We start from the raw sequence: 115,546 nt of genomic DNA, 5'->3' as shown, positions 1-115,546 counted from the left end.
TCCTTTTCCAACATGTACAAATGCTCTAGGGTCTTGGTATTGATGTCTTAATGGACCTGATTCAGCAGCGACACTCAGCTTTTGGGCAATAATGCACAAGGCAACTGGTTCAACTGAACCGCACTTCTCTTTAATACACCCCATACATTACTTAGAAAACTAAGCCAAAAGATTAAATTCATATTCAAAAGAGTCACTCGTGAGGATTACAAGCGCATTCCTTAGGTGAAGGACTGACGAGAAATATTTGATCCCAACCAGGAAAACGACCTAAACGCCCTCTTAGGTCGGAACAACTCAGAAAGTCAGCTAAAAAATTTTGTAGACAATTTTCTGATTTTATAGATGTTGTCTATAAATGACTGCACGATTGTTAATAAACATTTGTTTAACATTTTGCATATTTTTCCTAACTTTTCATTTCTTGAAACCAGAAGTTGCTGTTGATGAAGACTGATTTAAGTTAGTCAGAAAAAATATTTATTAGCATTTTGTTATAATTGATTTTAAACGGAGAACAACCACCAACACATTAGAGTCATTCTATTTCAAATCAGCAAATTTTTAGAGCTTTTTCTGCTTGACCATCTCCGATTTGCATAAAATTTTAAGGTCCAAAGAAATTTTAGCTTCAAATGCTTTTCACGATATATTTTTTTGAAAAATGTTCTGTCGACACAGTTTCAGACTATTTTTTCACACACTGAAATCTGAGGCAATGTTTCAACATGAATATTTAAAAAACTATTACAGATAAAAGCCTAAAATTTTGTTATCATCAAAATAAATCAGGTTCTGTAATTCAGGACAGATACATTAAAACACATTTTGGTACCGGCTCATTAAAATATGAAAAAAAAAAAAAAGCCTGCACTCCTGCTAATTCTCATATTTGCGCACACACTAATACAAAACTTCACAATTTCTGAATACTGTAAAATAAAGCACGTAGAATACTTTTCAACATAAAATTCTTAGTCACAAAAATGAAGAAAATATCATTTTCATTCAACTTTCAGGCTGGATTGAACAAATATGACACGTTATATCACAAAAAATAAAATATCAGTACATTATCCTATTCAAATAGAACAAAATATTGTTGTTTTCTGTTTTTATTTTACATTTACGCATATATGTACATCTATTCCAGGTCTTCCAGTGTTACTAGGCTTTTTTTTTTTTTTTAAACAGAGGAAAGCAAATCTCAAACATTTTTTGTTCAACACCAGATTTATTACAAGACCTAATATCAAATGTTGGACAATAAAGCAACACATGACAGAGTCTTAATGTTGGGCCACATTATTCCAAAAACCGCCAGAGTCATAGTGAAATCAATACTAAAAAAAAAAAAAAAAGCTTTTAGGAAGATTACACAGGAGATGGTAAAATCTTTGTGGCCCTATGGAGAAGTCACCAGTGAAGTGTTTTTTTGAGGTCTAAATGGCATTTTGGTGGGAAATGCTGTGCTGTCAAAACCCACATACACACCCACCATACAGATGCACATACAGTATACGGTGTCATAATGACTGGATTTACCAAATAAAACCACCAGTGACTCCTATTCAGAAACACCCACTGTGCTCCCATGCTGAGAAAAACTACTTTAATTCTTTTTTTTTTTCCCCCAAGTCACCCAGATTAAATCCGGTATATTCATTTATTCTTTCAAGTGTATCTTCTCACACAAATTCTCATCACATTTTGGAATCCAGCAGTGCTTCCTGAAGCTGTCAGGAATGATCGCATTCTCCTGGTGTTAGCATTTCTTTCACTTTGTCCAAATTAAATGTTTCACATAATTCCAGGCTAGTTCATTCTGTAGTTCGAGATATTGATCCTAAAAATTGTGGTGGTGGAACACAGTTTTTTTTTTTTTTTTTGGGGGGGGGGCGGCATATTCATGTATTTTTTTTTTCTCTTTCGGATCCATGAATATCTGTAACAATTTAACAACCCATGCAGTAAATCTTGAAATTTTACACAAAATAAGTAAAAATCTCGACAATCTCAAGCTTTATGAAAATTCAGGGTCTTACTAAATTTGTTAGAATTCAAACTCTTTATAAGACTGCTATGGTCATCTGCCAAGTTTTAAAGATACTGAATTTTTGTGTGAAGTAGTGGATAGTTTTACTCCTGTTGCCACACAGCTGACTCCAGCAACTTTGACTGCCCCCCCCCCCCCCCCCCCGCCCCGTCCCGTCCGGGCCTTCCTTTGCGTGGGGCATGAAAAGATTTCATCCGGCGAAGTGGGGCACGATGGAAAAAGTTTGAGAACCACTGCTATAAATCTAAGGGTTTTGTCTGATGGATGTGTACATCTTTTATCTACAGTCTGTAGCAGTGCAGCAGCATTGCTGTCTTTCAAATTCCCAACATGGCCCTAAATCTGAAGTCTAAATCAAAGCCAGGATAACACTAATGACACTGTGATGAATTATTTAGTCTGCCTCAATAAAGCTCTTTCAGATCCACTGAACTTATTATACAACTGTACTCAATGTGCTTCTGATCACTGACTTCCTCAGCTTCATTAATAAAATCCCTTCTGTTGCCCTTTACAAGTGATTGTACTCCTAATTATCAAAGAGTGATTAATGACGCTGAGCTGGCAGAAGATGTACTTTGGATCCTCACACTCAGTTTGGCAGCCCTGTTTCTTTGTGTTAGAATGATGCCTAAGAAAGCACACGCTGATAGTCTTTTTCTATTAGTCAATCAATACTTTTCTTTTTTTTTTAATAGAAGAAAGTACTTTGTTTAAGGTCAAGTAGTTCCCATTTAAAAACATACTGATGCTTACTTCAATTAGGATAAAGGCATGGTAAAAGTACTGAACTAAACCAGATATGGTAGATTATTATGCTAGTGTATTTGCTTCTCATCTACAAACAGAAATGACTTTGACTGTCTTGTGTTGCAGCTGTTGAATAGTGTCCTCAGAATATATTCTATAAATAATACATTCTTTTTGTTTGCTTTTACCTCCAGAAGAGTTTGCAGTACTTTCCTACCCTTAATGTAGCATTCAGCTATGTTGATGAATATGGGTTAGAATTAGACTTGTTTAGCATGATGATGTGTGACGGCTCAGAGAGCATGTAAACAGAGATACCCCCACACTGAGCGAGAAAAGTAAAAATAAGAAAAGTGAAGAAGTATTTGAAAAGAAGCAAAACAGCAAATATGCCACTGTTTATTTTAATAGAATTATTTTGTGACATTTATCTGCATTTGATTATACTAACATAATAAGACAAGCTGACAAAGGCAGTGATGGACAAAGCTTGGACTTCTGCAAACTTAAATGGGTGTCTTATATGTTTACCTTATCAAACAGGAGGCCATGCAGCATCTAAAGGCAATTAGTCTCACAGTTAAATTAGTTTCTGTGGACATTTTTTTTTTGGCAAATATCGAGTGTCTGCAGATGAAAGACGACTCAGAGATGGTTTATTAATCCAGAGGAGTTTTGTTTCAGACCTCGCTGCATGCTTGTTTGCTTTCCCCACTAATATATTATTCAATATATTAAAGCCTGTCCTCATAGGTTGTTTGCGCAGGTGCGTTTTATGATCAATATCTAAATTTTAAAATAAAATTAAACTACCTCTAGTGGTCGTACAGGAAAAGGGGCATGTGAATAACGTGTTCGGTTTTCTCTGGTAAATTCAGAAGAAAAATGCAAATATGGATTTTCTGAGATTTCTGAAAACTCTATGAGGACTAAATGGCAGTAGATGCCCCAGGACAAGCTTAAATAAATAGACTGGTTCTTATATAGCACTTTTCTGCTGTACTTGAGCACTCAAAGGACTTCACACACTTCAGTATCTTGCCCGAGAAAACTTTGACACGCAGAGAGGAGCAGCCAGGGATTGAACCACCAACCTTCCAATTATCAGGTGCCCTGCTCTGCCTCCTGAGCTACAGCCACATTACACACTGACATGGGGAAGCCACATGTAGGAGCGCTCATTTTGGACACGCTTATATGAGTCATTTTGGATTTTGTATGGCTCGTACATAAAGTCCTGGGTTAAGGTTATGGTTACAAAAGTATCCCTTTTTTTCATATGTAACCTCTCAACATCCACCAGGTCACTGGTGACCTATCAAAGGTCAGAGGTTAGGACTAGGGTTTGTGTTCTGTTAACCCTCCATATGAGTCATCATCAGTGGTGACCTCATCTCTGTTTAGGGATGATTCACAATTATCAACATTTTGCAAAGTGTACTCTTTTTCAGACCCCAAAGTGTACAAAGAAAATGTTGATCTTTTTTCATGACATTTAATTTCACTTGGTTCTTTGGTATTTTAATATAATAAGAAGTATTAAAAACTAACCCCACAAGGAACACGGGAGAAAAAAAACAACACGGGGGATGGGGGGGTGGGTGTACTTTTCTAATGTCACGAGTCACTTTTGCGAGATCTCGCAGAACATTTTAATTTTAGGCTGTGCACTTCCGCGTTAACCTTGATACGGCAGCGTCCATCAGGACGTGGAAAGGATCGGTGAGGGACTGCAGCAAAAGTCGCCTTTAATTTAGAATTCAGCGGTTCCTGTTGGCCGTAACCAAAACTGTACAGGCATGAAGGAATGAACCTGACGCTCTCACGCCATCACTGCTTCACTGATCGCCACAAACACACACAGCGCTGCCCCGCCCCCTTCTCCTCTCAGCCACTCAGCTCATAAACAACCACAGTGATGGAGGACACACACCTATTCATCTATATCATATATATTCATAAAACAAAAGCTCAAGCTGTGTGTGTGTGTGTGTGTGTGTGTGTTATTTTTCCCTCCCATGTGAATGTGTACTGCACTGCATGTATGCAAAATGTACACGCTGCCACACTGTACACAGAGGCAGTGGAGCGGTTTGTCATCTGAATAGCCGGTCTTGTGCCAAAAAGTGATTTCCAGTATTTGCCCCAAACATTTTTGCTGGTATTTCTATTGTTGCAAATACCTTGCACACCCATAATCTATCAAGCATATCACAAACATCATCTCTTATGAATGATATCAATTTATTTTGAGTCATAAAGAACATTTCAGTCACATGGTAGAAGCTGCAATCAGTTTTTGGCCAAGTTATCATTGACATTAAAAATGTCCTTTTTTAATCGAAAGATACGCAAAGAGGGCTGCAGAAATTGCAACAAAGATAACATTACAGTTTTATAAGGGTAGCCAAAAAGGACTAGATTGATTATAATGTAGATAGAGACTTCTGGTGATTTTGTGACAGCCGACAGCAAGTTTTGTTGCACAAAAGTTGGCAACAGTGCCGGCCACCAATTGCCAGATTACGAACAAATATACGAGCCAGCATAGATGAAAACAGGCCAGGAAGATGCAGAATTAATGTTCATATCTTCTGAATAAAATCCTTCACTGTTTTCTGCAGTTTACTGCGTACGGTTTCCATTTTTGGAACAATGCTTCCACTTCCTTTTTGAATTTATCTCTGGCGGCGTTGGCTGCTTTCCACACCGGCTGTGCCGCACTAACAGCTTGTTCCTGCTTAATATCATCAGTAGAGTCATTTTGTGAATCAATGATGGCCTATTTTAAATATTTCAATCAGGCCTTTGAATTGATCCGCCCGACAGAGGGCCATATTGCTGCAGACCACGCATTGGTGCAGTGATGTGGATGCCTCGGGCATTGCCGGTGTTGTGCCAAAAAGTGATCGTCTGCCAAAAAGCGATTTCCGGTATTTGCCAGAAAATGATTGCCTCTTCGTCTAGTGGTTTTACTGGCGGTTGGCGAACCAGCTTAGAGGTGCATTACCTCCACCTACTGGACTGGATGCTCAAATTACACAGACCGACCAACATTTTTTAACTATTTGAAAAGTGTACACTGGGTGTGTCTCCCAACCCTACATGAGCTGCCATCCTTAACCTAACGGAGGATTTAAGAGGTTAAATATGAATAAGGCAAAACTTACATAAACAGTCTTCTAAGGCAAGGAAATCCTACACAGAAGATTCATCCATGAAACAAACATTTACAACTGGAATTTTTTTTCTTTTTCTTTTTTAAATGTGAGAATCGTGGTGCTTTCAGAGAGGAAATGAAAAGTGAAAAAGAAAATACTGAGCATTTCAAATCACACTGTCCCACTTTTGACTGGAAGCCAGCCCTTTTGTACAATGCACACTCTCACACAGGGAGACTTTGATACATTAATGATACACCACATTGTGTGTATCATTTCAGTTAAATTGTAGTCCTCGCCAGAGAATCGTCTGAGTCTGTGCACACCCTCACAGAGTGCTGTGCAATCTCAGCTTGACTTCAGTTGGAAATCAGTGAGACCTTTTGCTCCCACACACACACACGCACACGCACACACACAGAGCCTGGGGACCAGTTTAACTGATCAAGTGAATTTAACACTGTGGTTGTGTCCTTTTGAAGGTGAAAGCCACTGGGCCCAGGTATGTGGATACCTGCCAAATGCCCTGCTGCTTCATCACTTTTACATCTCTTACTCCGTTTTCTCGAAGTGTTCACCATTCATGTCACTTCAAAGGAATTCGTACATTACAACGTGACAATACTGAAACAGCCAGTGTGCAGCAATAATGAGCATCCTTTTTTACCATTAAAAAATATATCCATTCTTTTTGTCTACACTATATTACAGTGAGATGCTTTATTGCTACCTAATCTAGGCACATTTACAGCTGGCACTCTGCACATATTTGCCCATAAAATGTTTTAATTATTTAGTGAGTATGTTAATGGCTTGGATGTGATTCTGTCTCCAGATGCTGTAAACAGCTAATGTGTGTCTGACAGCTTCCTGTATCGCTATTCAGTTATTTATTCTTTGTGCAACATACTGTACAGCAAGAAGTATAATATAAATAAAATGTTAATGAACTCGGCTTTTTAATGACATTTCCAGAGTGTTGGAACAGATTCGGGGATATACCACAGAATAAACACCTCCAGACACACACACACACACACACACACACACACACACACACACACACACACACACACACACACACACACAGCTATCTTGTTTCATCAGCACTGAACAAATGAACTGCTAATTCATGTTATGGACAGTTATTAAATAAGTAAAGAAATTAACACAATATCATAATATAATTATATCATATCACATTTATATGTATTAGTGCAGTACAATTGTGGAAACATGAACTTTTTTTCTTTGACCTGGAGTATAGAGATGGGTCATCCAGTAATGCCTCTGGCGTAGCCACAAGCTTTATAGAAGCCGATCCATGAAAAACACTGCATTATTAGATCATTTGCACAAAATTATTTATTCAAAATCAGAGGTTATAGTTGCATTTTTGGTGCTGTAAACAGGTTAGTCCACTCTTATAAGACTGCTATTGTGGCTGTTAAAAACAGCCAGTGACAGATGGACACCAGCAGCTAGTTATACACGGGGATGTCACATGGATATATAAATGGTTATAATGCTATAAAACGAACAGAAAAAAAAGATTCTCAGAATAAATCAGATAGAGAACAAAAACCTAAATCATTTTTGACTCTTAAAAAATTCTACAAAGTTCTTTCAAAGCTGGAGGTAAGCAGGGCCTCGGCAGGTCAAAACCCACATGTGGAAATAAAGAATTGTCAGTAGAGAAACAGAACACAGCACAGCCAGACGTGACATGACATTAACAGATCAAAGACCTAGACTTGATCCAAAACGCACACCCTAATTGCTACATAACCTTACGTGGCCCTAATAAGACTGAATAGAATTTGGAACTAACTGAGGCACCAATTTGGCTTCTTCAGACGACTGTTAATTAGGGGCTTTTTCATCACAGTCACACATCAGACTTTTCTGACCACGATGTGCATGTTTCTGACCTGCGTGTTTCTCCTGCTGCCGCTTTCAGCGTGTCCCCCTGATTCATGTCGCCTCAGCCAGATTATCCAGTGGGCCGGATTATACCATTATAACCATTCATACATCCATGGACATTACCAGCAGCTGATGTCCATGTGTCACTGGTTGTTAATAACAGCCAGTGACATATAGGACTTACTGATGAGTATACATGAACAAAGATATCACTATTCATGTAAAACTTGTTCCAGGAGCCCACTTCCCCAACAGCTGACACAAACACTGTAAATCTAGCCAGCGTTCGAGCCAGTATAGTTTTAGTTCTCTCATTTGTGTTCCGAGGTGAGCCAGCATGGGGAGCCCTGACTAGGATTCAAACCCCAACCTGTTGCTCCAAAAACAATAATGTTACCACTACCCAGCTGCTGTTCTATATGGGCCCTCCCAATGCCAGCTCACTGCAAAGAATGGTTATGGATATAGATTGATGAGTGCAGTGACCATCAGCCACCTCCTGTACATGAATGATATCAAGCTGTATGCCAGCAAGAGCAAGACATCGACTCATTGATCCACTTCACCAGGAATTACAGCAAGGACACTGGGATGTAATTCGGACTGGATGAGTCAGTCAGATACCGCCAGAAGGCAAGAAAGGCGCTGAGAAGCCAGCTGGATGTAGGAATAAGGTCCAAGTTGTCAATACATATGCCCTACTGATCATCAGATACCCAGCTGGCCACTGGAGGAGATGGATGTACAGATTTGCACTGCCTTTCTAAAATAAACATGAACATATGGCACCTGTTGCTTCAAGAGCACTGTACATGTACAACTACTGTAGTAGATGTAGTAGTAGTACTGTACTCTACTGCATCTTTGATCTAAATGAGCAGCAGTTTGCCCCATGGAACAACTGCCTTAATTTTTTTTCACTAGTGCATTCACTTTGAAAACAATCTCAAGTGTTTGCAAAGAACTCAATTAATGAACTGCGAGGTTATTATTAAATATATGAAACATAAACAAAATGTGCATTTAAGAGTAATAAGCAGGGGGCTGTGGTGACTTTTACAGAATGGGTATGTGCTCAACCACCTGCTGCTGTATGTTTAAGGTTGAACTCAGTTTAAATTCTTTATATATTTTTTAATCTACAGCAATGCATCATATTCCATAAAACCATGTTTTATAGAACATGAATATATATATACAGGGCTGAATTAAAAGCTTGAGCAATGTGTGACACGGTTAATCGTGGATACCTGCATGGGGATCGAAACATTAATAAAAAGTGGTGCCCTAAAGTGGTGTATTAGCAAAACATGTGATTAAACGTAATCAACTTGTTTCTCATGCATATTAATCTGAAAATGCTGGCGGCACCTGCACCTGTTAAACTTGCCTGTTTTATTAAACTGGACTTGGCAAGAGTTGATATCCTCTCTCCATTAAAGTTTCTTGACATGGACTCCTCCAGATAACACATGTTGGCCAAGGCAATCAGTAAGAGAAAATGTGCCTATCACAGAGTAATTTGCTTGCAGATATTTGTGCAGGTGTACAATAGCGTGAAGATGTAACTGATCTCAGAGGGGTGAAAACAGAGCCAAGACCAGTTTGTCTAGCATACTGCACCCCTGTTACTCTCTCCTCAAAGACCAGTCCACAATGCACATGAACAAACAACCAAAAAAAGTTACCGGCCTCTCAGCTTGCCCAGCCCCATGAAAATAACAGAAACTTTAGATTCCAGTGGCTCCAAGTCAAGCAGAGTCAAGCTAGCATCCAGAGACAAAAGCCAGCTGCAGCCACAAAATGTAAAACCTGGATGCACACATCAAGAAGCTTTATGATGTTTGCTGCTGTTTCAGATGCAAGGAGGGCAGTTGCTTTCACTTTGGTAGGCTGGCAGATTTGTCTACACACAATACACAAATCATATTTCTGAAAGCTGCAAAATGGACTATAAAACATGTTTAACCGCAGTCACAAGAAGAATAAAACTGTAATGTTGAAAGGTAGGTCATCTATCTGTCTAGTAAAGAAAATTGATTTTAATATGTCATCCTGCTGTCCTTTGTTCTTCGGGTCTCTAATTTTTTTTTTTCTGAAAACCACAGAAATACATTAATTCAATTCAATTCAATTCAATTTTAATTATATAGCGCCAAATCACAACAAACTGTCGCCTCAAGGCGACAGTTAGATGACCATACAGTTACAATGGCCTAAAGATTAGATTTTGTGAAACCTCTTCATTCCCTGCCCACTTTTTAGTCAGAAAATTGCTAGTCTGTATCTTCTGTTGCTGCATTTATTCTTCACCATATCTGCCTTTTTGATCTTGAAGTGCGGGAGGATTGGACCCTGGCTGTATGGATTGTTTGAAGCTTTGATAACTATATGTAATTTCCTTTTGCACCAGATTAATCTCGGAATTGATTCTGGCCATTTCTGAGGATACAAGTGGTACTGTTAAAAAAAGGGAGTCTTCCTGCACCCACATTATGACTTTCCCTTACTCCGCATTTTAATGCAGCCTCCTGCTGTTCTATTTTCCAAGAAGGTGTAATCGTGTTGATGTTGATAGGCTGCGGATGTGCATTCAAACCCACGAGAGAACAAAACATTTTGTGTTTAAATCAAATCCTTTCCCAATCTCAAAAACTGATGGATACCCATACAATGAGCTGACAGCAGGAATTTTAGATATGTGTGTGTACTGGAGACGTGTCTTTACTGAGACTCATCCATGTAGGAGGACTGACTGTGATTGTCTGTCAGTGTAATGAATGAACTCTGATGCCTGTGGCAAACACAGCACATAACTCAAGACTTCAATTTTCTCTTGTGTTCTCTTTTGTGGTCGCCTCCACTCTTTTTGTGTTGAAAGCGGCTTTGATGTGGCCAATAAGTCAGGTCCAATAATGAAGTACTTGGCTTTATTCACCCTGGAAGAAAGCCTCAATTTGCTGCACCATAATAACCCACCCACAAAACCAAGTGGGCCAGCTTTCCACCCACTAATGTGTCACGAAGTTCACAGTACGCATAGAGCATAAAAAGACAGCTCACATCTCAGTGCAAGAGGTGTAGCTTGTACTACTAATAGGAAAAATAATAATGAAGGAGTGAGTGTGTAGTTAGACACTCCCGATCCAGTTTAAAATGTAAAAATTATTGTAGCAAAAGCAATCTTGTAAAAATGAAGAAATAATTTACACCATCCAGTTACTTATAAAGCTTTAAATAATGTAATGAATGGCTATGAATGAGCATATATTAAGTAGTCACTGCTGGTAATGTGAGGCTGGATCTGGTTCAGTTTGGATCCAGATGTACAATCTTGAAGCTAATTGAACTTTATGTTTTATTTGGGGAGCCTCCTTGCTACATGGTTTTAAGATTGATTTTTTTCTATCTCTATGTTTGGTAGATGCAAAAGTACATTATATTGACAAAAGTATTCACTCACCCATCCATATCATTGAATTCAGGTGTTCCAGTCACTTCCATAATCGCAGGTGTATAAACCAAGCACCTAGGCATGCAGACTGCTTCTACAAACATCAGTGAAAGAATGGGTCGCTCTCAGGAGCTCAGTGAATTCCAGCGTGATACCGTGATAGGATGATACCTGTGCAACAAGTCCAGTTGTGAAAGTTCCTCACTGCTAAACACTCCACAGTTGATTGTTAATGTTATTATAACAAAGTGTTAGCGATTAGGAATGACAGCAACTCAGCCATGAAGCGGTAGGCCACGTAAAATGACAGCAGTCAGCAGATGCTGAGGCTCACAGTGCGCAGAGGTCTCCAACTTTCTGCAGAGTCAATCACTGCAGAACTCCAAACTTCTCCCATATGCTCTTCCAGTGTTACTCCATGTCCAGCCTTGGTGGGGGTGCTGTTCTCATATTGTTCCCCTGACACTGAGAGTACACCTCGGACGGTTAGTGGAGAACATCTGGTTTATTCTCCTGGCTCTTCAAGCGGTTAACCAAGGAAGTGTCGAAGGCCTCAGGTATGGACAGCCTGTTGTATTTCTTAGGCACCCCTTTCTTCACCACACCTTTCTGCAACTCTTGGCTAATTTCCTTTCATGCTGCCTTGATATATATATGGTGAGAGACAGACAAACACAGACCATGTGGGTGGAGGAACATACTACCATAAACAAGATCCACAAGATTTTCACCATAGAATTTAAATTGGAATTGGACGATTTGAAATGATTGCTTTGAGGACAAGGGCCAGTCACTCAGCTGCTGTATTTAAAGTGCCTTTGGTGCATCCAGATGGCAAAAAAAAACCCGGCAATAACTTGGAGTCAGTCTGCTATCAGTCTGGGTTAAGCTGCCAATTACATACAAGCCGTTTGTGATAATATGGTGTTTAACTATAAGTCAGTGAAAATTGCAAAATCTAGATCTCCCAGTTCCCGTGGAGCTTTGAAGATATCATCTCATTATAGGTCTATTGCTTGTGAGATGATTTATTATTGATTACTGCTGTTAACTGAACAAGTTCAGAACTTAAACATATAACCACAGCATTGTATTTTTCTATATTTTTCTAATGAAATTAACATGTGTCACATTCATGTTTTTCTCCTCAGACACAGGTGATCCAATCAAATGTAACAATACAAAGGGTCTAATAAGCCAGGATGAAGTTAAAATGAAATAATTAAAAAATGATTTAATCAAATCAAATCAATACTACAGCAGACCTACTTTTATCTGTGGCACATAACCCATCTGTTACCCACATTGGCAAATCTCCATTCACCATTAAACAGTCAGCAAATATGGAAAAATGACTCGACTCTGTAACGTGTTCTACAGCATTAACAACCACAAGGTCTAACTTGTGAATGATGCAGAGAATGATGGTCAGGTTAAACTTTTCATACACGAGTGTGGATCCTCCTCTCTTGTTGGTCTCGCAGTTGATGGTGGAGCTCTATTTTCACATTTTATATATATATATATATATATATATATATATATATATATATATATTTTTTTTTTTTTTTTTTTCTCTTTCACAGACTTCCTACATATCAAAGATTTCTAACTGTGGAACATCACAGGCAGAAACCCAGCTGCATAATTGCAACAAGATCAGATAAGAAGCAGCAGGTTGTGAAATCTGATGCAGACGATGAAGCATGCGTTTGACAGCAGAGACAGTTGTAGGATTTTTGTGAGTCTGCTATAAAGTCTGACACAATGAATCATTTTATTTTCTCATTATTTAGTTAGTTTTTGACCCAACCAGTAGTAGTACATTAGTAAAGTAGCGGCATAACTGCTAGGAATGGAATATGAAGTGGGGGATTAGGGACTAGGGGGGGGATCCTCCCCCAAAAGTCATGATTAGTGCCCACAAGTTACGCATTAGTTTGCAACCGCTCACAGTTGGACTCTGATTGCAATGTGCTGGTGGTCTGTTAGCATTTAATAAATTAAACCGTGATTATTTACAAACCTTTGACAATCTTTCTGAGAGCAATTGCTGCCAGTCAGAGTTGGACTGCCACTGTTTGGAGACTGGTTGCTTCCCACCAGTTGACCAACAGCAAAAAGAATTCAATGCATCCACTTGGCAACCACTGATTTTTCGAGGCTGAAAGGAGGTTGTGGTCTTTGCAACTTGACTGTGGCTTCAGTTTTATGGGTTTTTAAACTAACTTCATATTTTCACAGAAAATATTTGCTATGCCCCAACTACCAATCAGGGAGGACTGCTCACATTTCTTTTTTGATGACAGAAATATTTCTCTTACCTGCCCTTGGAAGAAGCAGACACAGAGGATTGTCAGACTGTTCATACATGAATCCCCTTGTGGTCTGTTCAGTCTTCTCATGTGGGTCACTGTGATTCTTTATGCTAGCTGAAAACCTGGTGTGCATACTTAAGCCCATTTTCATCTCTTTTGATGGTGAATTTCATGGGTTTAAGGTGCAGATTAACTTCATGTCCCTTGTGCCCAAATCCTTGTTGAACTTCAAACTGCACTTTGTTTACTAAGCCCTCTGGGGTGTTGGGATCGAGAACCTTTTTCATCACTCTGAGGCAATGATAGTGGGGCAGAATGAGGAGATGTGCTGAGTCCTTTTTTGTAAACGTTTAACAGCAATTCAGTTCAATTCAGGTCTATTTAGATAGCACCAAATCACAACAACAGTCACTTCAAGGCACTTTATACTGTAAGGTAAAGACCCCCCCAGTGTTCTGGAGAAAACTTCAACAATCCAGTGACCCCCCCCATGAGCAAGCACTTGCAACAGTAGGAAGGCAAAGCTCCCTTTTAACAGGAAGAAACCTCTGACAGAACCAGGCTCCATCTGCCACGACCGGCTGGGCGTGAGGGGAAAGAGAAAAGAAGAAAGAGAGCTTGGGGAGGCAGATCAAAACACTAAACGCTAAAGGAGAGAGAAGACAAAAATGTAAACACATGGGGAGCGAAATGAGGTGAGAGGAAAAGAAGTGCTCAGTGCATCACATGAAGCCCTGCAACAGTCTGAGCCTATTGCAGTATAACCAAGAGATGGTTCAAGGTCACCTGATCCAGTCCGAACTATAAGTTTCATCAAAAAGGAAAGTTTTGAGTTTATTTAACACTGATGCGTATGTTTTTGCATGTTGCACAAAATGTGTGCACACTTAAGATTCACACTTTTAGTTCATTTGCACATCTGTGTATTGGTGGTGTCTTGTTTTATCGAGCAAAAATGTCTGCATTAGCGGCATTAATCACAAAGCCGACAACATGAGACAACAGTTTGTCTCCTAAAAGATCACGATCCTTCTTATAATGCTCACTGTTAATGCTGCGTACTGAAAAACAACATTAGAAACTGTCCATTAAATTCAAATGTAATGCTGTATATGTTTAAGTCTAAATAAAAACACTCATATCAGAGCAGTTTCCTGCACCTGTCTGAAGAACTTGATTTTTATATTCGTTGTGAGTTTCCAGCCACTTTCTGCTTCTCCCAAATGATCTAGCTCCACGCTCCATGTCTGAGGCTTCCAAGGAAGCTCATTTTCACTGCTTGTTTCTGCAATCTTATTCTTTTGTTCACTACCCACAGCTCATGGCCATAGGTGAAGGTAGGGAATAGATCAACCAGGAAACAGACAGCTTCACCTTCATGCTCTTTCTTCACTATGACAGACTGACACTGATGCCTCATCGATCTATCAGTGAATCTCCTAGTCCACTATCCCCTTACAGACCCGTGACCTCAAAAATCCGAGAAACAGCAACCCATAGCATGAAATCTATGCTTTTTCAGCTCAGAAACGTGAGCTCCACCCTGGAGGTGATAATTATCATCTCTGCTGCTTAGCACCAGTGTGAGCTGGAGCTCACGAGTCAGTGATGATGTAGATAGTACAGAGTTAACAGAGGCATAGAGCCACAATATCCAGAGTAATGGCAGAAAGGTAGAAATAAGCTGGAATTAAATTCCATTAAATCAACGATCTCGTCTCTCGTCTCCTCCTGCAGTCAATGTTCATATTGACCTTGCTTTCATTTTTTGCAATTTTGTTGCAGGACTGCCTGAGTTTGAACACTGTGATGTTTGTTCATTGTTCCTGTCTTCCTCTCTGTTTGCTGCATCAGAAAACTTCATCCTTTGACACACAGTACAAATGAAGACTGTTGTTCTTCACTTCTGAATGATGATGCATTCTTATTATGTGCTCATACAACCAGCATCAAATGGTGGACACAATACACACACCTGCTATTATACACACATGCACACACACACTCATGGCATCATGAATGTGACTGCAGATGCATTTATTTATTCAGTCAGATTGCTATTTACCACAGCTTAAAGCTAACATGTTAAAGTGAGTGATTTTCTGAGCAGCTGACTGGTCCAGCTACCCCTTAGTGACTGGCCTGGCATTCAGCATGGTGAACAGGGATAAACACACTAATGCATGAACACATATCCAACAGAGCTGCCAGTTTGATGGGGATAACAGTCTATTTTTGTGAACGGACTGATTACGCTGTTTTTGTTCCTTCTCTAGCCCCATTTGTCCTTTCCTCTGTGTGAGCGTGTAGTGGCTAATGAGACAGACGTGGGTGTTATCCTGTGAAGTCTCATGAATGCAGCGATCTGCAGCAGACATTTGCGCTGCATCATTTACCATGCAATCACTTCTCATGGGGAGCCTTAATCTGGCTGTAATGGTTGGTCATCTGTGCTCTCTTAACCTTTTTTTTTTCATGCAGCCACTATTTTGATGAGGGTGATCCCTAAACACTCAGACATACACTATATGCAGAAGCAACGTGACCCCTGCAGAGATAAGATCCCACAGACAGCCATTATAAACTCCAGTAGCATTCCACACACATCCACTCCCCAGGAAAAGGGCATTACATAACTGCTGATAATTGTTTGTACAGAGTGCAGAGGAGAGGTCGCTTGCTTTTCAACTGACATGTTTAATACCTGCTTGATTCTGATAGTAATTCTTTAACATTTGTTTCCATCCTAAAAACAAATGCACACTGTCAAAAAGGTTTCTGTCTCTTCTGAACCTCCTGAGTGTCCTTTTACAGCAGCCATTTATCATTTCACCCCTGTTACCAGCATGCATTTGCTGTAGTTCCATGAATACTTCATGGCTACTAGTTGAAAACAGTTTATTGTCTGGCTGAGTGTCTGAGCATATTGACTTGCAGCAAAGAGAGGCTATATGGTGTTAAATGGAGTTCCAGCCTTTAAGGTCAGAAGGCATAAATGTGAGAGCCTGTCTGAGTGTCCATCTCTGGAAAATCAGGCTGCCTGGAGCCCAACTGCGAACAGATAAGTGGCAAATGACAAACAGAAAGGGGTGGGGGGGCAGGCTAAACTGACTTTAACTGCAAGCTTACTACTACAGAATACTGTTATATTACCATCCTTCTGCAACTAATAAATGTGATCTATGGATTAGTAAGTCAGAAACAGCATGAACAGGATCAAATGGAGCATCTGTTTGGAGGTGGGTTGCAAAGCATCCTGCAGATGCAGCAGCAACTGCGTTCAGACAGAATAAGTTTGAAAAGCATCTAATCTGAAGCTCGCACTAATATTTTATTTGGCCTGAGAAAAATAAATTGTTTTCTTATTTGGCACTTATTTGGGGGGTGGGGTGGAGGCTATCACAGCTGTCATTTACACTGTTTCCACTGGAAAAACGGTGATGCGTTTCGGCCTCCCAGTTACACGGATGCATTTCAGAAATGATCTGCGTTTACACGGAGATGCTTGAAACGGTGAAAACGATGTAGTTCCCATTGCCAGGCCACAAGTCGGCAGTGTTTTTGGTCTTTTTTGTGGGTTTTTTGCAAAACCTTTTTACACAACATGCGTGTAGGGACTCAGTAGGAATGGACTAAATGGACTAGTTCTTATATAGCGCTTTTCTACTCAGTCAGAGCACTCAAAGCGCTTATACAACACGTTTTTTACATTTACCCATGCACACCCATTCATACAAGCACTTCCATGTTAACTAAGCTAAGTGCTTTTTAATTATATAACATTTACACACATACATACTCCGACAGAACGGTCGGAGAGCAACTTGGGGTTAAGTATCTTGCCCAAGGATACATTGGCATGTAGCCTGGAGTAGCCAGGAATCGAACCCCTGACCTTCCGATCAGTAGGTGACCTGCTCTACCTAGCTTGACAGGAAGTCAAGTAGGCCGCAAAGATTTGTTCATTATTTACAAAATGGCCGATGTGAGAGGCTTTGTGTGGACGGACAATGAGGTTGGATTGCTGCTGCACGCAACACTCAATTATAAAACGGCGAAAACACGAGAAACGACCGACTGTGAATCGCGCTACTCGAAGTTCGCTGAAGCACTCATGAATCCTAACCCTAACGAGTGACGTTCATCTATTAGCGCATGCACATAAAACAACCATAGTGCGCATGTGTGAGTGCCCCCGTTTCCAAAAAGCATCGTATTCACTCTGTTCTCTTGTAGATGGGAGGCCGAAACGCATCAAAACGACACAGTTTTCACTTTGAAACGGTGTCGTGTAAACAGGGCCACAGGGCGAGAGGCAGGGTACACCCTGTACAGGTCACCAGCCTGTCACAGGGCTAACACAGAGAGACAGACAACCCAGAGAAAACCCACACAAATGTGGGGAGACCATCCAAACACCACACAGAAAAAGACCCCGGCCAAGGTGGTTCAAACCCAGACCTTCTTGCTGTGAATTGGTGCCTCATAGATGTAGTAACTCAGTACACTCATGGTGTCACACGTCCTCTAATCTAACATTAAGGTTAACAAAATACATCATGAACTGTAAACAGTAAACTGTTGGCGACTAATTGCTTTTATGGGCAGAACATGTTTAGACACACTCATGAGTATGACCAAAATTTTGACTGGTAGTGTATCACCAACTCACAGCAACACCTCCAGGCACTTTGGATTGCAAGGTAAAGACCCCATCAGAGAAAACCCAGACAATCAGATTATTAGTAACCACTGTGTGAACGAATAACTCCTCAGGCTCAGGGAGGGGCGGTCATCTTCTTTGATGGATTTTTTTTTTTTTTTTTTGGGGGGGGGAGGGGGGGGGGGGGTATTTTAGTTAATACTGAAATTATGATTATTTAACACGATTACTCACTGACTTTGTAAACACACTGCATTTACTGCACTTAAAGAACAGTAAATACTTTGAAAGCCAGTGCACTTCTACAAGCGCTTGAAAATAAATAAACTGAAAATAAAATACAGAACAGGTAAATAAAATATAAAAATATAAACAATGTATAAAAATATATATTTATAAATAAATTGCAATATAAGTTCAATTTAATTTTATTTATAAAGTGCCAAATCACAATGAAAGGTAATGCCAGTTATCATAATAATCACGTTTTAGTGCCACAACATACTGACAGATCCTTTACATGTATTCAAAGGTTTGGTATTAACACTGGTAGGCACTGTCCGTACCTAATTCTACACCAGTCAGGCTGGCTTATTACAGCCCAGAGCAAACTGAAAACATATTCAGCTTCAGCCTAAATCAGAATTATTCAGGCTAGCACAGGAGATACTGGTTATTTTAAATGTGGTCCGGCTGACAGAAAATACCAGCACTCTTTTTCCTCTCAGGTAAGTTTTTCCGATAGTTTCAGCAACAACACCGTCACAATTACATATTGTCAGCAGATTTGACATGTGACCCTCCGGTCTTCAGACAACTGGTTATGAGCTAATATTATGCCATTTAAGGCTGGAGTGTCCTAAAACTCTGATAAACAGTTTGAGTACAGTCTCACATCGCATGACAGTTTAAGTGTTCGAGTGCAACACTGTTAGATCCACTTCAAAGAAGGTTTCACAAACGCCAGCTAACAGCGGCACAAACAGCAGCGCTTACCGACAGAAAAGTTCAGGATATCCTCAACAGCTCAACTCGGTATGACTGACTCCTCGATTCGTAGTAGACTCCTTTCACAAAGTTTTATAGCCTCCCCTGGAGTAAACAGACGTAGACACCCAGCATACTGACAGATGAGGTACACAGCAGATTGACAGCTTATACTCACTACAGATGAACCGTGGCCACAGTTGTTTGTCCCAGAGCAGCCACTGTAGCTAGGATTATGAACTTTAATTTGGAGTGGTAAAAAAACAGAATTCAGTTAACTGCAATCTACTGACCTCTAGTGGTGAGATTTTACACGCTGCACCTTTAAAATGGTTCTTCTAGGTCAAAAAGACCCAGCATCCAGTTTTATTAATTCATAGTCCCTGGTAGCCTGTAGCAGTGACAGAAGGCCAAAGATACGGTTTAGTTTAGATCAGCCTCCCTGTAGCCGTTAACGTTTGATGACTATGCTTAGATGAATTACTGCAGCAATGTGTGACACTGACCCCGGCACTATTCCTTTCAAAATAATGAACACTGAATATCCCAGAATGCAATAAATTGGAATTGTTGCATGTCTTTATTTTTTTAGGTATTGATTGATTTACTGCATGTTTGTGTTTGTGCGGTTGTCATGTGACTGTGTCTCAAGTCCCATTATTGCATATCAGTTTGTTGCACACGCCCCTGTCGCATGGAAATAGAGGGCACGGGGGTTAGAGAGAGAAAGAGAGAAGGAGAGAGAGCAGAAAGCATTTCCTGCATACCTCTCTGCTGTCCGTTCTCTGCGTCTTCTCCCTCCCACTTTCAGGCTTCTGAGCAAGAGTACCTCACTGGTAGCTCTGATCCCCTCCCTCCCATTCTCCCTGCTGTTGCTCTACCCTCTCTACCTCTGGCACTCTTTTTCTCTCTATTACTCTCTCTCAGTCAAACAGAGGATTCTCCATAGCCAGCTGTAGGTTAATGTGAGCCTCACTTCGCATCATTGTTTCACTGATGCTCTCTTTGTTTTTCATTTTTTTCTCTTCTGACTGAATTTCTGACGATTCTGACATTCTGTGCTCGGATGCTTCTAAGGTGCACGAAGAGTAGAGGGAACGGGAGAGAACTTTTAAGACTGCTATCAGTGGACCTTCCTCTTGAATCAAGACGCGTCAGATTGGTTGATTTGCTGTCGAGAGACCCGTCACAGCGGAGGGGTTTTGGTTGTAACTGATGACTCATTTAGGTCATTTTCCTCCTTCAGGACCGCTGGATATAGATTTCTTTTCCTTTGCTGCACCTGTAGGTTTCCTTTCTAACACTCTGTGGGGACTTTTATGGAGTGTGAAATCTGTGCAGCAAGTGTGAAGTTTGACAGAGTATGGCCAGTGGAACCACAGCTGAGTGTTGAACTGCTTCTGTCCAGGAAGGCAGTCCAGGTAAGTCATCCAATTCACTTCCCGGATAGATTTGTATTTGTCTATTTACATGCATGTACTAAGAGCTTACCTGAGCACACCAGGAAATTCTATTACTGAAGGTTGAAGTGTAATATTAGCCCAGCCTGACTTCATCTCTGCCCCTGGTGCTTTTTGGAACTACTTAAGTCACCAAGGAGAAAAACCTTCTTAGTGATTTCTGTCTGATTCTTGACAGCTCAGCATTAGCCTTAACATGATTTCTGTGACTCAGTAAAAGCATCAATGCATTAATCCTGATACATTTACTTTTGAGAAATGACCATGTTTCAATTTAGCAATGTTCACGAGATTCTTCTGCTGAAGTTGTGCGGTGATCAGCTGAGGATAAGTTCAGGTTTGTCCAGTAAGGCTGGAAACATGAAACATGACTAAGATCTGAATGTGTGACTAATTTAACAAGTCAGTAACTTTACTTTAAGTACAGCACATAAGTCAAAGGACTCTCAAAGTCCTTCAGAAAACACCAACAAAACTTCTTTTTCTCCATGCTGCAAAAATATTAAAATGATCCTGATTCATCACTCAGAGTCTTAATTTATTCAAAGAATTAGCAACACTGTCAAACATACAAGAACATGGGCTACATCTTTGACTTGTGCACCATAGAAAACTAGGATCGCTCCATTTATGTGCTCACTGAAATTTATGACACATTTTGTGATGAGAGATTACCATTCTGCAAATATTAATATTCAGAAAAAAACAAAAAAACATAGATTATTTCAGTGTAAGATTTTCTGACTCATTTGAATCACACTGCAGCACGACTATTTATATTCAGTCTGTTGTTTCAAAACTTGGACAGACCCTCATTTCATGACCAGTTTGGCCTTAAAAAAAAAAAAAAAAACACACACATTGTGATGTTTTTTTTTTTTTATAAATCAGGTTAAATGTTAATCGGAATGAAATGTATCTTATTTTCAGCAGGTTGGACACATTTCGGTATCCACCTCTGCAAATATGCAAATATGCAAGCAGCCAGAGGTTTTTAGAGTGAGAAATGCAGGTTCTGGGAATAACTTCTTGGTGCTGGAGATTCAAAAGAAGGTCTGCATTTAAAGCGTGCCCATTAGGTCGTTCCCTAATTACTTATTTTGTCAAAAAGAAAAAAATGGACACTATGACTTACAGAAAACAGGCCAGTATAGTTTTTAACTTATAGAAATCTCTAAAAAAAAAAAAAAGATCCACTTAGGTAAAATAATTTCCATGCCTACGACAAGAGGTAATTTATCCATATATCCATTTCCTGTACATTTCTCTTCTATCCAGACATGACAACTGTGTCCATGGAGCCTGTAGGAGTCCTGGTGGAAAGGGGCGCCAATGCAACCGACCCTCCTCTGAACTCGCTTGAAGATACAGCCGCCACCTTCACCATTGGAACCATCCTCTCCATTATGTGCCTCATTGGAGTCTCCGGGAACATCTACACCCTGGTGGTCATGTGTCACTCCATGAGGTCTGCAGCCTCCATGTACATCTACATCATAAACTTAGCTTTAGCAGATCTACTGTATCTTCTCACCATCCCCTTTGTAGTCTGCACACACTTCCTAAAGGGATGGTACTTTGGGGATGCAGGGTGTCGGATTCTGATAAGCATGGACTTCCTGACCATGCATGCGAGCATCTTTACTCTGACAATCATGAGCACGGAACGCTACTTTGCGGTGCTCAAGCCCCTCGACACAGTGAAACGATCGAAAAGTTACCGGAAAGCTATTGCCCTACTCGTGTGGGCAGCGTCTCTAATCCTCACCCTACCGATGATTGTGAGCATTCAGCTGATGGCAGTGGGCACCAAGTCTATGTGTCAGCCCACTTTGTCACCCCTCTCCTACAAGATTTACATCTCCTTCCTGTTTTGCACTAGCATTGTTGCCCCTGGACTGATTATTGGCTATCTTTACATCCAGCTTGCACGTACTTATTGGATTTCACAGACAGAGACATTCAAGCAGACCAAAAAATTACCAAATCAAAAGGTAAGTTAAGAACAAATTAGTGTGTTTCATGGTATGGTTCTATTTTATACAAGTTTGCTTTCTCTTTGCAGTTACTGTCTCACCACTAATTATCAAAGATTTACTACGGATTGAATATTTAAATCTCTGTTTATGCCAATCCTTTTCAAAACCAGACATTTTTTCCTGGAAATGAAAGGACAACACAGCGTTTCCCATAGATTTACATTAGAATGCTAAAATATACTGTATTACACTGTACCATACTGTATATAATTAGGTATCCATTAATAAACTTAGGTGGCCCAAAGACTGGTTGGTGACCGCCTCGCAACCACTGGTTGTTAGGGAAAATGTAGAGGGGCCGATTGTTGTGATGGATAACAATTAAAATGCTGATGAGTTTGACTTTTCATTAACCACTTCAACTTCCCTTAGTTCTGTGCGACTGCCTGACAATGGTGGAAGACATTCAGCGGCTCTGCTTAATTAAAAATGCTAATATGACATACTAATACCACTAATGCCACTCCATTACAACTAAAGAGTATTAAAATGTTACATAAGTGAAAGTACTGTATGTAATTATAACTAGACAACTGTAGTTCAAGAATTAAAAGCACAGAGAAATGGCCCGGGGGTGGGGGGGTGTATAACTATCAGCCAGCAGATAATTATTATGCTCTGGATTTATCTGCTGATCATTTTCTCAGTCAAGCATATCCTCATATTTAAAAGCTGGAACAATAAATGAAATGTTACTCTCAGGCTACTGATGAAAATAATTCATACATAAATGTAAGTTCTTCGTTTATTTTCATACAGTGTCTCCAAACCGATCTTTGCTGAGCTGATTCAGCCTAGACCTCGTCCCTTCCTTCTTCCCAGTGTTCAGCTCAGCTGGAGATGAACACATCCCTCAACACCAACCCAATGACTACGTTTGAAGTTAGGCAGAGTGCACAAACCTCCACAGACATTTCCCTATTGATCAAGTTGTACTTGATGCAGTGTTTGTGGTTTCACTCACAAACACTGCTGATAATCAGAGAAAACCCATTCCAGTTTGTTTCATAGCAGGACGATTTCATTTTGTCCTAACATGCTGCACTAAATGCTGCCCATCAGCATCATTTGAAGGCACATCTTTACACAAGAGAGAACGTAGACTCTCCTAATTTCAAAATTTGCTAATACTCGATACTCACTTAATTCTCTTTCTCTGCCAGCACTGTGTTTAACTGTGAGTCTGTGGCTGTTATCAGGCTGCAGCAAGAAATGAGAGAATGAGCTACATTAGTATTCCCCACAGGGAAATAGTTTTGCAACAGTTGCTCAAATACTTGAACACTGTAAAAAAAAAAAAATCACACAAGAATATAAGAAACAACACAATGAAAGAATAGAGGAAGGTACTGGAAGGTTTAATGAGCTATCCTTGGCTTCCATATAATGCCTTAGAAGAGTTACAGGGTCACTGTCAAAGACCTGAACAGGGAAAACCAGATTTACTCATTAAAAACAAGTATAGCAAGTTTTACAGAGCAAGAGTCACTGCTGACTTATTAACCCTAACCCTTACAATCAAAATATGTAATTTTTGTTTTTATTAAAGTGTTCTCCAAGTCTTATCAGCTATGGAACAAAGAAAGTAATAAAAGTAATCATTCTGATAATTGACAAACCTCAAAAACTTTTTCAAAATAACATAAATAGAGTCTTTTGCCTTTCTCCAAAATATAGGGTTTGGGTTGAGTCAGACCACTTATTGATTTGCCCTATTTAAAAGGTTGACTTTTAACTACCAGTAACTATTGCTGACTTAAGTCATATGAATTAAATGTTTTGTTTCTGAGTGCACATGACCTTGTACAAGTTTCTTAAGTTGGCAACATATAGCAATATTTAGAGAAAGTTATTTGACCTAACAGCACCTCATCCACAGCAGAGATCATGTTAAAAAAAAAAAAAGCAGATGTTTGGTTATGAGCAGAATTAACAGCTACATTATTTTGCTACTATTTTTCAAGCTTCATAGTTAGCGTAATACATGGTGCAGTAGCACATTATTGTGATGCTTGTCAAGTTACTGTGGAAGGCAGTGTTTTCCCAGGTTCCTTCAAGCCTTAATTCTGCATATTTTATTGCAAAAATTGTCATGATGTTCTTCCATCCATCCATCCACACTTATCTAGTTCAGGGTTGCAGGGAGCCCGCAGCCTATCCCATTTGTCACTGAGTAAGAGCCTGGGTAGACCCTCAACAGGTTGCCAGTCTATCACAGGGCTAACATTAACATTTAGCTTGGCATTTTACATTATGCTCCAAGGTCAGGCGTCCCACCAAGTGAAATCTGAGTCTCTCTGATGGTACTTCTTTGCGGTCTTATGTCCTTGAAGGTGCTGTACTTGATCTTCACCATCGTGCTCCTATTCTGGGCATGCTTCCTGCCCTTCTGGATCTGGCAGCTGCTGGATCAATTTCACCCCACACTGTCTCTGTCCACCAAAGCCAAACGCAACATCAACTATCTGACCACATGCCTGACGTACTCCAACAGCTGCATCAACCCATTTCTCTACACACTGCTCACCAAGAACTACAAGGAGTACCTGAGGAAGAACAAGCGCTTGTGGACAACTGGCAACTACTTCAACAGGAGTCGCCGTTTTCAGCGTTCGCCGCGCAGATCGCCATCTGCCAGCAGTCAGCAGTGCACCGAGAGCTTCATGCTTACGCATACAGCATCACTACGAGCTCATAACAGCAGTCTGTGAGGTAGGAGCAGCTTTCTCTAACATTGTTGATATGCTGACTGATGAGAATACGAGACAAGACTTTCCCTAAGTACAAGTTTGTGCTGTCGTCATTTCCAGCTATCTTCCTATTCACAATCAACAGACTGAGAGTCATTGCATGCTTTAGAGTTGGTGGCTTTGTTGGAGTTTTCTATAAGAGGAAAGACTGATGAGTTTGCAGATAGTATTGATTGCTGCCCCTCTGAAAACATGTCTGTTTGGAGTTCCTACTTGCTGATATGCAGTGTAAAAAGGTCGTAGAAGCACAGAGTCAAAACTGTGGTTCTTTTTTGGCAACTATTACTAGATTTCTCTATTTTAGTGCTGCTGACATTTTGGCCTACAAACACCAACAGGAAGAGCACAAATGTGCAGAAAAACAGTTGAAAAAAAAAAGCAGTTTCCAAGTGGAATAAAGCAAATCAATATTGAGCAATCATCTTTAAAAACAGTTTGCCTTTCCCCAAAACGCTGACAGGTAATTGTTCACAATCATCTCAGTCATTACTGTTGCTCACAGTCGGCCTGTGAAGGAAGCTATTTATCAGTAGTACAGCAATGCTGTGTGGGTGTGAGGAAGGAGTGGCAGAATCTTTCACAGAACTTTTCATAGGGATTGAAATTTGTTCATATAGAATCTAACAGCCAAATAAAAAAATGCCCTCCCGCCGTCTGTCCTCTTCCACTTATCCTGCTCAGGGGGGCTGTAGCCTATCCCAGCTGCCATAGGGCGAGAGGCAGGGTACACCCTGTACAGGTCACCAGCCTGTCACAGGGCTAACACAGAGAGACAGACAACCATTCACACCAATCACCAATTAACCTAACCCCACTAACTGCATGTCTTTGGACTGTGGGAGGAAACCCACGCAAACATAGGGAGAACAAACTCCACATAGAAAGACCCCATGCAAGGTGGAATTGAACCTAGGACCTTCTTGCTGTGAGGCAGCAGTGCTAACCACCACACCACCGTGCTGCCATTAAAAAATGCCAAATGTCTTAAATACAGTACTGTACCAGTCAAAAGTTTGGACACAACTTTGGTACTTTACGTCATCAGTTAGTGAAATGAAACTGACTTTTTCCCCAGCCATTAAAGTTACGCATACCAGCCAATTAAAAGTTTCAGCCTACTTCCTCCAGGAATTTGTTGACATTTTTGAGTCCCTGTGTTGATACAATGATTACTGTTCCTTATACTGACACAATGATTGCTATTATCTCACATATAAATTAAAAAAAAAAGAAAAAAAACTGCAGTGGAAATGTAGCAAGAAACACCCACAAGGCCAATCAAAAAAAGTTACAGGCTGGGTTGATGCAACATATAGTTACATTTCTAGGGAGGTGCGTGTCAGGGGACGCTGTAGGGTATGTCGTAGGGTTTCAGAGGGTTTGTGGATGCGACGTACCGTAGGCACAGATTTCCCTCTGAAGCATAAATCCCCAGCAAGTCCCCACTGATGATGCAAAATACCCTAAGACTAACCCTATGCTACTGGAATGTCTTATTTTTAACTTGTGAAAAATTGTTCCCCATGTCTCGGCAGTCGAGGGTAAAACACCCACAGAATTCTGTAATACTTTGCTTTATAGTTATTCTATAATGCCTCAAGGTTGCTTCTCCCCAAGGTTTTCTTTCCTATTCACTTCACAGTGTCAGATTTTGTTTTTTAACTCTATTTTTAAACGTCTACTTTAACAGTTCCATTAAGCAAATGAATGTGGATGTTGTGTGGAATCTGCATAAAGTTTTGATTATTTCCTTGCTTTTCATCATCTCAAAATGCCCCACTTCTTGTGATGCAGACATATTTTGTTTATTTTGTCTTATTTACGTGCCTGCCACTCAGCCTGACTTTATATTAAATCAGCTTCAGAAGACGGTAGCAAATGTTCCTTGTAGAGGAAGCTGGACAAATGATGACAGTGCAGCAGAGGGTGAATTCAGGGTGGGGGTGGGGGTTGTGTGCCAGTACACACACACATAAACACACTAACTTGGAGCTGAGAGCTTTGGATGCACACCCGTAGCTGTCATGTAACAAAGAAGCCGGCCGATGCACAATGCAACACATGCTGTTCTTTTCCAGATTATTTACCATATAAATAACTGATTACATTATAGTTATAATGCAGATCATAACTAAGTCCAGATGGACACAGCAGGATCTCACAGCTGAGCAGCTCAGTATTGATCCCCATACATTTACTAATGAAGCCAATCTGACTTATGTTTCACAAAAATATTCCTTTTTCTTCCCACAAAATGGAAAATAGCGGGAAAATCCAATATTTATGAGCAGTTAATATATTAGCAGAGCTTTGCTCTTGGTTACTTGGTGGTCTATGAATGAGAGCAGCAGTGTGACATATACCACCACTCTAGGAATACAATGCGCCATAAATCAGAGAATATAGCTTCATATTAGTGCTTGCACATCACATGTATGTATGCATATACTTTCTTTTCTAATGCCCTTACCACTGCCATCAATGTAAGCCCTGTATGTATCCTCCTGAGACCCTGCACCTCATACTTCATTCTGCTCAATAGTGTTTTTACTTTATTAAGTCATGTTGTTTTTGTTGTGTTATGCTATAAAATAATCCCATTATCCACATTTGAGGACGTTTTTTTTTCCCTCACAAAGGTATGTAACAACCATGTAACAAAACACAACTTCCTGTTCAAAGAGGAAGCTTAGTTTATATACATATCAGGTCCATCTAATCACAAATATCTGGGAGAAATTAAAAATGCATCTCAAACAGGAGCTCAGGTCTCAGGAGGATGTATACAGATATATACAGGATATAAACTTTATTTAAACATGGATTCATCTCTTTGCTGATCCAAAGGTATACCTTACAACTTCTAGGCTAATTACATTCCCAAGGTGCACAGTAGCAAAAAAAAAACATCCAATCACTGAGTTTAAAATTTGGTCATGTCAGCCACTGTTGGCTAAAGACTGCACTGTTAAGAGATCTGCAACACAGACTACAGCTCAGTTAACTGATCGGGCAGTTATGGCTCTGTGTCCAGTTAACGGCTGTAGCACCAAACCCCACTGACCTGTAACCAGCTTGGTCTCCACTGCAGCGGTGCCTTTGGTATTGAACACTAGTCCATCATGTGTAAATGAAAGTCATTAAAAGTGGTGGGTGCTACGTAAACATATACAGTCATAATAGTACATTATGTGGGAGTGTCCTGTGGGTGGTCTGTAATATGTAAATACAGATTATGATGAAATTCACAGGTTTCCTGTTCCAAGACTCTGCCGTGTACAGCTCGTCACTCTGAAGGTTGTTGCTGAGCTCGGTCTCTCTCATAAGAAGCAATCACAGCAATCCCGAATGTGTTTTGATCCAGCAAAACGTTAAATTGCTGTTATACAGTATGAGCTTTTAATTATGATGACATTTGAACAGTTTATGTTCCCTGAAGAAACACAGGGTGATTTTACAGCTATTACACACTTGGCAAACAAATCTGCTCATTTTCTTTAATACTGAGAAACATGAAAGGACTAAAAAAGGCACCTGTACTCCTGTTATTGCAGATTTAAATTAAATGTCCTCTGAGACGCATGCAAAGATTTGTTCATAAAACAGTGATGTACTTTGCTCAACTCCCACAAAGAAAAAAGATTACCTTTAAATACATATTTAGCTGTCCAATTCAGTTGCTGGATAGCAGCATCGTTCCCCCCCTGTACCCAAAGGCTGCTTCACACTCCTGACTAATTAAAATAGGCTCTCAGTGAGACTCAAACACCTCCTGAAAAGCAGTGTTGGAACAAATGAGCTCATTGAGTCTGTTTAATTTGTTTTCAAACTTATAAGTTTACTTTTTATTGGCTTCCACACGCGTCTTTGATTGGCCAAAGCAGCTTTTTTGTAAAAAGGCCCCTTGACATTGCACAAGCGCTACCTAATACATTTCTGTACTAAATGCAGAGGTAATGGGTAAATTTTTCCTCCATAAAAGGTCTGGCAGGCTATGTCAAAGTGCCCTAGAACTGCATGTTTATTGCAGCTCTGGAAATAGAAATAGAAGGAAACAGGAACTTTTTTTGCACTTAGTATAGAAAACTGAAAACACTGTATAGCTGTATATGGCAGTGGTTTAACATTTGACCACATGTAGCCTCCTCCTTGACGAGTTTAACTATTCCATACATGTAAAACATGAACAGCACCTGTTTATTAAAAAATGTCATGGCCTCTGCTATTTTATATACATAATACAATAACATACAGCAGCATATGATTTTGAATACCTAGCAAATGTTCTACAAACACAGTAATATATCACTGCCGTAGTGGCAGCTCTAAATACTTGCCCTTTTCCTTCCAGATAAAGAGAGGAAATTAGTCAGCAGGGGATGTGGGAATAATCGTGAATGATTTTGCTGTTTTAATATTTTTGCACAAACTCTACCTGAACATAAAAAGAGAATAATTCATACACAAAAACAGTCACTTGACTCCAATTGATTACACTGAAGAACCATCTTTCAGTGATTTTATAAGAATATTCATTTTGATTGCATGAAAGGTCTTCTGGTATCAGTGGGTTATTCAGAGCAGAGACCAAAGAAAAGGAAAGCAACTGCAGGGGAAAGCGAGACTCTTGCAGCTTTACATGTTGGTAAAGTCTGAATGGAAATGCAGGTCTGTTGGCCAGCCCACTCCTGAGATCCATTCTGAAATATGTGTAATAAAGATTCACGAGGACGGTTTTATTTGTTAGAAATGTCACTTCATATATCTCAACATGTTCTTGCTGGATTGTTGTGAAATGTTAACAGTTCACCGAGGATGAAAAATCACATCGTAATGTAAACTAGACTTCAAATTTTTTATTTAGTAACAAATCTCAGATTTGTCACAAAATGTCGTAGATCAAAATAAAACGTCACAACTGCTCTCTGTTACATATTTTACTCTTCAAATGTTTTTGCCTTGCTGCTTCAGGCGCTTGATGTTTTCAATAGAATACACTGTATAGCCAAAAGTATTCACTCACCCATCCACATCATTGAATTCAGGTGTTCCAGTCACTTCCGTGTCCACAGGTGTATAAACCAGCACCTCGGCATGCAGACTGCTTCTACAAACATCAGTGAAAGAATGGGTCGCTCTCAGGAGCTCAGTGAACTCCAGCGTGGTACCGTGATAGGATGATACCTGTGCAACAAGTCGAGAAATTTCCACACTACGAAATATTCCACAGTAAAGTGTCAGTGGTATTATCACACAGTGGAAGCGATTGGAAACGACAGCAACTCAGTCATGAAGCGGTATCACAGAGTGGGGTCAGTGGATGCTGAGGTGAACAGTGCACAGAGGTCAAATAGAAGGACTATCCCAGATATGGTGACCAATAATTGACCAGTCACTGGCTACTGTTAGCCGGTTTCACAGTCAGGCATGCCCCCCCCCCACATCCATTTTTTTGAAACCAAGATGGCGAATGAACCAGAAGACCGGTTATTGGGTTTAAAAAAAAAAAAATCAAAACATGCCAGCACACTAAACTAAGAATATAGTAAACGCATCAGTTTTACAAAGAGTTGCTATTTTCTCATTTTAATGACAGACATGATATCTGAGTTCACCTAAACATGAACACTGTCCTCCTTGTGTGGTTAGCACATCTTTGTGGGCAGGTTCTCATATAGAGGTACATATTTTGAATTATTGGAGGTATCCAAGTCCCACCTGTAAGTTAAACTGTAACACAGTAAAGACCAGTCGCAAAGCTCTGTATGTGGGATATGTTTAGTTGATACGTTGTTATCAAAGCTAAATGATCAAAGCTATAAAATATCTTAAAAGGCTCTTTAGGTTCACAGCGTCTGTGCAGGTATGCACACATTTTGCCAACTGCAAAGATCAAAAGAGAGCAGCCCAATCATTCCCCATCAGACAGACATGCTCCAGCTTTAATTATACTTTAATCCCATGTCCACAGCTGGGCACATCAGCCCCACTTTAAAGACTATGTGAGAGAACATTATAGAGTTATTGATGGGTGGCTCATTAACTTGGTTTCATCTTATAGCACCCTTCCCCTAGATCTTTAATTTCAGCTGCCAAATGAAAATGCAGGTGGACCTGGTCATGGCTGGCTGAATCAAGCTGAGGTCACTTCTGGAAAGGGCATCCAGAAATGCAAAGGCTAATTCTCTGCCTTTCATTCATGACACTAAAAGGACTATTGATCTCCCAGTCATTTATCTGAAAGCTGATTACATTGAGTTGGCTCATTTTGGGAATTGGAAATGGGAATTGCTGTTCTCTGATGACAGGTGATAGGAAACTTTGAGTGTAATATCTAGAGACTATGTTGTCCGAGAAAGTCTTCAATGTGATCAATAAGTGCCCTGACTCCCCCTCCTCTGTTGTTCAACAAGATTATAGAGACATGAACTGATTGAGTTCCTCCCTCAATCAGTTCATGTTCATTTTCCAGCCTTCATTTAGAAAGGTCTTAGGCTGATGAAACATTGGCTCTGCTGATGATTCGGGTCACACTCAAACATAAATTTCAGCATCTGAAGAGCTCATGTTATTTTCCTCTCCCAGATTCCAGCCAGACACCTGGAATGAATTGGGAATTATATGAATTCACCAAAGCGAATGCTCAGGGATTGATAGGAAACTTCAGCAGGTGACATCATTTTATTTTCAGTTTCTCTTTTGTGCTTTGAGCGCTTCAATCTGCAAATATTTCCACAGTTTTGCAAAGAGCCGCCTTCCCGTGTGGTTTACTCAGTCGCAGTATGTGTGTGATTTTTTCACACATCCAATTTCCACTCTTTCAGATCTCACAAAATCAGTTATTTAAAGGGTGCACGGGAAATAAGAAAAAACTCTTGTTGGGCCTCACACTTGATTCATTCACAGAGATAAGATTTATTTCTTGCTACCTTGATTATACCATGATTGCACAGAAGTAAATGCTATTACACTAAATGGCCAAATTTTTTTATTTTATTTGCTTTGAGGCTGCAGTCAGAAAAAGCATAGATGTAGATGGGAGTGAAAAGTCCTGCGGTGATCCTTCACTCGAAATTTATGAACACAGATGCAGTCAGTTCTTTTAACAATGACCAGAACGGAGCAAACTGAGGTTGTAAACGGGCAGACGTGTGACTGATCTACAAATGACACAGTCAGAGGTTGTTACTTGTAATGTGTTCAACATAATATAACTGCAGGTTTTATGTTTGTGTGTGTCGAGAGCAGCAAACAGAGGTGGTAGAATTTGAGGTGTTAGTGGACAAATGTAACAGTTTCAGTACTAAAGTGAATCTTATGAGCAATGAATCCTGTCTTTTTTTTTTTTTTTCTTCAGTAAACAGCAGTTTGTTGGAAACACTGTGTGCTGCGTTTGGTATTTAAATGTGGAAATTAGAGGGAAATTTTAACATAATTTAGCTGAAGATTTCATATCTCAGTAGGGCATGGGCAAAACACCTCACCTAGGAAGCATCCTGGAGGCATCTTAGTCAGACAGCTAAACCAGATCACTTAGCTCCTTTCGATGTGGAGGAGTAGCAGCTCTACCCCAACTCTAAACAAGAGCTCCACCACCTTTCAGAGGAAGCTCATTTCTGTTGCTTGTATCTGCAGCGTCATTCTTTCAGTCACTGCCCGCAGCTCACAGCGTAGGTGAGGGTAGGAGCGTAGATCACGAGCTTTGTCTTCGCCGCACAAACTAGGACAGTGTCCTCATCACTGCCGACGCTGCACCAATCCATCTGTCATTTTCTTCTCTCATTTGTGAACGAGAACCTGAGATACTTAAACCTGTGCAGTTGGGCAGCAACAATGACTTGGAGTGGACACTCCGCCCTTTTCTGGCTGAGAACTGTGGCCTCAGACTCGGAGGTGCTGATTCTCATTCCTGTCACTTCACACTGAGCTGCAAGCCGCCCCGGTGCGACCTGGAGGTCTAAAACACCAGACATTATAAGCATTAACATTACAAGCAAAAAGCAGAGAGGCGATCCCAAGGCCACCAAAGCAGAAACCCACCACTAACTGACTGTACCTAGAAATTCTGTTTATCAAAGTTATGAACAAAATCAAAGGGCAGCCCTGCAGAGTCCAACTCTGGATCTGATGGATCTGACTTACTGCCTCCCCACAACAATGGAGACCCCACACTCCCGAATCACCTTCACAGGACTTCCTGAGAGTTACAGCTGAATCCCTTCTCCAAGTCCACAAAACACATGTTGGCTGGTCGGAAAGTTATTTTTGGTGTTTCATCCTAGCAGTCATCCTGGTCAAGCGTAATGTTCATTAAGACTTAAGTGTTTTTGTCCACAAGGAGGAATATTATGGTCGAATCAGCTCTGCCTATTCTACTGCAGTATCTGCTATAGATATATAGTATCTACTGCATTATTTAAAAGAAAAATCAAAATGGCAACATTGATACCTTAGCATCTTGGCAAGGATAAACACTTGCACAGTGGTTCTTGGATCTAAATCCTGTCATCAGCATGTTCTCAGACTCATAGTGGAATCCAAGGCGAGGCTCCTGTTATCATCAGTCTTACAGGTACGAGAACAATTAAAAGTCAGTAGGATTCATTTTCTGGGAACCTATTAGTCAAAAGAAGATTTCCAAATCAGACACAACATAAAAGGTGGAGCTGCGGAGGAGGCGGGTTGTTGAGATGCATAGCTATTGTGGGCAGGCTAAAGCCTCTCAGCACCTTTTATTCTCACTTCATCTTCATTTTGATTGAGCTCCATAATTAGAAATGAAAGCTTATGTGTAAAGGTTGGAAGACTTGTGTTTCTCCATTAAAATATTTTTTTAATTAATGAATTAATTTACATTTGTATGAATTACATAACCTGTAAATCTACCACAGTTTTGGTTCAGGGATATTAGCCTGCTTTGTCTGGTTGGTAATCCAGCCTTGGTATACTCTTATTAATCAGAAACATGAGGCTGCTGGATAAGTCTACTCTTCATCAGTGCTGAGTGCACGTACAGTACAGCAAAGGGGAAACATTTTAGACTGCTGAGATAAAGGCTTGGAGACATGATAGCTGAGGTTATGGCGATGCACTTCTTCAGCACTTTAAGCGCTGGTTCTCACCTCGAACGTAATGTGCATACATGACCTTAAAAACTTCAGGTTTTCTGTAGCTGCTGCTGAGGCAAAAACAAGGAAGGAAGGAGGAAATGAATGTGGGAGGAGAGGACACAGAGTGTAAGACTGTGAATGAAATTAAGAATGATAATTCATTGAAATCATTTTGCAGGTTCTGTTTCAATTAAAAGTGATGCAAATGGAACGGAGGCGCCAAAAATGCAGTGAGGAGATGAGAAAAAATATGAGGAAATGTGGCGATGTTGTGTACATGAGTATGAGTGCGATGACAGAGCGAGAGTATGGATTTTGGATTGTGTAAAAAGTGCGTGTGAGTGACCCAGGACAGCTGTGTGTGTTTATAGTCCCTGGCTACATGCATACTTGTAAATACTTATCCTCTGACCCTGGACACAAGTGTCTGGCATCTGCACACAATTTAGCGTCCTGGAGTAGAGGGCAATAAAATGCGTACACAAGCAACAACAAGGCATTAAAAATCAGCTCCGCTCTCATTCCTTTTAATCCGCGTCTACTGTACTGAACACCTCCAAATCCTGCAGCTGGCTTTTGTTGCTGTATTCAACTAATTCTATTTCCATTTGTGTCCCCGTGCGCCTCTAAATGGAAATGTGTATTTTTATAAGAAGAACTGCACGACGCAGATCAGGGAAAGTCGTGCCGGTCCAGAGGACTCTGACAGAAGCGCCCAGAGGTTATTGATTCTTTTGCTTCCTCGTATCTCTCAACACAATTTACAAGTTGCGCGGTGAAGATTCTGTCCGCGGCGATGTCAGTCAGTGTGAAGTATTACTGCCTCTCATAGTAGTAGTAAATGGAACTGCAGAGCCATCAGTTTTTCATGTTTAGGCTGACATCACTGGATGGATGCTGACCTTGTACGATGAGCGACAGTATTTTTAAAACTGCTGAAACTGATTGAGTGGGCAGAAGCAGCACCCCCCCCCCCCTGGCAGTAAACACTCACAGCATTCTCACTTTCAAGTCAGTGACCAAACAGAAAATTTACCTTCACCGTTACAGCAGAACCACCATCAGGAGCGTGGTGTCTACTGTACATTCACTGGCTGTATTCATTATATTCTGCCAGGGGCGTAGAATTAAGTAGAGACACGTCCATGACAATACTTCTTATTGAAATGGCACGTTCTTTAATTAGCACTGAGCCAGACCTCGATTCAGCACTGAGGGTGTTTCTGCAGATGCTTGCAAAGACGGCTCTACCATTTACACCCCCCACCCCCACCCCCCCAAAGAGCTGAAGGAAGTGATTGGGGAGAAGGAAGTCGAGCATCTCAGCTTAGATTGCTGGATGCTAAGGTTATCATACTCATATGTGAAAAATATTCTCTGCCTGCTCTCTTCTTATGCATGTTTGTCATATTTTGTGTTTTTTCTTATACTTATTGCTTGCTTTGTTTCTTCCCTTTACAACTATAATTGAACCCTGAGAGTCTGAAGCACCAGACACTCTATAAACCAAATTTATTGCCTCTTTAATCAGCACAATAGTTTTCAGGGGTGCTAACATAATTGGAAAAGCTTTTTTTAATTATCCTTTTTTTAATGTGATAAACTTGTATTAGAGAGCACAGCATAGAGCACAGAGGTGATGGACGCAGAAAAATATGACTTTTTACGCCTATGCGGATTTTCCATTTAAATTCATAAGTAGTTTATTTCCCATTAAAATGATGATTCCACCAATTTTTTAAATGTTTTAAATACATGCAAATGGGCTTTTCTTTAAAATAATGGGTTTTGAGCCGCACCGAATCTGGGTGTTGAGTCACAGCTTTAGGGAAGAGTACGCTGATTTCTCACCAACCCACACACACACACACACACACACACACTAAAAGTTGTGTGTTGATAGATGGGACAAACCTCAGACATGTAAAATTGTGATAGTGGAAAAAAGCACTGGTGTAAATGATGACAACATTAATGGCTGCATGCCAAATGACTTCCCTTTGCTTTTCCAGCTCTTCTGTTCTTGAGGGCAAAGTGACAACAGGACTGCCCAGTCAGACACATCTGTAGTGTTGGCTATTTGTCCATGAGATATTTAATAGTTGGAACCTTGGCCAAGATTTTGCTTCACTCAGATCATATCAAAACAAATGCCTTATTTATCACATAAAAGGTATTCATCTGATTCGGTAGCAGTAATGGCCTCCCCACGTTAGGCAGGGTTAAGTCCTGATACTCACACTTCTTCTGACTGCTGGATAACATTTGATCAAAAATGTGAGACCAGGGTCACTCTAAATGAGAAGGATGCATTATTTAAAACATCCTGAAACAACGTCCTCCCTTTATCCCTTCTCCACACTCCTGTGAATTCTCATCTGGTTTAGCTGCTCATCTCCCAGCTCCTCATCCAAACAGAACATCAGCCGCTGATGGACAGGCTGTGCAGACTGACACCAAGAATTTTTGAACTAGCATCCATGGGAACACAGATCTTCCTTAACAGTAAACCAAGATCCATGTACATGTTTGCGTGGGGCAGGTTGCTGAAGGTCTAATCTGGGGCAATAAGTCACTATCACGGAGCAAATATTAAAATTCGATGCAACCAAGTCTAGAAATGTGGTCAGTGAACAGCCTACAAGGCTGAAATCTCTTTTTCCCTCTCTCTGCCAAAGGTAAGTGGACAAAGTGCAATATAAAAATGTGAGCTTGTATTATGGGCTTCAGCTCAGAAATTTAGATATTTTCTAGAAAACCAAACTAACCACCTGCTTCACCAGAAAATGTGAGAAACCTTTAAAGTCTCTTACAGATTTTTGTCATAACATGATCGTTTACACTGAAACTATCTGTAATCGGTTAAAACAAATCAACTCTTTCCATTAGAAACTAGTATAATTGCATACATTTCAAAGCATAATAACTGCTCTCATTTTAAAATGTAATTAGTGGATGTAAAGAGTGTAGCAAAACAATAACAACCAACATGCATGGATGCTTTCCTGTCAATGCTTAAATGAATCCAGCACATGAATGGCAGACTCGTGAGCACAAGGATAAATGCTTGATTACATCACTTTGATAACCAACAATAGGGAATCTGTATAAACCTGCATGAACTGAGTTTGAGTTTAGTCTCTTCGGGAAGTCGTTATGCTATTCTGATACAACGTAGATGACTTATTTCCCACTAGTTTTGCATTTGGCTAGAGTCACTGTCACTACTGGTAGCATGAGGTGATGACTGGACCCTACAGAGGTTGCACTGGTACGTGCCACTGCTGAGTTTGCTGTTTCCCAGTCCACAGTCTCAGAGCATGTTGGAGATTCCAGGAGACAGACAGTTACTCTAGGACAGCTGGGAAGGGCCGCAGAAGGTCCTTAACCCATCAGCAGGATCAGTATCTTCTGCTTTGTGCAAGGAGGAACAGGATGAGCACAGGATGAGCAGCCAACGTGAGAATGTCTCTGACCAAAATAAATAAATATAATAAAATAAAATCAGAAACAGGGTTCATGAGGGCGGCCAGCAGCCCGATGCCCTCTAGTGGGACCCGTGCTCACTGATTAGCATTTGCCATATAATACCAGAGTTGGCAGGTCCACCACTGGCGCCCTGTGTTTTCACAGATGAGAGCAGGTTCTCCCTGAGCACATGCGACAGACGTGAAAGAGTCTGTAGAAAGTTATGCTGCCTGTAACATCGTTCAGCACCGGTTTGGTGGGTCAGTGATGGTCTCAGGATGCATATTCATGGAGGGATGCATGACCTCTATAGGCTAGGCAACGACATCCTGACTGCCATCAGGTATCAGGATGAAATCCTTGGGCCCACTGCCAGACCAGTCCTGGGTTCTTCCTGGTGCATGACAATGCCCGGTCTCATGTGGCAAAAGTATGTAGGCAGTTACTGGAGAATGAAGTAATTGTTACCATTGACTGCCCCCCCCCCATCCTCACCTGACCTAAATCCAACAGAACACCTCTGGGACATTATGTTTCCGTCCATGCAATGCCAGCATGTTGCACCTCAGGCTGTCCAGGAGCTCAGTTATGGTCCAGATCTGGGAGGAGATCCCCCACTGCACCATATGTCATCTTATCAGGAGCATGCCGTGACAATGTCAGGCAAAATTACTGGTAAAGAGGAGGAAGGGTGAAAAAGCCCTACATGAAAAGTAAAGCGTAGTGTGGTTAAAAGAGACAAGGACAGTTAAAGTTGTATGTTTTTCAAAAGTTTCTTGTAATTCACTAAAACGTGTGCTTTGCTACTGAACAGATAATTTTAGATCTGTGTTGCTGTTATTGATGGTTCTTTGTTTAAAGGAGATTGAAGTTGCAAATAACACAAGGAACAGCAATCATTACTAGTTAAATATAAGAAAACTCGGCATTTCTTTCTTAATTCCCTTATCAGGGAAACGCAAATACCATCTGGCTTTGGATTTATACAGAAAATGACATTCTGTTTTAAGTTTTCACAAGATCAAATGAATAAAAAACCCTCCAGCTGAATTAAACAAAAAGAAGCAGTAGAGGTAACAGTCAACAACAAGACATTATCACAAAAGAACCAACTGGCGAGTGCCCAAACCAACATACCCAAATATCCAAATGAAGGACTGCACAAGAATTATTGACATAGAGAAAGGGGAGAACTTTGTTTTGCTTCAAAAAAAAAAAAAAAAAAGACATATCACATTCTGCAAAAATGAGACCAAAAAAGACCTTCTGATAAGAATGGAATAACAACTTACTGGCAATTACTAGTGGCAAGCAGTCACATCCTCATAATATAAGATCTTTTCAAAACACATTTATTACATTGTTACCCATGGCACCAACTTGTGTTGGCTCAGCGACCAGCTATTGGTTCATTAGCTGGTCACTAGTTCATTCCTGTGCATTCTGCATTGCAATGGTTCATTATCTGTGCATTGTGCTTCATAAGCAATGTTCACTAAGTAGCAGGGGGTGGGGTGGGGGTGGGGAGCTAATGTCTTCTTTCTGATGAAAATCTCAATGTTGTTAAGTTTATCTTAATGTTGTTGAATGCAGGTGAGCAAACACTACAGTGATTAGGATTTCTAAGAGCACAGAGAACTCAATCCTGGAACTGACAACTAATGAAAAATCTCATTCTGTTTAAACGTTTATAAAATAAAAACACAAATCGCTCCACTCCCATGGCTTTCCAAATAAACATTTTATTCAATTTAATCTTTTTAAATGCTGTCTCTCAGTTTTGAGGTAAACTAATAAAGGCAGCTTAAATCAAAGTCAACTTAAAATAGTCAAACTTCATAAACTGATTCGACACAATTAAGGCCTTAGTCACAGGCCTAGAGGGTGGTTGGCAACCATCTTACAACCATTGGCCGTGAAGAAGAAATGCATGTTCTGCTACTGGTTGCGAGTGGCTGCTAGAGGTTGTCGGAAGTCAGAGTGAGACTTGCAAAAAGGTTTACACTATTGCACTGAAAACCTATTTGTGGTTTCATTGGTCAATAGCAGGTTGACACAGTTGCATACAGTTTGCATGGAAGACACTGACTTGTCTGCAAACACTTGCAAACTACTCACTAAGTGGTTGTGAAACTGCAAAAACTGAAAATATAGACCTGAAAAATTGCGTCTCGTTGCTGCATACCAACACATTTAAAAAGGAGCTTGACTTTTACTCTGAATGTTTGCATCACAGTTTTTCAAATTTTTCTGCAGCTCAGAGAGTAAATGGCTCTTGTGTAAAATGAGTCAGCATCTTCCATGCAAACTATTTGCAACCACAGCTATATGTTAGCAACCAGTCACAAGGAGGGTTTTGGTACAGCACCCTCTCTGCAGACTGATTTCACCTGGTGACAACCAGCAACCTCCAGCAAACACTTGTCAACTGGTTGGAGAATACACATTTTTCCATAGCGATTGGAGGTTACCAAGGGGTCGCCAACTGGTCTCTAGGCGTGTATGACGAAGACCTAACTTCCCCTTTAATAGGCTTATTTATTTCTTACTTCTTTTTAAATTCTACATTTTTACAGTGCACCATTCATATTTAAATCCATATAAGCAAAATAAAGTAACTGAACTCTCAAATATTATTGTTACATTTGAAATCATTTTTGAAATAACAATAATAAGAATAATCTGGTAGTAATAATCATACTGTCCCTTACTGACCAGTAGCCCAGTGTCCTTTTCCTTTTTAATTGTTTCACCCTCACACACTGTCCTTTTCCCCCTATCCCATCATGCAGCTCTCTAAAATAGCTTACTCTGCTGTAATCCACCAGTTTAATGACTAGTGTATACTCCAGGGACACGTTTAGTATTGCCCTTGCAGTGTCACCTTAATTGAACAAATAAAGGGATCAAGTGATCCATCAAATTAAAACATCGAGTATGTTGCTACTGAGGATGAAACTGAAACACTGTTTAAAATGGAAATTACAAATGTTCTCTGAGGACTTAACACAATTCTGCTGCTTTTTAATAAAGGGCTTCATCCAAACTGTGTATACGTAAAGTGGCAAGCAATATTTTCAAATATACTTTGTAGATGTTTTATTTGCAATAACTGGAATATATAGCATGTGCTTTTTTTGGATAGGATTTTATCCTGATTTGACTGCTGGGAGACTCTTATTGAAAAAGGCTATCATTACATCACTCAATCTCAATAAATCAATAATGAGTCAACCATTTATAAATACTGTGCATTGCCTATGATCAGAGTCCATAATCCTCTTTCTAATTCAGTGAAGTGTTGCTAACTGGAAAATGATTTATGCATGTGGAAAAGAAGGATTGTTCAATTTCACAGAAAATTAAAAAACATAATAATCAATGATTAGCCTAGTTTTCAAAAATTATAAATTTGCTTCAAGCATATGACAGTTACCCCCTTGGTATGGACAGTTAACGGTAGAATAGTGTAAATCTGTGTTTGTTTGTTCTTTAAGCCTGACTTGATGTCTATTATTGAGAGATTCATATACTGTACCTATGCTTATACATCTTCTTTCTGTATCATTTTGTGAGCAGGCTTCCTTTTAAGGGAATCAGTTAAGTCCATCCAGTCTAAAGTCCCATACCACACTAGCCATTACAAATCTACAGTCTATTTTGATACACTTCAGAAGTCTCTTATCACACATAAACTTGTTTTAAGCTCTGATAAAACTATGTGTATGATATTTACCAGGTCACCTAAAACTATTCAGCCTACAGTTCATATCCAAACCTTTCATGATCATAAAATTTAAACTGTTGATTGTTCTAAACACTTAGGACTCTGGCTGGATGCTAGACTCACTTTTAAAAACTATTTGGAAAATCTACCAAGAAACGACAGTCACTGGATTTTTGAAATTCACCCCAAGGTTAGACAGCGCAGTGCTCAGAGAAACTGCAAAAAGCCCAAGAGCTACATCTCAGATGACAGGCCTCGGCATGTTAAATGTTAACATTTAACTAGAAAAAGAGTGAACAAGTATGGTTTGTTTGGAAGGGTTGCTAGTAGAAAACCTCTTCTCTATAAAAACAACATGACAGCTTAGCACAAGTTTGCAAAGATGCATCAGAACAAACCACATGACTCCTGGAACAATGTCCCTTGGACAGACAAGATCAAAGTAGAGATGAACGTCCATAAAGCACAATGCCACGCTTAGCAAAGACCAAACACAGCATATCAGCACAACCATGAACTCCTCTGTTTACCAAAGTGTTCAAATGTGTGTCTGACAGCTCATGTTTGGCCCAAACTCGATCATGTAACAAGCCAACGATCCCAAGCGCAGCAAAGCTACAACAGAGGAATCGAAAAAGAAAGGAATCGAGGTGTTACAATAGCCCAGTCAAAGTCCAGACCTCAACCTAATACAAACCTGATTGCAGCAGGACCTTAAGAGAGCCGTGCATAAACAAATTCCTGTAAACCTCGATAAACTAAAGCAACACTGTAAAGAAGAGTGGGCCGGAGCAAGAGCGTGGGAGACTGATGAAGCCATACAGATAATTACTTCAAGTGACTATTGTCAACAGCGGTTTGACAAGCTAGAAAAACACGGGTTATCCTTAGTTTTTCACAGGACTGCATAAAGTTCTGTGAAAATGTTCAAATTCACCTGAGACTTATTTTTGGAAACTGTCTGGCTTCATGAAAAGTTGGTAGATCATCAATAGAATATTTCAAGAAAGACTAAAAAACAAACTAAAAAATCAAATGTAGTTAAAGTTCATCAAGTTGAGGTGTTTCAGTGTATAAATACAAACATTATTGCTGTTGCTCTAGAAAAACGATGAATAGTCCCCCTTTCTGATTTTTTAGTCTTGGCTAAAAGGGTACTGTCTGATGCTGCCATTCCTTGAAAAGTTCATAAACAAGTTTAAACTTATGTTGAGGTGAATGCGAGCTTTGAAGGGCAGATAAGTGTGGTCCCCAACAGTGGTAGGGAAACTGTCAGGAGGTTGTTTGTAATGTTGAAGCCGTGTCTGTGTGTGTGTGTGTGTGTGTGTGTGTGTGTGTGTCAGAGAGATGAACATTCGCACTTAGGTGCTTTAGACATTAGGGGCTCCTAGGGGCGGCATTGATCGATGGTGCCTCAGGCAATTGGGAAGAAGACAAATGATGTCTAAGCAGACTGCAGCACCCTGCATGGACCTTTTAACCTCATAAAATGCTCTCATACACAACCTAGCTAGCCAAGTAGGGAGTGAAAGATAGATGGAAAAATGCAATGGCAGTAAAGGGTGAGTAATGGAGACATTCAAAGTAATGGAAGGGAGTGTAAAACAAGTAACTTCAGAAATAAACGTCAGCCAATGGAAGCCAAGAAAGAATACCCACAAGGTCAGCTCCAAATGATTAATAATGGTCAATATTTGAATATTCAACTGAGATGAAAAGTCTCTCACTGCTGGTTCTCACAGACTAATTTTGCTGAGAGACATTTTTGTTTTGAAAAGGCCACAGTAGCAATTAGTATATCATGCCTATATTTATAAATAGAGAACTTTCCAGGAACAAGGAAAACACACACACACACACACACACACACACACACACACATACACGAAAGCCCTAAAGCACTCATTCCAATTTTGAGTCCCACAGTGATTGTCCAGTTTGAAAATAAAGAAAATCAAGGAATATCAATTTAGATCAATACCCTGAGGGAAGAGAAATGATTGCCCTCAAACCACTGGTTACATTGTTTTTATTAAAATAGATCAAAAATGTGCCACTGCACAAGATTGGCAGTTTTGGGTTTGTCATGTGTACAAGAACGTTTTCTAAGGAAACAATCTTGAAAACATGAAAACATTTTGGAAAATGGGACCTGACTTTACTGATATTAGTGTGGATTCTGGCACAAACACAACAATGTCCAGGACACACAAGTAAAGCTGCATGTGAGTTTCTCTGAAGTAGGTGTGTTTCATTCAAAACCCACGACTGCTTTGAACAGAAGGGCTCCTCCAACAATTTGAATCTTGCACACAATTTTTAAAATAATTTATTTTTGGTGATTTTATGTAATACCTTAACTTTTAATACTGTGAATAAATCACATAAAACACCCAAAACTATGGAAAACTAGCTTTGTTAACTGCTATTTATAATACTACTTTTATAGACATTGCATCATTTTTTTTGTGCGCGTGTGTGTGTGTGTTCATAACTCATCTCCATTCACAGAGTTTGTTTGTGATGTTAAATAATTTCCCGTATAGTCAAATCTAATAAAATTTGTTGGCAGCTTCAGTGTTGTCATAGATTTCCATAAACTTGGGAAAATCACAGTATTGCTCTAGTAAATAAACGAATGAGAGAACATTAACATTACAGATGTGGCCCATTTGCATTTGTGTATGTGGTGATTATCAATCATTTCCATAACTAAAGCAACATCTGGCCCATCACTGACAGAAATCAGCTCAGAATAAGTTCCCTACTACAGGACTTCCTCCTTTTTGGGTGAATGTTGGTTAAAAACGACACTGATCAACTGTTCAACCTCCAGGTCAGGACGGTAAATGTTTGGAATGAATCTTGATATTTTCAAATGATTTGCTGTTAGGAAGCAAAACATAGAATCCCAGATGTGGCATGTTTTCATTCGTGGTGGAGCAATCGTTTTCATGGTTTGGGGCTGCATTTCAGCAGTGGTGTTGGAGATTTTGTCTAAATTGATGGAATTACCAACACAGAAAAGTACCATCAGATTTTGATCCACCATGCAGTACAATCTGGAAAGTCAATGATTGGCAGAGGATTCGTTTTTGAGTGATAGCCAACACACAGTAAAAACACACAATGGAACACCATCAGTCACGGACTGGCCTCCCCAGAGCCCGGACCTCAGCATTATTGAAGCAGTGTGGGATCAGTTTGACAGACTATGGAACAAAAGGCAGAAACATCCAAAGAAGAGCTTTGAATGTCCTTCAAGAAGCCTTGAGAACTTTTCCTGATGACTGCTTAAAGCGACAAGAAAGCTGCCCAAGAGAGTTCAGGCTAATTCTGTTTTTGCCTCGTATGAGTGCACATTTCAACAAATCACTGCACCTATTTATGCACATCACATTTGAAAACACATCAGATCGCAATCAGGAAAATAAATCGTGCTGAATATCTACACTGATATGGGCTGGGTAATGTGTTAGGAAAGAAAGGATGACATATCATTTGATGGAAATGAAAATGATCCATCTACAGAGGCTGAATTCAAAGACACCCCAATAATCAAAATGAAAACATGATGTGACAGGCTAGTCCATTTTATCAAAATTTCACTGCAGCAACTCAAAATGGTACTCAGAAGTTTGTGTGGCCCCCACTTGCTCGTATGCATGTCTGACAATGTCGGGGCTCCTAATGAGATGACTGATGGTGTCCTCCCAGATCTGGACCAGGGCATCACTAATGGCAGTCAGCACTGATGTGCCATCCTGGAGGAGTTGGACTGTCTGTGCAACCTCTGTAGGGTCCAGGTATGGCCTCACGCTGCCAGGAAAACAGAGTCAGAAAAGATGAGGAGGGAAAAATGTGAGCGTCCTCCACCTCTGAAACCATTCCTGTTTGGGGGGTGTCTCATTGTTGCACCTGTTGTTAATTTCATGAACACCAAAGCAGCTGAAACTGATTAACAACCCCCTCTGATACTTACTGACCTCATCAATATCACAGAGGTTTAACTGACTTGATGCAACACTCACATTACAAAGTGTTCCCCTAATTTTTTTGAGCAGTGTATAAAAAAATGATTTTATTTTTTACTGTGCTGTATACGCAACATTCATAATAAGTCTTGCACATCACAGACTGATGTTGAGAGGGTACCACTGCTTTATAGAGTTTTCTGTTTCACAGGGTTTGGTTTTACTATCAGAGCTAACTCGTGCATAAGGTGACCACACCTTCTTGTTAATTTGGACTGAACTCCAAAGCCTCCATCATTTGGTCCAAGCATTGGTTCACTCTAGGAATGCTCTAAAGGCACTTTTAACCCACCGCGTATCGGCTCTGAAATTTTGCTGCATCTCTCAACAAGCAGCTTATTTCTCCTTCATTGACTTTTAGTTTAGAAGCCCTCTCCATGTTCTGATCAAAGTTTATTTTTGAAGTGATCCACAAACAAAAGTAAACTTCATAAAAGTATGTAAAAAAAATAAACAAATAAAATAAACAAAACACAAACAGCTCACTGTGAAACAGAGAAATGCAGTGGATGGAGCCAAACCCTGAAGACTAAAATAGTTAACTTTGTTTACAAACTCTGCAATCAGAGATTTTAAGTTGCTATAAATAAAGGTGTGATTTACATTATAAGTAGGTTATGTTAAGTACATCCTGCATGCTTTTACATGTTGAGAAAGCAGGGTCCTTCGAAGTCCTTGGAAGATTAAAAGTTTTCATAGGACCTGATCACAGCAATAACTCCCCGGCACTATGAATTACTGTGAATCAGACTTGCTGCATGTGCCACGAAAAAACCTTTGCCTTTACCCTTTCTGAAATCTGTTGACACACAGCATGCTGCATCCTGATTAAGCACATGCAGCTGCTACTTTACAGCAAAACATTTTGGATGTCAACTTAGGCGTGATGAAATCTCATAAAAAGTCTGCCAGTCTTCATCTCGCTGCACTAAACAGATTAGCCCTCTGAATCAGGGTGTGATGGAAGCATATGCAAGAGCTGGACGGAGCCTACTGAACGATGAAGAGAGACTAGAGGAGAGCGAGAGACGTGGAGGAGAAGCAGAATGATTTTAGGGCAGGGGGGCTGGTGGTAGACAGATGCTGTGCTTATTACAGTTAGATCTCACAGCGCGAAGGTTGGGCAGACATTGCAGTTTGCTTAATGTGAACTTTTTCCAGCTCCCCCAGAGATCCCTTCAGTACAAAGCTAAATATGCAAATACCAAAACACGCTACAAATCCTTGGCCCACATACACGCACTGCCGTGTTAGCCTTAGGTCTGTGGTTGCATTCTGACCCCCACACCAGGTAACCAGAGACTTAATGGACTTAAATTCCTCAGGGTTAGACGTGAGCATTTTAAATATTTTTGTATTCCCACTTTTTATGAGTTTTTTTGTGAAAATTAAAACCACAAGTAAATTAATAGCAAACCCCGAAATTAAAATGCTAACTAAAGCTGAAGGAAATGGATACGGTTTTGAGTTTTAATGATCCTTTGAGCTTGATTCCTGCAATACCACGAGGAATGTTGTTCTGCAGTTTTGGAAGATAGGAATTAAACATCACCATGGGCTATGGTTATAATTTAGTAAGCTCTAGAAATGATTGTTCTGCCTTAGTGAGGTTTTGTCTTGATAGCTGTGAAGCTGGTTAAGGAGGTAAAAGAAACGGTAAAATCCTAATGAATGTTTTCACAGGATTAATCGGACCTGTGAAAATGCACTTGATTAACTGATCATCAGCAAGTGCAAAGCCTTCTGTAAAAGAAGAAGTTTGCTGGTCTGGACCATTCAGGTGTATGCTAACACAAAGAGGAAAGACATCAGCAATGCTCTCAAATAGGCAATTGTCACTGCCCTTCAATCTGGGAAGGGTTATAAGGCAATTTCCAAACAATTTGAAGTCCATTATTCTACAGTTCAAGAAACATTCAACATTGAAGAAAGCTTTTGATTTTCCCAGGAGTGGACATCCCAGTAAAATCACCCCAAGGTCAGCCTGTGCAATACAAGAGCTCCATCTCTACAGGCCCCAGTTAGTATGTTCAATTTTAAACTTAATGTTAGTAAAACTAAAAAAGGACTGAATAAGTACAGCTTGTTTGGAAGGGTTGACAGGAGAAAGCCTCTTCTCTGTGCAAAGTTGTATCTGAACAAACCACAGGAGTTCAGATATGATGTCCTTTGGACAGACGAGACCAAAGTGGACTGCCATTTGCAGTGGCAGAGAAGTGGTTTGGGCTTTTTTTTCCCCCCAACTGTGGGACCTGAGCACCCTGCAGTCACTGAGTCAACTATGAACTCCTCTGTGTACATATAATAATATATAAATGTAATAGTATTATAGAGTTAAATGTGACAGCTAAGGCTTGGCCATAATTCGGCCATGTTGCAAAAGTTGTTCTACAAGCTTTTGAATCAAGCTTTTTCACAGGGCTCCAGAGAGTCTTGTGAAAACCATCTTTTCCTTTGACTGTAAATAAATCAATGAAAAAATCTGTTTGTCCATTCCTACAAAATCTTTTAGACAGAAACTGTAATCCAGCATAAGCACACAGGACATAGTGAAGACTACAGTAGGTCAAAATGAACTGTAGTGGTGGTTCATTCCACAGTAGGTTCACCAACATAAAGACTCCCATTACAGCTTCTCACAGGAGAAAAATGTCATCTATTTAAAAAAAGCAACAGAGAAAAGCCCAAAGACTGAGCCGTGTGGGACAGCTTTTGCACTTTGGAAAATTTACTTACAGTAATTTAACTTACAGTGAGGAATTTCCACTTTCCACTGATTTCTAAATGGGAACTTGGAACTTTTTAAAAATCCACGTACCTAAGTTTTCTCATTTTTTTTACCAACACTTCCTCAAAATAGGACAATACGCTGACTTATTTTGTAGTTAAGCTGTGAACAAGCTGGATTAATTTCAGGATTAGATCACACCAACTTTTAACATCCTTGTCTGCACAGTTAACAGAGACGAAGTGAAGAAGGATAGCTTCAGAAAGTGGGATCAGTTCTAAACTGCCAGTAGCTTGTGGCAGAACGGTTAGCTCTTTAGATATGAATTTCCTTGTTGGGAGGACTGAGAGTCCTGAATGAGAGGCACATTTTGTACTGTGGCACAGGAAATATCGCATGCGTTCTCTTTCCTGCATTTTTTGAGGCCATCTGCAGTGCTTTCTGCCAGCAAGGCTTCTGTTGTCTCATATACACTTATATACACTTCTTTTGTTTTGACCAATTGCATTTGTACTAGCTTCTTAGCAAAATTAAGTTATCTGGTTTGATTCCAGAGAAAATTGGAAAGGAAACATAATGAAGGCATTCTCAGCCACGCTGCTCCTCTGATTCATGCTTCCTGCCTTGGCGTAGTGTTTTGTCCTTTGTTCAGATGCTTCCTCTGAGTAACAACTCAAATTCTTGATGTGCTGGAAGGTTTTAGCAAAGAGCACAACTTGACAGCACAATAAAATGTCATTGAGAAGCATATTGTGTATGTGCGGCATTTCAGAGGAGAGCAAGATCAGTATGGAGCTCTTAATTAGGAATACACTTCTGCAACCACACCAGAAGATGTCACAGCTACACACTGCACCTACCTCAACTCGCAGACATAATTAATTGGAAATGCCATCAGTTTGTGAGGAAAAATCTCATTAACTCGTGCACGCACAGGTTGCAGAGATGCCATGAATTCATTTTATAACTCGACAATGGAAGAATGCTTTATTGTACTACAACACATACTGTATGAAATGTGAGTTATTTACCTTATGACCAGCTGCAAGAAAACGATGCAAACATATGTGCAAAGAAAAGCACACGGCGCACTTAGGCTCAGGAGTCCAAGTACGTTTTTCTCTCTGCAATCAAGACTAATGAAAGGAGTCTGCTGATAGCAAGTTTCAAAGTAAAAGCTTGAGGGCTATTCTAAGAAGTTATACAATAATTACCATCTGCTACAGACTGATCAAAGAAGTGGTAAACAAGTGCATGCAATTATTTGTTGGTTTTACGGCTACATGTGTAACTTTAACATGATCACAGCCTTTGTTATTAAGTGTGTGTGTGTGTGTGTGTGTGGGGGGGGGGGGGGGGGGGGTACAAAGGATGAGCTCTGTGATTACTGGCTACATGACAATGGTGAAGCTAATCCTTTAGGAATGAGGAAATTGGACCCGTTTGCCTTTCATAACCAAATTAAACAGTGGCTCTGCTCCCTCCATTGAAACCCATGAAGAGTCAGAACCAAATCATCTGCTGTCTCAAAAAATGGATCCTCAGATCGCTTACTGTCATTTTTACCAGAGGAAAAATAAACTAGACTGATGATTAGGTGATTACAGTTTATTTCTTAATCTGCCTGATGCAGTCATGTGATCTCACGCCTGTAAAGCAACAGGAAACTGCATAATGTTTAAAAAAAATAGGAAGCTAGAATTCCTACATGGGTCACAGTTTTGCATTGTTTCCATTTGTTCCTTGTTTGTGCAAATACCAATTGGGGGGGGGGGGGGGGGGGGTCCTCTTTTTCTTTTTTTTTTCCCCTTCCATTTTCTTGGGCAGCATGGCACTGAGCCCAAAACATTAAATTATTTTTCTACAACTTAGAACTTCAGTTGACTGAATTTCATTAGACACTCTGACAGATTTTGGTTAATTACCTTATTCTACTTCAGGATATAAACATAGTTAGTTAAATTATGTGCAGCAAATGGAGCCCTTTGAATCAAACATTATCAGTTAAATATTGAACGTGTAGACAGATGGGGTAGGAATTTGAAACCAGTTGGAGAAACACTCAAATACCCTCAAACCACAAACAAACATCTGTGTAGCACTCTTAAACAAAAGTAATCAGCAAGCAAATTAAATAGTAATTAAAAATAAAAAAATATATTTTTTTAAAATCATAGGATTATCATATTTATCATACACCCTCCCACAGTAAGATAAACATTCTATCCACTCAGGAAGTTTCTAAACTGGAAGTAAACAGGGTATAGAAAGCCTGCCCAACGCAAATATAAATAATAATAATAAACAAATGAATAGGTCCAGAAAGAGACACTGAGAACAACCTGAATATAACCAAAAATAAATGTTAAAAAATGAAACCACATCAAATGTAGCCCGATGTACCACCAATGCCTGAATGCCTCTGGCTCTTTTCCATAGTGTGTCTTCTGTCCTGTCTCTCCCCCCTCACAGCAGATGACCCCCCCCCCCCCCCCCCCCCCCGAGCCTGGTTCTGCTGGAGGTTTCTTCCTGTTAAAGGGAGTTTTTCCTTCCCACTGTCACCAAGTGCTGCTCGTAGAGTGCTTGTCTGATTGCTGGGGTTTTCTCCAGTTGTTGTGATTTGAAGCTATATAAATAAATATGACATTAGGTAGATCTTTACTGCTTCCATAGGAATTAAGAGGGGAAAGTATCAGCTGCTAATCAGGTGCACTTTATTAATTGATCATCAATAATGTGAGCACCGCTATAAAAGCAGAATTATGGCAGTTTGATTGTCTAGATCATTCAAGTGTGCATTAACACAATGCCACAATCTTTTGGAGTGGACATCCCTTGATCACAAAGGAGGAATCACACCACAGGCCTCAGTTAGCATGTTCAATATTAAAGTTTGACAGTAAAATTACAAAAAGATTGAATAAGTATGCTTGTTAGGCAGGGTTGCCAGAAGAAAGCATGTTCTCTCTATAAAGAACATGGCAACACAGCTTAAGTTACACCTGAAGAATCCAAAACAATGTCCTTTGGCCAGATGAGACTAAAGTGGAGATGTTCAGCCATAAAGCACAGCCCAAACTGGGTCATGCTACAGGACAATAATACCAAACACACCAGCAAATCTGCAACAGGAAATCAAGGTGTTGCAATGGCCCAAAGTCCAGACCTCTACCTGACTGAAAAGCTGTGGCAGGACCTTAAGAGAGCTGTGCATAAACAAATATTCACACACCTCAATGAACTGAAGCAATGTTGCAAAGAGGAGTGGGTCTACAATGATGTGTGATTGTATATGTTTTTACTCTCTGTCTCCCCTCAAAAGCAAATCTTCTCCCAGACTGACTGACAGCGTGATTTTGAATCTGGCTAGATTTCCACAATCATGAGACGTACTGTGTTAAAACAAAAACACTGACTATGGGTTTTTGGAGGAAGTCTCACTCAGGTTTTCCAAGTCTGGAATTAACTGGTTTGACTCTTATCAGCATCAGTTTTCCTCTTCAAAAAGATCTGTGAGTATAGACAGCAGCAGATTCTTACTTTCATACTGATCTAAAAACTAAACAGTGATTTTGGACTTATTTCTTCAGCAACCAAAACAGGGGGATGACTTGGTGTAAAGCTTTTGAAAGTACAGTAGAATGGAAAACACTCAAGTGCCATCCAGGAAACTTTGTTGAGATTACAGACGCCACCACTGATGATACAGAAACAAAAAATGAAGACAGCCAATCTGTCATTATTCACAATAAAAGCCTGGACGTGCACACACAGAATACTGTCTGACAAGCATCTAAAAAGCTGAACTGTTCATTATTACAAAAGTGCATAGATACTGTGCAGTAATGTGTATTAGTGGTGTACTAATGGAAGTACTTCATTCAAGCAGAAATTCATTTAACTGATTAAAGATGCCTCCTGCACTCTTCCTAAAGTGGGCACGTCTCAAATTACCTCACAGTGTTAAGGCAATCAAAATGAACCGTGATTAAATTCACAAAACGAGATATTAAATTGGGGACAAATGATAGCAGGTAAATTGAAATTAAAAAAAAAAAAAAATCTGCCACAACTTTGTGCATGAAAAAAATGGAACTTCTCCAATCAGTTTTGCAGTATGCTTGACAAGACAACTTTTACCACCTGCATCCAGCCCTTCTGCTTTCCTTTGCTAATGCTGCTTTCAAGGAACTGATTTTGTCACCCTGGCAGAGACAGATTATTCTAAGGACCAAAGTAGCCTGGGTTTAATGAGTCTGCAGCCCCTGAGGATCACAGGAAACCCGTCCAAAGGGGTGAACACAATCAAACAAGCCTGAGAAAACCAAATAAAGGACTGCTTGAAAGTTGGTTGACAGTGAAATAATGCCGACTGTTTTGTAGCCAGCACTGTTCAAAGTGGATAAAAGTGTCTGAAGTTCTCTGCTCACAAGTCTCACCCAAACTTATTTGCTTTTGATTAAGTGAAATGTGACACGTGACTAAAGACGTTCGTGCTATATTCATCCGCCTTGACACAAATAGCCAAGTGAAAGCTATGAAATCAACACAGATGGGAAAGAGTGTACAGGAGAGAAGGGACAAAAGACCCAAAGTGGGATTTTTCCAAATGAAAATCAGAAAACTTTCAGCAGGCGTGCAGGAAGAGTAACAGAGAGGCTTGGTTCGCCCCCTTCGATCAGCTTTGTTGCCATTTTTCAGACACTTTGCTCATAAAATATGTTGCTAAGTAAAAAGATTAAATGCGATATTCCACTCAAGACTTCAAAGGGAAAGCACAACCTCTGTCAGATTTAGACCATTCTTACTTCTTGAAGTGATTCATAGGACGCAGCTGAGGGTGAAGGAAAGGACACTTCAACATGTGTTTGTAGGCCAAGCAGGCATTACTTTTATATAAAATTAAAACCTGACAGCACATCTAATACCTTTGCCACTCATCTCTATTTCATATTCACGATGCTAATCCAGCTCCGCCCACATGAAAACAGATTCCCAAACACTACAAATCACATGGAAACTATCACAAAAGCTTTCAAATATATTTTCAGACTGACTGCATGACTACAGGCATAGGGAAATGGGATTAGTGATAAAACCAGAGGATTATATTATTATATATAATTATTAGATTCTTTTTTTTTAAAAGTGCATTTAGACCGTGTATTATCTGTATTATCAAGGGACAGATATCATCCTTTTTTGCAAATACATGTTAATGTTGCTTTGTTGTTGTTAGAGTTAAGCGATATCTTACAATTGCATAGAAACTGTTTATTGTGATGGATCAGGCATTAGGGTAATTTTCCCACAGACTGGTAAGCTTTCAGACTTCTTTTTCCAACCACAGGAATAATTCCCTCCAGCAGAAAGAATCCAAGTTAAAGGCAGTTTTGTTATTTGGTCATTTTTTTATATGCTACTACCATATACTAAAAGCCTACTTGTGTTTTACAGCTTCGGTTCTTTCACGTGAACCTGCAGCGGTAGGAAATGTTTATTTTGATTGGATGTAATTTAATGGGAATGTCACTAAAGAATGTTGGATATGATATAGGGCCACAGGACAAATCAACATTGGGTGACCCCACTTGGAGAAAGTGGCTTAGAAGAAAAGTATTTAAAAGAAAATCTTAATTACTACTTACAATCACCAACTCTACTTCCTGCAGAGATGGTGATGGGCTTCTGATGAAAAAGATAAATGAGGTGTGTCTTTCCTGGGATTTGATGATGATGTCATGGAGGAGGACAAGTACCACATCGACAGTAGGCTGAACAGGACGACCAGCACAGAGACTATACAAACAAGCTCCATTTACTGAGGAATCTGAGACCTTTTCAAAATGTTGGAGAGTTTCTATCAGTCAGCGAGCAGAGTGTACTTTGCTGTGGTCTGCTGGGGGAACATGATTGGAGCTGGGGACACAGCACACTGAATAAACTGAGCAGCGAGGCTGGCTCTGAGATTGAAGCAGCAGTGGAGAGGTGGTCAGTGAACCAGCTGTAATCCTGACCACCCTCTGCACCACTCAGAGGACGGGCAGCAGAGCACTTTCTCTGAAACACTAATTCAGCTCCACTGTCACAACACACACACTGTGTGCTGTTTTTGTTATTTTTAGTAAGCTAATTTAAATTCTGTTTTTGCTTTGCTGCATTTCAGATATTTTACCTCATTAGATAATTATAATATTACTTTTTTGTATTTAAATTTATACTTATTTACTCTATTGTATTTATTATGATTTTAAATCATCATGACTATGTTAGTCATTTTTTATTATCTTACGGCACTGTTGTGTTTGCAGCTAGTTTACACTGACCCCAGTTTGTGAAATGGAACCACTGTAATCACACAGGCTTATACAAACACAAAGTTTAATGTGTTACCAACTCACAAATCAGTACACTGGGATTTATGCTGCAACAGCAACAAGTAACCCTGGTTGTTGAAGTAGCTATGACGAGTGGCTAAACGTAACTTTAAAGACATGTTGTTTCCCAGTCGAAGTCTATTGTTCACTTCACTCTAGAGGCTGTTTTAATTCAGTGTTCTTTCAAATTCCCATTTTTACTTAGTTACAATTGAATAATGTCTCTTTAACTGTGAGTAAGCCCAAAGTGCTCAGATCTAAGTAGTAACTGTGTAGCAAAAAGCTTATTACACTTTGATTTGGAACTATTCTTAAGAGCATGTAGTTCAATAAAAGCACCTTAATAAAGTCTGAGGAGTTTCATGTGTTAATGTTTCCCACTAATGTGGCACAGTTTGAGAAGGTGACATTTAAATATGAGATGGGATCACAGGATTGCCCTTGCTGTGGCATTGAGGGTTTATATTTGATGCTTCCCTGAAGTGAAACAGTGCTCAGCTGTCCCTTATCCTGTGATGCAGACATCATTATCATTTTCCTTACTTCCTTCTTATGAAGAAAGCCTTTTTTTTCCCCACCAATCTTTCCTTACTTCCCTTTGTTCTCTTTTATATCAAACCCTCAGCCACAGCGTGAGGCCCTGTGAAAGCATCCAGAGATGCAGCCACATTAAAAGGCTGCTCTGATCCTCGCTGCTTTTATGGGAGCTGTTCATGAAAGAGAGATAAGTGAATGATAACACACCTCTAGTTAGTTACTTGGAGTCTCAAAGAGCAGATCTCAGTTGTGAACATAACACAGAACAAATAAACAACCTAAACAGTGTAATACTGCACGTGCAGGTGTGCAAAGAAAATATGAAAGTAGCACTGAACATGTTTTTCTTTAACAAAGAATGACTCCAAAAGAGATGATGTTCTTCCTTTTCCAGCATCGGGCATTTATATCCCCAAAATATGAACATGAATTATGGGTTATTACAGTGACTGAATCCCTCGTGGTAAGCTTGAGTATCCTGGCCCCACACACACACACACACACACACACACACACACACACACACACACACACACACACAGCTCTGCTCCTCTTCTGTGCTGCTGTGAGCACACAGGCAGGCTGATAACCACTAATGAGCCAGAAGGAAAAATGATAACTAACATATTAAGATCATTTTTCTGCCTGATAAACAAGTAAGATATGAAACTGTTTTTAAAAGTGTTGCTGCCAGTTTATATTTTAAGATAATGTAGCCTCACTGTATTATGTTTCCAATTAAATGTGATCTGTAAGTCGGATGAGTTTAGCACTAAAGCCCTCCTCAGCTCCTGTCCGCCCACTTCCACGCATCGGCTTGTTCATGCACAACTACACACACTAACAAAGATACAATCCAGCCCTAATAGACACTAACTCACTTTAGTGTCCATTAGGGCCGGGTGACATATTGAGTTTTTAAGAAATATCAATATATTTTCATACGCGATATGAGACAATATCGTTTATATTGATATAGTCTATGTGGCGTTACAATCACACTTCTCTCTCTGCACAGCTTCACACTGCCCCGCCTCTCTCCCTCACCACTTCACCCATAAATCATGCAGGAAGCGACAGCATGGCAGTGGTGCAACTTAATGACCTTGTCGCTAGATTTAGACGCTTTTTACACCCAACTAATGACTAAGGACAAATTTAGCCACTTTTTCCGGTGACATCGGCGACTTTTGGAGAGTTTTGGAAACCTGAAATCCTCCGCTGTCGCCGTGTTTTGTGTACACACAGCCTTCGTGCTGCATCTGTTCGTGTGCTTTGGCATTGCCCGGACCCTAAAGAGTACCTGGCTGTTGGTTTGTACTGCAAGTCGAGTGACCTTAAAAAACGGAATGAGATTATAAAATTTTCAGAAGCAAATCCAGAGATGAAGCAGGAGCAAGTTCAGCAAAATTCGATATTAGACCCCAAACTGGGGGATATTTTGAAGAATCGGATTTTATCTGACTTACATGTAAGACGGATTTTTTACAAGGCGGATGAAATTCCATGTGCCATTTCAATCCGACTGAGGTGATTTCTGCTGTATTTGTTTTTGCGGTGTATCTTATTTTGAAGGCATGTTTCAACATTACCATGGTGACCAGAGGGCTGGGCAGAGAGGATGTTATTCATGCTGTGGCGCAATGCTACAAGGATGCTGCTGAAAGAGTTGCACATGAATACACAGGGGATTCACGTTTATTATTATATTTAGAAAATATCACACTTTTTGATTATGGTCGCATCATTTATTTTGACATATTTATCTGCCACACCTTAACGGCCGGTCCACGGAAATACTGTAACACTAAACCGGTCCATGGCTGAAAAAAGGTTGTGGACCACTGCTCCAGTATACGTTGATGTGTCTGATGCAGGATTTTTGTGTTCTCCGTTACATAAATCTAAATTTTCTCCATGAATTGATGCGAGGAATAAAATCATTTAAGTGCTCTGAGGGAGGACCACCAAACTCCCCGCCTAACGTGCACCTTCACATCACCACACGATCTAGTTCTAGTTACACAGCAGCCTAAGCAGCAATCCAGACATTTTTTAGGTTTATGCTCTTCATGTCTAAATACCATAACAAAGATATAACTAATAATTAATAATTGGTATCTATGTCTAGATATGTATGTATCTATATCTATCAAGGATTCCATCTACAGAGGCATAGCGTATCTATATGCACACACTGCAATCCCTCCATGAACTGCAATGTAAATATTAGTAACAAGATTTCCAAATGCGTACATTTTAACATGGAGACTGCTGGAATACTTATTTTTTCATACAAGAGAAAAAAATAAAAATAATAAAATAAAAATAAAAAAAAATCACACAAAACTATGTTTCAGTCTATTTTTTAACAGCCATCAATGTATTTATATTGTAATCCTAACAGTCCTGCTCTGCTATCATAAGTCCTTACATGGGAATCCACACCTGGATTGTTTCACATGCGTCACACCTGCACCTGTCATTCCTCTGAGAAGGTGAATCAGCGCACTTCAGCTTTCTGGACATCAGCGTGAAAAACAAACCCGCTGAATTTCATAAAATTTGGTGAAGCCGGTGAAAAAGGGGCATTCAGAGGGATTGGCCTTGACAGTAGGACGCGTGCGTGCCCATCTGGTGGATTCGGCGGTACCTGCAGTTTAACAACAAAGCAAACACTCACTGAAGAGCCGCTTTATCAGAAATACAGCAGAGCAACAGCTCATTTATCTGCTTACAGCACTGCCAAGCAAACTCACGCTGTTATAAAAATCAGTCAGTCACGACTGGAGCGACTACAATCTGATTTCACGCTGTAGGACATTTATTTTTCACATAAAGGCAAAAAAAAAGGGCTCCACTGGAATTTTGATAACCGCTCACTGTCAGCTCATAATCTAACAAGGCCGCGGATACTGTACATGTGCATGTGTTGTATTTAGGTAGCTACATTTACATGTCAGTGTGTATAATAGCTGTTATTATTATTAGTGGCTGATTCCACCTTTTCTGCCCTGGATTCAAAGTCACTGTCAGAGGCTTCAGAGGAAAAAAAGCAGCAGCAAACAGGAAACCCAATGCATTTATCACAGTCCTATATTTATTTTTACAGTATATACTCTATTTTATATACATTTATACTGTATTTATTTTTCTTCTGAGCTAGTTCATTTTCCAAACACAACCTTCCAATGTGGTGGAAGCTGAAAAGTTTCACATCGCTCCCTTTAACATGCCGATGCCACTGCTGTCCTGCAGTTTTCAACCAGCATCCACCCCAGGCTCCGAGGGAATGTTTACTCGTTGCCTCCCAATTTCTGTGTGCATCATATTTGCATGGAGTAATAGGCATACAGCCTAGATACCAAATTCTATCCATATTCTGCTGCTATAATGAATTCAAACACGAGTCATGTGACACAAATTAAAAAAAAAACACACCTATACATAGTACACATACTGTATATAGAAAGGTGAATACCTTGAGAGGTTAAATATAATTAACAGGAAACATTACATTGTTACAAAATGATCAGTGTTATTGCTTCATTAGCTTTTATTTTAGCTTTAGTAATAAATAATATTGATATATCTGTATATGTAGTGAGTGAGAGCATTGTAATGAATAAATCAAGATGCCAAACATTTTATCCCGCTTTAAAGTAAATTATCAAATAAAAGCTTAAATCAATTTTAAAGCATGTGTGCAAACACACACACACACACAGCATCAGTACTCTCACATTAACAGTGGTCTGTGTGCAATGCTGTGATCGCATATGCAGATGAGACCTGTGGTGCCGCAGGGCTAAGATAAGAACAAGCCACTGAGCTCTGGGTGTTAAGCCAAGCGCTGTGTGCTAGCTCTGCATGTCCTGCCAGAGCGGAGGGAGTGAGCAGAAGAAGCCACAACACCCCGAGCACAAAACTGGAACACCAGCTCTACTTTTAACCCATCTTCTACCCATTCAGCTAAAATCCCACAGAAGCCCCAAAACACCCACATATGAGATTTAACATTCGGCACGTCCTCAGGTATTTTTCATCCAGAAGTGCAGCGTTTTAGTCCAAATTAAACCAGCTGGCATCCAGGTTGAATATAATCCAGAGTATGTGAAATATAAAACAATAGAAACTCTGATAACCACAGTAATTGCCCTGAAAATCTTTTTCCCAGCTCTTCCATGGAGATTTATACCACTCTGCTACTAATATGCTTTACAGTCAACAGTGCTGAATTGCTAATGCTTCTTCAAATACTTCAAACATAATGATATAATCCAGCAAAGATGTAGGAAGAAATCATGCTGAAGTTTTTTTTTCACCTAACTGAATAATTTACATCTGTGGAGATGCAGGAAACAGCAGAGGAAACCAGTGAGCCCTCACATTCTCAGCACACTGAGATCCACTTATGGTGGCTGATGAGCTCTTGATGATGAGGCCTTGGCAAAGATGGGGCAAATATGGCTGATGGATGCTGCCAAGTGGGCTGAAAGGTGGTCTGGCTGCCACTGAGGGCACAGGGGAGGTTTGCTGGCACAGGCCAGTTGAGATAATGATAGTGGGAGGTGGGTGGGGGGGGGGGGGGGGGGGGGGGTGTAATGGAGGAGACATCAGTGGAAGAGTGCAGCACCAGATGCACAGCAATCTCAAGTCAACAGGTGTCCAATGAGCACTCATTCAACTTTCTATTTTCTGCCTGCTGCCATTCGAACAGCAGAAAAACAAAGCTGTAAGCCAGAGGGCTGCAGATGAGAGTCGGCAGCTTAAGCCCCTCAAAACTGTACAGCTTGCATTAATGATACATCCTCTTCAAGAGAAAAACAACACTTGTATGCAGACTTCTATTCCCTATGAGCACACTATCATCAAATAGCCCCAAAATGTGTGCCTCAATAAAGAAAGTGAAGATTCATCATCTTTACTTTTTTTTTGCCCACTAGGACCTGAGTGAGACACGTATGCTGCAAAGCAAAGAGGGGGTAAAACAGGAAGCTGCTGAAACAGTCAGAACATCTGAGCCAGCAATGAAAATTTCATGGCAGTGTCGGTAAAGCAGTGACTGACCAGATACAGTGTAGCAACTGGAAGTACGAGGAGCGTGAATGGTACTTATTCACGGTACTTACAACCCTAGTAATGTTAAACTTAACGGAGAGCTCGACAACACCAAAGGTCATGTTATTGGACTCACACAGGCATACGTTTCAACTTGTTACTCGAGCAGATACGCTTTCCACGAGATTCCACAACATTGGAAGATTGCTCACTGTGTCCGTATTGTGAATGAGCAGGGTTTTTTTTTTTGACCCGTCATGTCTGGCAGTTTTCGCAATTGGAATGATAATCCGAAGGCACTATTGTACCAAACATGTTTGCTTTTACAAGAAGCGCTCTTATAAGTTTTCTATAGCCTGTTCTTGTTAATTGTATTTTTATTTTATTTATTCTTGAGCAGGGCATTTTAGTGTGACACATTGAAACTTGAAACTCTGCACATACGGTACGTAGAAGTATAACTTGCAATCAAAAAACATTAATGATATAAATTTGTCACCAACCGAGGTTTTTTTTTTTCTCCAAATGTAGTTATGAGGTCATTCACATAAAAATAGTGGCGTTGACAGTGAATGACCAATCACAACCAAATGGAAACACAGTGTGTGTGTGTGTGGTGGTGGTGGTGGGGGCTACTGGGGATAAAAATAATTTAGCAGAGGCACAGACCGGGGGGGGGCTGTCCCTCATATCACTTCTCAGCAGATCATACCACGGCCTCAGGCTTGTTAACACTTGTGAACATTTTAGCCAGGTGGATTTGTATGTCCAAGACGCCATGATGTGATAAGCACACACACACACACACACACACACACACACTCTCTCTCCTGTGTCCCTGTGTGTGTTATTACTTGTGTGAACATAAATATACTTACACAGTCACCAGTCACGTGGGGGCACCCATCTGAACTTTGAGGACACAAAGTTAGTTAACCGTAGTATGTGGGTTGGGGCAGGGTTGGGATTAGGCAGTAAAAGCTGGAGTTAAGGTTAAGTCAGTGTAATGTCCCATGAAGTAATGAAAGGCTCACTGTGGGTGGCCCCGAGGTTTCTGATTGCTACAACAATCAGACATTTACCTGCAGGCAAAACTGGAGAAAACTGAAGATAGACGCACCAACAGCTACAGCAGTGACCTCAGCACGTGAACTTTGACTTGAATACGTCACTCACACTTCATCTGATGAGCTAAAGGTGACTTCACATATATCAAAAAAAATAGCCCAGTACATGAATGTGCATTGTGTCGCCTTACTGATTTAAAAAGAGGAGGAATGAAAAAGTGATGATTCTCTCTTCCAGAAATTGTCAAACCACCTGCAACAACACAATAGAGTGGAAAATGTCTTCAAGTATGCCTATTATGTGCCAAGTTTGTGTGTGTGTGTGTGTGTGTGTGTGTGTGTGTGTGTGTGTGTGTGTGTGTGTGTGTGTGTGTGTGGACTGCTCTTTGTAGTGTGCTCACCTTGACAGGGCAGGGCGATGCTAAATGTTCCAGTCGAATGGATCCGGTAAACAGGATGTGGAAAAACTGACACGAACACCTGTTCATGCAAATACACTCTGACACATACTCAGGCACACTCATTACACTCGAAAGCTATTGCTGCTAAAAGTACTGGTCTGTTATCACAGCGTGATCAGTGCTCAGAGACTAAAGCAGCTTGCTGCGAGAGCTCCTCTCCTTCACAGGGTTTCGTGCTTTGTAACATTCTTGTCATGTTCACTTTTGTGTTACTCAGTCTTTGTTTGGTTCTCCCCTTGTGTCTTCCTTTGTCCCTGCATCGACTTTGCTTCACGGTCAGTGTTCTACTCTGTGTGACATTTTACGCTCCCCAGTGGACTGTAAATGTCTGAGTGGACAATTCTCCTGACGAGTGCCATCATCAAGACGAATCTGTAATTGGACAGCATTGTTGTGTATCATCAAATACCTCCAAAACTACTGGCATCAGTTTGTGCACGGTGCTCGTTTTGCTGTGCATTATAACAACAACAGCTTTTTGAAAAACACTGGACACAGTTGATGGACTGTTTGGACAAACAGTCAAACAATCAGTAATGCTCAAATTTGTATCTCCAACAAACAGCATCCCACAAAGCTCCATATCTGAGCCAGTTATTTATATATAAACGCATCACTATTCATTGAGGTTTGTCATTTTGGGTTTGGCACTCATCACTGATGTTTGTAGCACAGACAGTATAAACAGTGGACATAACAACCCTGAACTCATCCATGGGTTTATAAAGCTTTGTCTGAGGCCTCAAATTTAGCATTTTCAGATTTGCCATTTTGATTTCCAAAAACCGGATGTGACATCAATCATACCAAATGAGTGACTGAGCCCACAAATTCAATAGGACGATGTTTACAGAGGTCAAAACAGAAACCTGTTTTCCCATAAACTTCAATAGGACCAGAAATCTTTGCAACCACAGCTATCGCCATCTGGTGGCCTTCAGACAGAATGCAGGTTTAAGGCATTTCTGCATTGGCTTCAGTCAGAAGCTACAATCATGTTTTATTCTGTCTTTGATTTGTAGTTGTTAGAGCCTCACTCCCAGAAAGATAGAAATAATGTATTTAGTTTCAAAATCTTCAGTGTGTCAGCTGTAGCTTCACTGACAGAAACGACTACTACAAACAGGCCCACGAACTAGCCTGTAGGCTCAGGCAACTGAAAGTGGGCCATGTTTTTTTTATTATTTGTTTGTTCGTGGATAAAAGACACTGCACAGTCATCTCTCCAAATGTACCAACTAGAGAAGATAGAGACACCAAGGCAAACGCAGTGCTAATGCTACTGCGATTTGATGTGTTACTTTAAGACTGGGTCCAGCCTAACTTCTTCAGTCTTAGTGTTAATCTAAGCCCAAACCCTGATCTGACATTAAAGAAAGAAGGCTAATATATATAAATGTTTAACCATCGTAAGTATTTTCTGTGGATATAATTATTTCACATGCTGCTAAATAAAATGTATTAAAGAATGCACCTTTGTATAGTCAGTCAATTATAGGAACTTGATTAAACTACAAACGTCCTGACCTCAAACAGGCCAGAAATTAAACAGATGAATACATAAATAAACGCTTAATACTCAAGTAATTCATCCCCCACCCACCTGCCCAAAAATAGCTGAGGACCTTTCCTTCAATTTTATACACTCACAGTGAGCTTTCTGCAAATGGAATAATGAAAGTTTCCATGTCAATGATACAAATAGCACTGTTCAAATAACACCATAGATATTATTACAGTCTTTTTCTTCATTTCTTTTGCTTTTTTTTTTTTCCCCAAGGGAGATACTGATTATATTTGGGAACCTTTTGCCGATACTGAGAAAAACACGGCCTCTTCGATGAATATTCATTAATCAAAGGGGTTGGGCTCATCAAGATGCAGCTAACAGGAAAGGTCAAAGTTACTTCATTTGCTGTCCCCATGGAAGAAGTGAAAAGACCATTGCAAGCAATCTGTCTATACTTTAATAACTGAAATTAACTTCACATAAAATAGCAGTTAATATTATTCTGGACCAACCGTCAATAATTCAGCCCAGAAAAGACCTGATTTGATTGATTCTATGTATCAGTGTCCTAAGAATGGCATATATAACACCTACTGCACGGTCTTCTTCTTGTGTATAATGAGAATACATTTGCAAAAAAATGAATGGTTGCCAAATGAATGAATTTGCATCTGACCCACATGCATTTCATTATAACAAGCAACCCTGCAAAACGCAGATTTAGAGCGTGAGCAGTGAGAAGACATTTAAGAGTGAGCCCAAAAGTAAATGAGCATTCAGTCTATAGCAACAAAGAGTGCTGTGATGCTAACAGGATGATTATTTAGTCTGGTTTAATAAATAAGCTCTTAGCAGTGAAGCACTTAGCTGAAGAAAGTACCGATGCTGTCTGCAGTAATACCATCAGTGCACGACTCCAGCTCAGCCTTCATTAAAGGGGGAGATTAGCCTGCCTGTTAACTCAACAGAATAAAATCAATTAAAAAGAAGACTGAGGTGAAGGACTGCTAACTGTCTTTATCCATTTGGTAACTGTCGCCAAAAGGCGCAAATATCAAGAATACCCAAAGCAAACACTATGAGTAATGGCAGCTTCCTTCTACATGTAACAGTTCTTAGTTGCTGGATAGTTTTTAAGCTGTAGTGAAATTTTTACTGCTAAAGGAATGTTATTTTCAGAGTCTACACCAATTAAGACGAGCCTTTGGCGCCATGGACAAGGCCGAGGTAAATTATCCTGTTGTGGCCATATTAATTTGTCCAGGAGCAAAGCAGGAAGCGATACCCGCTTTGCATTCTCATACTTTAGGCTACCTCCGTGCACACTGGCACAAATCCCTACCCTCATCAGCATACACACAAGAGCTTTCAGTGTTTTAATATTAACACAAAGCTGAGAGCAAAGTTTAAAAACAGCACAAAGATCAGTTCATAAAAAAAATGTTGTGGCCACAGCAGTTCTGTTGTGAAAGCGAGTGCAGGTAGAAATGAAGAGTGCTCATCGCTGTATTTGCTACCTGCTGGAAAGAAGTCTTTGATTGCTCGGCCTGACTTTGTTTAGAGCTGCCTATGAAAACAAGGATCTCAAGAATCTTTGGCTCTTGTTTCTCACATCCCCACTGGAGGAGCTGAGATGTGAGCAACATCAGTGTGAAGAATCCACACTGGGGGGATGTTGGGTTGGATGGACGGGTTGGCCACACAATTAGTTACCTGACCCTGTCTGTTCCACATCTTTAACTGTTTATTATTGTAGCCATAGCCATGAAAATGCTGCATTTTTTTTTTTTTTTTTTTGCATTTTTGGCCACAGCGGCTTTCATTGACAGTGGAGAGAGACAGGAAATGGGGGAAAGATACGGGGGAAGACACGCGGGCAAATTGGCTACCGGCCGGGACGCGAACCCGCGCCGCCCGCACCGCAACGTGGCATATGTATGTGGTCGCCGGCTTCACCACTAAGGCGCCCCAAGATGCTGCATTTTTAACTGCAAACCTGATGCTAACCTGAGTAAGTTGTTTTGTGCCTATAGCCAAGATTCTGACTCTCCACGGCCAATTAGTAACAAATAGGAGGTAATGTTTGGAAAAACCAAGATATGGCCCATATGGAGTTTCAACAGCTCTGTAGGAATGACAAAGACAGATACATTTTGTCTGTCAAAAGAGAAAATAACCAAGCTGTAGCTCCAGTTCTGCAAAGCTCCATATTCTAGAGACCAGGTTCATTTAAAGAGATTATACACAGTGTACGGTGATAAAGTTTCTTTTGATATAAAAACCAAACACCCCAGGATGATGGCGCTGAAACTGTAGACACGGTTTACCGCTAATCTGATCCTGCCAGGCAATCCTGTTTACTGTGCACTCTAAATCACACTGTAATGATTTCTTAGAGCTTCAGTTGTGTGTTTAAGCAATTCAAAAAGGAGCTGTGACTACTTTTGTAAATGCACACAGGAACTGATAACAGCTTCTTTGCTATTTTTACCACCATGTTCCTTCCAAAGAGAACATACTCTGCAAACAGTAAGAAGTGTGTGTTTGTGTGTGTGTACACATGTGAGTTATTTAGAGGATTTACAACCACAGTAATTATAGCCATGCTCTGTCCTGTGTGTCCCTGACAGATATGACAGAGCTGTGAAAGGAGACGAAAAGAAAAGACCCCACTGGAGACGCAAACGGGAGCAGAGCCTGGACGTGACGTCGCTCCATTCGACCACAAGTGAAAACAAAGACAACGAAGAGTGTTTGTTTTGTCAATATCTGCGGACACAATTGTGTTGAAGGAACACCAGGAGGAACCAAATCTGAACTTGGTTGTTGCTGCTGGACACAATGTACAAAAGAGAACCTTCCCCCCTCACATGTATATTCATCTCTCACAGCGTCTTAAAAACAGAGGCTTGTCAGCTTGTTTTCATGCTCACCTTCTGTCCGTGCACTGGGGTCAGCCTGCATGCAAAAAGCTGTTATTTCCCAGTGCCTGAGAGATGTGTACAGTACATGCTGGTGACGCACAAGTGGAGGAAAAACAGGAACTGTGGGTTTGATTTGTATTAAAAAAAAAAAAACAACTGTAAAAACAATGTAATTATGATGGCCAAGAGGCAACCCCCCCCCCCCCCCCCCCAAAAAAAATGTCTTGAGCTGGTCCCGGTGACCCCTTTTGGAGGACTCCATAAATGTTCTATTCATATTGAGCTGTAATCAAAATATGTGCATTTTGTGGGTTAAACTTTAAACTTTTCTTGTTTTTATTTTTTGGTTTTTTTTTTTATCATGATTGAAGGAGTTGAGACAATAGCTTGAGTTCCATTTCTTCTACAGGTTATGACTGATCTGGGCACCGGGAGCTACTTCAGGACACGAGCCTGTGACTGTAGTCACGAAACGAGCCACAGCAGAGGATTTCTAGCTTCAGCCTCCCGATAGGATCACGTTAAACCAACGCAAACAGCTGCTTTTCTGCTGTGGTTTAGCTACACTTCTAATCTGTAGTTATCATTTGGAAATGGGTGGCATCGAGACAGTCTGTTCTCTCTTGAATCCTTAATCAAGCAACAAGCATGAATTAGCAGAATCCTGGCATTTCATAGGAAAAACAGCTTCGATGTAACAAAAACTAAAGGGCATGTTGCAATTTTATCTCAGTTCTGACACTTTATTGATAGTGCATTTGTGAACAAAAATAAAATATGTTCTTTTCTTGTCTAGAAGCAGGTGTAAATAACTATTTTAGCCATTTAACATCATGCAGTCCTGTTGAGGGCAACTCTGCTGTGCCCCTGGCTGCACTGCAGCCAATTTCTGTAGAAATGGATAGGAAATTGAATGGCTCCCATAGATTAGCTCTCAGTGCACTATTTTCATATCTGAGCTCTAAAAGTAAAGCTGCCTTAAGGAGCAGCTTTATTGAAAAAAATATGCGAGAGAGAAAACAACTCTTTGCTCTGTCCAAAGATAAAAATCAACCATCCATCTTAAAGTGGATCTATTACGTCTTTCCTTTATTCTGTCATATTTATATTCTTAACCCAAAAAAAAACACGAGCTGCAGACTGCTCTACAGCTCGATTTAAGTTTGATGTCAGTGAGAGCAGCCACCCCTAATCTGGTTGTCTCATGCACATGGCTCTGGCTGTGAGCACAGAAACCCCAACCTGCTGTCTGCGAGAGGCCGTCAATCACAAGAAAGCCGTCTTAAAGAATGAGGCAAGGCAGCATGAACGGCAGCTGCGCTGCAGTGCCGCACCAAGGCCCAGTAACTTTATTTATACAGCACCAAATCACAACAACAGCTGCCACAACACACTTTATAATACAAGGAAAGACCTTATAGTATCAGGGAGATAACCCCAATGATCAGACAATCCCATATGAGCAAGTACTAGGTGATGATGTACCAAGCTCAGGGAGGGGTAGCCTGCTGTGACTGGTTGGAAGTGAGGGGAAAGAGAAATGAAAAGGAGAGTCCCCTCTAAAGCTCAGTATATAACACGTTGTGGTTCGCAGGTGAATTTTGTTTCCTTTGTCATCCGATTTCAGGCTGATAGCATCACAAAGACAGCACAGATAAGAGAGTCAGGAGATCACCCTACACCAGAAATTAAAATCTGTATTCTCAAAAGGAAAAAAAAAAAAAAAAAAAGCCATCTGACCTTCAGCCACAACTTACTATATGACACAGTATTGATACTGATGTACAGTGTTGTCCAGCGGTTAAAGTGGGCTGGAGCAATCAGGAATGGCATCCTGGCACCTTCAGTTAATGAGGAGTTAATAATACAAAATGGTGCCAAGCAAGTTCAGTTTTCATGTGCTGCAGTATCGGGGGGGTGGGGGGTTACAGCTCATCCCTGTGATGTGTTTATGGTTCACATGTAAAGGAAGAGGAGTGAGCGTAAACAGAGGAATAGTTTTGAAGTCATTTCAAACTTGTGTTTCAAACGTGTGATACGGACACAGTTTCTGTGCAGTGGACACATAATGCTGCTCAGGACACAGTGACTGTATTTTCCAAGGAAGAGAAGAATGTTAATGTGTGATCAGAGAGAGGGAGGAAGGGTAAAGACTGGTCATCAGTTGAAATGTAAAGATTACCTGTAATGTCCTAAATCATTTTAGAAGCTCTTAATCAGATATTGGATTAGTGCATGATGGGTTCCTGAAGCTATCTGGACTTTGATATTCTTAAGATTTTTATGAAAACAAATTACATGCTACACCTGAGCTAAGGGTTCCCCCACCTGCCAAATCCCACTTTAAACTCGGGTGTTTTCTTGTGCAAAAACCTTTCGGACTTTTTTGTTCTCCCAAGTGGATCCCCCGGATTGGAATCAACTGCAGCTTATTGCATTTGCTTTTAATAAGAAGGAATGTAAATCACCACAAAGGCTGGCAATATTCAGATTTTCTTTCTTGCATCCAAAACATGTCATTAAAAGTCCAAAATAAATAATAAATAGATCTCAAATATCATCTGTGCAGCCAAAGCCGTAGAGCTTTCATTTCAGACCACTGTGACTCACCAACTATTAAACTTGGTGATGTCTTTTTTTTTTTTTTTGCATTTTTGGCTACAGCGGATTTTATCGACAGTAGAGGGACACAGGAAACGGGGGAAAGATATAGGGGAAGCAACGCTGGCAAATTGGCAACAGGCCCAGGTATCGAACCCACACCACAACCCGGCATATGCACGTGGTCGCCTGCTCCACCGCTGAGCCACCCGGGCGCCCTTGGTGACGTTTCTTCACTGAATGCACCCAATCATTTTCATTTGGACTCAGTCCCTCACACCTTTAAATACCTGATACAGCTCTGTGAATAAACTGTGAATGTACTGCTTACTACACAACAGATTATCATGAGGAGCTCTTTACTAAGTCATTAAAAATAAGTTATATATTTTTATTTCTTTGCTATGATTAAATGGGGCTAAAGGAGGAGATGACCTGTCACAATGCAGGTTTTGTTATTTCCTGGAGAACAGAGAATATGGCCAGCCTTAAAACATCATATGTACATATGTAAAACCAACTTGTATGCATCATAAAATTTCCCTTTATTGATCCTGCAAGTGCATTTCTTTTGCTTACACATATTTGGATTCCTTTGTATGAGTTGCTTTTTAATGCTCCTGTGCAATACAATCAGTTTCTACAGTATCCCATCTAACCACGAAAAAAGCCAAATGCACCTTTTGTGTGTTCTGTCCGGTCTGCGATGCTCCTCCGAGGCCGGCCTTGTCGTTCTGGGCCCGTTTAATCATCTCGGTGCTTCGATTCAGATAAAGGCAAAGACAGAACGAGTGGTAGCGGAGTTGCTGCTTGGAACCACCACGTTACATCTAATTGATTCTATTCCCAGTGCAGCTGGAGACAAGCTGCAAACAGTGCCCGGCTGCTGCATCTTTAACAAATCTATCCATCCGAGGCTTAATGCAAAAGAGTAAAGCCAGATTTCATGCCCAGGGATTGAGCCTGCCAGGTCATAAATAACCTTATTTTCTGGGTACAGATGGAAGTGCCTGCAAGCCAAAGACCGTGGCGAGGTTTCATTTTTTTTATGCTTTTTGACTGAACAGTAAGTCACATCCAAAAATGGGACTTTATGTATCTAAGTCTGTGTATTAGTACTGAGCTCAATTCCTGTGCATCCATAACTGAGTTAAAGAGACTGTTAAAATTTGTTTTTGCTTTTTGCCTGCATTGTTACACACACAGAAAGCAAAAATCTACTTTCATTATTATTCATGGCGAGGCCAGCGGGCTCTTTTATTAACAAGTGCATTTGAACTGTAATCATAAAGCAATCATAGCCTTTGAATTGCACATCCCGGCTGCACACTTTCATCTATAAAACGGAGAGTAGCGCTCAGTGGGCTACGGTGATGACTATGATCAACAAAGTGGATACAAACGTAATAATTTCTTTAATTACTTAAAGAAAGGCCACTCCATCACTTTCAAACATGGAGCTCAGCTGACAGAACTGTTCAGCCTGTGGAAACTGTGGATATTGTTTTCTTTTAGAGAGCTGAGTTCATCTGGGTTATGGGCCTGAATACTTTGAATTTTTTAAAGATTACAAAGAAGGGGCACAGAGATTCAAAGACTCTGCATTTACCCTGCAGGAACAAACAAATTAGAATTGGTGACTCCAGCATTTTTGGAACTCTCCCACCCTCAGGCTAAAGGGATATTGGGCACTCTGTTGCTTCACCGATTTTTCAATTGCTAATCCAACTCTCATGAGTACTGAACAATAACTGTAGTAGCCCTTTTTAATTTTCCCATAGGACTGAATTATCTTTTATAAGGGACAAAAATCCCTTATTGACAGTTGTAATCTTAGCAAATCTTCTCAGGTATGTTTAAGAAGAGATCATAAGATATTCAAGGTTGTGTCAGAAAGCTATCAGGCTACAATCTTCACCATCCTGAAAGGAATCAGCCCATAAGGACATGCTTTTGTAGGAATCGAGGCTGAGCTGGCTCCTGCCCTCCTGTTCAGGTCACTCATGACCAATGAGATGTTTTCCTGGATAAATAAATGATATACTAAAACTAATAATAATGTGATGACTGAAATTCAGTATTAGGTTCACGTGGCAGCTGGTTGATCACAGATTCTAGATTACATGAAGACAAACATCCAGCGCTGCAGGAGCGTGCTGCAGAGGTTGAACAGCAACTGGTGCACATCAGAACTTTCTGAATGGAGCCTGGGCTTTTTGGACCAGCAGCATGCTGACATAAATTCAGTGAGTGAATTTCATACCAATAAGAATAAATATATAAAATATGGTTACATTAGTTAAACCTCAAATCTAGACTAAAATTATTTGTTTGTTTTTTTAATGCATAGCCAGGACACTTCAGCCTACTCGTACTCTCTCACCTTTAATTTAATGGTTTGGGAAATATGAATTAAAGATTCAAGAAGAGATTTTTTTTATGTATGTCGATGCAGCCATAATTGGGATGTTTGTTGCGTAAGTGATTATACTTAAATGAGTAGTAGGCGGCCATTCTTAAGCACACTGGGTAAATCTCCGCCTGCTTAATTAGCTAGTGTTATAAAAAATAATGAATCACAACACAGTCCAGTCAAGGTTTCGTCTGTAGTTCAGCAGATGGTGCATTTATATTTAATCGCATCGTTCCTGCCAGTACAACACCTGGAGCTGCCTTACTGAGTACAACAAGATGTCTGTGATCCGCTTTCCAGTGAAGATAATGAGCGATGTAAATTATGTACATTATTATTAAAAATAATATTTGACCTGTCTATTGTTGTGTGTGTGTTTTAATAGAAGACAGCAAATGCAGGTACACTGTAAAAAAGGATTTGTTGGCTCAACTCAGATTAAGTTTCATTTATGTAAAGCGTCATATTATCAACTAACGAGTAAATTAGTTGACCCAACATGGAGTTTGTCGACTTCACTTTTTGTATAAAATAATCTGGATTAAAAAGGATTAGTTAGGAAAACTGAAAACATGTAATCTGAACTCAGTTTGTCAGGTTTTTCTAAATGTTCAGAGAGTGGACTCTGGCAGTACCTGAGTCAAAACCCACCCCCATAAACAGGTGCTGAAGTGCACTTCAAGTCTTTTGGATATTCAGGGTTGACAGAAGCATTGGGTACATGCCACATCATTCAGCATTCAGAGGGCACAAGCGTAGCCCTGCTCAGTGTGAACTAGTTTTGGTTTTGTTTGCCTGTGTTTGGATGATAAACCTCTTACCTCACACATCTTCAGGAATGCAGAAGGATTCTTGCTCATGTACCACGGTAGGCCCCACAACGCTGCTGCCCTCTCGTCTTTGATTCGATGCCTGCCAGCAGAGCGTACAGTTGCCATCAGAATTATGTAAACCCATCATTCCACAAGTAGTGAATGATATTATACCGTGTAAATCCTCAGTAAATAGTCACCGAGAGTACTGAAGTATATATTTTGGTTCCATGTGATGTTTGAATATTACAAAACAATACTTAGTTAATAAAAAATATATTTTATATACAAACAACTAATAATAAATGTAAAAGAAAAAAATAAACAAGGCAGTGTTACATCATTAATATGAGTAGAAGGGAGAAGAGACTTATAGCTACCTTTTTAGTATTTAGGTTCACCCTTTCTCTTAATTATCATCCCCTTCACTTCTTTCATTCTTCTTCCTTAACCCAATTATTTTATACATTCTTCTTTTTTCAGCTGCTTCCTTTAGGGGTCTCCACAGTGGATCATCTGCCTCCATCCTTCCCTATCCCTAGCATCCTCCTCTGTCACTCCGACCCTCTGCACGTCCTCCTTCCATCAATCTTCTGAGCTCTTCCCCTTTTCCTCCAGCCAGGCAGCTCCATCTTTTGTCCAGTATACCCACTCTCCCTCCTCTGCACATGTCCAAACATCTCAGCCTTGCCTCTCTAATTTTGTCTACTAGCTGCTCAGTTTAAGCAGTTTGGAGACCAAGTTGTTTCCCTCTGATGTCATTATTTCTAATCCTGTCCATCCCAGTCACTCCCAGTGAAGATCTGAACATCTTCCACTCTTATTTCATGAGATTATGAGCAATCCTAATTAATATGAATAATAATATTGTTTATGAGAAGTAAAACCGTGGTTATATATAAGATGTCACCCAATTTCTATATCTCAAATAACTGAATTTAAGCCATGGAGAAAAACAAACCTCTCGTGCCTGCCTCTGACAGCAGACATGCAGACGATGATGATGATGATGATGATGGTGGGCCCATTCTTAAAGACATGCAGCAACCTTTCCAGCCTCAGCCAGCCACCTGTACAGACAGGCGTGTGCATGTGGGCGCGTTCCCGTCAAATCACGGACGGGCTCGTTTCAGTTCAGTGGAGCCGCTCTCCATCCACACTCTGTTTACCTGAGAAAATCATTTGTTGGCAAGTGAGCCCCAACTAAATCCACTCACCCCTGCTAAGCATCGATTAATCAAATTTGCACTGACGTCGTTAAGTCAACAGGTTTTTCTACTCAAAGCTAGCTAACCAGCGCTCGAAGTTGTACTGCCAATAAGCACACACATGAAATATGTATTAATAGTTGCCTTGAGGCGACAGTTTGTTGTGATTTGGCGCTATATAAATAAAACTGAATTGAATTGAATTGAAAATTGTGGTGACTGACTGAGGCAGATAAACTTAATAATAATAAAAAAAAAAGCTAGAAATACTTACTTGATAACAGCGTAATGGCTGCCAGGTTTTTCGCTAAATTTCAGACGTGACCCGTGACTGTGAGCATCATGTGACCATGAGGTCATATTAAGGGCGCATGCGCGTTACATAAAATACTAATCCTAACACGTTTTCTGCAGTTAATTGAACGGATTATTGCGAGTTTTTAAGTATTTTTTCAAGTGGAAGTTGTTGTAACTCAGTTAGTTGTAATGGGCACTGAGTTCACCCAGCATAATTATGTGAGTTCAAATGGCTAAAACCCCATATCCCTTTTTACAGTGTACAGTGTTATGGGTTCAACCACATGTTTTTTTTAATGTTTTTTCATATTTGGTATGAGACAAAAAGGAAGCCATCATAAACATCTGTGAGAGTTTATCACAAATAGCATGTATGCACATTGATATATTCATGTAAATCTATTTCATTTAAACATAACCTTTTTCTAAAGCCAGCCAAGTGGTTCTGATGCTGGAAACGAAGCAAACTGTGACTAAAAGTGAAAAATATACAAATAAATCTTAACAATAATAGGCCAACTAATTAAATGGGACCCAAACCACAGTCTTCTGGATGAAGGCTCAACACAACCACCTCCCTTTTCAGACCTTGTTATACTTTAGATTACCTCACATGACTTCCTAAAGCCCTCCCTGCCAGAGACTGCTTCTGCCACAAAGTCCTAAAGGCAGACTTCACTACTACATATTGATTCTCCTCAGTTGTTAACTATGGGCACCGTTTAGCTTAAATGATTTAAGAAATCTCTGCTCACATTCAAGCCACCCTCTGCTGAAAATCCTTCCTCCCGCCCTCAGCCACCCAACCAAAATCCTCTAAATTTAGTCAAAACTGGGTCACTTAATGATGCTCATAGATATGTGGTGTGGACTGGAGGTAATACTGAAATATAGGCTCTGAGACCTAATATGGCTCTCTGTACATTTGATCTCACAGCACAATCGCTGGCCCAGAGCTTGCAGCTGAGATATTTTTGCTCTTTTGAGCAAAGTTATCATAACCACAGATGGCAAGAAGCCATCCAAGTCTACTCGACAGCGAGCTCCAGTGTCTTAGTTTTGCCATATAAGCATCAGTTCAATAAATCTGAACAGAAATATTGAACACTGAATGCTCGCTGTCTTTCTCTCTCACTCAGTTTCTCTCTTCACTGAGTGCAGTCTCTTAAATGGTGTCCCCAGAGGGCCACTGCTGATCAGCATTTTAGGACTTTGCAGGCATGAAGCTGAAAATGGCACAAAAATATCAAAACATCTGATGGATGCACTTTTGGATCAACTGGACAAAAGTTTTGCCTGTTGTTTGCCTGGATCAGTTCTGAGTACTGAGGTTTGTGTTTTCATAGTAATCCAGTTTAGGATGGATTACAGTAACATCGTGCTTCAGCGTGTTTTTCTTTGGACATTTTCACTCTTTTTCAGGTCCAGTTTCAGTTCCAGATCATTTTCAGATGAACATTTTTTTGTTTATTAAACCACTTCACACTGACCTGTGAATCAGTGCTGTCCACACAAAACTGACAACTTAGCAAAGAACCCCTTATAAATCATATATTTAAGCACTTTGCTACAAGCAGCATGTTGCAAAACTGCATCATTTGTTCACATTTCTTTGACTCTACCAAAAATGCCAAAGATAACAGTTTCACGGGGATAAAATAATATTTATGCACCCATATGGTAGATGCCAAAAAGCTATTAGCCAAAAACTTGGCATATCTCAGCGTCATGTGCTAAAGAAAAAATGAGGAAAGTGGACAAGAGGAGGTCAAAAGAAGAAGAATTGAATGAAGGTCTAATGAAACTATCTACTGCAGTATCTGAAAGTCATGTCTGTAAGACATCAGCTCATCTCAGCTCATTCTTTTCACTCTCTTTAGAAAACCCAACTGCCAAACAGGAAGCCACCTTTCCTGTCCTACATGGGAACTTTGTAGCTCCATTTAGGTTTACAGAAAGTTTGGCATAAAATGCACGGTTCATAATATTAATGTCGCACAGATTTCTCTGTTCAAACAGAAGCAACAGAACGGAGGAGCTCTGAATTAGAGACCAGGTCATTGCCGGACACCAGTCAAAGTCACATTTAAATTGACATATTCACAGCACATCGCTTCAGCACTGTGCACAGTTTCACTTTTATTAAGCTCCCCTCCAAGTGTAGTAACATTTATTCAGGGTCATCACTTCAGGAGGTGACTGGATTTCCTCTGAGGGGAAATCATTCGGCTTATTAAATACTACCACAAGTGTTGTTTATCACACTCGTATGCCTGATTGAGTCCAGGATTGTGTCATCTCTGCACCTTTTTATGTCAGCCTGAGTAATAATGCTTGTTTCTTCTGAAACAGGCATTCTCATTCAGCTCAGTACATACCTTCCAACAAAGACAAGTGCTTTATGATTCCTAAATATTGTCTGTCCTGAAACAACAGCTACCATCTGCACAGACCAGCGGTAACATGATTTGTAAGAGTGAGGTCAGACACTAAATAGTTGGATGGTCAAAGAAATAGGACTTGGAGCCAAAGAAGCCAGTGTGAAAAAACAAACCTAGTTTGTAGTTTCTGCTACACTGACTGAACAGCACTGAGCTGTCTGTGAATGAAGTTTGTTCCTACTGACACTCTCTCTGTCCCAGCATTGTAAGTGAAGTTACTTCAAAGTACTGCAGTCCATGACATCAGTGAATATATGAAATGTGCAGATAGCCCACTAAGCTCCAACAGTTACACAAGTTACACAAATCTCTGAATTCATAGAATGAACCTTTGTTAGTCTTTCATGCATGCGCTGCACGGTGAGGCAAGAACTCATGCAAAAGCTGAATTTATTCTGCCACAGAGTTTGTCTTAAATTGGATAAAACTGCAATTTCTGCCCATCAATTTAGACACAATTTTCCCCATGATAAAAATGTAATTTTTTTTTTAATTACCATTCTACAAGAAGATTCAGAGTCTTTGTTCATTTCTTGGAAAAAAAGCTCTTTGGCAGCTGTTACCAAGAGTTGAGCCAAACTGGCTAATGACCTGGCAGACACAGAAGCTGAACATTTGGGAAGACCTCCGAGCAGAGACCAGAATATATATATTAATAAAAAAAATTACATATATATATATATATATATATATATATATATATATATATATATATATATATATATATATATATATATATATATATATATATATATATATATATATATCCCAAAGAGTGAGTGTAAGTTTGGGTATAATATAAACTCAATGAAATGTGCAGCAGTGAATGAGGCTGAATAGAGTTAATACTGTGAATAATATGAGTGTTATCTGAGGAAAATCAAGCAATTAATGTCAAATGAATCACCTCTGAATAAAGTCGGCTTAGCAGATGGAAAAACAGAGAACAGTGTGCGTATGTGGAATAGAAAGCATCCAATCCAGTCACCAGTGTACCCTGTGCATAAATAGTTGCTTAGCTACTAAAAAGTTGTATTTACCTCTGTGAGCAATTATCTCTTTTGCTTCTTTAATGAACTTTGTGTTAGTGTCGGTTAAAAATAAAATTGCTGGAACATCCTTTTGGTTTCATTTTTGCACAAAAAGAGCAGAAAATTTGTTTCTGTCATATCTTCCTTTGGCCTGAGTTTGTGTCAATTTCCTCTAAAGACTTTGTTTTCAGGTCGACATCAATTAGTGCCAACGACCAATACTGATACCAATATTTGGCGATTTGAAAATCCGTTATTTGCCAATATTTTTTGTCTTTCAGACACAGGAAACAGTTTTCCTGAACATATATGTGTAGGATAAGATGATAATGCAGTATAAAAAATATATATATTTTAAAAAGTCTTGTTTTATTGATTTGTAGCTCTGCCTGACAGTGCTCAGATCAGCTGATTGTTACTTTTGTGGCGTTCCAAACAGGTTTGAGACCAACAGGGAAGCTACAGAGTGCCCACTGGTGGACAAACTGTGTAACATCAACATTCATAACATTAATAACCATCTCTATTTCCAGTCTGTGTTGTGCGTGTTTAATTTTTGTTCTGCTAGTTGGATAGAGAAAGAAGCTGATGCTTCAGTGCACTGAAATGTATCACACACCTTCATCCAAAGTAACAAACAAAGTTTACAAAATATTTAGACAGATTTGTCTGTGACTGTACACTGCTCAAAAAATTAAAGGAACTTTTTTTTCATCAGAGTTCTGCACCACGTCAGTTAACCTTCTGGGATAGTGATGTGGTCACGTAAGTAGCAGAGGGGGTTCTTCATCAGTTTCAGCTGCTTCGGTGTTCATGAAATTAACAACAGGTGCACCAGAGGGTGGGCAATGAGACATGGCTAGGGTCAGTATCACTACTGGTAACATAAGGCAATACCTGGATCCTACAGAGGCTGCACAGGTAGTCCAACTCCTCCAGAATGGCACATCAAAGGTTTGCTGTGTCTCCCAGCACAGTCTCAGAGCATGGAGGAGACTCCAGGAGACAGGCAGTTACTGTAGGAGAGCTGGACAGGGCCGGAGAAGGTCCTTAACCCATCAGCAGGACTGGGATCTCCTCTGTGCAAGGAGGAACAGGATGAGCACTGCAGAGCTACAAAATGACCTCCAGCAGCCTCTGGTGTGAATGTCTCTGAGCAAACAGAAACAGACTTCATGAGGGCGGCCTGAAGGCCTGGTCCGGATCTGGGAAGAGATCCCCAGACACCATCTGTTGTCTCATTAGAAGCACGCCTGATGTTATCAGCAGAGGACATTCCTTTAGTACACGGAAATACAAACTTTTCTTTGACTCCACCTCTGAGTTTCTCTCCCTGGGAAACACAGCAGCTGGACCTTTAGCCCGCAGACAGACCCATAAAAAGCATCATCTGCACCAAAGATGCTGTTCCAGCTCTTTAACTCTGAGTATAAAATTATAAATGATGCATAAGTCCCAGTGATGGTCGCACCAGTCGGATTGCCTTTTATGTGCTCTTGTTCCCTCCATTTACACTAGATCAGTCTTAATGTTTGAATGCGTGCAGTGATGGGAAAGGAAAACTTCCCTCAGATGTTAAACCTAAAGTAATGAACCTGTTCTGAAAATGTAAGGAGCAGAAATTACAGATGTTTAGGGCACGATGTACAGAGTAAAAGTAAAAAGTATAAGTACAGATAACTGAAAATTCCACTTAAGTACAGTAACGAAGTACAGTACAAGTCAGTACCAGCGCGCACACACACACACACACAGACACAGCTACCCACGCTCTCCTGCAGCAGCAGTCGTCAGCAGCAATTTCCACCAATTTAAACAATTACACAGAATAGCAGGCACGCACAGTCTCAGCCGGATCCAGCCCTGTTTATTACAATTTTTAAAATTCAAAATAAGTCACAAAGGAAAGCGCAGAGCAGAGCCAGAGACTGAATAAAAACCAGGGCAGGTTTCCAATGTTGGCAATAAGACAATCTGGCAACCGCTGGCTAATTTTTCCAGGGGGTTCGGAGTGGAGAGAAGATCCAAAAAGTGGATAACAGATATTCATATCGAAGCCTTCCTGCTCCATCCTGTTGCTTTTGTTTACAAATGTAGAAAATTAAAAGAAAAGAAAAAGATAATAGATAAACTGATGTCATATGATAGTCAAGGGTTTTGAACATGAACTGACAAAATGCTTCCAATACCAGAGTCTGATGATTACAACAAAGACTAAACCACATCCTGCACGTCTCAGAAGCTCCATAATAAATGTCCAGTTCACACCTCCCACCCTCTGAAATCATTTTTATCACATTTTAGAAAAAAAATGTGATAGAGGAAGCTGAACTGTCGAGAAACTGAAACTCTGTATCGAGGAAGAACAGGAAGAACTACAGCAGCTGCTCTGCTCAAAGGTTCAGAGAGAAAAGTGAGAAAAACGCCACCAATCTGACTTCTTTGAAGTGCTGCTGGAGAATATTACTACAAAATAAAATCTTTTTAAAATTGTTTCTCATGTTGTCTTTGTAGCGGCTTCCATTAAATATTGGGTTGAAATTATGTAACCACTGCAGTCTGTATTTTTTTTTTTTTTGCATTTCTTAGTTTCTTCTGTTTTGGGGAAATGAGGGCAAAATTGATTGTTTTTAATAAAAGGCAAAGCTTTATATGAATATATATTTATATAATATAAATTACTATAAATAATTTTTCTTATCTCAAATTGGAAATGAGGAGGACATGTCAATACGCCTTCAAGAGACGGGAGAATATGTACGAACATCAATAAAGTTAAAATTAATTACTTAGACATTAACGTGTGCTTATGGATTTTTTATCAGTGCAACAAACCTAGAATTATGAGTCCCGCTATATTATTGATGGAGAGCAGAGCCCCCACCTCAGAGCAGTCTCACATTTTAAACTTATATAAAAAACGTGGGGCTGTGCTCGATGACGGCTCAGGGGTCGAGAACCTGCCGGGATCGACCTGCTTCCCCGAAAAACCACAAATCCCTGTCGACCCCTCTTCCAAGAGCCTCGTGGGGTCCGCTGGATAAGATACCGATACATGACAGCAGCAGTGAAATGTGTCTTCTTCATTTCATTGGGGGTGGGTCAGAGGTCAGGAGGTCTTTTCAAAGCCCAGCACAGAGCAGGCAGATTGATGGGAAGAGCAGCGCGGTCCGGTTATCTGCTGGTGTATTTTATCACACAGTCACACACATCACACAGAGATGAACTTATCTCTGTTTGAGAATTATGCTCTGGTAAAAAAAAACAAAAAACTCCACTTCATGTGGAAACATTTAAATGTCATTCGTGCTGGAGAAATAATAATTTGTCCTTCTGCCTTCCCACCTGTCTTATTCTTTCTTTCTTATTATTATCCTTTCTTAAAGGCTGATGCAAACCCATGATCTGACAGTCATCATGTCTCCTTTTCTTGCTATTACAGCTTCAGTCAGTATTTCCAGCACTGTAAACACCCATTCATCACTGTCTGCAGGGACCTTTGTGCACCCATTAACTATTAGTCAGTAAGCTGGATCTTCATATCTAGAAAATGTAAAATACCTAATGAAGTCCAATTACAGAAAACAAGCATGCACTTACTAAATACAAAACTGAAGCTAAATATAATCTTTTAAACTTATATGACATAAACATAGACAAAAAAGGTAACACTATGCATCTTTAGCACCTCTGCAGGAGGAAACCTGACCGCTCGCTGCTAAAAGAACAAAAGTTTTATGCAAATGTGTTCTTAGAGAGCTCCTCTGATAAACATCAGAAATTGCTCCAGGGGTTTTCAAACCTGACATTTGCTGCGGAGCTTTGTGAGCCTGTTGAATTTGCCAGCAGCACGGCGGCAGCACGTTTCCTCTGGCCAGCACAAAGTTAAACAAGCAGACTCCCTCAGGACTCTGATCATGCAGAGAGGACCTTTGCTCACAGCACTCACAGCTTTCTTCATGTTCATGTTTTCATTTGCCAAAATGTGAAGGTAGAGTTTAAGGCAGAACTAATATAATTACACCCACCAATCTCTCCTAATTAAACAGTTCATTAATGATGGCAGAGGCACAACACCTGGAACCAGCTTCTGGATCGATGGTTCTCACAGACGTTCCTCTGTTTCAGAGACTTTGAGAGGACTGTCCATGCCTTCAAGTACTCGACGAGTACTTTAATAGTCTTTATTCAGGTATCAGCCTGTCGCTGCTTCGCCGACTGCAGCTGGTCCAAAATGCTGCAGCACGGTTATTAACTGGCACTCGTAAGCAAAACCACATATCTCCCATATTAGCATCCCTGCACTGGCTGCTAGTCAGTTTCTGAACTGACTTCAAGATTTTATCATTTGTTTTTAAGGTATTAAATGGATTAGCGCCTTCTCACCGCTCTGATCTTTTAAGTTTGCACGTTCCCACCAAATCACTGAGGTCTGCTGAGCAAATGCTCCCAACTGTCCCGAGGTCCAGATTAAAGCTCAGAGGAGATCGGGCCTTTGGAGTCGTTGCTCCGACACTCTGGAAAAAAACTGCTGCTTCACATCTGGACCGCTCCAACAGCAAACACTTTGAAAACCCGTTTTGTTCTGGTTACATTACAGGTTTTTATTATTTTAGGTTTCCCGTCTTAACGGTCATTGTATCTTATATTTGATGTTATTTGATTATTTTAGATATTCAGCACTTTGGTTGACTGCTGTTGTTTTACATGTGCTGTAGAAATAAACTCAACAATCAGGTGAGAGCCGAGCCCATCAGACTTTCAGCTGCACTGTGCAGAAAAGTCAAACACTTAGTGTTTAGTAGTTAATGATTATTTAAAGGTGATTTAGCAGTCAGGCTTTTTCTTCTTCAATTTTTTAATCACAGAAACTTTATAAAGTATTAGATGAAGCAATATAAAGTCACGCAGAAACAGTAATTGTGTGGATGAGCAGGGAATACTTGTCAGTAAAATTTATTTTTATGATGCTTCTGAACCAACTCTTCAACTCTACAATCATCTCTGTCACAGCCTCAGGTAGTCTTTCAGTCTTGTAAGAACAAGCCCGTCTCTGTGGCAGGTTATCACATCACCGAGGGACAGCACCAGGACATTTATGTTGGCCTGAAGCTTTCTTTGGCCCGCTGTGAACAATCAGCTCAACCAGAGAAGATAGAACAGGCAGAAATGAGCTGACTGCCAGAGACTCTCTCAGAATCCACACATCAGGTGGAATTCTTTTCCCACAGGGTCTCCACAATCTTTGCTACAATCAAGACTAGATATGTCTATCACCACACAGCTTAATATTTAATGTACCTTAGCTGTGTGTCTGACTCAATGCAACAATACTGCTGCATCCTGGTTCTCTGTTTTAAAGTAAATGATTGGCTTTTTAGGAGGAGGGACAGGGAATCTGTCAGTGTGAGGGCTCACCCTCAAAATGTCTCAGTTGTCATTCAACTTCACACAAAGTGTTGAATGGAAAATCTGTGCTTGATGTGTTGCAGATTTTTGTGGTGTTTTGTTGAATTCCAAACACTGACCTACAGAATAATAAAGACAATGTAGCCAGTGTCTGTTTCATACAGAATAATTAGACAAGCTGAAAAAACCATGAGTGATGGTTCAATTAAGGTTCTCCTGTATGACGCAGATCCTTATATTGGTCACACTGACTCACGCTTATTGAACTGAACCGTCACTAATCTTATTAGTTAGCTTTTTTTTTAAGAGCTTACTCAGTCTTTTCAGGCGTAATTTGCAACACAGACCAACACATATTTCAATGTGCATGAAAATGTATTATTATTTGTTCCTTTGGGAGTGACCAGAATGGACAGGATTAGAAATGAGCAGATCAGAGGGACAGCTCAGATGGAGATGGTTTGGAAACAAAGTTAGAGAGGCGAGGCTGAGATGGTTTGAACATGTGCAGAGGAGGGATGGTGGATATACTGGAGAAAGGATGCTGAATATGGAGCTGCCAGGCAGGAGGAAAAGAGGAAGACTTCAGAGGAAGCTCACGGGCTGGTGTGATAGAGGAGGATGGTAGGGATAAGGTGAGACGGAGGCAGATGATCTGCTGTGGCGACCCCTAACAGTAGCAGCATAAAGAAGAAGAAGACTTAAACTCAGGCATGTGTCTGTCTCCAATGAGATTAACAGCTCTAGTTCTCCAACAAAACTATTCTCTGGTGTGATTTAATATATGATTGGGATTTGTTGGAATGTTAAACATGTTGGAATGGCACAATATCGCAGAAGCCAAATTTTACTGCTGAAATAAATGGCTCTGTACATTGACACATTTTGTAGATGATTAGGTTGATGGTTAGACTCTTGCAACACTCTGAGAAAGCTGTTGTCTCTTTCACGATTACTGACCAGTTACAGCCCCTAATTTATGTACATGTATTTATGCAATATATGTAATTTATGTACCCCTTCAATATTTGTGGAGAAATCCAATGACTGATAGAGAATGAATAATTGATGACTGATGTAATGACAACATACAGGTAATGCACAGGATGTGTATTCACTTACCCACCTGCACTTCTGGGCATTTCACCTGCTAGTCTGCGATTCTGAACATCATTTCCACTTTCAGTCTTAATTCCATTGTCATCGCTCTGGTAAAATCATTCTTAGAAAAGGCATGCAGGCCCCATGTAGGCAACCCATTTATTTATTTAGCAGCATTCTGGTCTACACTCCATACCAACTGGTGGCAGTAACGTACCATGGGGTACACGTGGGCAGCACACTGTGGGCCTCTATACCAGTGGGAGATGTGAAACATACCCCAAGGGCTGATTGATGCTTTGGGCATCTTTTGCAGCCATAGGACATGGGGCCTTTGCAGTCATTGAGTCGACCATGAACGTATACCAAAGATTTTAGAGTCAAATATGAGGTCATCTCCCCAACAGCTAAAGTTTGGCCAACGTTTGTGCTTAGGATAATGATCCTAAGCACATGTCATGGTCCCCGCTCTCTCCGGGCTTGTGTGGGTATGTTATGTCCTTGGCAGGCTCGGTGTTTACTCCAGCCTCTTCCGGCAGTGATCTGCACACCTGATGGCAATCGCTAATCACTCACCTGTTCTTCCTGAACGCTCACCCGATGGGTATTTAAGCCATGTGAACTCTTCAGTCCTCGCCGGATCATTGCCCTAAACAGGTAGCAAAATTATGCTCTGTATTCTCTTGTTGATCAGCCTGCTATGTGATTTGTGGATGAATCACTGTTTGTGTGCAGAGCCGAGCCCAATTCCCTTTACAAGTGAACGAGGAATTAAGAGTGAAAGTGAGAGCATCACCTGGCTGATGGAGTGCTGGAAGCAAGCCCCGCGCAGCTCCCCCTGCCTAAACCCGGACATAACCTACCAAACTAACTTTTGGATTTGTGCAAATAAAAGCTTTAAACTTTTAACGGTTGCTCCCACAGCTGGGTCCTTCATTTACCCGCAAGCCATGACAGCACAGACCTCAGCTCAACTGAAATGCTCTGATGGGACCTTAAGGGAGCTGTGCCTAATCAAATGCCAGCAAACTTCAATGAACTGAAGCAATGTCATAAAGAAGAGTGGGCCAAAGTTTATCCACAACAAAGCGAGACATCGATAAACTCAAACTGAAGATGGTTACGTTGACATATTACATGTGGTTGACTGAAGTGGCCTCAAGTTTCTCTTTAGTTCAACACCTTAAAAAAACTGGTCTCAGGACTGGTGGTTGTATTTTCCTTGGATGTCCTGTCTTTGTTAGATTTTTACTGAGGAGGCATCAAAAGAATGTACTTTTATTGATCATTAGATATTAGTGAATAAAGAGTTCAGAAAGTGCCCCAGGCTCTGTATTCATGCTTGATGCCAGTTTATCATCAGTGTTTTCAGTGGACACACGCGGTCCTGTAATCAAGTAACTATAGTTGGTACCATTAAACTTCTACCTGCTGTTAGACATTCTTATATCATAGAGTCAGACAGAAACAATGCCAAGTCATTTTCTTTTGATCTAATATAAAACTTGCTCATAATCCATTAGACTTGGATCTAACACTTCGGTGCTGTAACAGAGTGTAATCTATTCCTTGAAAGAGAAAAAATGTTTGCTCAGAGAAGCTTTTGTTTGGGCTTAACTGGAACTGACAAGAGTAATTTTATAGATCAAAACACTGGGTTTACATCAGATTTCATAAACTCAACACAGATCTAGCTGCCAGCTTCACTTGAAGGTTTAAACTGTACACCTCTAGTACAGTAAATCAATATCAACAGGATTATTTGGTCATGTGGCCATCTTTGTCTTTGTACATCCTTGGACAGCCTCTGAAAATGGGACCATTTTTAACTTGTTTTATATTCTGATGGGACGATGTTCATCCCGTGTGCCCATAAGCACCTGACTCTCAAGTGAACCCTGAAGTTTTTTAAGGAGGAGAGAACCCACACAGACACATGGAGAACATGATGCAAACTCCACACAGAAAGACTCCAGACCTTCTTGCTATGATGCAACAAGGTTCATTCACCAAGACAGCTGAGCCTGTCACATTCTTGCAAAGTATGCCATGATACATTTTTAGAACAGGTTGACTGACATACGGACATCCAGTGTTCTGCGGCCAGGACAAAAACCACACGGTTCCTCTTGAATCTGTGGTTCAACTAACAGATGAACTCTCTTTTCTAGCACTCTGATATAGACCATCCCAGCCTGCCAATCCAGAGGCACCGCCCGAGATCGCCATGTGACGTTGAAGAGGCGTGTCAACCAGGACAGCCCTACAACATCTAGAGCCTTCAGGAACTGCATGCTTAAAAAAAAAACACAAAAAAATCCAAACAGGGATCTGTGGATGATCTGTCAGTTAGTCCACCACATTGTTCCTAATAAAAAAAAGTAATGCTCAATGAGTACACACATAAACACAAACCACTGGGATCTTTAAGCAATCACACTGCAAAATGGAAAATTGTTGAAGACATTGTCTGGCTTTTTCATGTGTATTTCCGAGTCAGGATTTCCCTCTAAGGACTTGATTGAGGCAAACAATAGAAGCTGGAGAGCTCCTCCAAGAAGTCCCAAAGGAATCCCAAAGCTTCTCTAATTGGAAAACTTAGACTTTTAAAAAGAAGATGATCCTGAAGGAAATTGAAAAGGCTGACTCCTCAGTTGAGTGAACTGAGAATAATAGATTTTTTTTTTTTTCATAAAGTTGAAAAAAAAAAAAAAACAGGCTCAGGGAGGGGCAGTCATCTGCTGTGACTGGTTGGGGCTCAGGGGAGAGAGACAGGACAAAAGACAAACTGTGGAAGAGAGACAGAGATTAATAATAACTAATGATTAAATGCAGAGTGAAGTATAAACAGAGTACTATGAGGTCTTTGAGATAAGATGGTGCCTGATTATTCAAGACCTTGTATGTGAGGAGAAGGATTTTAAATTCTATTCTAGATTTAACATTGAGCCAATGAAGAGAAGCCAATATGGGAGAAATCTGCTCTCTCTTTCTAGTCCCTGTCAGTACTCTAGCTGCAGCATTTTGGATCAGCTGAAGGCTTTTCAGGGAGCTTTTAGGACAGCCTGATAATAATGAATTACAATAGTCCAGCCTAGAAGTAATAAATGCATGAATTAGCTTTTCAGCATCACTCTGAGGAAGGATTTTTTTTTTAAACCTTTATTTTATCAGGTAACATTATTTACAAACATGACCTGGCCAAGAGGCCCCAATAGAATGAGGTCCACAACACATAGATACACATAAACATACCAAAAATAAAAATCCCATATTAACATGTAGCAAGCATGGAAATCATGACAACTAGATAAAAAGCAGGAGTGAGGAGAAGAACAGGTAAGTTAGCATTAAGGGGAGAGAGGGGAAACTAATGTGTGTGTGTGTGTGTGTGTGATTGTAAGGATGTATGAATATATATAGGAGAAAATGGATGTGGGTATGTACCTTATTGTGATCTGGGGTGATCAGCAAGAGCAACAGCCAACTGTGATCTGTTCAAGTTTAAGCTTGAAAGCAGTCAGAGGTGTTAAGAAGTTTGAGGGAGCTTTGTGAAGCGTTCCAGTCGTTTGCTGCTGCAAAGCGAAAGCAGCTGCAGCCAAAAACAGCAGAGGTATTGGGAATGGTGAGCTTGATGTATTCACTTGACCTTGTACGATATGTATTATGGGCTACATGAAGAAGAGATGACAGATAAGGTGGTGTCCAGGATTGTCTTATAGACGAAGTGAAACCAGTGATGGATCTGCCGGGTACGAAGGGAGGGTCAGCCCACCAGTTTATAGAGGTCACAGTGATGAGGGTGGAAAGGCGCATTAGGGGCAAAGCGGCTGGCTGAGTGATGAAGACTGTCTGGTTTTCTGAGAGCAGTGCTTGATGCCAGTTTGTAGATGATGTCACCATAGCCCAGAATTGGGAGTATTGTCATGATGATGAGAGCATGCTTGGCAGCATGAGTGAAGGAGGTTTTATTGTGAAAGAGGAAAGCTGGTCTGGCTTTGACTTTTGTCTGAAGATTGTTGATGTGTGTGGTGAAAGACAGCGAGAATGCTGAATTATTATTATTTATTAATTATTTACAATTATCCAAACTGATGCTGATTTTTATTTTTATTTCTTGCAAATGTGGCAAGTGACATATTTATTCTGATTAGTGTTCATGTATTTAAATATAACTTATGTCAAAGATTTCTGATCACTCCCATTTCATCACTTTCATCAAAGCTCAGCACAGGGGGAGAGTGACCATAATAACTTCCCCTGCTGTGCTTTTATTTACACCCCTGTGGGTTGGGCTTTGGAAAAACAGGGGCAGCGGCAGGACCAATAAGTGGCATGACACGACTTTCAAATGAACTGTGTGGCAGCAGGTTTAGCAGCAAGAGAGTAACTGAAGGCTTAAGTATGCTTATTAAAAGGGTGATTAGATTACACTGGCCAGCCAAAGTGTGATGACCCCTGCCTAATGTCATGTACTGTCCACTAAGTGCCACCAAAACAGTCCTGAAGAGCTGGGCTATTTGTAAGACCCCTGAAGGTGCCCTGTGATACCTGCCACACTAGCAGCGCATCTTTAAACCCTCTGAAATGACCCCAGAAATCACCTCATCTTTAGGTCATCACTCCTCAGTGGAAGAAAAATGGTGGTATCAGACAAACCAAGTTATCCATGCAAAGCAGCCAATATATAAAGCTGTTAAAGGTTTACAAAGTTGTTGCTAATAGCATCTGTATGTTTATCCATCAGTTCTCATCCATCATCTCTGTTAGTGATGTGTAGCTGTAGTGGCTTCAGTTTAGAGCTGATGCTTTCAGACCCAGTCAGACTGTCAGAGGTTATCCAGAGCTCAAAGCAAAGAGAAGCTTTTCTAAAGATAGTAGAAAAGCTGGGTGTTAATTATTGTTCTACATGTGCAGTGTGGTGTGTGTATTTTATCATGTTTTCATATCTGTTGTAAAGGATAGTGGTTTCATGATATTGAAAACTGTATATTTTCATTATATAGATCTCCAAAGAGCCAGTGCATAAGTTTAATCCTCTGCACTGGAAGTATTACATTGCTTCTATCAAATGAAAAGTGGATAGTAAACACTGTATATTCAACACTATATACTTAGACTTATTTCTCCCACATCAGCTGTGGGAACCAATCAGTCACTTACACTTGCTGGCCTTGGCAGATTGTTATTACAAAACAATCACCATAATTAATTCCATATACAGTAATGAATAAAATATAAATAAAATCTCCCAGTTGTGCTAAAAACTGTATGAAAGCGTGATCTGTGCTAAATGTGGACTTCCTCACCAAATGAGCTCGTTAAAGTTCAGCTCATCTTGAAAGCTCTCAGCCTGACAGACAGATGAGGTTCTGACATTTTTATCGACATTCGGAGGATCTGAACAGAGTGAGGTGACTTTTTTTTTTAAGCAATAAAGAAATCTCGTGCTCCCACATTCGCCATCCTTTCAGTTCTGTTCCTTGGAAATCAGTAATTGGGAGAGGTATATACTCGTACGTTGGCCCGCCTCCCTGCTGTGCAGATAACGTGGGTGTGTGACAACCTTGGCAAACCTAGCCACCCTCCCTGTGGCTCAACTGTCAAACTGAACCATTAATAGCATTCTTTGATGGAGGGTTGGTTGTAGAGTAGAATAATGGGGGCTCAAAATGGCTGAAGGTGGAGATATGGATGGAGCGAATGCCACCAAATGCAATTAACCCAGCTTCTAGTGAGAAGAAGGTAAGAAAGCTATTAAGTAGAAGGAGATAAGAAGAGCAGAGAATCTGTGACAGGACAAAAACTTTGCTCAGTGTGCCGACGGTGCTGGAGCTTGGGTAAAAGTAACAATGTATCTATTGTAGATGGAGATTGTCACTGCACAGTGTAATCCTGTAACACAGACATGTTTTAGCTCTGAACCAGCTGCACAGATGCAACCCATCCATCAGGTATGGCTGAAACATGCTAAACTCTGAGCTGCCATCTCACGGGCAGTTTAATGGTTAAAGTCTAACAGGAAGCAGCTTACCTGAGGCATTCATCCAGCTTCTATCACTAATCAGTTTCTGAACTTCAGGGAACATGTCCTGTTGCCTGCCGGCAGCAGCCCGCTGCACTCTCCATTTAGATTCCTCAGCCACCAGCCCCAAAATACAGGAAGTATCAGAGTATGTAGTCTTGATCCTTCACCCACCACAGCCCCATAATGCTTTTAACTCCTGCCAGTCCTCAGAACATCCGAGTACCCACAGTGCTATGGTGCGTGGCTCAGCTTTACGTTTCAGTCTCTCTGAAATAAACTGAAGCCCTGTTTGGGTTTTCTTACGTCTCTGTGATTGTCTGATAGTTAAATGACCCTTTTTTACCCTCACAGCTGGACAGCAGTTTTGTTTAAAATGTCTGCATACAGTATGTGTGCATTTCTATTTTTCCATCAGCCTACCTTCTTTCCTATCGTTTCTTGACTCCACCATAGGCGACTTTTCAGTAATACCAATGTAACTATATAAGCTGTAAATATACCGATCTAGTGGTTCTCCTGTAATCACAATGCTGTCACAGCTTTTTACAAGCCATAGGTGTGATTTTTAGCAAGCTACAGTTGCCATAGTATTTATGACAGGAACAAAGGAGAAGTGATGTAATCAGTAATTTGTGGCTATGTAGGGTGGAGGTCTGGATGGATGTATCATCAAAATAATACGTACAAGTTCCTCTAATTCAAACAAACCCTGGTTGTTATTAATGTCTGTGGCCTGTTGTATCACACGGTTGCCTCTATTGGTTGTCAGCTGTGTAAATCTACCATTTTTAAAGCCTGTCGGTCCTGTTTGATCGGGCACCTCGCGTTGTTTGTTCAGTTTGTTTGTAGTTTATTTTTAAAAAGGATTATTTGTTTTGCAGCTTCATTTCCTGCCTCATTTCCACTCAGGGATGATGGATGCAGTGATGGCATTTACAATTGAAGGAGGTTCCTGTGACTGTACCGCATGGGTCACAGTCAAAGAAAGAGGAAGCGCAAATCCATCAGTGCACAGGTGCGATGTGCAGCAGCAGCTGTAAAGGAAGTCATTCAACTGTCTCAACAATTTCAGACACTTTAAAATAATAATTTCATGATATGTGGGTAAAATGACGGTACATTTGAGAAAAACACATTTTACTTTTCCAGAAATTCTAAATCACGAGGTTTCCTGGTCAGAGTAATCTCCTCTCAGTATATCTCGGGTTGTTTTTAGTGCTCATTTGTTCAGATGCCAGCGATAAACTGCTCATAAGCTCATCCAGATCGGCGGCCGTGCATTTATTTAAGCAAATGCAAAGGAAGATAAGATAAGATAAAACTTTAATGATCCCACGACGGGGAAATTTGTGCATTACAGCAGCTCAATACAGAGAAAAAATGAAAAGGATGAGTAAGAACAAATAACTAAACTAAAAACTAAAACTAAAATTCAATAGAATAAAATAAAATAGCAAAAAACTATACACATATACATAAGCACTATATACATAAATATATATATCAGTGTCAATACCCACATTTACATATACACACACGTCAAACACTATATAAAGATATCAAAATATTATATACATTTGTAGCCGGTAAGGTACACAGCATACACGGTATGCATTATATGGGTGAGTGTAATAAATAAAATGTATCTGACTGTATGGATAAAGTGATGGCAGTGTAGGTAAAGTGTCCAAGTGACTCAAGACATTATGATGTGTTATACAGTCTAACTACTGTTGGGATGAATGACCTGCAAAAGCGCTCCTTCCTGCAGCGAGGATGTTTCAGTCTCTGACTGAAGGAGCTGCTCAGTTCACCCACGGTCTCATGAAGAGGGTGATGGGGGTTGTTCATGATGGATGTCAGCTTTGCTAACATCCTCCTCTCACCCATCACCATCACAGACTCCAGAGGACATCCCAACACAGAGCTAGACCTCCGCACCAGTTTGTCGATCCTGCTCCTGTCCCTTTCGGTGCATCCACCCCCCCAGCAGGCCACTGCGTAGAAAAGGGCAGATGCTACCACTGAGTCATAAAAAGTCTTTAACAGAGTCCTGCAGACACCAAAGGACCTCAGTCTCCTCAGCAGGTGGAGTCGACTCTGGCCCTTCTTATACAGGACGTCTGTGTTTGTACTCCAGTCCAGCTTGTTATTGAGATGAACACCCAGGTACTTGTAGGAGACCACTGTCTCAATGTCCTTTCCCTGGATGTTCACCAGTGCTGTAGGGGGTGGCTTCCTCCTGAAGTCTATGATCATCTCCTTCGTCTTGCTGGCGTTGATTTGGAGTGCGAAACAACAACAAGGAAACAACAAATATAAAACTACGTACACACAGGTCACAAAAATACATGGAGCCTTAAACAAATATAACAGCTGGCAGCTTCCACAGTGCATCAGTGTCATCACAAGGTTGCACATGAAGTGTCATATTTCAGAGAAGAGCAAGCAGCCAAATGTTTTTGCAGACCTAAAAGCAGGCGGGTGAAGAAGAGTGAGTGTGCAGTGCTGACAGACTCAACGAGTGAGTCGCTGCTTTTGAAATGCCTGCATGCATGCAGTCGTATACAGAGGCTTTAAAGATGTGCAGTCTCTGAGAATATACAGTGGATTAATAGAGTTTAGGTTTAGTGATGCAAACACATGCCAGTAATTTATATGTTTAATATATTTTTCTACTAAAACGTTGAAATTTTCTGGTAGAAATGTATCGATTTGTGTGAAATGTAAGTAGAAACATGAGTGATAAAACTGAAACATCAAAGAGCTTCTGCAAAAAATGGTGCAGCAAATAAAGACTCCCAAGGCCGGCAAAGTTTAACTCAAAGTTCACATTTAATAAAATGTCGATGAAGCAGTCCAAAGAACACAAAGTCACTAAATCACAAAGCATCTGAATCCTGGGAAACCAGGGAACACACAAGGGAAACAGACACTCTGAGGAAGGACGAAAGGGGAGACAGGGCTTTAAATACACTGAGGGCTAATCAGGGGGACAAGACACAGCTGGGGAAATAAGGTGGAGTGGAGATTATTTTATTTTTAATACACAAAAGGACAAGATTGCAATGATGAAATGCAAACCTTCCAGCCTGTTTGAAGTCACTATGATCCACTATGATGTCATTGGACAAAAATCCATAATACCTTTCAGCACATTGTAATTCAGGTAGTCTCAGAAGGAGCTTGACTCCTGTACCTCATTGATCTGGTCTGAAAAGAGCAGATTAAGTGTTTAAGATAAAGCAGTATAAAGAGTGAAAAGGACGTGATGGACTGAAGTAAAGCAGAGGACTTTCACCTGGGAGAGCGAGCTTTGAATCTTGTGTGAGCCAAAAGCACTGAATATATAAAATGTAGTAGAGGAGGGTGTAGATCGATGGACTAGAATCTTGTGATTCAACTCTGGCTGCCTTATCAGGTGCAGTATATACAGTGGGGACCAGCTCAAGCTTCCATTCTCTCACTCATATTCACACCTATGGGCAGTTTAGAATCACCAGTTAACCTAACCCCACTAACTGCATGTCTTTGGACTGTGGGAGGAAACCCACGCAGACACGGGGAGAACATGCAGACTCCACACAGAAAGGCCCGGATCAAGATGGATTCAAACCAGGACCTTCTAGCTGTGAGGCAGCAGTGCTAACCACCACGCCACCTTGCTACACTTTGTAACAATAAACCAGCTTTATTATAGCATAGTCTTGGGTCCTGCCTTATAGTCCACTTTCAGTGACTTCCACCAATGGCACTGACAGATCCTGTCTCTGCTTTTTTTGCAGATAATGTGGTCTTGTTGGCTTCATTGAGCGATGATCTCCAGGTTGCACTGGGACAGTTTGCAGCTGAGTGTAAAGCGCTGATATGAGGACCTCAAAGTTTGAAGCCAAGCTTCAGGAATGAGTTGCTGCCCAGTTTAAGTATCTCGGAGTCTTATCCATCTGTGAGTGGAAAGTAGACTAAGAGACTAACAGAGCGATTGGTGCAGGATCAGCAGTGATACGGACATTGTAGTTGGTCTGCCATGGTGAAGACAGAGCTGAGTGTAAAAACCAAGCAGTCGGTTTACCAGGTGGATCTATGTTTGAAAGTAAGATCATGGACACAAGTGAAAGAAATGAGCCGTAGACATCCGGTAAGGAGCTTGGTCATTCAACAGGGGGTTGAGCTGCCACTCCTCCACATTGAAAGAAGCCAGCATAGCTGCTGGCACCTTCTTTGTGATGTGTCGTGAGTATTTCCCACCCAGAGGAAGCCCCAAATACAGATCCAGGACATGTTGGAATGATTATCTCTTGGCTGACTTGGGAATGCCTCGGAGTAAATTGCTGGAAGAGGTGGCTGAGGGGAGGCAGGTCTTGGTGTCTCTGCTTAGATTGCTGCCTCTATGACCCCAGTCTGGATAAGTGGCCGAAGATGATGGATGGATGGATGGATGGATGGATGGATGGATGGATGGATGGATGGATGGATGGCCCTATTTATTATTCCAGTAGTGAACCAGCTAACATAGCTGAAGAATTATTAGTTACATATTAGTGTGTCGTGGAAAAAACCCCTCTCTATTACAGGGGGTCAAAACATGTTTCTCAAGTTCAGTTTAAACATAATGGTGATATCTTTTTGGCCCTTGACAACCTCTATGAGAAATGACAACCAATCTAAAATCTATCACTTCAACACTGAACAAAAGTCCAGCACCCCAGAAGTGATAATGTGATGTACAGAAAACACTTTCAGGATGCAGAACACTGTCGGGCTATAAAAGTACATATTTTAAATTCCTGTATTTAAAATAATTTTAAAACCTTTAGAAAATGTATTACATTTCCCCACAGAAACTACTGCTGTCGCAAGTCAATGAGCCAGCAAGCAACGGCTCACGCCCCTGGAAAGGAATGATTATGACCAGCATCAACTTCCAGAGGGAAATTGTGCTCAGCTGCAAAAATAACACGTTTTAATATTAGACAAAGATAACACGAGTAAATAGAAAATTCATTTTTTGAATGATGATTTCATTTATTACGTGAATAAAAGCTATCTAAGCTTACCTGGCCTTGTGTGAAAAAGTTAACCTAATATTAACCCCCAAACCAAAAAAAATGGTTGTGCCAGCAAGAACATGCTATCGCACATCTCTGATAACTGGTGATAATGTGGTTCCAAAGCCTTAGAAACGGCTGTGTGAGCCTTTCCAGACTTTTAAAAATGAGATGACAAACTACGCCCATAAGCAAGGGGGCTTTACACTCTGCATGTGTTCCTGTGCATCATTAATTTTCAGTAGTGAGACTGTATCTAGACAGAAAGGCATCAGTGAGATAAAGCCACAGGCTGCTTTTATATCTGAGATGCTCAGAGAAGAAATGGGAAAACCTGATAATGAACTGAAACTACACAACTATCAGTACTTCGTCGTACTTCATGGTCTCAGCTGGGAAACTGTGTGATTGATCAACAAAGACTTAAGACTGAGCAAGCTGCCCACCAAGTTCCCACGCTAACGTTCTCCTGTCAATATAACAGAACAAGCTGAGTCGATTACAGGAAGGAAAGCTGGTGCAGAGAACAGACATCAGAGGAAATCTGTTTGTTTTTTCTCTCTCTTCTTTTTTAAAAAAGTACTATGCCAGCAAAAATGACAAAATGAACAGACTGTGTTCTGCAGGGTAATATGTTTGATACCAGAAAAAAACCTCACTCAAGTGGTTTTCTTAATTATCTGCAGAGCAATATTAAACCTCTGGAAGGTATTCATAGCATTTGCCTTCCACTCCAACCATCCAAGCAAACAAACAGATGTATTTTTACTCTGACAGTGAAAAAAAAATCTGCAAAAGTGGAGTGGCAATCCAGTCAAGTATGATTACATTTTATTCTACACATAATTCAATAGGGTGTAATGAGTTTTCACACTAGGAAGAGCAGATGTGACATTTAAGCTCTGAGCCTCAAGACTCGAGATTGTTATCAAATTTGACTCTCATGTGTCATTTGTTATGACATCTTTTGAAGAACGGAGGCATTTACAAATTATAAATCAAAAACATTTTTTATAGTGGAGGAGAATGGATGGATGTGTACCTGAGAGGTTTTGTAAAAAGCACATAAATGTAATCCACTCACTACAGCTTCATAAAATGGAACTGCTATGATTGGATGATCTGCACTCAGGGATTTTTTTAAAGCCACAGATATGACAAAAGAAAAAGTGTAATAGCAGAATATTGTAATGGAAAAAAATATAGAATCAACTTTTGATTTGCATTTTTAAAACAGATGTGTACTCAGATCTGTAGTCTACAGTTAAGGGAGAGCAGTTGTCGACTTTATCAAGTTGTTGCACCTGGTTGTTGAAAAGAGGCATGGTCCCAATGAGAGACCTGTCAGATGAAATGGTGGAAATAATTACACAACTCAGAGTGTGGCAGCAAAACTGGAAGGCTGTAAAAGGTAAAATATATGAGGTAACACATAAAAGATGTCAAAAAATCTGAAAAGAAAACAATCTGAACAAAACTAATTAAAAACAAATGCACATAAACAGGAGTAAGTTCTTGAAATATAACTGTGAGAAACTTAGGTGTTTACAGCACATCCAGAAAAGCCCAATGAACACCAGCACAAACAGAAGATGACATGTTTACAGCAGGCTGAAGATGACTGCCTGAAGAAAACAGTATGATATGAGCTTGATTTCAGGTAAGGACCAGGTGAGATGGCAATCATGACATAGTGTTGGCAATCTGTCTGCATTAGATGACAGTTATTTGCAAATCTTTGTCAACCTGTCTGAGATTAGTTTGCAGATAGTTTGGGGGCAGGTCGCCTCCCACCAGGTGACCCACGCAATTCCTTTTCAACCAAAAGTGGTCCTCTAGAGGCTGAGGGTGCTGAATGCTCATCCTCTGGTTGACCAGTTGGTCATCACAACTATTTGCAATCATTCCCAGACAGCCAAAAAAAAAAAGTCACCAACCACCATTTTTCCTGGTCACACAGAGGCTGCCATCCTGTTTTTCCTCTAGTGTGACTGCGGTGTAACACAAAAGGTTCCTGATCTGAGACCAGGAGAAGACTCAAATCCCTTTGGTTCAGGAAGGGAAACTGGTGTAAAAATCTGCCAAATCAAATATGCAGAGCTATTTGCTGAGACCTTCCCCTTTGAATAAGGGAGCAACTGAAAGAAGCTTCTTCTTCTTCTTCTTCTTCTACAAGAAATATTTAAATTAGCAGTTTATCAGATGCCACAAAATGAGAAGCTGAGAAATTGTGTGACTTTGTAGAAATGGTGCTTGATTACAGCCCATTTACATGCACTACAGGAACACTGTGATATGTCAAGGTGACATGTGAGAAGGTCATGTCAAATGAAATTTCATTAGATTCAGAGCTGTTTCTATTTGGTTGTTTGTTTCCTTATCCAGAAGGAGATGATCATAATGAAACAAACATTAATGAACCTCAGGCTTTAATAACATTTACAGAATTTTTTTTTTTGGGGGGGGACTCATAAACTGACTGAAAAAGACAAATAATAAACCAAAAGTCACACAGAAAAGGTTTGGGGGAAACTTCTTGAACTATAAAAATGGATTTCAACTCCACTGTGTTTGATATGCTTTTTATGCAAAAGTTGATATTTTGTTCTGGGGATGATTTGTTTTCAAAGTATTTGGACTTCCACGTTTTCACTGAGTGGTTTGTTGTGCATTTGAGTTTTGTACATTCTAGCTTCATATCTAAGCCTCAGACGCATGTTAAAAGCAAGTGTATCATGGAATAACTGTACTGTGTATTCTACTACAGCATCAGTTTCTCCTGAATAATTCATGTCTCTCAGCAGGGCTGTTTATAAAAGCAGGTAAAATAACATGGAGGATTAATGCGGCAAGTCAAACTCTTTGACATCCAAACTTAAAATAAAGTACCCAAGGACGACATCACTGTTCATTTAAAACAATGATTTTTCAGATTCAAGAAGCATGAAAGTAATAAAGGAGAGGTGTGTGGAGGTCAGCTGTGTGGGGAGTGGAAAAAAGTAGATTATAAAAAAAGAAAAAGCAATGGGGGAACGGGCAGAGGTAGAGTGTAATGGTGTCAGTCGGGCACAAGAAGACAAATTAAAGAAGAGCATCTGTGAGGGAATACAGATATCGAAGCAGAGGCTGAAGACGAGTTCATGCGGCTTCACAGAGAGCAGGAGCAGATGGTGGGAGAGAGCGAGTGAAGCTGAGAATCAAGCCACGCTAACTGTATGTACACTGTACAGTATTCACTGCCTCGGAACCTCGAAAGCAATTACTGTACAACCAATGTGGACACATGGAGCACATTAAATGCACTATAAATAATGTTCTGCCAAACCCCCGCAAAGCTGTTGGGATTTAGACTTCATTCTCACTCTTTTGCTACAAATAAACACATTTCATGCCAAATAAAAGGAACACACAGTACAAAGACAAGGCTCAGTGAAAAATAACCATGCTTAACTTACTGATATTATATAAGCCTCACTACACAGATATCAAGGTTTGTCTCCCTGTGATTCTGTCCTCTTCCACCAAAGTTAGAGGCAGTATTGCTGCACTGTTACTGTCATGGCCGGGGAGGAAATGGACGAGGAATGGCTGACACGAAGGACTCCAGAAGTCAGCGTAACATAAAAGGGATTTATTTCAACGGGGAAAAAACAAATACAAAAACCGTGGAAGGGAGACGACGGGCAGACACAGGGAACACAGGAACACAAGAACACGGGAACACAGGAACACACGGACACACAACGTCAACGACGCAACAGAGAACAAAACAAAACTGAGGGCTTAAGTACACACTGGGTAATCAGGGCAAGAGGAAACAGCAGGGAACAACAGGTGAGGCAAATGAAACTAATTACACAGGGGAAGCAAAGCTGAACACAAAGCACAGGAAAACCAGACTGTCAAAATAAACAGGAAGTGACAAACCAAGGAACATACTGACTAAACACGGGGAACAGGCACAGACTCAGGACAGAGACGCAGACATATCACAACACTAGGAAATAAACTAACACAAAACGCTGGGCCAACGGCCCAGGACATGACAGTACCCCCCCCTCAAAGGCCGGCTCCCGACGGCCAAAACCAGAAAACAAAACCAGACAAGGGCGGGAGGCGGGGGACCAGGAGGGAGGGCCCGAAACAAAAACAAAGACAGGGAGCAAAACAGAAATCACAGGGCGTGAACAAAACAAATCAAACCCATACAGGAAGAAAACAAAAACACAGGACCAGAACAAAAGGCGACGGCACAAGGCCGGAGACAGTCCAAAACAGGGGGTCGAAACAAGGAACAGTCCAGGAGCTATGACAAAACAAAAAACAGCAGGGGAAAAAACAGTCCACAGTTCAGGGGAGTCAGTGGGAAATCCAAAAACAAAAAACACACAGTTCAGGAGGCCGCAGAGGCCAAGGGGCCACAAAGCAAAATCCCAACGAGGGAGGCCGACCGCGCTCCCAGCGGCGGCGGCGACGAGGACGAGAAGGAATCACTGGAGGCCGACCGCGCTCCCAGCGGCGGCGGCGACGACGAGGGGGAGTCACTGGAGGCCGACCGCGCTCCCAGCGGCGGCGGCGACGACGAGGGGGAGTCACTGGAGGCCGACCGCGCTCCCAGCGGCGGCGGCGACGACGAGGAGGAGTCACTGGAGGCCGACCGCGCTCCCAGCGGCGGCGGCGACGACGAGGAGGAGTCACTGGAGGCCGACCACGCTCCCAGCGGCGGCGGCGACGGGGAGCAGGCACCGGAGGCTGACCGTGCTTCCAGCGGCGGCGGCGGCGACGAGGAGGGGTCACTGGAGGCCGACCGCGCTCCCAGCGGTGGCGGCGACGAGGAGGGGTCACTGGAGGCCGACCGCGGGGCGTGCGGCGGCGGCGACGGGGAGCAGACACTGGAGGCCGACCGCGGGGCGTGCGGCGGCGGAGAAGGGCGACCCCGGGCTCTGGTGGGGAACCCTCGGGTGACGTGGAGCGCTCGGACTGAGCGGGACCCCCTGGCTCGGAGTGCTCGGACTGAGCGGGACCCCCTGGCTCGGACTGAGCGGAGACCCCCATCGGCTCGGACTGAGCGGGACCCTCTGGCGCGGAGCGCTCGGACTGAGCGGAGACCCCCATCGGCTCGGACTGAGCGGGACCCTCTGGCGCGGAGCGCTCGGACTGAGCGGAGACCCCCATCGGCTCGGACTGAGCGGGACCCCCTGGCTCGGACTGAGCGGAGACCCCCATCGGCGCGGACTGAGCGGGACCCTCTGGCGCGGAGCGCTCGGACTGAGCGGAGACCCCCATCGGCTCGGACTGAGCGGGACCCTCTGGCGCGGAGCGCTCGGACTGAGCGGAGACCCCCATCGGCTCGGACTGAGCGGGGCCCTCTGGCCCGGAGCGCTCGGACTGAGCGGAGACCCCCATCGGCTCGGACTGAGCGGGACCCCCTGGCTCGGACTGAGCGGAGACCCCCATCGGCTCGGACTGAGCGGGGCCCCCCATCGGCTCGGACTGAGCGGGGCCCTCTGGCGCGGGGCGCTCGGACTGAGCGGAGACCCCCACCGGCTCGGACTGAGCGGGGCCCATGGGCTGAACGGGGCCTACATAGTGAGGCACCGGATGCGTAGGCTGGGACCGCGGAACAGGGCACACTGCTACTTTATTGAGCAGCAGGGGCTGCTCGGGGACTAGCCGAGGTGCAGGGGACTGCGTGGAAGCAGGCCGGGAGCTGACTGGCTGCGTGGAAGCAGGCCGGGAGACGACTGGCTGCGTGGAAGCAGGCCGGGAGACGACTGGCTGCGTGGAAGCAGGCCGGGAGACGACTGGCTGCGTGGAAGCAGGCCGGGAGACGACTGGCTGCGTGGAAGCAGGCCGGGAGACGACTGGCTGCGTGGAAGCAGGCCGGGAGACGACTGGCTGCGTGGAAGCAGGCCGGGAGACGACTGGCTGCGTGGAAGCAGGCCGGGAGACGACTGGCTGCGTGGAAGCAGGCCGGGAGACGACTGGCTGCGTGGAAGCAGGCCGGGAGACGACTGGCTGCGTGGAAGCAGGCCGGGAGACGACTGGCTGCGTGGAAGCAGGCCGGGAGACGACTGGCTGCGTGGAAGCAGGCCGGGAGACGACTGGCTGCGTGGAAGCAGGCCGGGAGACGACTGGCTGCGTGGAAGCAGGCCGGGAGACGACTGGCTGCGTGGAAGCAGGCCGGGAGACGACTGGCTGCGTGGAAGCAGGCCAGGAACTAGCTGACACTGGGGACCGAGGAAGAGCTACTGGAACTGACTGAGAGTGGAGTGGACAGGGAGCGACAGGGGCTGGGGCTGACTGAGTGCTAGGGGGAGCGACAGGAGCTGGGGCTGACTGAGTGCTAGGGGGAGCGACAGGGGCTGGGGCTGACTGAGTGCTAGGGGGAGCGACAGGGGCTGGGGCAGACTGAGTGCTAGGGGGAGCGACAGGGGCTGGGGCAGACTGAGTGCGAGGGAGAGCGACAGGGGCTGGAGCAGACTGAGGGCGAGGGAGAGCTACCGGGGCTGGGGCTGACTGAGTGCGAGGGAGAGCGACAGGGGCTGGGGCAGACTGAGTGCGAGGGAGAGCTACAGGGGCTGGGGCAGACTGAGTGCGAGGGAGAGCGACAGGGGCTGGGGCAGACTGAGTGCGAGGGAGAGCGACAGGGGCTGGAGCAGACTGAGTGCGAGGGAGAGCTACCGGGGCTGGAGCAGACTGAGTGCGAGGGAGAGCTACCGGGGCTGGAGCAGACTGAGTGCGAGGGAGAGCTACAGGGGCTGGAGCAGACTGAGTGCGAGGGAGAGCTACAGGGGCTGGAGCAGACTGAGTGCGAGGGAGAGCTACAGGGGCTGGAGCAGACTGAGTGCGAGACAGCGCTGCTGGCTGCGTGGGAGCAGCCTGAGGGCTAGGGAGATCTGGCTGCGTGGAAACAGAGAGGTGAGAGCTAGCTGACACTGGGGCCTGAGAGGGAGCTGACTGAGAGGGCACTAAAACAGCTGACACGGGGAACCGAGGGAGAGCGACTGGAGCTAGAGCTGACTGAAGGCGAGAGAGAGCGACTGGAGCTAGAGCTGACTGAAGGCGAGAGAGAGCGACTGGAGCTAGAGCTGACTGAAGGCGAGAGAGAGCGACTGGAGCTAGAGCTGACTGAGACCCTGCTGCTGCAGCTAACACAGAAGACCGATGCGAAGGCTTGGACCTGGCTGCCCCCACCCGCGGAACAGGTACGGGTGCAGAGGTCAGCCCGTCCGTGGCTGCCCCCACCCGCGGAACAGGTACGGGTGCAGAGGTCAGCCCGTCCGTGGCTGCCCCCACCCGCGGAACAGGTACGGGGGCAGCGGTCAGCCCGTCCGTGGCTGCCCCCACCCGCGGAACAGGTACGGGTGCAGAGGTCAGCCCGTCCGTGGCTGCCCCCACCCGCGGAACAGGTACGGGTGCAGCGGTCAGCCCGTCCGTGGCTGCCCCCACCCGCGGAACAGGTACGGGTGCAGAGGTCAGCCCGTCCGTGGCTGCCCCCACCCGAGGAACAGGTACGGGTGCAGGGGAAGCTGGAGCTAAGGGAGCTGGAGCAGGGTGAGCAGAGGGAGCTGGAGCTAACTGAGGGGTCTGGGACTGCGACTGAGGGGGAGCTGGAGCTACAGCTGACTGGGAACACTGCAACTGAGGGGGAGCTGGAGCTACAGCCGACTGGGAACACTGGGAAGAAGCTAAGGGAACTGACAGGAGTGGCTGAGAGGCTGCAGCAGTGGTCTGTGGTGCTGGCTGTAGGTGAAGGGTGGTGATTACAAAGTCTTTCACTAACCCGTGCAAGGAGTCCAACAGCCAAGGGAAACTGGCAATCAGGTCTTGAAGCCTGGTGGTGATGGCTTCCTGTTCCTCCTTACACGGGTCAGATAACAAGTCCAAGCATAATCGGTCCACTCTTCGGATCAGAATTTTCCTGCTCTCCTCTGAGAGGGAGGAAGCAGCAGAGTACATGACGGGCTGAAGTTGCTCTTTCTGCTCCCGCGGCGATTCTCTCTGATGCTGCCGGGAGCTTGGTCTTCCTCCGTCAGCAGCAGGCAGTGGTGACGCGGAAGTGGTGGGAGGCCAAGGACCCCTGTGACCCAGGAATCGGAAAAATGACTCCTCTGGAGTCATTCCGGGCGCCGGCTCCAGGAAAATGTCTCTCCGCTTCCTCCGGTATCTCGTCCTCCGTGGCTGCGGCGACTGCTGAGAAAAAGAGGGACCAGCAAGCGGAGTGACAGGTGAGGGAGCGGCCGGCGCCAAAAACAGTCCGCCCACGCGGCAGACCTGCGGTTTAGGCGGGGGCGGTGAGCGGCGTCGCCGGGGACCGTTCAAAAAAGCTGGTCCCCCCAGCGCCAGGCGAGTGCCGTTGTAGCAGCCGGAGCTTGCAGGGTCTTTAGTTTGGTTGCGTCGTTCTGTCATGGCCGGGGAGGAAATGGACGAGGAATGGCTGACACGAAGGACTCCAGAAGTCAGCGTAACATAAAAGGGATTTATTTCAACGGGGAAAAAACAAATACAAAAACCGTGGAAGGGAGACGACGGGCAGACACAGGGAACACAGGAACACAAGAACACGGGAACACAGGAACACACGGACACACAACGTCAACGACGCAACAGAGAACAAAACAAAACTGAGGGCTTAAGTACACACTGGGTAATCAGGGCAAGAGGAAACAGCAGGGAACAACAGGTGAGGCAAATGAAACTAATTACACAGGGGAAGCAAAGCTGAACACAAAGCACAGGAAAACCAGACTGTCAAAATAAACAGGAAGTGACAAACCAAGGAACATACTGACTAAACACGGGGAACAGGCACAGACTCAGGACAGAGACGCAGACATATCACAACACTAGGAAATAAACTAACACAAAACGCTGGGCCAACGGCCCAGGACATGACAGTTACACGACCTTAAAGGGGATAGTGAGCAAATTTTAATCAGGTTTGACTTTTGTGAGTCTGCAAAGATTTTGATTGCATCTTTAATTTGTTAATGTCAACATAATACATACTGTATTAATATTTGCGTAAATTAGATTTTTTGGAATTACTACAAATTCCATCAAGGTTTTATTATGTTAGTTATGTTTTGGTTTTTTCTTTTTTTAGATTAAATGCTGTTTACCATATATTGTTGCCCATTAACAACATCCCATCATTACTTAAAGAAGAAGATTTTATTAATTATTTCAAAAAGGAATGGTCAGCATACTTAGAATATAATGATATTCCAGGAATATCACCATGTGTTCTTTGGGAAGCAGGAAAGGCAGTAATGCGGGGCAAAATAATATCTTACTGCTCGCATAGGAAAAATAAAGAAAAAGCACTTGTGTTAGAATTAGAACAAAAAATTAAATCTTTAGAAACTGCCTATGCCGCTTCACCACAAGAACATACAATTATCAGCCTGAGGAAACTGAAACTGGAGCTAAATGAAATAATTGATAAAAGGACACAATTTATGTTGCAGAGGCTGCGTTTGGAAAACTTTGAGCATGGAAATAAATCTGGAAAATTCCTGGCCAAGCAATTAAAACTGAATAAAGAAAAAACAGCTATTTTTTCTATTAAAGACTCGACTGGTATTATTACTCATGACCCACAACAAATAAATAACTCTTTCAAAGACTTCTATGAAGCCTTATATTCACCACAGATTAACCCATCTGATACTGAAATTGAAGAATTTCTTAATAATATAAATCTACCAAAACTAAATGACAGCCAGGCTGCAGCTCTGGATTTACCTCTTTCATTGTCTGAACTTAGTGAAGCCCTACAGCATCTCCCAAATAATAAAGCCCCAGGCCCAGATGGTTTTCCAGCCGAGTTTTATAAAGAATTTTGGTCTGAGCTAGCTCCCATTTTTTCAGAATGGTAACTCAGATTCAGAATGACCACATCTTATCTCCAACCTTAAACTCTGCTAACATTAGCCTGCTTCTTAAACCAGGCAAAGACCCCACATTCCCATCCAGCTACAGGCCAATCTCTCTCATTAATGTAGATCTTAAAATAATTTGCAAAGCCCTTGCCAAAAGATTAGAAAGTATTACTCCATTTATTGTACATCCAGATCAAACAGGCTTTATCAAGGGTCGGCACTCAGCCAATAATACACGTCGACTGATAAATATAATAGACTATTGTTCTATTAACAAATTAGAGACGACAATCGTGTCTTTAGATGCAGAGAAGGCATTTGATCGGGTAAATTGGAAATTCTTACTAGCAGTTCTGCAAAAATTTGGATTCGGTTCATCCTTTATAAACTGGATCAGAACACTACACAGCTCTCCGAATGCGCGTGTTAGGACAAATGATCTCATTTCACAAAGTTTCAGTCTGCAGAGGGGCACTAGGCAGGGCTGCCCACTCTCTCCCTCTCTTTTTGTAATTTTCATTGAGCCGCTAGCAGCAGCAATCCGTCAAAATGTAAATATTAAAGGGATTCAAACTGAAAATATGGACCATAAACTTAGCCTTTATGCTGATGATGTATTACTTTTCCTTGGGAATTCACAAGGCTCTCTTTTGAAGACTATCACACTGATAGATAAGTTCTCATCTATATCTGATTACTCTATCAATTGGAGTAAATCAACAGTTTTGCCTCTGAATTGTAATTTCCAGAGAACCTCTAGGACCCCACTAAAGTCAGGAAATATTAGATATTTAGGCATAAATTTTTCCGCCAGGCTCTCAGACTTGGTACGATTAAATCATATCCCCTTATTAAAAACAATAGAGGATGATCTCACACATTGGAACAGTTTACCTATATCACTCATGGGGAGAGTTGCTGCCATCAAAATGATGGTTTTACCAAAAATTAATTATCTATTTTCATTGATCCCTAATAAACCTACTCTTCCTTGGTTTAAGTCACTAGATTCAAACATCTCAAAATTTTTATGGAAAAACAAACCGTCAAGAATAAGCTTAAAAACTTTACAAAAGCCAAAACACAGTGGAGGTCTAGAATTACCAAACTTTTATTACTATTTCTTAAGCAGTAGATTGCAGTATATTTCAAAGTGGATCAAATCCAATTCATTAGACAACCCATGGCTGGATCTAGAACAGGCGTTTTGTGGAAAAATAAAAATCTCAGATTTACCTTTCATTAGTTCCAGTATTAAACATCATAACTGCTATAAAGTCCTTAGTATAAATACCTCTCTGACAGCCTGGTGGGAATTTTTAAAAATAACTAAGTCTTCAATCATCCCCTGTAAACTAACACCCATTTGGAACAATCCAGATATTTGTCAGAAAAAGAAAATGCTGAATTTTCCGTTATGGCGTGATAAGGGTATAAATAACTTAGAACATATTATCCAAGATGGAAATTTTATCACGTTCCAAGAACTTATATCAAAATATAGAATTGGCAACGGTAGATTTCTGGAATATCAACAAGTTAAGTCCGTCCTACAGGGAAGATTTAACCTTAATCAATTGAATCTAGAAATGCCTACTTGGGTAACAGAATTTCTTAACCTCTGTACCCCAAAATTGTTATCAAAATTATATAAATTATTAATAAAAACTGACGATTCAGTTTCCCTCCCAATTACAAAATGGGAGCGTGATCTTTCTGTCAACCTGGATCAAAATTTATGGACAGAAATATGTTTAAATATCTTCAAAATGACTAAAAGACCCCAAATACAACTTGTACAATATAAGATTCTCCATAGAACATACTACACTGGACAAAGGATGTTCCAAATGGGCCTTACACACTCAAACATATGCACCCACTGTACAAGCAATTCAGAGGATAATCATCTACACGCTCTGTGGTCTTGTGTACCAGTTCAGAGATTTTGGCAGAGGATTTGTGAAGATCTATCCACATGGTTTAGCTGTCGTATCCCAACTTCCCCCAGACTATGCATCTTAGGTGATGTCAGTGAATTAATTATGGAGTTAAATATATCACACATAGTTCTTACTGCCTTGTGCATCGCTAAGAAGATGATCCTCATGAACTGGAAGACAAAAAATAAACTATGTATTACTCAGTACAGAAATTTATTAGTAGATCATGTTAGTTTAGAGAGAATGTCTGCTTCTTCTAAAAACAAATTGGAGGAATTTGACTCTCTTTGGTTCCCACTGCTCAGCTCCATTACTTAGTGGGGGTGGTGGGCTGCGGGCTCTGCTCCTGATGTGCTTTGTGGGGGGGTGGGTGGGGACTCCGGGGGCCTAGGTAGCTGGTAGCCTCCTGAGACTGGGGTCCTGGGGCGACCTTCTGGTGATGTCTGTGTGCCTGTCCTGGTTGATGGTGGTGGGGGCTTGGATGGTGCTGCCTCGGTCCTGGGGTGTGGGCGGGGTGCTTGGGGGGGTGGTGCCGGCCCTCGGTCGGTTGGCTGGTCTTCCCTGTATGGCTTGGGGGCTGGGGTCTGGGGCCCCGGCGGCTCCCGGTGGGCCCCCCCTGGCGCGGGGGGGGCCTCTGCTGTCCCGGCCGCGCCGCCGGGTGGGGTGGGTTGGCCTGGCGTCGGGAAGTCCGGTCTACGCTTTTGGGGCCCTGGGGTGCCTGCATTGCAGGGGGGTGGGGTGGGGGATGGGGCCGCGGTGGGGTGGTTGGGGGGGACTGGGCACTGCATTTCCATGCCCAGGCCAGTATGTCCTGTCGCCTGTTTGTGTCTATTGTTGAGTGAATGGGCATCTAGGGGGAGCGGGCCGCCCTCTGCGGTGGGGGCGAGGGCGCCAACCTCGGGTGCTGCAGTGCTCCGGGATGCTGTCACCGCGGCCCCGGGCTCACCTCCCCCTGCCCTGTGCTGGGGTGTGGGGGGTCGGGGTGCCTATTGAGCCAGCGGACAGCTGGCTCTCTTCTTCCAGGATTCTTCCTGGTCATATGCCCCCCCCCCCCCCCCCCTCCCCCTCCCCATACACAAACACACACACACACACACACAGAATACACATCACTCACAGATGTAGGATGGAAAGGCCACGTGGAGAGCTGCACCACCACTTGCCTCTCCGTTTTAATTGCACTTTAGTCATTATAACTCACAACACATACACACTTACAACCTGATACACATAGGACCTTTGGGGCAGGCATGTTACTCAGAGGTTGATGAGGTGGGCCGCTGAGGTGGCCCCACTCGGATCCTCGTCACTGTCTGTCTCCAAATTTTATTTGCACTTTAGACATGGAGGGTTTTGGGGGGGCAGTGTGGGCAAGCGCTGACGACCAACAGTTGGCGCTTGTGGCATAACTGTCCCCTCAATTTTAACTGCACCCTATACACCTCATTCACTCACAAACATTAACACATAGACCTACAAGTTGGGGAGGAGGAGGGGTGGATGGGTCATCTTACACCCCGATTTCTTGCGTCTCGCCCGGGGTAGGGGTCGGGTGGTTCCTTGGGGACCGGGCTGGTGGCGTCCTGGGGTCGCTGTTGGCCCTGGGGTGGTTTCCACTTGCCCCGTCTTCAGAGGGTGGGTAGCTATGGATGAATGTGTGTCTTTGTGTATTTGTCACCGTCTCCGTGAGTATGGGTGGGTGAGTGAATGTGTATGTATGGCATATCTGTGTGTGGGTAAGTATGTATGGGCATGTATGAGTATCTGTGTATAAATGTGTACACGGGTGTCTGGGTGTGTTTGTATGTATGGCTGGACCTGGGTCTGGGCCTTGTGCCTTGCCTCCTGGCCGCTCCTTGCTGGTTGCCTCCTCCCCCCTACCCCCCTGGGATGGGGGTGCCTCGGGGTTCCTGGGTGGGGCTGGGTGTTCTGGCGTGGGTGCTGGCCTGCCCCCCTTGGGGGTGCGGTGCGGGGCTGCGTTGGCTTCTTCGGCGTGGGGGGGGGGGGGTGGAGGGTCGGGCGGTCCTTGGGTGCCGTGGGCCCGGGGGCCCTGCCGCCGGCCAGTGCAGGGGGCTGGCCGCTGGGGGGGGGCTGGCTTCTCATCGCCTTGGGTTCCCTGGAGCCCTCGCTCCTCGACTGGGGGGGCTCCGTCTGAGACCACCCTCTCCCGTCTGCTGGGGTAGGTGTGCGGTTGTCTTTGGACTGAGTGGCCGGGGGTCTTCCTGGCTCTTGGTGGGCTGCTGGTGGCCTGGGGTTCCGGGGGCTTTCCGTACCTGCCTCTGGCTTCTGATGGGTGGAGCTGCAGCGTTTTGCCCTCATTGGTAAGTACGTTCCATGACACAGACACAAACATGACACAGACACAAACGCCCACTCAATCACAACTCAACAAAATTGTTGGTGTGCGTAACATGCTTTGTTAGTTTTGTTTTTCACACACAAATTTATTTTTGCAAGTATTGATAGCATTTTTTTATATGTTAAAGTGATGAACTATCTGATTAATAGACTTGTGCTCTTTCCCCTTTTTTTTTGCTCCCTTTCTCTCTCCCTTTTTCTTCTCTTTATTTTCCTCTTCTTCAGCCTGTCAGCTCTGGCTGTTACATAGTATGTGGAAAAATAACTCAGATAAATAAAATAAAGGGTTAAAACATCAACAAGAAAAGCCTATTGAGAACCTATAGAGCTCATTTTGAAATAGCAAATATGTTTGGCACAACAACGCATTCAGATCACAGTTCTGCTTGCAAGATCTACCAGACATGACAGGCTAAAAAAAAAAAAAAAAAAACAACATCCCAAATGTAATTTCAAAGTTTCAAATTCTAAGTGGTATAACATCAATTTGCTGCATAAAGTAAACCTATTTTTTTAACCTGGTCCCAGTGGCAGGTGCAGAAAAACACCTTTAATTAAGGGTTTTGCTATCTTAGCGCCACAGACAGAACATTGTAGCAGCAGATAACTGAATCTGTCACCACCAGTGAGAGATGCTTACCAGCTAATTTTGCAGCATTTTTCTTAGCAAATTCAGTCGAAGGAAATCGACCAGCACACTTATTTTCCTCACACACTAGCAGATGTATTTTACTGTTAACCCCATCTCCTTCAATTCAGTTTGTCCATCCATCCTCTTCCACCTATCCTTTTCAGGGGAGCTGTTGCCTGTCCCAGCTGTCATAGGGTGAGAGGCGGGGTACACCCTGTACAGGTCGCCAGCCTGTCACAGGGCTAACACAGAGAGGCAGACAACCATTCGCACCTATGGGCAATTTAGAATCACCAATCAACCTAACCCCACTAACTGCATGTCTTTGGACTGTGGGAGGAAACTCCACACAGAAAGGCCCGGGCCAAGGTGGAGTCGAACTCAGAACCTTCTAGCTGTGAGGCAACAGTGCTGCCTCAATTCAATTCAACTCGGTTCAATTCCATGTTACTGATACAGTAACAATTCAACAGTCACCTTGATGGACTTGATAAAGTAAAGACTCCACAATATTAGAGGGAAAACCCCAACAATGAAACAATCTCCTCTAAGCAAGCACTTTGGTGACAGTAGGAAGGAAAAACTCTCTTTTAACAGGAAGAAACCTCCAGGAGAACCGGGCTCAGGGAGGGGGGGTCACCTGCTGAGGATGTTTGAGAAGACAAGAGAAAAAAGGAGAGCAGAGAGAGACAAGCACAAAACAGAAACCATCGGAGAGCAAAGACCAAATTGAATGAGATGATGGTGAAACAAATGGGTAGCGAAAAGAGGTGAGTGGACAAGACATGCTCTGTGCATGATGGGAAGTCCTGATGTAGCCTGACCCTATAGCTGCAAAACTAAAGGGTGGTTCAGGGTCATCTGATCCAGCCTTAAGCTGGTAAGCTGACCAAACTGGAACGTTTTAAGTCTAATCTTAAAAGTAGAGAAGATGTCTGTCTCTGAAACCTAAACCAGGAAGTGGTGCCACAGTAGAGAGGAGCCTGATAGCAGAGGACCACAAGTAGGGCTGCAGTCTGAGAGAGAAGTGCTGTGAGTTCTTTTCGTTATGATGAGACCTGATTAATTTGCATTTTGGACCAACTAAAGGCTTTTCAGGGAGCTTTAAGAACAGCCTGAAAATAAAGAATTATAATATTGAAGTAATTTATTATTCCATCTATTGTGCATATTATTTAGTGTGGCAGCAAATTTACCAAGACAGAAAGATTTCACACCATTTAATGCAATCTACAAACACAAACCAAGGTGTTATTGGCAAACATCACCCTTTATTCTGTCACCATGTGCAGTATGTAGATTCACAGGAAGATGTGCTGACTGAATCTGACTGATATCAGATTCAGATTCCTGGTTTTTATACATTTTAAAAAGCTTAATCTGCCCAAGCATAAAATACATTTCTGTATATCAAAAGGCCAGAAAAAGCAGGAAAATACAGGCACAAGCGAGGTAACAGTCTCGCTGCCCTCACTACAGGCAGCTCTTCCTTATGATTAGTTAACACACTCGCAACAATGCCTTTAAACTTAAACCATGCTAAAAAGATGATGATCCCTGTGGCTCACTGTTAACCTGATATCAAAGCTGCTGCTCCTTTTTCCTGCAGGCTCCTCCACAATCATCCACCCGCGTGTGAACAAGACATCAGAAGAGACACCACAGAACAGTGTGTTAGCACTGCATAGTTAATTCATAATTCATATTTTACAGCTGGAAAAACAGACCCACTGCTGCAGAAAAAACAGACCCAGTGACTGAGACTGGAGGTGTTGGAGTCGATTAGTTGTTGAGGTCGATTCCAGATGTTACACAGACCCTGTTCACACAACATGTGAATAAAGAGTCGCTGAAGCAAAGTTCAAATTGAATGTGCCTTTATTAGGCAGCGTACAGAGATGAGACAGCCTGAACAGCAGTGAGCTGAAGGCTGCAACACAACATAGAGGTATGTGTAATATTAATAAAGATGATGTTGCAGAGGCGCGTCAACCAAGACAGCCCTACAACGTCCAGAGCCTTCAGGAACTCAGGGTGAATCTCCTCCACCCCAGGGGCCCTACACCTAGGAGCTGTTTCACTACCTCAAAGCGTGGTGGAAACACAGGCTCGTTCTGAAGCGTTTCACTGGTTCATTGAAACAGACACCAGCACTAGCACAAGCAGTGACCTCACCCCCAGTGATGGGTACGTTGTCCCTCTCATCCTCAGACTCCACTTCCTCTACAGAAGGTGCGTCTCCCAAAACCAGCCTAGATAGTCAGGGATTGGTCCACCAGGGCCTCCGCCCTTGGCTGCTGCCCGACACACTGCACCTGACCCCTACAGCGCCTCCTGTGGGTGGTCCATGTCTCCTCCTCGGACTGCACCCAGCCAGACCTCACAGGCTAAGGGCCAGCCACCAGGCAGTCTCCTTCAAGCTCCTTCCCTTCCAGGGTGGGGCCACAGTAACCCTTTCCCGGGCAGGGTAAACTGTTCTCTTGTTGTATCTGCCATAAGGGTCGTTGGACTCGCAAATTTGTCTAGCCCTCACCCAGGACAAATTTGCCTTGGAAGACCCTACTAAGGGGCAGACGCCCCCGGACAACATAGCCCCTGGGACCACATACCGGCCACCTTCCACACATACTCCTAATTGCCTGCCCTCCCCACAGACCATCCAAACCCCTGCTGCCCTTACGTGCCACCCCGGCAGGGCTTCTCAAATCCCGGAATTAAGTAAGACAGTCTTTTCGTTTGGAACGTTCAATTCACTTCCCGTTTTCAAAGAATTCACACCCAGCTGTCTCCTCTGCCTAGAGGGAATTCCCTTTTCCCCTGGTGTCCTGTGAAAGCCGCCAGCCACCTGTCACCACGCCGGATTCATCTGCAAGTTCCCAGTGCTAAACATATCTCTAACGCTGTTTCCAATAAATCATTTGTAAAGCACTCACGCCACCTCGTCCGCCTCTGCTCTTGGGTCCACTTAGTAATTCAGACCGCTAGTTGTGACAATTTATTCCTCTTTCTGCATTTTTTATGAGCAATTTTACTAAATAGTTGACTTAAGGCCAAAAATTTATAATGAAGAATTCATTATTTGTTCATATTTTCCCAGTGAATGGATCCCACCAACATTCAAAAGCCCGCAGTGAATACATAATCTATCCAGCACATCAAATGTATGAAGGAGTGTGATGCACATGTTCTTTGTAGACTCCAATCTAGCAAAAAAATGCATATTTTGAAAAATACTTAATTATTATGTGACTGCATAGCATCAATTAACACCTCCCACTGGAATTATTCTAAAAACTGAAGGGCACATACACAAACACAGAGAAAGGCAGAGCCTGTACGGCAGAGAGATGCCCAAAAATAAACTAGTTATCACAAATCTAATTTTTAATGGATTGCAGACGCTCTATAGCATTAATATATAATTAATCAAGAATGTGTACTCTGCAAATCCTACCCTCCCTCTCTGTTACTTTTCTTCAGTCCTTATTTGTCTCTGCAGGTGTGAAAGCAGAGCTGTGATTACAGAGTGTGCTGGCTGGCTCAAACACTGGCCGACAGCTTATCGCTGCCCCGCCCCAATCATCAGGCTGGTCGGATGAATCATGTCTCTGATGTATTATTCCAATTCTTCCACTTCTTTGAAAAACTGCCTTTGTCACGTCAGAAGAAGCACTGCAGTATAATAAAAAGTGTGAAGCTGTTTTTAATTTTTTTCCGCCTGCCTTTTTATCATTCACTCATCGTCAAGTCTAAAGTTTTTACTTTATTTCTTTTCAGCTATTGAGGCAAAAGGAAGTAAAAAAAAAAAAGGCTTTTATGGTAATAAGTGCGTGCATTTTTGAGAAATACTTTCCAATTCTGGGAAGCCCAGCGTGGAACATGAGCAAAGGGGTTAAGCTGCGCACAACTTGCTTTAAACTGTTGTCTTGCATTCTCATCACTATGACTCACAGGTCCCTGCCGTCTGTGCTCTATGTGAATTCTGCTGTTTGTGAGCGCTCCAGTTTTATTTCTCACTTTCAACAAGCAGAGACTCCAAGTGTTATAAACTGCTTTCCATAAAAAGTTTCCCCACATTTAAATTAATGGTCCTAATTCTTATTAAAAGCATCTCTTCTCCCCACTGGAAAAACAAGTCCACTTGATGAGTGAGTATATATATATATATATATATATATATATATATATATATATATATATATATATATATATATATATATATATATATATATATATATATGTAAATAATTGGGAAGAATTTTTCCATTTCCACATCAGGAAGCAGAAGAAGGCAAAAAAAAAAACCCAGCATTCAAATCCTGACTGTGTTCAGAAAATTGTGACATGAAAACATGTATGAAGCTGTCAGGGCCAACACTGTTGGAAGGAGACCTTCGCAGTGCTGTAAAATTTTAATGGGAGAAGAAACTATGACTCATGTCCTTCACCTGTGCATAAATATCTAATGTGACCACAACAAGATGAAGCACTGGAGTAGTCAGAAATAGCACCAGAGTAATAATGCAGCATAAAGTACCAAATTAACACTGGTTTCTACTCTGTGAGGAAAATAGAGTCCAGCAATAACACACGGGAGGTGTGGCAGGGCATTCAGAACATCACAAACTTCAGAGGCTGTGATGTGACTGCAGGAGACCTGAACGTGACACTAGCAGAGGAACTTAACTCTTTCTTTGCTCACTTTAAGACACCTCAGGACCACCAATCTGCTCCAGCCCTGCTCCTCCCACCAGGCTCCAGCTCCACCCCACTCACTGTCCAGGAGCATGAGGTATGACGCGTGCTCCTGGCAGTGAACCCCAGGAAGGCTGCTGGACCAGACGGAGTACCTGGCAAGGTGATCAGAATGTGTGCCCACCAGCCCACCCTGATTCTCACCAGGATTTTCAACCTCTCCCTGGCCCAAGCAGTCACCTCCCCCCAACCCCCCCCCCCCCACCCCACCTAAAAACAGCTACAATCATCCCCGTGCCCAAAAGGTCTTCCATCACCAGCCTAAATGATTACTGCCCTGTGGCCCTCACACCAGTAATCATGAAGTGCTGGTTCTCCAGCACATCAAGGACCTTCTCCCCCCACTTTCAACACCCATCAGTTTGCATATCGTGCAAACAGATCCACAGAGGACGCCATCGCTGTAGCTCTCCACTCTGTGTTGAGCCACTTGGAGCAGCAGCAGAGCTACACTTGCATGCTCTTTGTGAATTATATATATATATATATATACATATATATATATATATATATATATATATATATATACAAACTATAATACTTGCAGTGTGACTGATCAACAATGGGAGGTGAGAGGTGGAGCCACTCATCATTTCCTACACAGGAATCACAAAAACAAATTTAAGCAAACAGATTTAATATATAGAGTATTGGACATTTTGCCTTTGAATTAAACTGATATTTCAGACATGATTACATTTTGAGGAAACATATGCTGAACATTACGCGTGGCAGTTTTAAATGAAGCGGTTCTTTGTTAAAAAGGTGGTGGCTTCAGTCTAATTTTAATTGTAGGAAATGATTTCAGGACCTGGCTCTGGTGAGACTGTCTCTCATCATTACTCACATTGCCTTCTAATTTCAATTAAAATCAGTTTTTGCTTTTCCTCATTTATCTTCATTCAGGCCAACGTTCTGTCTGCCCAAAGTCTGTTTAACTGTTTTTGGGCCTCAGACTGTGTTTCTGAATCTGTTCCACGACCATTTAAATCATGTTCAGACATATTTATCTCAG

At 41.8% G+C, this 115,546-nt stretch overlaps 1 protein-coding gene across 1 annotated transcript; it reads left to right on the top strand.

Annotated features, from left to right (window-relative positions):
* Positions 1-20,198: 20,198 nt before the first annotated feature.
* uts2r (urotensin 2 receptor) lies at positions 20,199-66,750 on the top strand. Its single transcript, XM_030755503.1, has 4 exons — positions 20,199-20,736; positions 22,054-22,769; positions 25,148-25,526; positions 66,275-66,750. Exons 2-3 carry the CDS (start codon positions 22,056-22,058, stop codon positions 25,523-25,525), a joined length of 1,092 nt encoding a protein of 363 aa, XP_030611363.1. The 5' UTR covers positions 20,199-20,736; positions 22,054-22,055; the 3' UTR covers position 25,526; positions 66,275-66,750.
* The last annotated feature ends 48,796 nt before the right edge of the window (positions 66,751-115,546 follow it).

This window comes from Archocentrus centrarchus, chromosome 19, assembly GCF_007364275.1.
Source record: "Archocentrus centrarchus isolate MPI-CPG fArcCen1 chromosome 19, fArcCen1, whole genome shotgun sequence".
Classification (NCBI taxonomy): Eukaryota; Metazoa; Chordata; class Actinopteri; order Cichliformes; family Cichlidae; genus Archocentrus; species Archocentrus centrarchus.
Note: the sequence above shows the minus strand (reverse complement) of the source record. Positions and strands in the feature narration are given on the sequence as shown.

Excerpts from the sequence above, each read along its gene's own strand:
- uts2r (XM_030755503.1), top strand. The coding sequence starts at position 22,056 with ATGACAACTGTGTCCATGGAGCCTGTAGGAGTCCTGGTGGAAAGGGGC. Across the intron at positions 22,770-25,147 it reads AAAAATTACCAAATCAAAAG|GTGCTGTACTTGATCTTCAC; the intron begins GTAAGTTAAGAA and ends ATGTCCTTGAAG.